This window comes from Schistocerca piceifrons, chromosome 11, assembly GCF_021461385.2.
Source record: "Schistocerca piceifrons isolate TAMUIC-IGC-003096 chromosome 11, iqSchPice1.1, whole genome shotgun sequence".
Classification (NCBI taxonomy): domain Eukaryota; kingdom Metazoa; phylum Arthropoda; class Insecta; order Orthoptera; family Acrididae; genus Schistocerca; species Schistocerca piceifrons.
In genome coordinates this window covers 179,894,552-180,038,730 of record NC_060148.1, presented here as the reverse complement: position 1 = coordinate 180,038,730, position 144,179 = coordinate 179,894,552, and positions in this window count along the sequence as shown.

Here is a 144,179-nt window from a genome sequence, read left to right as displayed (position 1 = left end):
TAGATTCCGATGCTTCACTTCTGGTTTAGCGTATCCCTTGGACCTTCTTATTGTGGATGAAACACAGAGTTTGCATTTGAATTTAATACAAAAGGCACAATGCCGACTTAAGTACAAGAGGACTGACACTCTAACTTTCAATTATTTGAACCTCTCCTGTGAATCTAGTTTTAGATTCCGATGCTTCACTTCAGGTTTACAGTATCCATTGGAACTTCTTATTGACGATGAAACACAGAAATTGCCTCCGAATTTAATACAAAAGTCACCATGCCGACTTAAGTACAAGAGGACTGACACTCTCACTTTCTTTGATTTGAACCTCTACTGTGAGTCCTGTTTTTAGTTCCGATGCTTCACTTCAGGTTTGCTGTATGCCTTGGACCTTCTTATTGTCGATGAAACACAGAGTTTGCAATCGAATTTAATTCAAAAGGCACAATGCCGACTTAAGTACAAGGGACTGACACTCTAACTTTCCATTATTTGAACCTCTCCTGTGAGTCTAGTTTTAGATTCCGATGCTTCACTTCAGGTTTACAGTATCCATTGGACCTTCTTATTGACGATGAAACACAGAAATTGCCTCTGAATTTAATACAAAAGTCACAATGCCGACTTAAGTACAAGAGGACTGACACTCTCACTTTCTATGAGTTGTACCTCTCCAATGAGTCCAGTTTTAGATTCCGATGCTTCACTTCAGGTTTACTTTATACCTTGCACCTTCTTATTGACGATGAAACACCGAAATTGCATCCGAATTTAATACAAAAGGCACAATGCCGACATAAGTACATATGGACTGACACTCTCACTTTCTATAATTTGAACCTCTTGTGTGAGTCTAGATTTAGATTCCGATGCTTCACTTCACGTTCACTGTATCCCTTGGTCCTTCTTATTGACGATGAAACACAGAGTTTGCATCCGAATTTAATACAAAAGGCACAATGCCGACTTAAGTACATGAGGACTGACACTCTAACTTTCTATGAATTGAACCTCTCCTGTGAGTCCAGTTTTAGATTCCGATGCTTCACTTCAGGTTTATTGTATGCCTTGGACCTTCTTGTTGACGAAGAAATACAGAAATTGCATCCGAATTTAATACAAAAGGCACAATGCCGACTGAAGTACAAGAGGACTCACACTCTAACTTTTTATGATTTGAACCTCTCCTGTGAGTCCAGCTTTAGATTCCCATGATTCACTTCAGATTTACTGTATCCCTTGGACCTTCTTATTTACGGAGAAACACAGAAATTGCATCGGAATTAAATTTAAAAGGCACATTGCCGACTTAAGTAAAAGAGGACTGACACGCTCATTTTCTATCATTTGAACCTCTCTTGTGAGTCCAGTTTTAGACTCCGATGCTTCACTTCAGGTTTACTGTATCCCTAGGACCATCTTATTGACGATGGAACACAGAAATTGCATCGAATTAAATTCAAAAGGCACAAAGCCGACTTAAGTACAAGAGGACTGACACTCTAACTTTCTATGATTTGAACCTCTCCTGTGAGTCCAGTTTTAGACTCCGATGCTTCACTTCAGGTTTACTGTATCCCTAGGGCCATCTTATTGACGATGGAACACAGAAATTGCATCGGAATTAAAATCAAAAGGCACAATGCCGACATAAGAACAAGAGGACTGACACTCTAACTTTCTATGATTTGAACCTCTCCTGTGAGTACAGTTTTAGATTCCGATGCTTCACTACAGGTTTACTATTTCCCTTGGACCTTCTTATTGACAATGAAACACAGAGTTGGCATCCGAATTTAATTCAAAACGCACAATGCCGACTTAAGTACAAGAGGACTGACACTCTAACTTTCTATTATTTGAACCTCTCCTGTGAGTCTAGCTTTAGATTCCGATGCTTCACTTCAGGTTGACAGTATCCATTGGACATTCTTATTGACGATGAAACACAGAAATTGCATCGGAATGAAATTCAAAAAGCTCAATTCCGACTTAAGTACAAGAGGACTGACATTCTCACTTTCTATGATTTGAACCTCTACTGTGAGTCCAGTTTTAGATTTCGATGCTTCACTTCAGGTTTACTGTATCCCTTGTACCTTCTTATTGACGATGAAACATAGAAATTGCATCCGGATTTGATACAAAAGGCACAATACCGACTTAAGTACAAGAGGAGAGACACTCTAAATCTCTATAATTTGAACCTCTCCTGTGAGTCCAGTTTTAGATTCTGATGCTTCACTTCAGGTTTACTGTATCCCTTGGACCTTCTTACTGACGATGAAACACAGAATTGGCACCCGAATTTAATACAAAAGGCTCAATACCGACTTAAGTACAAGAGGACTGACACTCTCACTTTCTATAATGTGAACCTCTCCTGTGAGTCCAGTCTTAGATTCCGGTGCTTCAGTTCAGGTTTACTGTATACCTTGCACCTTCTTATTGACGATGCAACAGAGAAATTGCATCCGAATTTAATACAAAAGGCACAATGCCGGTTTAAGTACAAGAGGACTGACACTCTAACTTTCTATGAATTGAACCTCTCCTGTGAGTCTAGTTTTAGACTCCGATGCTTCACTTCAGGTTTACAGTATCCATTGGACCTTCTTATTGACGATGAAACACAGAAATTGCCTCCGAATTTAATACAAAAGTCACAATGCCGACTTAAGTACAAGAGGACTGAAACTCTCACTTTCTATGATTTGTACCTCTCCTGTGAGTCCAGTTTTAGATTCCGAAGCTTCACTTCGGGTTTGCTGTATCCCTTGGACCTTCTTATTGACGATGAAACACAGAAATTGCACCGGAATTAAATTCAAAAAGCACAATGCCGACTTAAGTACAAGAGGACTGACACTCTCACTTTCTTTGATTTGAACCTCTACTGTGAGTCCAGTTTTATATTCCGATGCTTCACTTCAGGTTTGTTGTATCCCTTGGACCTTCTTATTGTCGATGAAACACAGAGTTTGCATCCGAATTTAATACTAAAGGCACAATGCCGACTTAAGTACAAGAGGACTGACACTCTAACTTTCTATTATTTGAACTTCTCCTGTGAGTCCAGTTTTAGATTCCGATGCTTCACTTCAGGTTTACCGTATCCCTTGGACCGTCTTATTGACGATGAAACACAGAGTTTGCATCCGAATTTAATACAAAAGGCACAATGCCGACTTAAGTACATGAGGACTGACACTCTAACTTTCTATGAATTGAACCTCTCCTGTGAGTCCAGTTTTAGATTCCGATGCTTCACTTCAGGTTTACTGTATGCCTTGGACCTTCTTGTTGACGAAGAAATACAGAAATTGCATCCGAATTTAATACAAAAGGCACAATGCCGACATAAGTACATATGGACTGACACTCTAACTTTCTGTTATTTGAACCTCTCCTGTGAGTCCAGTTTTAGATTCCGATGCTTCACTTCAGGTTTACTGTATACCTTGCACCTTCTTATTGACGATGAAACACCGAAATTGCATCCGAATTTAATACAAAAGGCACAATGCCGACATAAGTACATATGGACTGACACTCTAACTTTCTGTGTTTTGAACCTCTCCTGTGAGTGTACTTTTAGATTCCGATGCTTCACTTCAGGTTTACTGTTTCCCTTGGACCTTCTTATTGCCAATGAAAGACAGAGTTTGCATCCGAATTTAATACAAATGGCACAATGCCGACTTAACTACAAGAGGACTGACACTCTCACTTTCTATGATTTGTACCTCTCCTGTGAGTCCAGTTTTAGATTCCGATGCTTCACTTCGGGTTTGCTGTATCCCTTGGACCTTCTTATTGACGATGAAACACAGCAATTGCACCGGAATTAAATTCAAAAAGCACAATGCCGACTTAAGTACAAGAGGACTGACACTCTCACTTTCTTTGATTTGAACCTCTACTGTGAGTCCAGTTTTAGATTCCGATGCTTCACTTCGGGTTTGCTGTATCCCTTGGACCTTTTTATTGTCGATGCAACACAGAGTTTGCATCCGAATTTAATACAAAAGGCACAATACCGACTTAAGTACAAGAGGACTGACACTCTAACTTTCTATTATTTGAACCTCTCCTGTGAGTCTAGTTTTAGATTCCGATGCTTCACTTCAGGTTGACAGTATCCATTGGACATTCTTATTAACGATGAAACACAGAAATTGCCTCCGAATGTAATACAAAAGTCACAATGCCGACTTTAGTACAAGAGGACTGACACTCTCACTTTGTATGATTTGTACCTCTCCTGTGAGTCCAGTTTTAGATTCCGAAGCTTCACTTCGGGTTTGCTGTATCCCTTGGACCTTCTTATTGACGATGAAACACAGAAATTGCACCGGAATTAAATTCAAAAATCACAATGCCGACTTAAGTACAAGAGGACTGACACTCTCACTTTCTTTGATTTGAACCTCTACTGTAAGTCCAGTTTTAGATTCCGATGCTTCACTTCGGGTTTGCTGTATCCCTTGGACCTTCTTATTGTCGATGAACCACAGAGTTTGCATCCAAATTTAATACAAAAGGCACAATGCCGACTTAAGAACAAGAGGACTGACACTCTAAGTTTCTATTATTTGAACCTCTCCTGTGAGTCCAGTTTTAGATTCCGATGCTTCACTTCAGGTTTACTGTATCCCTTGGACCTTCTTATTGACGATGAAACACAGAGTTTGCATCCGAATTTAATACAAAAGGCACAATGCCGACTTAAGTACATGAGGACTGACACTCTAACTTTCTATGAATTGAACCTCTCCTGTGAGTCCAGTTTTAGATTCCGATGCTTCACTTCAGGTTTTACTGTATGCCTTGGACCTTCTTGTTGACGAAGAAATACAGAAATTGCATCCGAATTTAATACAAAAGGCACAATGCCGACTGAAGTACAAGAGGACTGACACTCTAACTTTCTATGATTTGAACCTCTCCTGTGAGTCCAGCTTTAGATTCCGATGCTTCACTTCAGATTTACTGTATCCCTTGGACCTTCTTAATTACGATGAAACACAGACATTGCATAGGAATTAAATTCAAAAGGCACAATGCCGACTTAAGTAAAAGAGGACTGACACTCTCACTTTCTATGATTTGAACCGCTCCTGTGAGTCCAGTTTTAGACTCCGATGCTTCACTTCAGGTTTACTGTATCCCTAGGACCATCTTCTTGACGATGGAACACAGAAATTGCATAGGAATTAAATTGAAAAGGCACAATGCCGACTTAAGTACAAGAGGACTGACACTCTAACTTTCTATGATTTGAACCTCTCCTGTGAGTCCAGCTTTAGATTCCGATGCTTCACTTGAGATTTACTGTATCCCTTGGACCTTCTTATTTACGATGAAACACAGAAATTGCATCGGAATTAAATTCAAAATGCACAATGCCGACTTAAGTAAAAGAGGACTGACACTCTCACTTTCTATGATTTGAACCTCTCCTGTGAGTCCAGCTTTAGATTCCGATGCTTCACTTCAGGTTTACTGTATCCCTTGGACCTTCTTATTGACGATGAAACACAGAATGGGCATCCGAATTTAATACAAAACGCTCAATACAGACTTAAGTACAAGAGGACTGACACTCTCACTTTCTATAATGTGAACCTCTCCTGTGAGTCCAGTCTTAGATTCCGATGCTTCACTTCAGGTGTACTGTATACCTTGCACCTTCTTATTGACGATGCAACACAGAAATTGCATCCGAATTTAATACTAAAGGCACAATGCTGACTTAAGTACAAGAGGACTGACACTCTAACTTTCTATGATTGGAACCTCTCCTGTGAGTCCAGTTTTAGATTCCGTTGCTTCACTTCAGGTTTACTGTATACCTTTCACCTTCTTATTGACGATGAAACACAGAAATCGCATCCGAATTTAATACAAAAGGCAAAATGCCGCCTTATGTACAAGAGGACTGACACTCTCACTTTCTACGATTTGAACCTCTCCTGTGAGTCCAGTTTTAGATAGCGATGCTTCACTTCAGGTTTACTGTACTCCTTGGACCTTCTTATTGACGATGAAACACAGAAATTGCATCCCAATTTAATACAAAAGGCACAATGGCAACTTAAGTACAAGAGGACTGACACTCTCACTTTCTATGATTTGTACCTCTCCTGTGAGTCCAGTTTTAGATTCCGATGCTTCACTTCGCGTTTGCTATATCCCTTGGACCTTCTTATTGACGATGAAACACAGAAATTGCACCGGAATTAAATTCAAAAAGCACAATGCCGACTTAAGTACAAGAGGACTGACACTCTAACTTTCTATTATTTGAACCTCTCCTGTGAGTCTAGTATTAGATTCCGATGCTTCACTTCGGGTTTGCTATATCCCTTGGACCTTCTTATTGACGATGAAACACAGAAATTGGCTCTGAATTTAATACAAAAGTCACAATGCTGACTTAAGTACAAGAGGACTGACACTCTAACTTGCTATTATTTGAACCTCTCCTGTGAGTCTAGTTTTAGATTCCGATGCATCACTTCAGGTTTACTGTATCCCTTGGACGTTCTTATTGACGATGAAACACAGAAATTGCATCAGAATGAAATTCAAAAAGCACAATTCTGACTTAAGTACAAGGTGACTGACTTTCTCACTTACTATGATTTGAACCTCTCCTGTGAGTTCAGTTTTAGATTCCGATGCTTCCCTTCATTTTTACTGTATACCTTGCAAATTCTTATCGACGATGGAGAACAGAAATTGCATCCGAATTTAATTCTAAAGGCACAATGCCGACTAAAGTACAAGAGGACTGACACTCTAACTTTCTATGATTGGAACCTCTCCTGTGAATCCGGTTTTAGATTCCGATGCTTCACTTCAGGTTTACCGTATCCCTTGGACCTTCTTATTGACGATGAAACACAGAGTTTGCATCCGAATTTAATACAAAAGGCGCAACGCCCACTTAAGTACATGAGGACTGACACTCTAACTTTCTATGAATTGAACTTCTCCTGTGAGTCCAGTTTTAGATTCCGATGCTTCACTTCAGGTTTACTGTATGCCTTGGACCTTCTTGTTGACGAAGAAATACAGAAATTGCATCCGAATTTAATACAAAAGGCACAATGCCGACTGAAGTACAAGAGGACTGACACTCTAACTTTCTATGATTTGAACCTCTCCTGTGAGTCCAGCTTTAGATTCCGATGCTTCACTTCAGATTTACTGTATCCCTTGGACCTTCTTATTTACGATGAAACACAGAAATTGCATCGGAATTAAATTCAAAACGCACAATGCCGACTTAAGTAAAAGAGGACTGACACTCTCACTTTCTATGATTTGAACCTCCCCTGTGAGTCCAGTTTTAGACTCCGATGCTTCACTTCAGGTTTTCTGTATCCCTAGGACCATCTTCTTGACGATGGAACACAGAAATTGCATCGGAATTAAATTCAAAAGGCACAATGCCGACTTAAGTACAAGAGGACTGACACTCTAACTTTCTATGATTTGAACCTCTCCTGTGAGTCCAGCTTTAGATTCCGATGCTTCACTTCAGATTTACTGTATCCTTTGGACCTTCTTATTTACGATGAAACACAGAAATTGCATCGGAATTAAATTCAAAATGCACAATGCTGACTTAAGTAAAAGAGGACTGACACTCTAACTTTCTATGATTTGAACCTCTCCTGTGAGTCCAGCTTTAGATTCCGATGCTTCACTTCAGGGTTACTGTATACCTTGCACCTTCTTATTGACGATGAAACACAGAAATTCCATCCGGTTTTAATTTAAAAGGCACAATACCGACTTAAGTACAAGAGGAGAGACACTCTAACTTTCTATGATTTGAACCTCTCCTGTGAGTCCAGTTTTAGATTCTGATGCTTCACTTCAGGTTTACTGTATCCCTTGGACCTTCTTATTGACGATTAAACACAGAATTGGCATCCGAATTTAATACAAAAGGCTCGTTACCGACTTAAGTACAAGAGGACTGGCACTCTAACTTTCTATAATGTGAACCTCTCCTGTGAGTCCAGTCTTAGATTCCGATGCTTCACTTCAGGTTTACTGTACACCTTGCACCTTCTTATTGACGATGCAACACAGAAATTGCATCCAAATTTAATACTAAAGGCACAATGCTGACTTAAGTACAAGAGGACTGACACTCTAACTTTCTATGATTGGAACCTCTCCTGTGAGTCCAGTTTTAGATTCTGTTGCTTCACTTCAGGTTTACTGTATACCTTGCACCTTCTTATTGACGATGAAACACATAAATTGCATCCGAATTTAATACAAAAGGCAAAATGCCGCCTTATGTACAAGAGGACTGACACTCTCACTTTCTACGATATGAACCTCTCCTGTGAGTCCAGTTTTAGAAAGCGATGTTTCACTTCAGGTTTACTGTACCCCTTGGACCTTCTTATTCACGATGAAACACAGAAATTGCATCCGAATTTAATACTAAAGGCACAATGCCGACTTAAGTACAAGAGGACTGACACTCTAACTTTCTGTGTTTTGAACCTCTCCAGTGAGTCCAGTTTTAGATTCCGATGCTTCACTTTAGGTTTACTATTTCCCTTGGACCTTCTTATTGCCAATGAAACACACAGTTTGCATCCGAATTTAATACAAAAGGCACAATGCCGACTATACTACAAGAGGACTGACACTCTAACTTTCTATGATTTGAACCTCTTGTGTGAGTCTAGATTTAGATTCCGATGTTCACTTCACGTTTACTGTATCCCATGGACATTCTTATTGACGATTAAACACAGAATTGGCATCCGAATTTAATACAAAAGGCTCAATACCGACTTAAGTACAAGAGGACTGACACTCTAACTTTCTATAATGTGAACCTCTCCTGTGAGTCCAGTTTTAGATTCCGATGCTTCACTTCGGGTTTGCTATATCCCTTGGACCTTCTTATTGACGATGAAACACAGAAATTGCACCGGAATTAAATTCAAATAGCACAATGCCGACTTAAGTACAAGAGGACTGACACTCTCACATTCTTTGATTTGAACCTCTACTGTGAGCCCAGTTTTAGATTCCGATGCTTCACTTTGTGTTTGCTGTATCACTTGGACCTTTTTATTGTCGATGCAACACAGAGTTTGCATCTGAATTTAATACAAAAGGCACAATGCCGACTTAAGTACAAGAGGACTGACACTCTAACTTTCTATTATTTGAACCTCTCCTGTGAGTCTAGTTTTAGATTCCGATGCTTCACTTCGGGTTTGCTGTATCCCTTGGACCTTCTTATTGACAATGAAACACAGAAATTGCCTCCGAATTTAATACAAAAGTCACAATGCCGACTTAAGTACAAGAGGACTGACACTCTAACTTGCTATTATTTGAACCTCTCCTGTGAGTCTAGTTTTAGATTCCGATGCATCACTTCAGGTATACTGTATCCCTTGGACGTTCTTATTGACGTTGAAACACAGAAATTGCATCAGAATGAAATTCAAAAAGCACAATTCCGACTTAAGTACAAGGTGACTGACTTTCTCACTTACTATGATTTGAACCTCTCCTGTGAGTTCAGTTTTAGATTCCGATGCTTCCCTTCATTTTTACTGTATACCTTGCAAATTCTTATCGACGATGGAGAACAGAAATTGCATCCGAATTTAATTCTAAAGGCACAATGCCGACTAAAGTACAAGAGGACTGACACTCTAACTTTCTATGATTGGAACCTCTCCTGTGAATCCGGTTTTAGATTCCGATGCTTCACTTCAGGTTTACCGTATCCCTTGGACCTTCTTATTGACGATGAAACACAGAGTTTGCATCCGAATTTAATACAAAAGGCGCAACGCCCACTTAAGTACATGAGGACTGACACTCTAACTTTCTATGAATTGAACTTCTCCTGTGAGTCCAGTTTTAGATTCCGATGCTTCACTTCAGGTTTACTGTATGCCTTGGACCTTCTTGTTGACGAAGAAATACAGAAATTGCATCCGAATTTAATACAAAAGGCACAATGCCGACTGAAGTACAAGAGGACTGACACTCTAACTTTCTATGATTTGAACCTCTCCTGTGAGTCCAGCTTTAGATTCCGATGCATCACTTCAGATTTACTGTATCCCTTGGACCTTCTTATTTACGATGAAACACAGAAATTGCATCGGAATTAAATTCAAAACGCACAATGCCGACTTAAGTAAAAGAGGACTGACACTCTCACTTTCTATGATTTGAACCTCCCCTGTGAGTCCAGTTTTAGACTCCGATGCTTCACTTCAGGTTTCTGTATCCCTAGGACCATCTTCTTGACGATGGAACACAGAAATTGCATCGGAATTAAATTCAAAAGGCACAATGCCGACTTAAGTACAAGAGGACTGACACTCTAACTTTCTATGATTTGAACCTCTCCTGTGAGTCCAGCTTTAGATTCCGATGCTTCACTTCAGATTTACTGTATCCTTTGGACCTTCTTATTTATGATGAAACACAGAGAATTGCATCGGAATTAAATTCAAAATGCACAATGCTGACTTAAGTAAAAGAGGACTGACACTCTAACTTTCTATGATTTGAACCTCTCCTGTGAGTCCAGCTTTAGATTCCGATGCTTCACTTCAGGGTTACTGTATACCTTGCACCTTCTTATTGACGATGAAACACAGAAATTCCATCCGGTTTTAATTTAAAAGGCACAATACCGACTTAAGTACAAGAGGAGAGACACTCTAACTTTCTATGATTTGAACCTCTCCTGTGAGTCCAGTTTTAGATTCTGATGCTTCACTTCAGGTTTACTGTATCCCTTGGACCTTCTTATTGACGATTAAACACAGAATTGGCATCCGAATTTAATACAAAAGGCTCGTTACCGACTTAAGTACAAGAGGACTGACACTCTAACTTTCTATAATGTGAACCTCTCCTGTGAGTCCAGTCTTAGATTCCGATGCTTCACTTCAGGTTTACTGTACACCTTGCACCTTCTTATTGACGATGCAACACAGAAATTGCATCCAAATTTAATACTAAAGGCACAATGCTGACTTAAGTACAAGAGGACTGACACTCTAACTTTCTATGATTGGAACCTCTCCTGTGAGTCCAGTTTTAGATTCTGTTGCTTCACTTCAGGTTTACTGTATACCTTGCACCTTCTTATTGACGATGAAACACATAAATTGCATCCGAATTTAATACAAAAGGCAAAATGCCGCCTTATGTACAAGAGGACTGACACTCTCACTTTCTACGATATGAACCGCTCCTGTGAGTCCAGTTTTAGAAAGCGATGTTTCACTTCAGGTTTACTGTACCCCTTGGACCTTCTTAATCACGATGAAACACAGAAATTGCATCCGAATTTAATACTAAAGGCACAATGCCGACTTAAGTACAAGAGGACTGACACTCTAACTTTCTGTGTTTTGAACCTCTCCAGTGAGTCCAGTTTTAGATTCCGATGCTTCACTTTAGGTTTACTATTTCCCTTGGACCTTCTTATTGCCAATGAAACACATAGTTTGCATCCGAATTTAATACAAAAGGCACAATGCCGACTATACTACAAGAGGACTGACACTCTAACTTTCTATGATTTGAACCTCTTGTGTGAGTCTAGATTTAGATTCCGATGTTCACTTCACGTTTACTGTATCCCATGGACATTCTTATTGACGATTAAACACAGAATTGGCATCCGAATTTAATACAAAAGGCTCAATACCGACTTAAGTACAAGAGGACTGACACTCTAACTTTCTATAATGTGAACCTCTCCTGTGAGTCCAGTTTTAGATTCCGATGCTTCACTTCGGGTTTGCTATATCCCTTGGACCTTCTTATTGACGATGAAACACAGAAATTGCACCGGAATTAAATTCAAATAGCACAATGCCGACTTAAGTACAAGAGGACTGACACTCTCACATTCTTTGATTTGAACCTCTACTGTGAGCCCAGTTTTAGATTCCGATGCTTCACTTTGTGTTTGCTGTATCACTTGGACCTTTTTATTGTCGATGCAACACAGAGTTTGCATCTGAATTTAATACAAATGGCACAATGCCGACTTAAGTACAAGAGGACTGACACTCTAACTTTCTATTATTTGAACCTCTCCTGTGAGTCTAGTTTTAGATTCCGATGCTTCACTTCGGGTTTGCTGTATCCCTTGGACCTTCTTATTGACAATGAAACACAGAAATTGCCTCCGAATTTAATACAAAAGTCACAATGCCGACTTAAGTACAAGAGGACTGACACTCTAACTTTCTATTATTTGAACCTCCCCTGTGAGTCTAGTTTTAGATTCCAATGCTTCACTTCAGGTTTAATGTATCCCTTGGACGTTCTTATTGACGATAAAACACAGAAATATCATCGGAATTAAATTCAAAAGGTACAATGCCGACATAAGTACAAGAGGACTGACACTCTAACTTTCTATGATTTGAACCTCTTGTGTGAGTCTAGTTTTAGATTCCGATGCTTCACTTCACGTTTACTGTGTCCCATGGCCATTCTTATTGACGATGAAACACAGAAATTGCATCCGAATTTAATACAAAAGGCACAATGGCGGCTTAAGTACAAGAGGACTGACACTCTCACTTTCTATGATTTGTACCTCTCCTGTGAGTCCAGTTTTAGATTCCGATCTTTCACTTCAGGTTTACTGTATACCTTGCACCTTCTTATTGACGATGAAACACAGAAATTGCATCGGAATTAAATTCAAAAAGCACAATGCCGGCTTAAGTACAAGAGGACTGACACTCTAACTTTCTATTATTTGAACCTCTCCTGTGAGTCTAGTTTTAGATTCCGATGCTTCACTTCGGGTTTGCTGTATCCCTTGGACCTTCTTATTGACGATGGAACACAGAAATTGCCTCCGAATTTAATACAAAAGTCACAATGCCGACTTACGTACAAGAGGACTGACACTCTCACTTTCTATAATGTGAACCTCTCCTGTGAGTCCAGTCTTGGATTCCGATGCTTCACTTCAGGTTTGCTGTATACCTTGCACCTTCTTATTTGCGATGCAACACAGAAATTGCATCCGAATTTAATACTAAAGGCACAATGCCGACTTAAGTACAAGAGGACTGACACTCTAACTTTCTATGATTGTAACCTCTCCTGTGAGCCAAGTTTTAGATTCCGTTGCTTCACTTCAGGTTTACTGTATACCTTGCACCTTCTTATTGACGATGAAACACAGAAATTGCATCGTAATTAAATTCAAAAAGCACAATGCCGGCTTAAGTACAAGAGGACTGACACTCTCACTTTCTTTGATTTGAACCTCTACTGTGAGTCCAGTTTTAGATTCTGATGCTTCACTTCGGGTTTACTTTATCCCTTGGACCTTCTTATTGTCGATGAAACACAGAGTTTGCATCCGAATTTAATACAAAAGTCACAATGCTGACTTAAGTACAAGAGGACTGACACTCTCACTTTATATGATTTGTACCTCTCCTGTGAGTCCAGTTTTAGATTCCGATGCTTCACTTCGGGTTTGCTGTATCCCTTGGAACTTCTTATTGACGATGAAACACAGAAATTGCACCGGAATTAAATTCAAAAAGGACAATGGCGACTTAAGTACAAGAGGACTGACACTTTCACTTTCTTTGATTTGAACCTCTACTGTGAGTCCAGTTTCAGATTCCGATGCTTCACTTCGGGTTTGCTGTATCCCTTGGACCTTCTTATTGTCGATGAAACACAGAGTTTGCAACCGAATTTAATACAAAAGGCACAATGCCGACTTAAGTACTAGAGGACTGACACTCTAACTTTCTATTATTTGAACCTCTCCTGTGAGTCTAGTTTTAGATTCCGAGGCTTCACTTCAGGTTTACAGTATCCATTGGACCTTCTTATTGACGATGAAACACTGAAATTGCCTCCGAATTTAATACAAAAGTCACAATCCGGCTTAAGTAGAAGAGGACTGACACTCTCACTTTCTATGATTTGAACCTCTCCTGTGAGTCCAGTGTTAGATTCCAATGCTTCACTTCAGGTTTACTGTATACCTTGCACCTTCTTATTGACGATGAAACACAGAAACTGGATCCGAATTTAATACAAAAGGCAAAATGCCGACTTATGTACAAGCGGACTGACACTCTCACTTTCTACGATTTGAACCTCTCCTGTGAGTCCAGTTTTAGATAGCGATGCCTCACTTCAGGTTTACTGTATCCCTTGGACCTTCTTATTGCCAATGAAACACAGAGTTTGCATCCGAATTAAATCAAAATTCACAATGCCGACTTAAGTACAAGAGGACTGACACTCTCACTTTCTACGAATTGAACCTCTTCAGTGAGTCCAGTTTTAGATTCCGAAGCTTCACTTCAAGATTATTGTATACCTTCCACCTTCTTATTGACGATGAAACACAGAAATTGCATCTGAATTTAATACAACAGGCACAATGCCGACTTAAGTACAGGAGGACTGACACTCTAACTCACTATGATTTCAACCTCTCCTGTGAATCCAGTTTTAGATTCTAATGCTTCACTTCAGTTTTACTGTATACCTTGCACCCTCTTATTGACGATGAAACACCGAAATTGCATGCGAATTTAATACAAAAAATCACAATGCCGACATAAGTACATAAGGACTGACGCTCTAACTTTCTGTGTTTTGAACCTCTCCTGTGAATCCAGTTTTAGATTCCGTTGCTTCACTTCAGGTTTACTGTATCCCTTTTACGTTCTTATTGACGATAAAACACAGAAATTGCGTCGGAATTAAATTCAAAAGGCACAATGACGACATAAGTACAAGAGGACTGACACTCTCACTTTCTATGATTTGTACCTCTCCTGTGAGTCCAGTTTTAGATTCCGATGCTTCACTTCAGGTTTACTGTATACCTTGCACCTTCTTATTGACGATGAAACACCAAAATTGTATCCGAATTTAATACAAAAGGCACAATGCCGACATAAGTACATAAGGACTGACACTCTAACTTTCTGTGTTTTGAACCTCTCCTGTGAGTCCAGTTTTAGATTCCGATGCTTCACTTCACGTTTACTGTATCCCATGGACATTCTTATTGACGATGAAACACAGAAATTGCATCTGAATTTAATACAAAAGGCACAATGGCGACTTAAGTACAAGAGGACTGACACTCTCACTTTCTATGATTTGTACCTCTCCTGTGAGTCCAGTTTTAAATTCCGATGCTTCACTTCGGGTTTGCTATATCCCTTGGACCTTCTTATTGACGATGAAACACAGAAATTGCACCGGAATTAATTTCAAAAGCACAATGCCGACTTAAGTACAAGAGGACTGACACTCTCACTTTCTTTGATTTGAACCTCGACTGTGAGTCCAGTTTTAGATTCCGATGCTTCACTTCGGGTTTGCTGTATCCCTTGGACCTTTTTATTGTCGATGCAACACAGAGTTTGCATCCGAATTTAATACAAAAGGCACAATACCGACTTAAGTACAAGAGGACTGACACTCTAACTTTCTATTATTTGAACCTCTCCAGTGAGTCTTGTTTTAGATTCCGATGCTTCACTTCAAGTTTACAGTAATCAATGGACCTTCTTATTGACGATGAAACACAGAAATTGCCTCCGAATTTAATACAAAAGTCACAATGCCGACTTAAGTACAAGAGGACTGACACTCTCACTTTGTATGATTTGTACCTCTTCTGTGAGTCCAGTTTTAGATTCCGATGCTTCACTTCGGGTTTGCTGTATCACTTGGACCTTCTTATTGACGATGAAACACAGAAATTGGGCCGGAATTAAATTCAAAAAGCACAATGCCGAGTTAAGTACAAGAGGACTGACACTCACACTTTCTTTGATTTGAACCTCTACTGTGAGTCCAGTTTTAGTTTCCGAAGCTTCACTTCGGGTTTGCTGTATCCCTTGGACCTTCTTATTGTCGATGAAACACAGAGTTTGCATCCAAATTTAGTACAAAAGGCACAATGCCGACTTAAGTACAAGAGGACTGACACTCTAACTTTCTATTATTTGAACCTCTCCTGTGAGTCTAGTTTTAGATTCCGATGCTTCACTTCAGGTTTACAGTATCCATTGGACCTTCTTATTGACGATGACACACAGAAATTGCATCGGAATTAAATTCAAAAGGCACAATTCCGACTTAAGTAAAAGAGGACTGACACTCTCACTTTCTATGATTTGAACCTCTTCTGTGATTCCAATTTTAGATTCCGTTGCTTCACTTCAGGTTTACTGTATCCCTTGGACGTTCTTATTGACGATAAAACACAGAAATTGCATCGGAATTAAATTCAAAATGTACAATGCCGGCATAAGTACAAGAGGACTGACACTCTAACTTTCTGTGATTTGGACCTCTCCTGTGAGTCCAGTTTTAGATTCTGATGCTTCACTACAGGTTTACTGTATCCCTTGGACCTTCTTATTGCCAATGAAACACAGAGTTTGCATCCGAATTTAATACAAAATGCACAATTTTGACTTAAGTACAAGAGGACTGACACTCTCACTTTCTACGATTTGAACCTCTCCAGTGAGTCCAGTTGTAGATTCCGATGCCTCACTTCAAGATTGTTGTATACCTTGCACCTTCTTATTGACGATGAAACACAGAAATTGCATCTGAATTTAATACAACAGGCACAATGCCGACTTAAGTACAAGAGGACTGACACTCTCACAGTCTATGATTTGAACCTCTCCTGTGGGTCCAGTTTTAGATTGCGATGTTTCACTTCAGATTTCCTGTATCCCTTGGACATTCTTATTGACGATGAAACACGGAAATTGCTTCCGAATTTAATAGAAAAGGAACAATGGCGACTAAAGTACAAGAGGACTGACACTCTCACCTTCTATGATTTGAAACTCTCCTGGGAGTCCAGTTTTAGATTCCGATGTTTCACATCAGGTTTACTGTATGCCTTGCACCTTCTTATTGACGATGAAACACAGAAATTGCATCGGAATTAAATTCGAAAAGCACAATGCCGACTTAAGTACAAGTTGACTGACACTCTAACTCACTATGATTTGAACCTCTCCTGTGAGTCCAGTTTTAGATTCTAATGCTTCACTTCAGTTTTACTGTATCCCTTGGACCTTCTTATTGACGATGAAACACAGAAATTGCATCCGAATTTAATACAAAAGGCACAATGCCGACTCAAGTACAAGAGGACTGACACTCTCACTTTCTATGATTGGAACCTCTCCTGTGAGTCCAGTATTAGATTCCGATGCTTCACTTCGGATTTACTGTATACCTTGCACCTTCTTATTGACGATGAATCACAGAAATTTCATCCGAATTGAATACAAAAGGCACAATGCCGTCTATAGTACAAGAGGACTGACACTCTCACTTTCTATGATTTGAATCTCTCCAGTGAGTCCAGTTTTAGATTGTGATGCTTCACTTCAGGATTACTGTTTTTCTTGGACCTTCTTATTGCCAATGAAACACAGAGTTTGCATCCGAATTTAATACAAAAGGCACAATGAAGACTTAACTACAAGACGACTGACACTCTAACTTTCTACGATTTGAACCTCTTGTGTGAGTCTAGTTTTAGATTCCGATGCTTCACTTCACGTTTACTGTATACCTTGCACCTTCTTATTGACGATGAAACACAGAAATTGCATCCGAATTTAATACAAAAGGCACAATACCGACTTAAGTACAAGATAAGAGACACTCTAACTCTCTATGATTTGAACCTCTCCTGTGAGTCCAGTTTTAGATTCTGATGCTTCACTTCAGGATTAATGTATCCCTTGGACCTTCTTATTGACGATAAAGCACAGAATTGGCATCCGAATTTAATACAAAAGTTACAATTACGACTTAAGTGCAAGAGGACTGACACTCTAACTTTCTATGATTGGAACCTCTCCTGTGATTCCAGTTTTAGATTCCGATGCTTCATTTCAGGTGTACTGTATACCTTGCACCTTCTTATTGACGATGAAACACAGAAATTGCATCGGAATTAAATTCAAAAAGCACAATGCCGACTTAAGTACAAGAGGACTGACACTCTCACTCTCTTTGATTTGAACCTCTACTGTGAGTCCAGTTTTAGATTCCGATGCTTCACTTCAGGTTTGCTGTATCCCTTGGACCTTCTAATTGTCGATGAAACACAGAGTTTGCATCCGAATTTAATACAAAAGGCACAATGCCGACTTAAGTACAAGAGGATTGACACTCTAACTTCCTATTATTTGAACCTCTCCTGTGAGTCTAGTTTTAGATTCCGATTTTTCACTTCAGGTTTACAGTGTCCATTGGACCTTCTTATTGACGATGAAACACAGAAATTGCATCCGAATTTAATACAAATGTCACAATGCAGACTAAAGTACAAGATTACTGACACTCTCACTTTCTATGATTTGAACCTCTCCTATGAGTTCAGTTTTACATTCGGATGCTTCACTTCAGGTTTACTGTATCCTTTGGACCCCCTTATTGACGATGAAACACAGAAATTTCACCTGAATTTGATACAAAAGGCACAATGCCGATTCAAGTACAACAGGAATGACACTCTCACTTTCTATGATTTGAACCTCACCTGTGAGTCCAGTTTTAGATTCCGGTGCTTCACTTCAGGTTTACTGTATACCTTGCACCTTCTTATTGACGATGAAACACAGATATTTCATCCGAATCTAATTAAAAGGCACAATGCCGACATTAGTACATGAGGACTGACACTCTCACTTTCTATGATTTGAACCTCTCCAGTGAGTCCAGTTTTAGATTCCGATGCTTCACTTCAGGTTTACTATATCCCTTGGATCTTCGTATTGACGATGAAACACAGAAATTCCATCCGAATTTAATACAAAAGGCACAATGCCGACTTAAGTACGAGAGGACTGACACACTCAATTTCTATGATTTGTAACCCTCCTGTGAGTCCAGTTTCAGATTCCGATGCTTCACTTCAGGTTTACTGTATACCTTGCCCCTTCTTATTGACGATGAAACACAGAAATTGCATCCGAATTTAATACAAAAGGCACAATGCCGACTTAAGTACAAGAGGACTGACACTCTCACTTTCTACGATTTGAACCTCTCCAGTGAGCCAAGTTTTAGATTCCGATGCTTCACTTCAAGATTATTGTGTACCTTGCACCTTCTTATTGACGATGAAACACAGAAATTGCATCCGAACTTAATACAACAGGCACAATGCCGACTTAAGTACAAGAGGACTGACACTCTCACTTTCTATGATTTGAACCTCTCCTGTGAGTCCAGTTTTTGATTGCGATGCTTCACTTCAGATTTACTGTATCCCTTGGACATTCTTATTGACGATGAAACACGGAAATTGCTTCCGAATTTAATAGAAAAGGAACAATGGCGACTAAAGTACAAGAGGACTGACACTCTCACTTTCTATGATTTGAAACTCTCCAGTGAGTCCAGTTTAGGTTCCGATGCTTCACTTGAAGATTATTGTGTACCTTGCTCCTTCTTATTGACGATGAAACACAGAAATTGCATCCGAATTTAATACAACAGGCACAATGCCGACGTAAGTACAAGAGGACTGACACTCTCACTTTCTATGATTTGAACCTCTCCTGTGAGTCCAGTTTTAGATTGCGATGCTTCACTTCTGATTTACTGTATCCCTTGGACATTCTTATTGACGATGAAACATGGAAATTGCCTCCGAATTTAATACAAAAGGAACAATGGCGACTAAATTACAAGAGGACTGACACTCTCACTTTCTATGATTTGAAACTCTCCTGTGAGTCCAGTTTTAGATTCCGATGTTTCACTTCAGGTTTACTGTATACCTTGAACCTTCTTATTGACGATGAAACATAAAAATTGCATCGGAATTAAATTCAAAAAGCACAATGCCGACTTAAGTACAAGAGGACTGACACTAACTTTCTATGTTTTGAATCACTCCTGTGAGTGCAGTTTTACATTCCGATGCTTCACTTCTGGTTTACTGTATCCCTTGGACCTTTTTATTGACGATGAAACACAGAAATTGCATCCGAATTTAATACAAAAGGCACAATGCCGACTTAAGTACAAGAGGACTGACACTCTCACTTTCTATGATTTGTACCTCTCCTGTGAGTCTAGTTTTAGATTCCGATGCTTCACTTCGGGTTTGCTGTATCCCTTGGACCTTCTTATTGACGATGGAACACAGAAATTGCCTCCGAATTTAATACAAAAGTCACAATGCCGACTTAAGTACAGGAGGACTGACACTCTCACTTTCTATAATGTGAACCTCTCCTGTGAGTCCAGTCTTAGATTCCGATGCTTCACTTCAGGTTTACTGTATACCTTGCACCTTCTTATTTGCGATGCAACACAGAAATTGCATCCGAATTTAATACTAAAGGCACAATGCCGACTTAAGTACAGGAGGACTGACACTCTAACTTTCTACGATTGGAACTTCTCCTGTGAGCCAAGTTTTAGATTCCGTTGCTTCACTTCAGGTTTACTGTATACCTTGCACCTTCTTATTGACGATGAAACACAGAAATTGCATCGTAATTAAATTCAAAAAGCACAATGCCGACTTAAGTACAAGAGGACTGACACTCTCACTTTCTTTGATTTGAACCTCTACTGTGAGTCCAGTTTAAGATTCTGATGCTTCACTTCGGGTTTGCTTTATCCCTTGGACCTTCTTATTGTCGATGAAACACAGAGTTTGCATCCGAATTTAATACAAAAGTCACAATGCTGACTTAAGTACAAGAGGACTGACACTCTCACTTTATATGATTTGTACCTCTCCTGTGAGTCCAGTTTTAGATTCCGATGCTTCACTTCGGGTTTGCTGTATCCCTTGGAACTTCTTATTGACGATGAAACACAGAAATTGCGCCGGAATTAAATTGAAAAAGGACAATGCCGACTTAAGTACAAGAGGACTGACACTCTCACTTTCTTTGATTTGAACCTCTACTGTGAGTCCAGTTTCAGATTCCGATGCTTCACTTCGGGTTTGCTGTATCCCTTGGACCTTCTTATTGTCGATGAAACACAGAGTTTGCAACCGAATTTAATACAAAAGGCACAATGCCGACTTAAGTACAAGAGGACTGACACTCTAACTTTCTATTATTTGAACCTCTCCTGTGAGTCTAGTTTTAGATTCCGAGGCTTCACTTCAGGTTTACAGTATCCATTGGACCTTCTTATTGACGATGAAACACTGAAATTGCCTCCGAATTTAATACAAAAGTCACAATCCGGCTTAAGTAGAAGAGGACTGACACTCTCACTTTCTATGATTTGAACCTCTCCTGTGAGTCCAGTGTTAGATTCCGATGCTTCACTTCAGGTTTACTGTATACCTTGCACCTTCTTATTGACGATGAAACACAGAAATTGGATCCGAATTTAATACAAAAGGCAAAATGCCGACTTATGTACAAGAGGACTGACACTCTCACTTTCTACGATTTGAACCTCTCCTGTGAGTCCAGTTTTAGATAGCGATGCCTCACTTCAGGTTTACTGTATCCCTTGGACCTTCTTATTGACGATGACACACAGAAATTGCATCGGAATTAAATTCAAACGGCACAATGCCGACATAAGTACAAGAGGACTGACACACTAACTTTCTGTGATTTGAACCTCTCCTGTGAGTCCAGTTTTAGATTCTGATGCTTCACTTCAGGTTTACTGTATCCCTTGGACCTTCTTATTGCCAATGAAACACAGAGTTTGCATCCGAATTAAATCAAAATTCACAATGCCGACTTAAGTACAAGAGGACTGACATTCTCACTTTCTACGATTTGAACCTCTTCAGTGAGTCCAGTTTTAGATTCCGATGCTTCACTTCAAGATTATTGTATACCTTCCACCTTCTTATTGACGATGAAACACAGAAATTGCATCTGAATTTAATACAACAGGCACAATGCCGACTTAAGTACAGGAGGACTGACACTCTCACTTTCTATGATTAGAACCTCTCCTGTAAGTCCAGTTTTTGATTGCGATGCTTCACTTCAGATTTACTGTATCCCTTGGACATTCTTATTGACGATGAAACACGGAAATTGCTTCCGAATTTAATAGAAAAGGAACAATGGCGACTAAAGTACAAGAGGACTGACACTCTCACTTTCTATGATTTGAAACTCTCCAGTGAGTCCAGTTTAGGTTCCGATGCTTCACTTGAAGATTATTGTGTACCTTGCTCCTTCTTATTGACGATGAAACACAGAAATTGCATCCGAATTTAATACAACAGGCACAATGCCGACTTAAGTACAAGAGGACTGACACTCTCACTTTCTATGATTTGAACCTCTCCTGTGAATCCAGTTTTAGATTCCGTTGCTTCACTTCAGGTTTACTGTATCCCTTTTACGTTCTTATTGACGATAAAACACAGAAATTGCGTCGGAATTAAATTCAAAAGGCACAATGCCGACATAAGTACAAGAGGACTGACACTCTAACTTTCTGTGATTTGAACCTCTCCTGTGAGTCCAGTTTTAGTTTCCGATGCTTCACTTCAGGTTTACTATAACCCCTGGACTTTCGTATTGACGATGAAACACAGAAATTGCATCCGAATTTAATACAAAAGGCACAATGCCGACTTAAGTACAAGAGTACTGACACTCTCACTTTCTATTATTTGAACCTCTCCTTTGAGTCCAGTTTTTAGTTCCGATGCTTCACTTCAGGTTTACTGTATCCCTTGGACCTTCTTATTGACGATGAAACACAGAAATTTCCTCCGAATTTAATACAAAATTCAGAAGGCCAACTTAAGTACAAGAGGACTGACACTCTCACTTTCTATGATTTGTACCTCTCCTGTGAGTCCAGTTTTAGATTCCGATGCTTCACTTCAGGTTTACTGTATACCTTGCACCTTCTTATTGACGATGAAACACCAAAATTGTATCCGAATTTAATACAAAAGGCACAATGCCGACATAAGTACATAAGGACTGACACTCTAACTTTCTGTGTTTTGAACCTCTCCTGTGAGTCCAGTTTTAGATTCCGATGCTTCACTTCACGTTTACTGTATCCCATGGACATTCTTATTGACGATGAAACACAGAAATTGCATCCGAATTTAATACAAAAGGCACAATGGCGACTTAAGTACAAGAGGACTGACACTCTCACTTTCTATGATTTGTACCTCTCCTGTGAGTCCAGTTTTATATTCCGATGCTTCACTTCGGGTTTGCTATATCCCTTGGACCTTCTTATTGACGATGAAACACAGAAATTGCACCGGAATTAAATTCAAAAGCACAATGCCGACTTAAGTACAAGAGGACTGACACTCTCACTTTCTTTGATTTGAACCTCGACTGTGAGTCCAGTTTTAGATTCCGATGCTTCACTTCGGGTTTGCTGTATCCCTTGGACCTTTTTATTGTCGATGCAACACAGAGTTTGCATCCGAATTTAATACAAAAGGCACAATACCGACTTAAGTACAAGAGGACTGACACTCTAACTTTCTATTATTTGAACCTCTCCAGTGAGTCTAGTTTTAGATTCCGATGCTTCACTTCAGGTTTACAGTAATCATTGGACCTTCTTATTGACGATGAAACACAGAAATTGCCTCCGAATTTAATACAAAAGTCACAATGCCGACTTAAGTACAAGAGGGACTGACACTCTCACTTTGTATGATTTGTACCTCTTCTGTGAGTCCAGTTTTAGATTCCGATGCTTCACTTTGGGTTTGCTGTATCCCTTGGACCTTCTTATTGACGATGAAACACAGAAATTGGGCCGGAATTAAATTCAAAAAGCACAATGCCGAGTTAAGTACAAGAGGACTGACACTCTCACTTTCTTTGATTTGAACCTCTACTGTGAGTCCAGTTTTAGATTCCGAAGCTTCACTTCGGGTTTGCTGTATCCCTTGGACCTTCTTATTGTCGATGAAACACAGAGTTTGCATCCAAATTTAGTAGAAAAGGCACAATGCCGACTTAAGTACAAGAGGACTAACACTCTAACTTTCTATTATTTGAACCTCTCCTGTGAGTCTAGTTTTAGATTCCGATGCTTCACTTCAGGTTTACAGTATCCATTGCACCTTCTTATTGACGATGACACACAGAAATTGCATCGGAATTAAATTCAAAAGGCACAATTCCGACTTAAGTAAAAGAGGACTGACACTCTCACTTTCTATGATTTGAACCTCTTCTGTGATTCCAATTTTAGATTCCGTTGCTTCACTTCAGGTTTACTGTATCCCTTGGACGTTCGTATTGACGATAAAACACAGAAATTGCATCGGAATTAAATTCAAAAGGTACAATGCCGGCATAAGTACAAGAGGACTGACACTCTAACTTTCTGTGATTTGGACCTCTCCTGTGAGTCCAGTTTTAGATTCTGATGCTTCACTTCAGTTTTACTGTATCCCTTGGACCTTCTTATTGCCAATGAAACACAGAGTTTGCATCCGAATTTAATACAAAATGCACAATTTTGACTTAAGTACAAGAGGACTGACACTCTCACTTTCTACGATTTGAACCTCTCCAGTGAGTCCAGTTGTAGATTCCGATGCCTCACTTCAAGATTGTTGTATACCTTGCACCTTCTTATTGACGATGAAACACAGAAATTGCATCTGAATTTAATACAACAGGCACAATGCCGACTTAAGTACAAGAGGACTGACACTCTCACAGTCTATGATTTCAACCTCTCCTGTGGGTCCAGTTTTAGATTGCGATGTTTCACTTCAGATTTCCTGTATCCCTTGGACATTCTTATTGACGATGAAACACGGAAATTGCTTCCGAATTTAATAGAAAAGGAACAATGGCGACTAAAGTACAAGAGGACTGACACTCTCACCTTCTATGATTTGAAACTCTCCTGGGAGTCCAGTTTTAGATTCCGATGTTTCACTTCAAGTTTACTGTATGCCTTGCACCTTCTTATTGACGATGAAACACAGAAATTGCATCGGAATTAAATTCAAAAAGCACAATGCCGACTTAAGTACAAGAGGACTGACACTCTAACTCACTATGATTTGAACCTCTCCTGTGAGTCCAGTTTTAGATTCTAATGCTTCACTTCAGTTTTACTGTATCCCTTGGACCTTCTTATTGACGATGAAACACAGAAATTGCATCCGAATTTAATACAAAAGGCATAATGCCGACTCAAGTACAAGAGGACTGACACTCTCACTTTCTATTATTGGAACCTCTCCTGTGAGTCCAGTATTAGATTCCGATGCTTCACTTCGGATTTACTGTATACCTTGCACCTTCTTATTGACGATGAATCACAGAAATTTCAACCGAATTGAATACAAAAGGCACAATGCCGACTATAGTACAAGAGGACTGACACTCTCACTTTCTATGATTTGAACCTCTCCAGTGAGTCCAGTTTTAGATTGTGATGCTTCACCTCAGGATTACTGTTTTTCTTGGACCTTCTTATTGCTAATGAAACACAGAGTTTGCATCCGAATTTAATACAAAAGGCACAATGCCGACTTAACTACAAGACGACTGACACTCTAACTTTCTACGATTTGAACCTTTTGTGTGAGTCTAGTTTTAGATTCCGATGCTTCAGTTCACGTTTACTGTATACCTTGCACCTTCTTATTGACGATGAAACGCAGAAATTGCATCCGAATTTAATACAAAAGGCACAATACCGACTTATGTACAAGATGAGAGACACTCTAACTCTCTATGATTTGAACCTCTCCTGTGAGTCCAGTTTTAGATTCTGATGCTTCACTTCAGGATTACTGTTTCCCTTGGACCTTCTTATTGACGATAAAGCACAGAATTGGCATCCGAATTTAATACAAAAGTCACAATTACGACTTAAGTACAAGAGGACTGACACTCTAACATTCTATGATTGGAACCTCTCCTGTGAGTCCAGTTTTAGATTCCGATGCTTCATTTCAGGTGTACTGTATACCTTGCACCTTCTTATTGACGATGAAACACAGAAATTGCATCGGAATTAAATTCAAAAAGCACAATGCCGACTTAAGTACAAGAGGACTGACACTCTCACTCTCTTTGATTTGAACCTCTACTGTGAGTCCAGTTTTAGATTCCGATGCTTCACTTCAGGTTTGCTGTATCCCTTGGACCTTCTTATTGTCGATGAAACACAGAGTTTGCATCCGAATTTAATACAAAAGGCACAATGCCGACTTAAGTACAAGAGGATTGACACTCTAACTTCCTATTATTTGAACCTCTCCTGTGAGTCTAGTTTTAGATTCCGATTTTTCACTTCAGGTTTACAGTGTCCATTGGACCTTCTTATTGACGATGAAACACAGAAATTGCATCCGAATTTAATACAAATGGCACAATGCCGACTAAAGTACAAGATTACTGACACTCTCACTTTCTATGATTTGAACTTCTCCTATGAGTTCAGTTTTACATTCGGATGCTTCACTTCAGGTTTACTGTATCCTTGGACCCCCTTATTGACGATGAAACACAGAAATTTCACCCGAATTTGATACAAAAGGCACAATGCCGATTCACGTACAACAGGAATGACACTCTCACTTTCTATGATTTGAACCTCACCTGTGAGTCCAGTTTTAGATTCCGGTGCTTCACTTCAGGTTTACTGTATACCTTGCACCTTCTTATTGACGATGAAACACAGATATTTCATCCGAATCTAATTAAAAGGCACAATGCCGACATTAGTACATGAGGACTGACACTCTCACTTTCTATGATTTGAACCTCTCCAGTGAGTCCAGTTTTAGATTCCGATGCTTCACTTCAGGTTTACTATAACCCTTGGATCTTCGTATTGACGATGAAACACAGAAATTCCATCCGAATTTAATACAAAAGGCACAATGCCGACTTAAGTACGAGAGGACTGACACTCTCAATTTCTATGATTTGTAACCCTCCTGTGAGTCCAGTTTTAGATTCCGATGCTTCACTTCAGGTTTACTGTATACCTTGCACCTTCTTATTGACGATGAAACACTGAAATTGCATCCGAATTTAATGCAAAAGGCACAATGCCGACTTAAGTACAAGAGGACTGACACTCTCACTTTCTACGATTTGAACCTCTCCAGTGAGCCCAGTTTTAGATTCCGATGCTTCACTTCAAGATTATTGTGTACCTTGCACCTTCTTATTGACGATGAAACACAGAAATTGCATCCGAACTTAATACAACAGGCACAATGCCGACTTAAGTACAAGAGGACTGACACTCTCACTTTCTATGATTTGAACCTCTCATGTGAGTCCAGTTTTAGATTGCGATGCTTCACTTCAGATTTACTGTATCCCTTGGACATTCTTATTGACGATGAAACACGGAAATTGCTTCCGAATTTAATAGAAAAGGAACAATGGCGACTAAAGTACAAGAGGACTGACACTCTCACTTTCTATGATTTGAAACTCTCCAGTGAGTCCAGTTTAGGTTCCGATGCTTCACTTGAAGATTATTGTGTACCTTGCACCTTCTTATTGACGATGAAACACAGAAATTGCATCCGAATTTAATACAACAGGCACAATGCCGACTTAAGTACAAGAGGACTGACACTCTCACTTTCTATGATTTGAACCTCTCCTGTGAGTCCAGTTTTAGATTGCGATGCTTCACTTCTGATTTACTGTATCCCTTGGACATTCTTATTGACGATGCTACATGGAAATTGCTTCCGAATTTAATACAAAAGGAACAATGGCGACTAAATTACAAGAGGACTGACACTCTCACTTTCTATGATTTGAAACTCTCCTGTGAGTCCAGTTTTAGATTCCGATGTTTCACTTCAGGTTTACTGTATACCTTGAACCTTCTTATTGACGATGAAACATAAAAATTGCATCGGAATTAAATTCAAAAAGCACAATGCCGACTTAAGTACAAGAGAACTGACACTAACTTTCTATGATTTGAACCACTCCTGTGAGTGCAGTTTTACATTCCGATGCTTCACTTCTGGTTTACTGTATCCCTTGGACCTTTTTATTGACGATGAAACACAGAAATTGCATCCGAATTTAATACAAAAGGCACAATGCCGACTTAAGTACAAGAGGACTGACACTCTCACTTTCTATTATTTGAACCTCTCCTTTGAGTCCAGTTTTTAGTTCCGATGCTTCACTTCAGGTTTACTGTATCCCTTGGACCTTCTTATTGACGATGAAACACAGAAATTTCCTCCGAATTTAATACAAAAGTCAGAATGCCGACTTAAGTACAAGAGGACTGACACTCTCACTTTCTATGATTTGTACCTCTCCTGTGAGTCCAGTTTTAGATTCCGATGCTTCACTCAGGTTTACTGTATACCTTGCACCTTCTTATTGACGATGAAACACCAAAATTGTATCCGAATTTAATACAAAAGGCCCAATGCCGACATAAGTACATAAGGACTGACACTCTAACTTTCTGTGTTTTGAACCTCTCCTGTGAGTCCAGTTTTAGATTCCGATGCTTCACTTCAGGTTTACTGTTTCCCTTGGACCTTCTTAATGCCAATGAAACACAGAGTTTGCATCCGAATTTAATACAAAAGGCACAATGCCGACTTAACTACAAGAGGACTGACACTCTAACTTTCTATGATTTGAACCCCTTGTGTGAGTCTAGTTTTAGATTCCGATGCTTCACTTCACGTTTACTGTATCCCATGGACATTCTTATTGACGATGAAACACAGAAATTGCATCCGAATTTAATACAAAAAGCACAATGGCGACTTAAGTACAAGAGGACTGACACTCTCACTTTCTATGATTTGTACCTCTCCTGTGAGTCCAGTTTTAGATTCCGATGCTTCACTTCGGGTTTGCTATATCCCTTGGACCTTCTTATTGACGATGAAACACAGAAATTGCCTCCGAATTTAATACAAAAGTCACAATGCCGACTTAAGTACAAGAGGACTGACACTCTCACTTTCTTTGATTTGAACCTCTACTGTGAGTCCACTTTTAGATTCCGATGCTTCACTTCGGGTTTGCTGTATCCCTTGGACCTTCTTATTGTCGATGAAACACAGAGTTTGCATCCAAATTTAGTACAAAAGGCACAATGCCGACTTAAGTACAAGAGGACTGACACTCTAACTTTCTATTATTTGAACCTCTCCTGTGAGTCTAGTATTAGATTCCGATGCTTCACTTCAGGTTTACAGTATCCATTGGACCTTCTTATTGACGATGACACACAGAAATTGCATCGTAATTAAATTCAAAAGGCACAATTCCGACTTAAGTAAAAGAGGACTGACACTCTCACTTTCTATGATTTGAACCTCTCCTGTGAATCCAATTTTAGATTCCGTTGCTTGACTTCAGGTTTACTGTATCCCCAGGACGTTCTTATTGACGATAAAACACAGAAATTGCATCGGAATTAAATTCAAAAGGTACAATGCCGGCATAAGTACAAGAGGACTGACACTCTAACTTTCTGTGATTTGGACCTCTCCTGTGAGTCCAGTTTTAGATTCTGATGCTTCACTTCAGGTTTACTGTATCCCTTGGACCTTCTTATTGCCAATGAAACACAGAGTTTGCATCCGAATTTAATACAAATTGCACAATTTTTGACTTAAGTACAAGAGGACTGACACTCTCACTTTCTACGATTTGAACCTCTCCAGTGAGTCCAGTTGTAGATTCCGATGCCTCACTTCAAGATTGTTGTATACCTTGCACCTTCTTATTGACGATGAAACACAGAAATTGCATCTGAATTTAATACAACAGGCACAATGCCGACTTAAGTACAAGAGGACTGACACTCTCACAGTCTATGATTTGAACCTCTCCTGTGGGTCCAGTTTTAGATTGCGATGTTTCACTTCAGATTTCCTGTATCCCTTGGACAATCTTATTGACGATGAAGCACGGAAATTGCTTCCGAATTTAATAGAAAAGGAACAATGGCGACTAAAGTACAAGAGGACTGACACTCTCACCTTCTATGATTTGAAACTCTCCTGGGAGTCCAGTTTTAGATTCCGATGTTTCACTTCAGGTTTACTGTATGCCTTGCACCTTCTTATTGACGATGAAACACAGAAATTGCATCGGAATTAAATTCAAAAAGCACAATGCCGACTTAAGTACAAGAGGACTGACACTCTAACTCACTATGATTTGAACCTCTCCTGTGAGTCCAGTTTTAGATTCTAATGCTTCACTTCAGTTTTACTGTATCCCTTGGACCTTCTTATTGACGATGAAACACAGAAATTGCATCCGAATTTAATACAAAAGGCACAATGCCGACTCAAGTACAAGAGGACTGACACTCTCACTTTCTATGATTCGAACCTCTCCTGTGAGTCCAGTATTAGATTCTGATGCTTCACTTCGGATTTACTGTATACCTTGCATCTTCTTATTGACGGTGAATCACAGAAATTTCATCCGAATTGAATACAAAATGCACAAGGCCGACTATAGTACAAGAGGACTGACTTTCTCACTTTCTATGATTTGAACCTCTCCAGTGAGTCCAGTTTTAGATTGTGATGCTTCACTTCAGGATTACTGTTTTTCTTGGACCTTCTTATTGCCAATGAAACACAGAGTTTGCATCCGAATTTAATACAAAAGGCACAATGCCGACTTAACTACAAGACGACTGACACTCTAACTTTCTATGATTTGAACCTCTTGTGTGAGTCTAGTTTTAGATTCCGATGCTTCACTTCACGTTTACTGTATCCCTTGGACCTTCTTAATGACGATGAAACACAGAATTGGCATCCGAATTTAATACAAAAGTCACAATGACGACTTAAGTACAAGAGGACTGACACTCTAACTTTCTATGATTGGAACCTCTCCTGTGAGTCCAGTTTTAGATTCCGATGCTTCATTTCAGGTTTACTGTATACCTTGCACCTTCTTATTGACGATGAAACACAGAAATTGCATCGGAATTAAATTCAAAAAGCACAATGCCGACTTAAGTACAAGAGGACTGACACTCTCACTCTCTTTGATTTGAACCTCTACTGTGAGTCCAGTTTTAGATTCCGATGCTTCACTTCAGGTTTGCTGTATCCCTTGGACCTTCTTATTGTCGATGAAACACAGAGTTTGCATCCGAATTTAATACAAAAGGCACAATGCCGACTTAAGTACAAGAGGATTGACACTCTAACTTCCTATTATTTGAACCTCTCCTCTGAGTCTAGTTTTAGATTCCGATGCTTCACTTCAGGTTTACAGTGTCCATTGGACCTTCTTATTGACGATGAAACACAGAAATTGCATCCGAATTTAATACAAATGGCACAATGCCGCCTAAAGTACAAGATTACTGACACTCTCACTTTCTATGATTTGAACCTCTCCTATGAGTTCAGTTTTACATTCAGATGCTTCACTTCAGGTTTACTGTATCCCTTGGACCTCCTTATTGACGATGAAACACAGATATTTCATCCGAATCTAATTAAAAGGCACAATGCCGACATTAGTACATGAGGACTGACACTCTCACTTTCTATGATTTGAACCTCTCCAGTGAGTCCAGTTTTAGATTCCGATGCTTCACTTCAGGTTTACTATATCCCTTGGATCTTCGTATTGACGATGAAACACAGAAATTCCATCCGAATTTAATACAAAAGGCACAATGCCGACTTAAGTACGAGAGGACTGACACTCTCAATTTCGATGATTTGTAACACTCCTGTGAGTCCAGTTTTAGATTCCGATGCTTCACTTCAGGTTTACTGTATACCTTGCACCTTCTTATTGACGATGAAACACAGAAATTGCATCCGAATTTAATACAACAGGCACAATGCCGACTTAAGTACAAGAGGACTGACACTCTCACTTTCTATGATTTGAACCTCTCCTGTGAGTCCAGTTTTAGATTGCGATGCTTCACTTCAGATTTACTGTATCCCTTAGACATTCTTATTGACGATGAAACATGGAAATTGCTTCCGAATTTAATACAAAAGGAACAATGGCCACTAAAGTACAAGAGGACTGACACTCTCACTTTCTATGATTTGAAACTCTCCTGTGAGTCCAGTTTTAGATTCCGATGTTTCACTTCAGGTTTACTGTATACCTTGAACCTTCTTATTGACGATGAAACATAAAAATTGCATCGGAATTAAATTCAAAAAGCACAATGCCGACTTAAGTACAAGAGGACTGACACTAACTTTCTATGATCTGAACCACTCCTGTGAGTACAGTTTTACATTCCGATGCTTCACTTCTGGTTTACTGTATCCCTTGGACCTTTTTATTGACGATGAAACACAGAAATTGCATCCGAATTTAATACAAAAGGCACAATACCGACTTAAGTACAAGAGGACTGACACTCTCACTTTCTATGATTTGAACCTCTCCTGTGAGTCCAGTCTTAGATTCCGATGCTTCACTTCTGGTTTACTGTATACCTTGTACCCTCTTTTTGACGATGAAACACTGAAATTGCATCCGAATTTAATACAACTGGCACAATGGCGACTTAAGTACAAGAGGACTGACACTCCGACTTTCTATGATTTGAACCTCTACTGTGAGTCCAGTTTTAGATTCCGATGCTTCACTTCAGGTTTACTTTATCCCTTGGACCTTCTTATTGTCGATGAAACACAGAGCTTGCATCCGAATTTAATACAAAAGGCACAATGCCGACTTAAGTGCAAGAGGACTGACACTCTAACTTTCTATGATTTGAACCTCTCCTGTGAGTCTAGTTTTGGATTCCGTTGCTTCACTTCAGGTTCACAGTCTCCCTTGGAACATCGTATTGACGATGAAACACAGAAATTGCATGTGAATTTAATTCAAATGGCACAATGCCGACTTAAGTACAAGAGGACTGACACTCCCACTTCCTATGATTTGAAGCTCTCCTATGAGTTCAGTTTTAGATTCCGATGCTTCACTTCAGGTTTACTGTATCCCTTGGATCTTCGAATTGACGATGAAACACAGAAATTGCATCCGAATTTAATACAAAAGGCACGATGTCACCTTAAGTACAAGAGGACTAACACTCTCACTTTCTATGACTTGTACCTCTCCTGTGAGTCCAGTTTTAGATTCCGATGCTTCACTTCAGGTTTACTGTATACCTTGCACCTTCTTATTGACGATGAAACACAGAAATTGCATCGGAATTAAATTCAAAAAGCATAATGCCGACTTAGGTACAAGAGGACTGACACTCTCACTTTCTTTGACTTGAACCTCTACTGTGAGTCCAGTTTTAGATTACGATGTTTCACTTCGGGTTTGCTGTATCCCTTGGACCTTCTTATTGTCGATCAAACACAGAGTTTGCATCCGAATTTAATACAAAAGGCACAATGCACAGAAATTTCATCTGAATCTAATTAAAAGGCACAATGCCGACTTTAGTACATGAGGACTGACACTCTCACTTTCTATGATTTGAACCTCTACTGTGAGTCCAGTTTTAGATTCCGATGTTTCACTTCGGGTTTGCTGTATCCCTTGGACCTTCTTATTGTCGATGAATCACAGAGTTTGCATCCGAATTTAATACAAAAGGCAAAATGCCGACTTAAGTACAAGAGGACTGACTATTATTTGAACCTCTCCTATGAGTCTAGTTTAAGATTCCGATGCTTCACTTCAGGTTTACAGTATCCATAGGACCTTCTTATTGACGATGAAACACAGAAATTGCATCCGAATTTAATACAAAAGGCAAAATGCCGACTTAAGTACAAGAGGACTGACTATTATTTGAACCTCTCCTATGAGTCTAGTTTAAGATTCCGATGCTTCACTTCAGGTTTACAGTATCCATTGGACCTTCTTATTGACGATGAAACACAGAAATTGCATCCGAATTTAATACAAACAATGGCGACTAAAGTACAAGAGGACTGACACTCTCACTTTCTATGATTTGAAACTCTCCTGTGAGTCCAGTTTTAGATTCTGATGCTTTACTTCAGTTTTACTCTAAACCTTTTACCTTCTTATTGACGATGAAACACAGAAATTGCATCCGAATTTAATACAAATGGCACAATGCCTACTTAAGTACAAGAGGACTGAAACTCTCACTTTCTATGATTTGAACCTCTGCTGTGTGTCCAGTTTTAGATTCCGATGCTTCACTTCAGGTTTACTGTTTCCCTTGGACCTTCTTATTGACGATGAAACACAGAAATTGCATCCGAAATTAATACAAAAGGCACAATGCCGACATAAGTACAAGAGGACGGACACTCTAACTTTCTATGATTGGAACCTCTCCTGTGAGTCCAGTTTTAGATTCCGTTGCTTCATTTCAGGTTTACTGTATACCTTGCACCTTCTTATTGACGATGAAACACAGAAATTGCATCGGAATTAAATTCAAAAAGCACAATGCCGACTTAGGTACAAGAGGACTGACACTCTCACTTTCTCTGATTTGAACCTCTACTGTGAGTCCAGTTTTAGATTCCGATGTTTCACTTCGGGTTTGCTGTATCCCTTGGACCTTCTTATTGTCGATGAAATACAGAGTTTGCATCCGAATTTAATACAAAAGGCAAAATGCCGACTTAAGTACAAGAGGACTGACTATTATTTGAACCTCTCCTATGAGTCTAGTTTAAGATTCCGATGCTTCACTTCAGGTTTACAGTATCCATTGGACCTTCTTATTGACGATGAAACACAGAAATTGCATCCGAATTTAATACAAACAATGGCGACTAAAGTACAAGAGGACTGACACTCTCACTTTCTATGATTTGAAACTCTCCTGTGAGTCCAGTTTTAGATTCTGATGCTTTACTTCAGTTTTACTCTAAACCTTTTACCTTCTTATTGACGATGAAACACAGAAATTGCATCCGAATTTAATACAAATGGCACAATGCCTACTTAAGTACAAGAGGACTGAAACTCTCACTTTCTATGATTTGAACCTCTCCTGTGGGTTCAGTTTTAGATACCGATGCTTCACTTCAGGTTTACTGTTTCCCTTGGACCTTCTTATTGACGATGAAACACAGAAATTGCATCCGGATTTAATACAAAAGGCACAATGCCGACTCAAGAACAAGAGGACTGACACTCTCACTTTGTATGATTGGAACCTCTCCTGTGAGTCCAGTTTTAGATTCCGATGCTTCACTTCAGGTTTACTGTATACCTTGCACCTTCTTATTGACGATGAATCACAGACATTTCATCCGAATTGAATACAAAAGGCACAATACCGACTTAAAAACAAGAGGAGAGACACGCTAACTCTCTCTGATTTGAACCTCTCCTGTGAGTCCAGTTTTAGATTCTGATGCTTCACTTCAGTATTACTGTATACCTTGCACCTTCTTATTGACGATGAAACACAGAATTAGCATCCGAATTTAATCCAAAAGTCACAATGCCGACATAAGTACAAGAGGACCGACACTCTAACTTTCTATGATTGGAACCTCTCCTGTGAGTCCAGTTTTAGATTCCGATGCTTCATTTCAGGTTTGCTGTATTCCTTGCACCTTCTTATTGACGATGAAACACAGAAATTGCATCGGAATTAAATTCAAAAAGCACAATGCCGTCTTTGGTACAAGAGGACTGACACTCTCACTTTCTTTGATTTGAACCTCTACTGTGAGTCCAGTTTTAGATTCCGATGCTTCACTTCGGGTTTGCTGTATCCCTTGGACCTTCTTATTGTCGATGAAACACAGAGTTTGCATCCGAATTTATTACAAAAGGCACAATGCCGACGTAAGTACAAGAGGACTGACACTCTAACTTTCTATTATTTGAACCTCTCCTATGAGTTCAGTTTTAGATTCGGATGCTTCACTTCAGGTTTACTGTATCCCTTGGACCTTCTTATTGACGATGAAACACAGATATTTCACCCGAATTTGATACAAAGGGCACAATGCCGATTCAAGTACAACAGGACTAACACTCTCACTTTCTATGATTTGAACCTCTCCTATGAGTTCAGTTTTAGATTCGGATGCTTCACTTCAGGTTTACTGTATCCCTTGGCCCTTCTTATTGACGATGAAACACAGAAATTTCACCCGAATTTGATACAAAGGGCACAATGCCGATTCAAGTACAACAGGACTGACACTCTCACTTTCTATGATTTGAACCTCTCCTGTGAGTCCAGTTTTAGATTCCGGTGCTACACTTCAGGTTTACTGTATACCTTGCACCTTCTTATTGACGATGAAACACAGAAATTTCATCCGAATCTAATTAAAAGGCACAATGCCGACTTCAGTACATGAGGACTGACTCTCTCACTTTCTATGATTTGAACCTCTGCTGTGTGTCCAGTTTTAGATTCCGATGCTTCACTTCAGGTTTACTGTATCCCTTGGACCTTCTTCTTGACGATGAAACGCAGAAATTGCATCCGAATTTAATACAAAAGGCACAATACCGACTTAAGTACAAGAGGAGAGACACTCTAACTCTCTATGATTTGAACCTCTCCTGTGAGTCCAGTTTTAGATTCTGATGCTTCACTTCAGGATTACTGTATACTTTGGACCTTCCTATTGACGATGAAACACAGAATTGGCATCCGAATTTAATACAAAAGTCACAATGCCGACATAAGTACAAGAGGACCGACACTCTAACTTTCTATGATTGGAACCTCTCCTGTGAGTCCAGTTTTTAGATTCCGACGGCTTCATTTCAGGTTTACTGTATTCCTTGCACCTTCTTATTGACGATGAAACACAGAAATTGCATCGGAATTAAATTCAAAAAGCCCAATGCCGACTTAGGTACAAGAGGACTGACACTCTTACTTTCTTCGATTTGAACCTCTACTGTGAGTCCAGTTTTAGATTCCGATGCTTCACTTCGGGTTTGCTGTATCCCGTGGACCTTCTTATTGTCGATTAATCACAGAGTTTGCATCCGAATTTATTACAATAGGCACAATTGCCGACGTAAGTACAAGAGGACTGACACTCTAACTTTCTATTATTTGAACCTCTCCTATGTGTTCAGTTTTAGATTCGGATGCTTCATTTCAGGTTTACTGTATCCCTTGGACCTTCTTATTGACGATGAAACACAGATATTTCACCCGAATTTGATACAAAGGGCACAATGACGATTCAAGTACAACAGGACTGACACTCTCACTTTCTATGATAAGAACCTCTCCTGTGAGTCCAGTTTTAGATTCCGGTGCTTCACTTCAGGTTTACTGTATACCTTGCACCTTATTATTGACGATGAAACACAGAAAATTCATCCGAATCTAATTAAAAGGCACAATGCCGACTTTAGTACATGAGGACTGACACTCTCACTTTCTATGATGTGAACCTCTCCAGTAAGTCCAGTTTTAGATTCCGATGCTTCACTTCTGGTTTACTATATCCCTTGGATCTTCGTATTGACGATGAAACACAGAAATTCCATCCGAAATTATTACAAAAGGCACACTGCCGACTTAAGTACAAGAGGACTGAAAATCTCACTTTCTATTATTTGAACCGCTCCTGAGAGTCCTGTTTTTAGTTCCGATGCTTCACTTCGGGTTTACTGTATCCCTTGGACATTCTTATTGACGATGAAACACAGAAATTGCATCCGAATTTAATACAAAACGCACAATGCCGACTTAAGTACAAGAGGACAGACACTCTCATTTTCTATGATTTGTACATCTCCTTGTGAGTCCATTTTTAGATTGCGATGCTTCACTTCAGATTTACGGTACCCTTGGACATTCTTATTGACGATGAAACACGGAAATTGCTCCCGAATTTAATACAAAAGGAACAATGGCGACTAAAGTACAAGAGGACTGACACTCTCACTTTCTATGATTTGAACCTCTCCTGTGAGTCCAGTTTTAGATTCCGATGTTTCACTTCAGGTTTACTGTATACCTTGCACCTTCTTATTGACGATGAAACATAAAAATTACATCGGAATTAAATTCAAAAAGCACAATGCCGACTTAAGTACAAGAGGACTGACACTAACTTTCTATGATTTGAACCTCTCCTGTGAGTGCAGTTTCACAATCCGATGCTTCACTTCTGGTTTACTGTATCCCTTGGACCTTCTTATTGACGATGAAACACAGAAATTGCATCCGAATTTAATAGAAAAGGCACAAAACCGACTTCAGTACAAGAGGAGAGACACTCTAACTCTCTATGATTTGAACCTCTCCTGTGAGTCCAGTTTTAGATTCTGATGCTTTACTTCAGTTTTACTCTAACCCTTTTACCTTCTTATTGACGATGAAACACAGAAATTGCATCCGAATTTAATACAAATGGCACAATGCCTACTTAAGTACAAGAGGACTGAAACTCTCACTTTCTATGATTTGAACCTCTCCTGTGGGTTCAGTTTTACATTCCGATGTTTCACTTCAGGTTTACTGTCTACCTTGCACCTTCTTATTGACGATGAAACACAGAAATTTCATCCGAATCTGATTAAAAGGCACAATGCCGACTTTAGTACATGAGGACTGACTCTCTCACGTTCTATGATTTGAACCTCTGCTGTGTGTCCAGTTTTAGATTCCGATGCTTCACTTCAGGTTTACTGTATCCCTTGGACCTTCTTATTGACGATGAAACGCAGAAATTGCATCCGAATTTAATACAAAAGGCACAATACCGACTTAAGTACAAGAGGAGAGACACTCTAACTCTCTATGATTTGAACCTCTCCTGTGAGTCCAGTTTTAGATTCTGATGCTTCACTTCAGGATTACTGTATCCCTTGGACCTTCTCATTGTCGATGAAACACAAAATTGGCATCCGAATTTAATACAAAAGTCACAATGCCGACATAAGTACAAGAGGACCGACACTCTAACTTTCTATGATTGGAACCTCTCCTGTGATTTCTGTTTTAGATTTCGATGCTTCATTTCAGGTTTGCTGTACACCTTGCACCTTCTTATTGACGATGAAACACAGAAATTGCATCGGAATTAAATTCAAAAAGCACAGTGCCGATTTAGGTACAAGAGGACTGACACTCTCACTTTCTTTGATTTGAACCTCTACTGTGAGTCCAGTTTTAGATTCCGATGCTTCACTTCGGGTTTGCTGTATCCCTTGGACCTTCTTATTGTCGATGAAACACAGAGTTTGCATCCGAATTTGTTACAAAAGGCACAATGCCGACGTAAGTACAAGAGGACTGACACTCTAAATTTCTATTATTTGAACCTCTCCTATGAGTTCAGTTTTAGATTCGGATGCTTCACTTCAGGTTTACTGTATCCCTTGGACCTTCTTATTGACGATGAAACACAGATATTTCACCCGAATTTGATACAAAGGGCACAATGCCGATTCAAGTACAACAGGACTGACACTCTCACTTTCTATGATTTGAACCTCTCCTATGAGTTCAGTTTTAGATTCGGATGCTTCACTTCAGGTTTACTGTATACCTTGCACCTTCTTATTGACGATGAAACACAGAAATTTCATCCGAATCTAATTAAAAGGCACAATGCCGACTTAAGTACAAGAGGACTGACACTCTCACTTTCTACGATTTGAACCTCTCCAGTGAGTCCAGTTTTAGATTCCGATGCTTCACTTCAGGATTATTGTGTACCTTGCACCTTCTTATTGACGATGAAACACAGGAATTGCATCCGAATTTTATACAACAGGCACAATGCCGACTGAAGTATTAGAGGACTGCCACTCTCACTTTCTATGATTTGAACCTCTCCCGTGAGTCCAGTTTTAGATTGCTATGCTTCACTTCAGATTTACTGTATCCCTTGGACATTCGTATTGACGATGAAACACGGAAATTGCTTCCGAATTTAATACAAAAGGAACAATGGCGACTAAAGTACAAGAGGACTGACACTCTCACTTTCTATGATTTGAAACTCTCCTGTGAGTCCAGTTTTAGATTCCGATGTTTCACTTCAGGTTTACTGTATACCTTGCACCTTCTTATTGACGATGAAACATAAAAATTACATCGGAATCAAATTCAAAAAGCACAATGCCGACTTAAGTACAAGAGGACTGACACTAACTTTCTATGATTTGAACCTCTCCCGTGAGTGCAGTTACACAATCCGATGCTTCACTTCCGGCTTACTGTATCCCTTGGACCTTCTTATTGACGATGAAACACAGAAATTGCATCCGAATTTAATAGAAAAGGCACAAAACCGACTTCAGTACAAGAGGAGAGACACTCTAACTCTCTATGATTTGAACCTCTCCTGTGAGTCCAGTTTTAGATTCCGATGCTTTACTTCAGTTTTACTCTACCCCTTTTACCTTATTATTGACGATGAAACACAGAAATTGCATCCGAATTTAATACAAATGGCACAATGCCTACTTAAGTACAAGAGGACTGAAACTCTCACTTTCTATGATTTGAACCTCTCCTGTGGGTTCAGTTTTAGATTCCGATGCTTCACTTCAGGTTTACTGTTTCCCTTGGACCTTCTTATTGACGATGAAACACAGAAATTGCATCCGAATTTAATACAACAGGCACAATGCCGACTTAAGTACAAGAGGGCTGACACTCTCACATTCTATGATATGAACCTCTCCTGTGAGTCCAGTTTTAGGTTCCGATGCTTCACTTTAGGTTTACTGTATCCCTTGGACCTTCTAATTGACGATGAAACACAGAGTTTGCATCCGAATTTAATACAAAAGACACAATGCCGACTTTAGTACAAGAGGACTGACTCTCTCACTTTCTACGATTTGACCCTCTCCTGTGAGTCCAGTTTTAGATTCCGATGCTTCACTTCAAGATTACTGTACACCTTGCACCTTCTTTTTGACGATGAAACACAGAAATTGCATCCGAATTTATTACAACAGGCACAATGCCGACTTAAGTACAAGAGGACTGACACTCTCACATTCTATGATATGAACCTCTCCAGTGAGTCCAGTTTTAGATTCCGATGCTTCACTTCAGGTTTACTGTATCCCTTGGACCTTCTTATTGACGAAGAAATACTGAAATTGCAACCGAATTTAATACAAAAGGCACAATGCCGACTGAAGTACAAGAGGACTGACACTCTCACTTTCTATTATTTGAACCTCTCCTGTGAGTCCAGCTTTAGATTCCGATGCTTCACATCAGATTTACTGTATTCTTGAACCTTCTTATTGACGATGAAACACAGAAATTGCATCGGAATCAAATTCAAAAGGCACAATGCCGACTTAAGTAAAAGAGGACTGACACTCTCACTTTCTATGATTTGAACCTCTCCTGTGAGTCCAGCTTTAGGCTCCGATGCTTCATTTCAGGTTTACTGTATCCCTAGGACCATCTTATTGACGATGAAACACAGAAATTGCATCGGAATTAAATTCAAAAGGCACAATGCCGACTTAAGTACAAGAAGAATGACACTCTAACTTTCTATCATTTGAACCTCTCCTGTGAGTCCAGTTTTAGATTCCGATGCTTCACTTCAGGTTTACTATTTCCCTTGGCCCTTCTTATTGACAATGAAACACAGAGTTGGCATCCGAATGTAATACAAAAGGAACAATGCCGACTTAAGTACAAGAGGACTGACACTCTAACTTTCTATGATTTGAACCTCTCCTGTGAGTCCAGTTTTAGATTCCGATGCTTCACTTCAGGTTTACTGTATCCCTTGGACATTCTTATTGTCGATGAAACACAAAAATTGCTTCCGAATTTAATACAAAATTCAAAATGGCGACTTAAGTACAAGAGGACTGACACTCTCAATTTCTATGTTTTGAACCTCTCCTGTGAGTCCAGTTTTAGATTCCGATGCTTCACTTCATGTATACTGTATACCTTGCACCTTCTTATTGACGAGGAAACACAAAAATTGCATCGGAATGAAATTCAAAAAGCACAATGTCGACTTAACTACAAGAGGACTGACACTCTCACTTTCTATGATTTGAACCACTACTGTGATTCCAGTTTTAGATTCCGATGCTTCACTTCAGGTTTACTGTATCCCTTGGACATTCTTATTGACGATGAAACGCAGAAATTGCTTCTGAATTTAATACAAAAGGCAAAATGGCGACTTAAGTACAAGAGGACTGACACTCACACTTTCTATGATTTGAACCTCTACTGTAAGTCTAGTTTTAGATTCCGATGCTTCACTTAAGGTTTACTGTATCCCTTGGACCTTCTTATTGACGATGAAACATAGAAATTGCTTCCGAATTTAATACAAAAGGCACAATAGCGACTTAAGTACAAGAGGAGAGACACTCTAACTCTCTGTGATTTGAACCTCTCCTGTGAGTCCAGTTTTAGATTCTGATGCTTCACTTCAGGTTTACTGTATCCCTTGGACCTTCCTATTGACGATGAAAAACAGAATTGGCATCTGAATTTAATACAAAATTCTCAATACCGACTTAAGTACAAGAGGACTGACACTCTCACTTTCTATGATGTGAACCTCTCCTGTGAGTCCAGTCTTAGATTCCGATGCTTCACTTCAGGTTTACTGTATACCTTGCAACTTCTTATTGACGATGCAACACAGAAATTGCATCCGAATTTAATACATAAGGCACAATACCGACTTAAGTACAAGAGGACTGACACTCCCACCTTCTATGATCTGAACCTCTGAGTCAACTTTTAGATAACGATGCTTCACTTCAGGTTTACTGTATCCCTTGGACCTTTTTATTGACGATGAAACACAGAAATTGCACCCGAATTTAATACAAAAGGCAAAATGCCGATTCATGTACAACAGGTCAGACACTCTCACTTCCAATTATTTGAACCGCTCCTGAGAGTCCTGTTTTTAGTTCCGATGCTTCACTTCAGGTTTACTGTATCCCTTGGACCTTCTTATTGACGATGAAACACAGAAATTGCATCCGAATTTAATACAAAATGCACAATGCCGACTTAAGTACAAGAGGACTGACACTCTCACTTTCTATGATTTGTACCTCTCCTGTGAGTCCAGTTTTAGATTCCGATGCTTCACTTCAGGTTTACTGTGTACCTTGCACCTTCTTATTGACGATGAAACACAGAAATTGCATCCGAATTTAATACAGAAGGCACAATGCCGACTTAAGTACAAGAGGACTGACACTCTCACTTTCTACGAATTGAACCTCTCCAGTGAGTCCAGTTTTAGATTTCGATGCTTCACTTCAAGATTATTATATACCTTGCACCTTCTTATTGACGATGAAACACAGAAATTGCATCCGAATTTAATACAACAGGCACAATGCCGACTTAAGTACAAGAGGACTGACACTCTCACTTTCTATGATATGAACATCTCCTGTGAGTCCAGTTTTAGATTCCGATGCTTCACTTCAGGTTTACTGTATCCCTTGGACATTCTTATTGTCGATGAAACACAAAAATTGCTTCCGAATTTAATACAAAATATAAAATGGCGACTTAAGTACAAGAGGACTGACACTCTCACTTTCTATGTTTTGAACCTCTCCTGTGAGTCCAGTTTTAGATTCCGATGCTTCACTTAATGTTTACTGTATACCTTGCACCTTCTTATTGACGAGGAAACACAAAAATTGCATCGGAATGAAATTCAAAAAGCACAATGCCGACTTAACTACAAGAGGACTGACACTCTCACTTTCTATGATTTGAACCACTACTGTGATTCCAGTTTTAGATTCCGATGCTTCACTTCAGGTTTACTGTATCCCTTGGACATTCTTATTGACGATGAAACGCAGAAATTGCTTCTGAATTTAATACAAAAGGCAAAATGGCGACTTAAGTACAAGAGGACTGACACTCACACTTTCTATGATTTGAACCTCTACTGTAAGTCTAGTTTTAGATCCGATGCTTCACTTAAGGTTTACTGTATCCCTTGGACCTTCTTATTGACGATGAGACACGGAAATTGCTTCCGAATTTAATACAAAAGGAACAATGGCGTCTAAAGTAGAAGAGGACTGACACTCTCACTTTCTATTATTTGAAACTCTCCTGGGAGTCCAGTTTTAGATTCCGAAGTTTCACTTCAGGTTTACTGTATACCTTGCACCTTCGCATTGACGATGAAACACATAAATTGCATCGGAATTAAATTCAAAAAGCACAATGCCGACTTAAGTACAAGAGGAGAGACACTCTAACTCTCTATGATCTGAACCTCTCCTGTGAATCCAGTTTCAGATTCTGATGCTTCACTTCAGTTTTACTGTATCCCTTGGACCTTCTTATAGACAATGAAACACAAAGTTTGCATCCGAAATTAATACAAAAGGCACAATGCCGACTTAAGTACAAGAGGAATGACACACTAACTTTCAATGATTTGAACCTCTCCTGGGAGTCCAGTTTTAGATTCCGATGCTTCACTTCAGGTTTACTGTAGCCCTTGGACCTTCTTATTGAAGATGAAACACAGAAATTGCAACCGTATTTATCACAAAAGGCACAATACCGACTTAAGTACATGAGGAGTGACACTCTAACTCTCTATGATTTGAACCTCTCCTGTGAGTCCACTTTTAGATTCTGTTGCTTCACTTCAGGTTTACTGTATACCTTGGACCTTCTTATTGACGATGAAACACAGAAATGGCATCCGAATTTAATACAAAACGCAGAATGCCGACTTAAGTACAAGAGGACTGACACTCTCACTTTCTATGGTTTGAACCTCTCCTGTGAGTCCAGTTTTAGATTCCGATGCTTCACTTCAGGTTTACTGTATCCCTTGGACCTTCTTATTGACGATGAAACACAGAAATTGCATCCGAAATTAATACAAAAGGCACAATGCTGACTTAAGTGCAAGAGGACTGACACACTCACTTTCTACGGTTTGAACCTCTCCTGTGAGTCCAGTACTAGATTCCGATGCTTCAATTAAGGTATACTGTATCCCTTGGGCATTCGCATTGACGATGAATCACAGAAGTTACATCCGAATTTAATACAAAAGGCACAATGCCGACGTAAGTACAAGTGGACTTACACTCTCACTTTCTACGATTTGAACCTCTCCTGTGAGTCCAGTTTTAGATTCCGATGCTTCACTTCAAGATTACTGTATACCTTGCACCTTTTTATTGACGATGAAACACAGAAATTGCATCCGAATTTAATACAAAAGGCACAATGCCGACTTAAGTACAAGACGACAGACACACTCACTTTCTATGATTTGTACCTATCCTGTGAGTCCAGTTTTAGATTCCGATGCTACACTTCTGGTTTACTTTATCCCTTGGACCTTCTTATTGACGATGAAAAACAGAAATTGCATCCGAATTTAGTACAAAAGGCACAATGCCGACTTCAGTACAAGAGGACTGACACTCTCAGTTTCTATGATTTTTACCACTCCTGTGAGTCCAGTTTTATATTCCGATTCTTCACTTCAGGTTTACTGTATACCTTGCACCTTCTTATTGACGATGAAACACAGAAATTGCATCCGAATTTAATACAAAAGGCACAATGCCGACTTAAGTAAAAGAGGACTGACACTCTCCTTTCTATGATTTAAACCTCTCCTGTGAGACCAGTTTTAGATTCCGATGCTTCATTTCAGGGTTACTGTATACTTCGCACCTTCTTATTGACGATGAATAACAGAAATTGCATCTGAAATTAATACAAAAGGCACAATGCCGACTTAAGTACAAGAGGACTGACACTCTCAGTTTCTACGATTTGAACTTCTCCTGTGAGTCAACTTTTGGATTCCGATGCTTCACTTCAGGTTTACTGTATCCCTTGGACCTTCTTATTGACGATGAAACACAGAAATTGCATCCGAATTTAATACAAAAGGCACAATGCCAACTTACGTACAAGAGGATGGACACTCTAACTTTCTATGCTTTGAACCTCTCCTGTGAGTCCAGTTTTAGATTCCGATGCTTCACTTTAGGTTTACTGTATACCTTGCACCTTCTTATTGACGATGAAACACAGAAATTGCATCCGAATTTAATACAAAAGGCACAATGCCGACTTAAGTACATGGGGACTGACACTCTCACTTTCTATGATTCGAACCTCTCCTGTGAGTCCAGTTTTAGATTCCGATGCTTCATTTTAAAGATTACTTTATACATTGCACCTTCTTACTGACGATGAAACACAGAAATTGCATCCGAATTGAATACAAAAAGCACAATGCCGATTTGTTGCCAAGAGGACAGACACTCTCACTTTCTATGATTTGAACCTCTCCTGTGAGTCCAGTTTTAGATTCCGATGCTTCACTTCAGGTTTACTGTATCCCTTGGACCTATTTATTGACGATGAAACACAGAGTTTGCATCCGGATTTACTACTAAAGGCACAATGCCGACTTACGTACAAAAGGAGTGACCCTCTAAATTTCTATGATTTGAACCTCTCCTGTGAGTCTAGTTTTAGATTCCGATGCTTCACTTCAGGTTTACAGTATCCCTTGGACGTTCTTAATTACGATGAAACACAGAAATTGCATCCGAATTTAATACAAAAGGCACAATGCCGACTTAGGTACAAGAGGACTGACACTCTCACTTTGTATTATTTGAACCTCCCCTGTGAGTCCAGTTTTATATTCCGATGCTTCACTTCAGGTTTACTGTATACCTTGCACCTTCTTATTGACGATGAAACACAGAAATTGCATCCGAATTTAATACAAAAGGCACAATGCCGACTTAAGTAAAAGAGGACTGACACTCTCCTTTCTATGATTTGAACCTCTCCTGTGAGACCAGTTTCAGATTCCGATGCTTCATTTCAGTGTTACTGTATACTTTGCACCTTCTTATTGACGATGAATAACAGAAATTGCATCTGAAATTAATACAAAAGGCACAATGCCGACTTAAGTACAAGAGGACTGACACTCTCACTTTCTATGATTTGAACCTCTCCTGTGAGTCCAGTTTTAGATTCCGATGCTTCATTTTAAAGATTACTTTATACATTGCACCTTCTTATTGACGATAAAACACAGAAATTGCATCCGAATTGAATACAAAAAGCACAATGCCGATTTATTGCCAAGAGGACTGACACTCTCACTTTCTATGATTTGTACCTCTCCTGTGAGTCCAGTTTTAGATTCCGATGCTTCACTTCAGGTTTACTGTATCCCTTGGACCATCTTATTGAAGATGAAACACAGAAATTGCATCCGAATTTAATACAAAAGGCACATTACCGACTTAAGTACAAGAGGAGTGACTCTCTAACTCTATATGATTTGAACCTCTCCTGTGAGTCCAGTTTTAGATTCTGATGCTTCACTTTAGGTTTACTGTATTCCTTGGACCTTCTTATTGACGATGAAACACAGAAATGGCATCCGAATTTAATACAAAAGGCAGAATGCCGACGTAAGTACAAGAGGACTGACACTCTCACTTTCTATGAATTGAACCTCTCCTGTGAGTCCTGTTTTAGATTCCTATGCTTCACTTCAGGTTTACTGTATCCCTTGGACCTTCTTGTTGACGATGAAATACAGAAAGTGCATCCTAATTTAATACAAAAGGCACAATGATGACTTAAGTACAAGAGGACTGACACTCTAACTTTCTATGATTTGAACGTCTCGCGTGAGTCCAGTTTTAGATTCCGATGTTTCACTTCAGATTTACTGTATACCTTGCACCTTCTTATTGACGATGAAGCACAGAAATTGCATTCGAATTTAATACAAAAGGCACAATGCCGACATAAGTACAAGAGGACTGACGCTGTCACTTTCTACGATTTGAACCTCTCCTGTGAGTCCAGTTACAGATTCCGATGCATCACTTCAGGTTTACTGTATCCCTTGGACCTTCTTATTGACGATGAAACACAGAAATTGCATCCGAATTTAATACAAAAGGCACAATGCCTACTTAAGTACAAGAGAAGTGACACACACACTTTCTACGTTTTGAACCTCTCCTGCGAGTCCAGTTATAGATTCCGATGCTTCACTTCAGGTTTATTGTATACCTTGCACTTTCTTATTGACGATGAAATACAGAAATTGAATCCGAATTTAATACAAAAGGCAAAATGCCGACTTAAGTACAAGAGGACTGACACTCTCACTTTCTACGATTTGAACCTCTCCTGTGAGTTCAGTTTAGTTTCCGATGCTTCACTTCAGGTTTACTGTATCCCTTGGACCTTCTTATTGACGAAGAAACACAGAAATTGCATCCGAATTTAATAAAAAACTCACAATGCCGACTTAAGTACATGGGGACTGACACACTCACTTTCTACGATTTGAACCTCTCCTGTGAGTCCAGTTTTAGATTCCGATGCTTCACTTCAGGTTTACTGTATCCCTTGGACCTTCTTATTGACGATGAAACACAGCAATTGCATCCGAATTTAATACAAAAGGCACAATGCCGACTTAAGTAAAAGAGGACTGACACTCTCACTTTCTATGCTTTGAACCTCTCCTGTGAGTCCAGTTTTAGATTCCGATGCTTCACTTCACGTTTACTGTATACCTTGCACCTTCTTATTGACGATGAATCAGAGAAATTTCATCTGGATTTAATACAAAAGGCACAATGCCGACTTTAGTACATGAGGACTGGCACTCTCACTTTCTATGATTTGAACCTCTCCAGTGAGTCCAGTTTTAGAATCCGAAGCTTCACTTCAGGTTTACTGTATACCTTGGATCTTCGTGTTGACGATGAAACACAAATATTGCATCCTAATTTAATATAAAAGGCACAATGCCGACATAAGTACAAGAGGACTGACACTCTCACTTTCTATTACTTTAACCTCTCCTTTGAGTCCAGTTTTTAGTTCCGATGCTTCATTTCAGGTTTACTGTATCCCTTGAACCTACTTATTGACGATGAAACACAGAACTTGCATCCGAATTTAATACAAAAGGCACTATGACGACTTAAGTACAAGATGACTGACACTCTCACTTTCTATGATTTGTACCCCTCCTGTGAGTCCAGTTTTGGATTCCGATGCTTCACTTCAGATTTACTGTATACCTCGCACCTTCTTATTGACGATGAAACACAGAAATTGCGTCCGAATTTAATACAAAAGGCACAATGCCGACTTAAGCACAGGAGAACTGACACTCTCACTTTCTACGATTTGAACCTCTCCTGTGAGTCCAGTTTTAGATTCCGATGCTTCACTTCAAGATTACTGTATACCTTGCCCCTTCTTATTGACGATGAAACACAGAAATTGCATCCGAATTTAATACAAAAGGCACAATGCCGACATAAGTACAAGACGACAGACACACTCACTTTCTATGATTTGAACCTCTGCTGTGAGTTCAGTTTTAGATTCCGATGCTTCATTTTCAACATTACTTTATACATTGCACCTTCTTATTGACGATGAAACACAGAAATTGCATCCGAATTTAATACAAACGGCACAATGGCGATTTGTTGCCAAGAGGACTGACACTCTCACTTTCTATGATTTGTACCTATCCTGTGAGTCCAGTTTTAGATTCCGTTGCTACACTTCTGGTTTACTTTATCCCTTGGACCTTCTTATTGACGATGAAAAACAGAAATTGCATCCGAATTTAATACATAAGGCACAATGCCGACTTCAGTACAAGAGGACTGACACTGTCACTTTCTACGATTTTAACCTCTCCTGTGAGTCCAGTCTTATATACCGATGCTTCACTTCAGGTTTACTGTATAACTTGCACCTTCTTATTGACGATGAAACACAGAAATTGCATCCGAATTTAATACAAAAGAATTAAGTAAAAGAGGACTGACACTCTCCTTTCTATGATTTGAACCTCTCCTGTGAGACCAGTTTTAGATTCCGATGCTTCATTTCAGGGTTACTGTATACTTTGCACCTTCTTTTTGACGATGAAACACAGAAATTGCATCCGAATTTAATACAAACGGCACAATGGCAATTTGTTGCCAAGAGGACTGACACTCTCACTTTCTATGATTTGTACCTATCCTGTGAGTCCAGTTTTAGATTCCGTTGCTACACTTCTGGTTACTTTATCCCTTGGACCTTCTTATTGACGATGAAAAACAGAAATTGCATCCGAATATAATACATAAGGCACAATGCCGACTTCAGTACAAGAGGACTGACACTCTCACTTTCTATGAATTGAACCTCTCCTGTGAGTCCAGTTTTAGATTCCGATGCTTCACTTCACGTTTACTGTATCGCTTGGACCTTCTTATTGACGATGAAACACAGAAATTGCATCCGAATTTAATACAAAAGGCACAATGCCGACATAAGTACAAGAGGACTGACACTCTCTCATTCTATGATTTGTACCCCTCCTGTGAGTCCAGTTTTAGATTCCGATGCTTCACTTCAGATTTACTGTATACCTTGCACCTTCTTATTGACGATGAAACACAGAAATTGAATCCGAATTTAATACAAAAGGCACAATGCCGACTTAAGTACAAGAGGACTGACACTCTAACTTCCTATGATTTGAACCTCTCCTGTGAGTCCAGTTTTAGATTCCGATGTTTCACTTCAGATTTAATGTATACCTTGCACCTTCTTATTGACGAGGAAGCACAGAAATTGCATTCGACTTTAATACAAAAGGCACAATGCCGACATAAGTACTAGAGGACTGACACGCTAACTCTCTTACTCTCTATGTTTTGAACCTCTTCTGTGAGTCCAGTTTTCGATTCCGATGCTTCACTTCTCGTTTACTGTATCCCTTGGACCTTCTTATTGACGATGAAACACAGAAATTGCATCCGAATTTAATACAAAAGGCACAATGCCAACTTAAGTACAGGAGGACTGACACACTCACTTTCTACGATTTGAAACTCTCCTGTGAGTCCAGTACTAGATTCCGATGCTTCAATTAAGGTTTACTGTATCCCTTGGTCATTCGTATTGACGATGAATCACAGAAGTTACATCCGAATTTAATACAAAAGACACAATGCCGACTTAAGTACAGGAGGACTGACACTCTAACTTTCTATGATTTGAACCTCTCCTGCGAGTCCAGTTTTAGATTCCGATGCTTCACTTCAGGTTTACTGTATCCCTTGGACCTTCTTATTGACGATGAAACACAGAAATTGCATCCGAATTTAATACAAAAGGCACAATGCCGACTTAAGTGCAAGAGGACTGACACTCTCACTTTCTACGATTTTAACCTCTCCTGTGAGTCCAGTTTCAGATTCCGATGCTTCATTACAGGTTTACTGTATACCATGCACCTTCTTATTGACGAGGAAACACAGAAATTGCATCCGAATTTAATACAAAAGACACAATGCCGTCTTAAGTAAATGAGGACTGACAATCTCACTTTCTATGATTTGAACCTCTCCTGTGTGTCCAGTTTTAGATTCCGATGCTTCACTTCAGGTTTACTGTATACTTTGCACCTTCTTATTGACGATGAATAACAGAAATTGCATCTGAAATTAATACATAGAGCACAATGCCGACTTAAGTAGAAGAGGACTGACACTCTCACTTTCTACGATTTGAACCTCTCCTGTGAGTCCAATTTTAGATTCCGATGCTTCCCTTCAGGTTTACTGTATCCCTTGGACCTTCTTATTGACGATGAAACACAGAAATTGCATCCGAATTAAATACAAAAGACACAATGCCGTCTTAAGTAAATGAGGACTGACAATCTCACATTCTATGATTTGAACCTCTCGTGTGAGTCCAGTTTACGATTCCGATGCTTCACTGCAGGTTTACTGTATACCTTGCACCTTCTTATTGACGATGGAACACAGAAATTGCATCCGAATTTAATACAAAACGCAGAATGCCGACTTAAGTACAAGACGACTGACACTCCAACTTTCTATGATTTGAACTTCGCCTGTGAGTCCAGTTTAAGATTCCGATGCTGCACTTCATTTTTACTCTATGCCCTGCACCTTCTTATTGACAATGAAACACAGAAATTCCATCCGAATTTAATACAAAAGGCACAATGCCGACGTAAGTACAAGAGAACTGACACTGTCACTTTCTACGATTTGAACCTCTCCTGTGAGTCCAGTTTTAGATTCCGATGCTACACTTCTGGTTTACTTTATCCCTTGGACCTTCTTATTGACGATGAAAAACAGAAATTGCATCCGAAATTAATACAAAAGGCACAATGCCGACTTCAGTACAAGAGGACTGACGCTCTCACTTTCTACGATTATAACCTCTCCTGTGAGTCCAGTTTTATATTCCGATGCATCACTTCAGGTTTACTGTATACCTTGCACTTTCTTATTGACGATAAAACACAGAAACTGCATCCGATTTTAATACAAAAGGCACAATGCCAACTTACGTACAAGAGGACGGACACTCTAACTTTCTATGCTTTTAACCTCCCCTGTGAGTCCAGTTTTAGATTCCGATGCTTTACTTCAGGTTTACTGTATACCTTGTACCTTCTTATTGACGATGAAACACAGAAATTGCATCCGAATTTAATACAAAAGGCACAATGCCGACTTAAGTACAAGACGACGGACACACTCACATTCTACGATTTGAACCTCTCCTGTGAGTCCAGTTTTAGAGTCCGATGCTTCATTTTAAAGATTACTTTATACATTGCACCTTCTTATTGACGATGAAACACAGAAATTGCATCCGAATTTAATACAAAAGGCACAATGCCGATTTATTGCCAAGAGGACAGACACTCTCACTGTCTATGATTTGTACCTATCCTGTGTGTCCAGTTTTAGATTCCGATGCTACACTTCTGGTTTACTTTATCCCTTGGATCTTCTTATTGACGATGAAAAACAGAAATTGCATCCGAATTTAATACAAAAGGCACAATGCCGACTTCAGTACAAGAGGATTGACACTCTCACTTTCTACGATTTTAACCTCTCCTGTGAGTCCAGTTTTATATTCCGATGCTTCACCTCAGGTTTACTGTATCCCTTGGACCTTCTTATTGACGATGAAACACAGAAATGGCTTCCGAATTTAATACAAAAGGCAGAATGCCGACTTAAGTACAAGACGACTGACACTCTCACTTACTATGATTTGAACCTCTCCTGTGAGTCCAGTTTTAGATTCCGATGCTTCACTTCAGGTATACTGTATCCCTTGGACCTTATTATTGACGATGAAACACAGAAATTGCATCCGAATTTATTACAAAATTCACAATGCAGACATAAGTAAAAGAGGACTGACACTCTCACTTTCTATGATTAGAACCTCTCCTGTGAGTCCAGTCTTAGATTCCGATGCTTCACCTCAGGTTTACTGTATCCCTTGGACCTTCTTATTGACGATGAAACACAGAAATGGCTTCCGAATTTAATACAAAAGGCAGAATGCCGACTTAAGTACAAGACGACTGACACTTTAACTTTCTATGATTTGAACCTCGCCTGTGAGTCCAGTTTTAGATTCTGATGCTGCACTTCAGGTTTACTCTATACCTTGCACCTTCTTATTGACAATGAAACACAAAAATTGCATCCGAATTTAATACAAAAGGCACAATGACGACGTAAGTACAAGAGGACTGACACTCTCACTTTCTACGATTTGAACCTCTCCTGTGAGTCCAGTTTTAGATTCCGATGCTTCACTTCAAGATTACTGTATACCTTGCACCTTCTCATTGACGATGAAACACAGCAGTTGCATCCGAATTTAATACAAAAGGCACAATGCTGACTTAAGTACAAGACGACAGACACACTCACTTTCTATGATTTGAACCTCTCCTGTGAGTCCAGTTTTAGATTCCGATGCCTCACTTCAGGTTTACTGTATAACTTGGACCTTCTTATTGAAAATGAAACACAAAAATTGCATCCGAATTTAATACAAAAGGCACAATGCCGACTTAAGTGCAAGAGGACAGACACTCTCACTTTCTATGATTTGTACCTATCCTGTGAGTCCAGTTTTAGATTCCGATGCTACACTTCTGGTTTCCTTTATCCCTTGGATCTTCTTATTGACGATGAAATACAGAAATTGCATCCGAATTTAATACAAAAGGCACAATGCCGACTTCAGTACAAGAGGACTGGCACTCTCACTTTCTTCGATTTTAACCTCTCCTGTGAGTCCAGTTTTATATTCCGATGCTTCACTTCAGGTTTACTGTATCCCTTGGACCTTCTTATTGACGATGAAACACAGAAATTGCATCCGAATTTAATACAAAAGGCACAATGCCGACTTAAGTGCAAGAGGACTGACACTCTCACTTTCTACGATTTTAACCTCTCCTGTGAGTCCAGTTTCAGATTCCGATGCTTCACTACAGGTTTACTGTATACCATGCACCTTCTTATTGACGAGGAAACACAGAAATTGCATCCGAATTTAATACAAAAGACACAATGCCGTCTTAAGTAAATGAGGACTGACAATCTCACTTTCTATGATTTGAACCTCTCCTGTGTGTCCAGTTTTAGATTCCGATGCTTCACTTCAGGTTTACTGTATACTTTGCATCTTCTTATTGACGATGAATAACAGAAATTGCATCTGAAATTAATACATAGAGCACAATGCCGACTTAAGTAGAAGAGGACTGACACTCTCACTTTCTACGATTTGAACCTCTCCTGTGAGTCCAATTTTAGATTCCGATGCTTCCCTTCAGGTTTACTGTATCCCTTGGACCTTCTTATTGACGATGAAACACAGAAATTGCATCCGAATTAAATACAAAAGACACAATGCCGTCTTAAGTAAATGAGGACTGACAATCTCACATTCTATGATTTGAACCTCTCCTGTGAGTCCAGTTTTAGATTTTGATCCTTCACTTCAGGTTTACTGTATACCTTGCACCTTCTTTTGACGATGAAGCACAGAAATTCCATCCGAAATTAATACAAAAGGCACAATGCCGACTTCAGTACAAGAGGACTGACGCTCTCACTTTCTACGATTATAACCTCTCCTGTGAGTCCAGTTTTATATTCCGATGCTTCACTTCAGGTTTACTGTATACCTTGCACTTTCTTATTGACGATAAAACACAGAAATTGCATCCGATTTTAATACAAAAGGCACAATGCCGACATAAGTAAAAGAGGACTGACACTCTCCTTTCTATGATTTGAACCTCTCCTGTGAGACCAGTTTTAGATTCCGATGCTTCATTTCAGGGTTACTGTATACTTTGCACCTTCTTATTGACGATGAATAACAGAAATTGCATCTGAAATTAATACAAAAGGCACAATGCCGACTTAAGTACAAGAGGACTGACACTCTCACCTTCTACGATTTGAACTTCTCCTGTGAGTCAACTTTTAGATTCCGATGCTTCACTTCAGGTTTACTGTATCCCTTGCACTTTCTTATTCACCATGAAACACAGAAATTGCATCCGAATTTAATACAAAAGGCACAATGCCAACTTACGTACAAGAGGACGGACACTCTCACTTTCTATGCTTTTAACCTCCCCTGTGAGTCCAGTTTTAGATTCCGATGCTTTACTTCAGGTTTACTGTATTTCTTGCACCTTCTTATTGACGATGAAACACAGAAATTGCATCCGAATTTAATACAAAAGGCACAATGCCGACTTAAGTACAAGACGACAGACACACTCACATTCTATGATTTGAACCTCTCCTGTGAGTCCAGTTTTAGAGTCCGATGCTTCATTTTAAAGATTACTTTATACATTGCACCTTCTTATTGACGATGAAACACAGAAATTGCATCCGAATTTAATACAAAAGGCACAATGCCGATTTATTGCCAAGAGGACAGACAATCTCACTGTCTATGATTTGTACCTATCCTGTGAGTCCAGTTTTAGATTCCGATGCTACACTTCTGGTTTACTTTATCCCTTGGATCTTCTTATTGACGATGAAATACAGAAATTGCATCCGAATTTAATACAAAAGGCACAATGCCGACTTCAGTACAAGACGACTGACACTCTCACTTACTATGATTTGAACCTCTCCTGTGAGTCCAGTTTTAGATTCCGATGCTTCACTTCAGGTATACTGTATCCCTTGGACCTTATTATTGACGATGAAACACAGAAATTGCATCCGAATTTATTACAAAATTCACAATGCAGACATAAGTAAAAGAGGACTGACACTCTCACTTTCTATGATTTGAACCTCTCCTGTGAGTCCAGTTTTAGATTCCGATGCTTCACCTCAGGTTTACTGTATCCCTTGGACCTTCTTATTGACGATGAAACACAGAAATGGCTTCCGAATTTAATACAAAAGGCAGAATGCCGACTTAAGTACAAGACGACTGACACTTTAACTTTCTATGATTTGAACCTCGCCTGTGAGTCCAGTTTTAGATTCCGATGCTGCACTTCAGGTTTACTCTATACCTTGCACCTTCTTATTGACAATGAAACACAGAAATTGCATCCGAATTTAATACAAAAGGCACAATGACGACGTAAGTACAAGAGGACTGACACTCTCACTTTCTACGATTTGAACCTCTCCTGTGAGTCCAGTTTTAGATTCCGATGCTTCACTTCAAGATTACTGTATACCTTGCACCTTCTCATTGACGATGAAACACAGCAATTGCATCCGAATTTAATACAAAAGGCACAATGCTGACTTAAGTACAAGACGACAGACACACTCACTTTCTATGATTTGAACCTCTCCTGTGAGTCCAGTTTTAGATTCCGATGCTACACTTCTGGTTTACTTTATCCCTTGGATCTTCTTATTGACGATGAAATACAGAAATTGCATCCGAATTTAATACAAAAGGCACAATGCCGACTTCAGTACAAGACGACTGACACTCTCACTTACTATGATTTGAACCTCTCCTGTGAGTCCAGTTTTAGATTCCGATGCTTCACTTCAGGTATACTGTATCCCTTGGACCTTATTATTGACGATGAAACACAGAAATTCCATCCGAATTTATTACAAAATTCACAATGCAGACATAAGTAAAAGAGGACTGACACTCTCACTTTCTATGATTTGAACCTCTCCTGTGAGTCCAGTTTTAGATTCCGATGCTTCACCTCAGGTTTACTGTATCCCTTGGACCTTCTTATTGACGATGAAACACAGAAATAGCTTCCGAATTTAATACAAAAGGCAGAATGCCGACTTAAGTACAAGACGACTGACACTTTAACTTTCTATGATTTGAACCTCGCCTGTGAGTCCAGTTTTAGATTCCGATGCTGCACTTCAGGTTTACTCTATACCTTGCACCTTCTTGTTGACAATGAAACACAGAAATTGCATCCGAATTTAATACAAAAGGCACAATGACGACGTAAGTACAAGAGGACTGACACTCTCACTTTCTACGATTTGAACCTCTCCTGTGAGTCCAGTTTTAGATTCCGATGCTTCACTTCAAGATTACTGTATACCTTGCACCTTCTCATTGACGATGAAACACAGCAATTGCATCCGAATTTAATACAAAAGGCACAATGCTGACTTAAGTACAAGACGACAGACACACTCACTTTCTATGATTTGAACCTCGCCTGTGAGTCCAGTTTTAGATTCCGATGCTGCACTTCAGGTTTACTCTATACCTTGCACCTTCTTATTGACAATGAAACACAAAAATTGCATCCGAATTTAATACAAAAGGCACAATGACGACGTAAGTACAAGAGGACTGACACTCTCACTTTCTACGATTTGAACCTCTCCTGTGAGTCCAGTTTTAGATTCCGATGCTTCACTTCAAGATTACTGTATACCTTGCACCTTCTCATTGACGATGAAACACAGCAATTGCATCCGAATTTAATACAAAAGGCACAATGCCGACTTCAGTACAAGACGACTGACACTCTCACTTACTATGATTTGAACCTCTCCTGTGAGTCCAGTTTTAGATTCCGATGCTTCACTTCAGGTATACTGTATCCCTTGGACCTTATTATTGCCGATGAAACACAGAAATTGCATCCGAATTTATTACAAAATTCACAATGCAGACATAAGTAAAAGAGGACTGACACTCTCACTTTCTATGATTTGAACCTCTCCTGTGAGTCCAGTTTTAGATTCCGATGCTTCACCTCAGGTTTACTGTATCCCTTGGACCTTCTTATTGACGATGAAACACAGGAATGGCTTCCGAATTTAATACAAAAGGCAGAATGCCGACTTAAGTACAAGACGACTGACACTTTAACTTTCTATGATTTGAACCTCGCCTGTGAGTCCAGTTTTAGATTCCGATGCTGCACTTCAGGTTTACTCTATACCTTGCACCTTCTTATTGACAATGAAACACAGAAATTGCATCCGAATTTAATACAAAAGGCACAATGACGACGTAAGTACAAGAGGACTGACACTCTCACTTTCTACGATTTGAACCTCTCCTGTGAGTCCAGTTTTAGATTCCGATGCTTCACTTCAAGATTACTGTATACCTTGCACCTTCTCATTGACGATGAAACACAGCAATTGCATCCGAATTTCATACAAAAGGCACAATGCTGACTTAAGTACAAGACGACAGACACACTCACTTTCTATGATTTGAACCTCTCCTGTGAGTCCAGTTTTATATTCCGATGCTTCACTTCAGGTTTACTGTATACCTTGCACCATCTTACTGACGATGAAACACAGAAATTGCATCCGAATTTAATACAAAAAGCACAATGCCGACTTAAGTAAAGGAGGACTGACACTCTCCTTTCTATGATTTGAACCTCTCCTGTGAGTCCAGTTTTAGATTCCGATGCTTCATTTCAGGGTTACTGTATACTTTGCACCTTCTTATTGACGATGAATAACAGAAATTGCATCTGAAATTAATACAAAAGGCACAATGCCGACTTAAATACAAGAGGACTGGCACTCTCACTTTCTACGATTTTAACCTGTCCTGTGAGTCCAGTTTTATATTCCGATGCTTCACTTCAGGTTTACTGTATACCTTGCACCATCTTACTGACGATGAAACACAGAAATTGCATCCGAATTTAATACAAAAGGCACAATGCCGACTTAAGTAAAGGAGGATTGACACTCTCCTTTCTATGATTTGAACCTCTCCGGTGAGACCAGTTTTAGATTCCGATGCTTCATTTCAGGGTTACTGTATACTTTGCTCCTTCTTATTGACGATGAATAACAGAAATTGCATCTGAAATTAATACAAAAGGCACAATGCCGACTTAAGTACATGAGGACTGACACTCTCACTTTCTACGATTTGAACCTCTCCTGTGAGTCCAGTTTTAGTTTCCGATGCTTTACTTCAAGTTTACTGTATCCCTTGGACCTTCTTATAGACAATGAAACACAGAGTTTGCATCCGAAATTAATACAAAAGGCACAATGCCGACTTAAGTACAAAAGGAATGACACTCTAACTTTCAATGATTTGAACCTCTCCTGTGAGTCCAGATTTAGATTCCGATGCTTCACTTCAGGTTTACTGTATCCCTTGGACCTTCTTATTGAAGATGAAACACAGAAATTGCATCCGAATGTAATACAAAGGCACAATACCGACTTAAGTACAAGGAGAGTGACACTCTAACTCTCTATGATTTGAACCTCTCCTGTGAGTCCAGTATTAGATTCTGATGCTTCACTTTAGGTTTACTGTACCCCTTGGACCTTCTTATTGACGATGAAACACAGAAATGGCATCCGAAGTTAATACAAAAGGCAGAATGCCGACTTAAGTACAAGAGGACTGACACTCTCACTATCTATGATTTGAACCTCTCCTGTGAGTCCAGTGTTAGATTCCGATGCTTCACTTCAGGTTTACTGTATCCCTTGGACCTTCTTATTGACGATGGAACACAGAAAAGGCTTCCGAATTTAATACAATAGGCAGAATGCCGACTTAAGTACAAGAGGACTGACACTCTCACTTTCTATGATTTGAACCTCTCCTGTGAGTCCAGTTTTAGATTCCGATGCTTCACTTCAGGCATACTGTATCCCTTGGACCTTATTATTGACGATGAAACACAGAAATTGCATCCGAATTTACTACAAAATTCACAATGCAGACTTAAGTAAAAGAGGACTGACACTCTCACTTTCTATGATTTGAACCTCTCCTGTGAGTCCAGTTTTAGATTCCGATGCTTCACTTCAGGCATACTGTATCCCTTGGACCTTATTATTGACGATGAAACACAGAAATTGCATCCGAATTTAATACAAAGGCACAATACCGACTTAAGTACAAGAGGAGTGACACTCTAACTCTCTATGATTTGAACCTCTCCTGTGAGTCCAGTATTAGATTCTGATGCTTCACTTTAGGTTTACTGTACCCCTTGGACCTTCTTATTGACGATGAAACACAGAAATGGCATCCGAAGTTAATACAAAAGGCAGAATGCCGACTTAAGTACAAGAGGACTGACACTCTCACTTTCTATGATTTGAACCTCTCCTGTGAGTCCAGATTTAGATTCCGATGCTTCACTTCAGGTTTACTGTATCCCTTGGACCTTCTTATTGAAGATGAAACACAGAAATTGCATCCGAATTTAATACAAAGGCACAATACCGACTTAAGTACAAGAGGAGTGACACTCTAACTCTCTATGATTTGAACCTCTCCTGTGAGTCCAGTATTAGATTCTCATGCTTCACTTTAGGTTTACTGTACCCCTTGGACCTGCTTATTGACGATGAAACACAGAAATGGCATCCGAAGTTAATACAAAAGGCAGAATGCTAACTTAAGTAAAAGAGGACTGACACTCTCCTTTTTATGATTTGAACCTCTCCTGTGAGACCAGTTTTAGATTCCGATGCTTCATTTCAGGGTTACTGTATACTTTGTACGTTCTTATTGACGATGAATAACAGAAATTGCATCTGAAATTAATACAAAAGGCACAATGCCGCCTTAAGTACAAGAGGACTGACACTCTCACTATCTATGATTTGAACCTCTCCTGTGAGTCCAGTTTTAGTTTCCGATGCTTCACTTCAAGTTTACTGTATCCCTTGGACCTTCTTATAGACAATGAAACACAGAGTTTGCATCCGAAATTAATACAAAAGGCACAATGCCGACTTAAGTACAAGAGGACTGACACTCTAACTCTCTATGATTTGAACCTCTCCTGTGAGTCCAGTTTTAGATTTTGATCCTTCACTTCAGGTTTACTGTATACCTTGCACGTTCTTATTGACGATGAAACACAGAAATGGAATCTGAAGTTAATACAAAAGGCACAATGCGGACTTAAGTACATGGGGACTGACACTCTCACATTCTATGATTTGAACCTCTCCTGTGAGTCCAATTTCAGATTCCGATGCTTCACTTCTGGTTTACTATATATCTTGCACCTTCTTATTGACGTTGAAACACAGAGTTTGCATCCGAATTTAATACAAAAGGCACAATGACGATTTGTTGCCAAGAGGACTGACACTCTCACTTTCTATGATTTTACCTATCCTGTGAGTCCAGTTTTATATTCCGATGCTTCACTTCAGGTTTACTGTATACCTTGCACCTTCTTATTGACGATGAAACACAGAAATTACATACGAATTTAATACAAAAGGCACAATGCCGACATAAGTAAAAGCGGACTGACACTCTCCTTTCTATGATTTGAACCTCTCCTGTGAGACCAGTTTTAGATTCCGATGCTTCATTTCAGGGTTACTGTATACTTTGCACCTTGTTATTGACGATGAATAACAGAAATTGCATCTGAAATTAATACAAAAGGCACAATGCCGGCTTAAGTACAAGACGACTGACACTCTCACTTTGTATTATTTGAACCTGTCCTGTGAGTCCAGTTTTTAGTTCCGATGCTTCACTTAAGGTTTACTGTATCCCTTGGACCTTCTTATAGACGATGAAACACAGAAATTGCATCCAAATTTAATACAAAAGGCACAATGCCGATTTAAGTACAAGAGGACTGACACTCTCACATTCTATGACTTGTACCTCTCCTGTGAGTCCAGTTTTAGATTCCGATGCTTCACATCAGGTTTACTGTATCCCTTGGTCCATCTTATTGACGAAGAAACACAGAAATTGCGACCGAATTTAATACAAAAGGCACAATGCCGACTTAAGTACATGGGGACTGACACTCTCACTTTCTACGATTTGAACCTCTCCTGTGAGTCCAGTTTTAGATTCTGATGCTTCACTTCAGGTATACTGTATCCCTTGGACCTTCTTATTGACGATGAAACACAGCAATTGCATCCGAATTTAATACAAAAGGCACAATGCCGACTTATGTGAAAGAGGACTGACACTCTCACTTTCTATGTTTTGCGGCGGTGTTCGTAGCGACAAACACTTGGCTGTAGAAATGGCTTACGAAGTCACCGCCACACTTTTAATAGCGGGCCGACCGGTCCGCTGGAACAGTGAACAGAAAGATGAAAGCCCAAACACTCATATTAAATAAAAGTCGGTACTTATCTTTTATTAATGAAGATACAGTAACACAGTAGTGAACTCGGTGTCTACAGAAATCTGTCTAGTTCGAGTCGGAGCGGCTAGGTCAGCGTCGGCTGACGACAAACAACAACTCTGCTGCGATGAACACACAACTGACTAGCAAGTACACAATTCGGTGGCGAGTATACAACTGAGCGGCGAATACAGAACTGGCCTAGCGCACCTGACTCCAGCGCTTAAGAAGCCAGAAGCCAGCGGCGGCGCGCGCAGACTTGCGGCGATTTGCTGTATCGCTGGCGCTGCTTATGCGGACGGCGTCCGTACTTTGATGCTGCCAACCTTTTGGCAGCGGGCTCGGTTGGCTTTACTGGCTGGGATACAACACTCCTCCCCCCCAAATCGCCGCACCGTCGTTGAATAATGACGTGGCGAGCGGCGACGGCGGGGGAGGGGTCCGGTCGCAGGCGTAGCAGAAGAGACCGGGGCGGAGACTGTTGTCGGTGGCAGTCCCCGGTCCGCACCCCAGCATTGGCTGCGAGGGGCCTCGGGAAACACCGACTGAAAACCGAGGTCAGGGCGCACGCCTGTGACCACGGGCGCAGCTTCTGGCACTGGACGCGACGGGGCGTCGGGACCCACAAAGAGAGGCAGCGTCTCCTGACGCTGCGTCGACGTCTGCTGAGTGGGCGCCGGACAAGGCGCTGCGGTGTCAGACTCCTTGGGGGTGCCCAAGGAAAGCGGCTGCAGGACAGGCTGCACAGCCACCGCTTGGGAAGGCGGCCCGGCTGAGGGGTCGACGTCCATCAGCTCCGAAGGCGGTGGCGACTGAAGAGGGACCGCAGGCGCCGGAGCGACCACCTGGGGCGCTCCCGAATGAAGCTGCGCGGGAGGCATCAACGGGACGGGCTGTCGGCGTGGTAGCGGCGACGGCTGCTGCTGCTGCTGCTGCCCTGGGGGCGGCAGCGAAGTCGGAAGGCGCGGCTGGAACACGCCGCGGACCAAATCTGTGGACAAAGAACGAGCGGCAGAATCCGGGCGGCCAGCGCGGCGCAACTGGTTCTGATGCCTCCTGTGCACCCCAGTAGCACCTTGAACATTATAAAAACCGCGACCCTGGACACTTATCACGGTACCACGTTCCCAACGACGGCGACCGTGATAAACGCTAAAAAAAAACGGCGTCGTTGCGCTGAAAACGCGTGCGATGCTCAGAAGCGGCGGGTCGATCCGGGGGGTGCAACAACCGTAGTAGGGTGCGATGACGACGGCCGTGGAGAAGCTCCGCAGACGAAGGGCCGTCGCGTGGCGTGGTCCGGTACGACGACAGGAACGTGATGAGGGCCTGCTGACGAGAGTGCGTAGCACAAAGGCGGTCCATATGATCCTTGAATGTGCGTACAAAACGTTCCGCTGCACCATTCGATTGAGGGTGGAACGTCGGAGTAAGAACATGGCGAATGCCATTGGCAGAACAAAAACTTTCAAATTCAGCAGAGGTAAATTGTGGACCATTGTCAGACACTAAAACTTCTGGAAGACCCTCAATACAAAAAATTGAAGTCAACGCCTGTATAGTTTGAGCAGACGTTGTAGACTGCATGGGCACAACAAACGGAAAATTACTAAATGCATCTACCACGATGAGCCAACGAGAATTCCAATATGGACCAGCGAAATCAATATGTACTCGCTGCCAGGGACCGGCAGGGCGTGCCCACTCAAAATAGCGTTGAGGCGGAGCAGCTTGGTGTTCGGCACACGTCGAACAATCTGTAGACATCTGCGTAATCTGCTTATCAATACCGATCCATGTACAATGACGGCGGGCAAGCTGCTTGGTGCGGACCACTCCCCAATGACCTTGATGCAACAAGTCGAGGACCTTGGATTGGAGCACTTGGGGAACCACTACACGAAGCTGGTCATTCTCGGTGCGTAACAGCAAAACTCCGTGCGAAACAGACAACAGATGACGTTGCGGATAATAGCGACGAACCACAGGATCCGATATGTCCTTTGCCTTGGACGGCCAACCACGTTGAACAAAACGTAATAGTAAACTCAGATGAGGATCCGTAGCTGTCTCACGTGCCACCTGACGATAATCAATCGGAAAATCCCGGAGGGATTGATGCTCATCGGCGTCAATCTGATGGCAAGAGTCTTCAGAGGAATCGAAGACATCATCCGCAGCAATCGGCAATCTAGAAAGCGCATCAGCGTTTGCATGCTGAGCTGTAGGGCGATACAGTATCTCATACTGGTATTGTGATAACAAGAGAGCCCAACGTTGTAGTCTCTGAGCTGTCCGCTGAGGAACGGGTTTAGACGGATGAAACAGTGACGTCAGGGGCTTGTGATCTGTTACTAAATAGAATGGTCTACCATAGAGGTAGTGATGGAATTTTGTGACACCGAACACAATAGCCAATGCTTCCTTGTCCAATTGGCTATAATTACACTGAGCTTTGTTTAGCAATTTAGATGCGAACGCAATAGGACGTTCGGTGTTACCGACTCGGTGAGACAACACAGCACCGAGGCCAAAAGAAGAGGCATCACAAGCTAACACCAGAGGCATGTTAGGGTCGTGATGGACCAGACAACGATCATTCAATAAAGCCTCTTTAAGCTGCTGAAAGGCTGATTGGCAATCAGCTGACCACACAAACGGAACATTCTTACGGCGGAGACGATGCAACGGTGCAGCAATCTGTGATGCATTAGGTATAAACCTAATATAATACGTCAATTTGCCAAGAACTGCTTGCAATTCATTCAGATTGCGAGGGGCGGGCAAATCACGAATAGCTGCTAAATGTGACTGGGGAGGGATGAATGCCTTGAGCATTAATAACATGTCCCAGATACTCCATCTCCGTAAGGAAAAATGAACATTTATCGATGTTGCAACGTAGGCCTGCCTGAGACAACACTTTAAACAAACACTCCAAATTACGGAAATGTTCAGCAGGCGTCCGACCGGACACAACAATATCGTCTAAATAGTTGCAACACGATGGCACATTAGCCAGAAGTTGTGACAAAAAACGCTGAAAAACAGCTGGAGCTGACACACAACCGAAAGGCAAACGCAGAAAACGGAACAACCCCAACGACGTGTTTATGACAAAATACTGTTGTGATTGCTCGTCGAGGGGCAATTGCAAATATGCTTCCCGGAGATCAATTTTGGAAAAGAAACGAGCTTCCCCTAACTTGTCCATCAGCTCGTCCGGTCTAGGCAAAGGAAAAGAATCAATGACAGTCTGAGGATTAACTGTCGACTTAAAATCAGCACACAAACGTAACTTGCCAGACGGTTTCTTTATAATAACTAAGGGAGAAGCCCACTGGCTCGCTGAAACCGGTTGAATAACACCGTTGTTTTGCCAACGACGAAGTTCTTCTTCTACAGGTGCCCGGAGGGCGTGAGGCACTGGACGAGCACGACAAAATCGAGGCTGAGCATTATCTTTTAACGTAATATGAGCGGCAAAGTTCGCAGCACAACCTAGTTCGTCTTTAAATATGTCACTGTATCGTTTACACAAATCGGTTATGCTGTCTTGAGGAACAACAACAGAATTAATTTGCAACACATTGTCTTGGATAGACAGGCCAAACAAGTCGAAACAGTCCAATCCGAAAATGTTTACACTGTCTGTAGCGCGGAGCACTGTGAATGAAACTGTTTTGGTATCGCCACGGAATGTGGCTGGCACGCTACATACACCTAACACAGGAATTTGTTCGCCACTATAAGTAGCCAAGGAATGTTTTGCCGCTGAAAGTTTAGGGCGGCCGATAGCCGCATACGTAGCACTATTTATGAGAGTCACAGACGCACGAGTGTCTAATTGAAAATTGAAGGTCTTATCCTGGATGCGGAGCTTCACAAATAGTTTATTACACTGTCTCTGGATCGGTGCAGTGGAGGCGGAAGACACAAAATCAGCGCGTTTAGCGCGTGTTCGCTGCTTACGACAACTCGTGGGTTGGGCGGGTGGAACAACAACTCCCGCTTCATTTGCAGTCTGTACATTACTTTTTACAGCGTTGGAATTACGCTTGGGTCGCATAGCAGAGGGCTGGGTGGGTGGCTTATTGCGAACAAGTTTATCACCCACACGAACCGTGGAAGAGTCTTTAAACGCGACCTTCTGGGCGGGCTGGCTTTGAAGAACATGAATATCCATGGGCTGGACAGCACTAGAATTGTTCTTGCGTTTACGCAAACAAACAGTCTGGATGTGTCCTTTCCTTTGACAAAAGTGACAAACCGCGTTTCTTAACGGGCAACGTTCACGAGGATGAGCAAGAACACACTTAGGGCAAGACTTCACTCTATCATTTTGCACACGCGGCTGACGAATGTGTTTAACATGACGCGGCCGGCCAGTGTTTACAGTCTGACTCTGCCGGTGGGGCCGCGGGCGTGACATAACTTGCTTAGCACAGGCAATTTGAGAAATACATGGCTGATCTAACTCACACTCAGCATAGTCAAAAGTATCTTGGGCTTCAATGATGTTCATCACAGTCTCTAATGACGGGTCGGGCAACTTTAAGATAGCAGCACGAATACGAGAATCTGCAATGTTTTGAGTAATAGCGTCTCGTAACATGACATCACTGTAGGAAGCTCCACACACACAATTAAATCGGCACTGACGGGTGAGGCCCCGTAAATCTGTTAACCACTGTTTATTAGATTGATGTGGCAGTTTCTTTAACCTGAAGAACTTGAATCTGGCTGCTGCCACATGAACTCGCGACTCGAAATACTCAGCAAGCTTGTTAACAACAACGTCATAGTCTAAAGCTTCTGGCTGGGATTCCGGGAACAACTTACAAAGGAGTCGATAGATGTCCACGCCTGCAGTGGAAATTAAATAAAGCTGCCGCTCAGTACCTGTGATTTTGTAGACTGTCATGTGCGCCTGCAACTGCGCGAAATATTCTTGCCATTCTTCTCTGGATTCATCAAAAGCCCTGAACGGTGGTGCTGCCTGTGCTTGTTCCGTTTGCGTTGGAGGATTAGCCGCTTGTTTGGCGATTGCTTCCACCAGACTTTGTATTTGCTGACTCTGTAACAAGATCAACTGTTGTAATTCGGCAGACATAGTGAACACAAATTAAACCAGCCCCCAAAAGTTTATCGCTATAAGTAGTAGAACAAGAACAAGTTGAACCAGCCCTGCACACGAGTTCGGAAGACCTCGTCGCCAGTTTTGTGGCGGTGTTCGTAGCGACAAACACTTGGCTGTAGAAATGGCTTACGAAGTCACCGCCACACTTTTAATAGCGGGCCGACCGGTCCGCTGGAACAGTGAACAGGAAGATGAAAGCCCAAACACTCATATTAAATAAAAGTCGATACATATCTTTTATTAATGAAGATACAGTAACACAGTAGTGAACTCGGTGTCTACGGAAATCTGTCTAGTTCGAGTCGGAGCGGCTAGGTCAGCGTCGGCTGACGACAAACAACAACTCTGCTGCGATGAACACACAACTGACTAGCAAGTACACAATTCGGTGGCGAGTATACAACTGAGCGACGAATAAAGAACTGTCCTAGCGCACCTGACTCCAGCGCTTAAGAAACCAGAAGCCAGCGGTGGCGCGCGCAGACTTGCGGCGATTTCCTGTATCGCTGGCGCTGCTTATGCGGACGGCGTCCGTACTTTGATGCTGCCAACCTTTTGGCAGCGGGCTCGGTTGGCCTTACTGGCTAGGATACTACACTATGCTTTGAACCCCTCCAGTGAGTCCACTTTTAGATTCCGATGCTTCACTTCAGGTTTACTGTATCCCTTGGACCTTTTCATTGACGATGAAACACAGAAATTGTTTCCGAATTTCATACAAAAGGCACAATGCCGACTTAAGTACAAGAGGACTGACACTCTCACTTTCTATGATTTGAACCTCTCCTGAGAGTCCAGTTTTAGATTCCGATGCATGACTTCAGGTTTACTGTATACCTTGCACCTTCTTATTGACGACGAAACACAGAATATTCATCCGAATTTAATTCAAAAGGCACAATGCCGACTTAAATACAAGAGGTCTGACACTCTCACTTTCTATTATTTGAACCTCTCCTGTGAGGCCTGTTTTTAGTTGTGATGCTTCACTTCAGGTTTACTGTATCCCTTGGACCTTCTTATTGACGATGAAACACAGATATTAAATCCGAATTTAATACAAAAGGCCCAATGCCGACTCAAGTACAAGAGGACTGACACTCTCACTTTCTATGATTTGAACCTCTCCTGTGAATCCAGTTTTAGATTCCGATGCTTCACTTCAGGCTTACTGTGTACCTTGCTCCTTCTTATTGACGATGAATCAGAGAAATTTCATCCGGATTTAATACAAGAGGCACAATGCCGACTTTAGTACAAGAGGACTGACACTCTCACTTTCTATGATTTGAACCTCTCCTGTAAGTCCGGTTTTAGATTCCGATGCTTCACTTCAGGTTTACTGTATACCTTGGATCTTCGTGTTGACGATGAAACACAAATATTGCATTCGAATTTAATACAAAAGTCACAATGCCGACTTAAGTACAAGAGGACAGACACTCTCACTTTCTATTACTTTAACCTCTCCTGTGAGTCCAGTTTTTAGTTCCGATGCTTCACTTCAGGTATACTGTATCCCTTGGACCTTCTTATTGACGATGAAACACAGAAATTGCATCCGAATTTAATACAAAAGGCCCAATGCCGACTTAAGTACAAGAGGACTGACACTTTCAATTTCTATGATTTGTACCCCTCCGGTGAGTCCAGTTTTGGATTCCGATGCTTCACTTCAGATTTACTGTATACCTTGCACCTTCTTATTGACGATGAAACACAGAAATTGCATCCGAATTTAATACAAAAGGCACATTGCCGACTTAAGTACAAGAGGACTGACACTCTAATTTTTATGAATTGAACCTCTCCTGTGAGTCCAGTTTTAGATTCCGATGCTTTACTTCAGGCTTACTGTGTACCTTGCTCCTTCTTATTGACGATGAATCAGAGAAATTTCATCCGGATTTAATACAAAAGGCACAATGCCGACTTAAGTACAAGAGGTCTGACACTCTCACTTTCTGCGATTTTAACCTCTCCTGTGAGTCCAGTTTTAGATTCCGATGCTTCACTACAGGTTTACTGTAGACCTTGCTCCTTCTTATTGACGATGAAACACAGAAATTGCATCCGATTTTAAAACAAAAGGCACAATGCCGACTTAAATAAAAGAGGACTGACACTCTCAGTTTCTTTGATTTGGACCTCTCCTGTGAGTTCAGTTTTAGATTCCGATGCTTCGGTTGAGGTTCACTGTATACTTTGCACCTTCTTATTGACGATGAATAACAGAAATTGCATCTGAAATTAATACAAAAGGCACAATGCCGACTTAAGTGCAAGAGGACTAAAAAACTCTCACTTTCTACGATTTGAACCTCTCCTGTGAGTCCAGTTTTAGATTCCGATGCTTCACTTCAGGTTTGCTGTATCCCTTGGACCTTCTTATTGACGATGAAACACAGAAATTGCATCCGAATTTAATACAAATGTCACAATGCCGACTTAAGTACAAGAGGACTGACACTCTCACTATCTATGATTTGAACCTCTCCTGTAAGATCAGTTTTGGATTCCGATGCTTCACTTCAGGTTTACTGTATCGCTTGGACCTTCTTATTGACGATGAAACACAGATATTGCATCCGAATTTAATACAAAAGGCACAATGCCGACTTTAGTACAAGAGGACTGACACTCTCATTTTCTATGATTAGAACCTCTCCTGTGAGTCCAGTTCTAGATTCCGAAACGTCACTTCACGTTTACTGTGTACCTTGCACCATCTTATTGACGATGAATCATAGAAATTTCATCCGAATTTAATAAAAAAGGCACAATGCCGACTTTAGTACAAGAGGACTGACACTCTCACTTTCTATGATTTGAAATTCTCCAGTGAGTCCAGTTTTAGATTCCGATGCTCCACTTCAGGCTTACTGTATACCTTGGATCTTCGTGTTAACGATGAAACACAAATATTGCATCCGAATTTAATACAAAAGTCACAATGCCGACTTAAGTACAAGAGGACTGACACTCTCACTTTCTATTACTTTAACCTCTTCTGTGAATCCAGTTTTTAGTTCCGATGCTTCACTTCAGGTATACTGTATCCCTTGGACCTTCTTATTGACGATGAAACACAGAAATTGCATCCGAATTTAATACAAAAGGCACAATGCCGACTTAAGTACAAGAGGACTGACACTCTCACTTTCTATGATTTGAACCTATCCTGTGAATCCAGTTTTAGATTCCGATGCTTCACTTCAGGTTTACTGTGTACCTTGCTCCTTCTTATTGACGATGAATCAGAGAAATTTCATCCGGATTTAATACAAAAGGCACAATGCCGACATAAGTACATGGGGACTGACACTCTCACTTTCTACGATTTGAACCTCTCCTGTGGATCCAGTTTTAGATTCCGATGCTTCACTTCAGGTTTACTGTATCCCGTGGACCTTCTTATTGACGATGAAACATAGAAATTACATCCGAATTTAATACAAAAGGCACAATGCCGACTTAAGTACAAGAGGACTGACACTCTAACTTTCTATGATTTGAACCACTCCTGCGAGTCCAGTTTTAGATTCCGATGCTTCACTTCAGGTTTACTGTATACCGTGCACCCTCTTATTGACGATTAAACACAGAAATTGCATCAGCATTTAATACAAAAGGCACAATGCCGACTTAAGTACAAGAGGTCTGACACTCTCACTTTCTACGATTTTAACCTCACCTGTGAGTCCAGTTTTAGATTCCGATGCTTCACTACAGGTTAACTGTAGACCTTGCACCTTCTTATTGACGATGAAACACAGAAATTGCATCCGATTTTAAACAAAAGGCACAATGCCAACTTAAATAAAAGAGGACTGACGCTCTCAGTTTCTTTGATTTGGACCTCTCCTGTGAGTTCAGTTTTAGATTCCGATGCTTCACTTGAGGTTCACTGTATACTTTGCACCTTCTTATTGACGATGAATAACAGAAATTGCATCTGAAATCAATACAAAAGGCACAATGCCGACTTAAGTACAAGAGGACTGACACTCTCACTTTCTACGATTTGAACCTCTCCTGTGAGTCCAGTTTTAGATTCCGATGCTTCACTTCAGGTTTGCTGTACCCATTGGACCTTCTTATTGACAATGAAACACAGAAATTGCACCCGAATTTAATACAAATACCACAATGCCGACTTAAGTACAAGAGGACTGACACTTTCACTATCTATGATTTGAACCTCTCCTGTGAGATCAGTTTTGGATTCCGATGCTTCACTTCAGGTTTACTGTATCCCTTGGACCTTCTTATTGACGAAGAAACACAGATATTGCATCCGAATTTAATACAAAAGGCCCAATGCCGACTCAAGTAGAAGAGGACTGACACTCTCACTTTCTATGATTTGAACCTCTCCTGTGAGTCCAGTTCTAGATTCCGAAACGTCACTTCAGGTTTACTGTGTACCTTGCACCTTCTTATTGACGATGAATCATAGAAATTTCATCCGAATTTAATACAAAAGGCACAATGCCGTCTTTAGTACAAGAGGACTGACACTCTCACCTTCTATGATTTGAAATTCTCCAGTGAGTCCAGTTTTACATTCCGATGCTTCACTTCAAGTTTACTATATCCCTTGGATTTTCTTATTGACGATGAAACACAGAAATTGCATCCGAATTTAATGCAAAAGACACAATGCCGACTTAAGTACAAGAGGACTGACACTCTAACTTTCTATGCTTTGAACCTCTCTTGTGAGTCCAGTTTTAGATTCCGATGCTTCACTTCAGGTTTACTTTATACCTTGCACTTTCTTATTGACGATGAAACACAGAAATTGCATCCGAATGTAATACAAAAGGCCCAATGCCGACTTAAGTAGATGGGGACTGACACTCTCACTTTCTGCGATTTGAACCTCTCCTGTGGATCCAGTTTTAGATTCCGATGCTTCACTTCTGGTTTACTGTATCCCGTGGACCTTCTTATTGACGATGAAACACAGAAATTGCATCCGAATGTAATACAAAAGGCACAATGCCGACTTAAGTACATGGGGACTGATACTCTCACTTTCTATGATTTGAACCTATCCTGTGAATCCAGTTTTAGATTCCGATGCTTCACTTCAGGCTTATTGTGTACCTTGCTCCTTCTTATTGACGATGAATCAGAGAAATTTCATCCGGATTTAATACAAAAGGCACAATGCCGACTTTAGTACAAGAGGACTGACACTCTCACTTTCTATGATTTGAACCTCTCCAGTGAGTCCAGTTTTACATTCCGATGCTTCACTTCAGGTTTACTGTATACCTCGGATCTTCGTGTTGATGATGAAACACAAATATTGCGTCCGAATTTAATACAAAAGTCACAATGCCGACTTAAGTACAAGAGGACTGACACTCTCACTTTCTATTACTTTAACCTCTCCTGTGAGTCCAGTTTTTAGTTCCGATGCTTCACTTCAGGTATACTATATCCCTTGGACCTTCTTATTGACGATGAAACACACAAATTGCATCCGAATTTAATACAAAATGCACAATGCCGACTTAAGTACAAGAGAACTGACACTCTCACTTTCTCCGATTTGAACCTCTCCTGTGAGTCCAGTTTTAGATTCCGATGCTTCACTTCAGGTTTACTGTGTCCCTTGGACCTTCTTATTGACGATGAAACACAGCAATTGCATCCGAATTTAATACAAAAGGCACATTGCCGACTTAAGTACAAGAGGACTGACACTCTAATTTTTATGAATTGAACCTCTCCTGTGAGTCCTGTTTTAGATTCCGATGCTTCAATTCAGGTTTACTGTATCCCTTGGACCCTCTTATTGACGATGAAACACAGAAATTGCATCCAAATTTAATACAAAAGGCACAATGCCGACTTAAGTACAAGTGGACTGACACTCTAACTTTCTATGCTTTGAACCTCTCCTGTGAGTCCAGTTTTAGATTCCGATGCTTCACTTCAGGTTTACTTTATACCTTGCACTTTCTTATTGACGATGAAACACAGAAATTGCATCCGAATGTAATACAAAAGCCCCAATGCCGACTTAAGTTCATGGGAACTGACACTCTCACTTTCTACGATTTGAACCTCTCCTGTGGATCCAGTTTTTGATTCCGACGCTTCACTTCAGGTTTACTGTATCCCGTGGACCTTCTTATTGACGATGAAACATAGAAATTACATCCGAATTTAATACAAAAGGCACAATGCCGAATTAAGTACAAGAGGACTGACACTCTAACTTTCTATGATTTGAACCTCTCCTGCGAGTCCAGTGTTAGATTCCGATGCTCACTTCAGGTTTACTCTATACCTTGCACCCTCTTATTGACGGTGAAACACAGAAATTGCATCCGCATTTAATACAAAAGTCACAATGCCGTTTTAAGTACAAGAGGTCTGACACTCTCACTTTCTAAGATTTTAACCTCTCCTGTGAGTCCAGTTTTAGATTCCGATGCTTCACTACAGGTTTACTGTAGACCTTGCACCTTCTTATTGAGGATGAAACACAGAAATTGCATCTGATTTTAAAACAAAAGGCACAATGCCGACTTAAATAAAAGAGGACTGACACTCTCAGTTTCTTTGATTTGAACCTCTCCTGTGAGTTCAGTTTTAGATTCCGATGCTTCACTTGAGGTTCACTGTATACTTTGCACCTTCTTATTGACGATGAATAACAGAAATTGCATCTGAAATTAATACAAAAGGCACAATGCCGACTTAAGTACAAGAGGACTGACACTCTCACTTTCTACGATTTGAACCTCTCCTGTGAGTCCAGTTTTAGATTCCGATGATTCACTTCAGGTTTGCTGTATCCCTTGGACCTTCTTATTGACGATGAAACTCAGAAATTGCATCCGAATTTAATACAAATGTCACAATGCCGACTTAAGTACAAGAGGACTGACACTCTAACTTTCTATGCTTTGAACCTCTCCTGTGAGTCCAGTTTTAGATTCCGATGCTTCACTTCAGGTTTACTGTATCCCTTGGACCTTCTTATTGACGATGAAACACAGATATTGCATCCGAATTTTTAAACAAAAGGCCCAATGCCGACTCAAGTAGAAGAGGACTGACACTCTCACTTTCTATGATTTGAACCTCTCCTGTGAGTCCAGTTCTAGATTCCGAAACGTCACTTCAGGTTTACTGTGTACCTTGCACCTTCTTATTGACGATGAATCATAGAAATTTCATCCGAATTTAATACAAAAGGCACAATGCCGACTTTAGTACAAGAGGACTGACACTCTCACCTTCTATGATTTGAAATTCTATAGTGAGTCCAGTTTTAGATTCCGATGCTTCACTTCAGGTTTACTATATCCCTTGGATTTTCTTATTGACGATGAAACACAGAAATTGCATCCGAATTTATTACAAAAGGCACAATGCCGACTTAAGTACAAGAGGACTGACACTCTAACTTTCTATGCTTTGAACCTCTCCTGTGAGTCCAGTTTTAGATTCCGATGCTTCACTTCAGGTTTACTTTATACCTTGCACCTTCGTATTGACGATGAAACACAGAAATTGCATCCGAATGTAATACAAAAGGCCCAATGCCGACTTAAGTACATGGGGACTGACACTCTCACTTTCTACAATTTGAACCTCTCCTGTGGATCCAGTTTTAGATTACGATGCTTCACTACAGGTTTACTGTATCCCGTGGACCTTCTTATTGACGATGAAACACAGAAATTGCATCCGAATGTAATACAAAAGGCACAATGCCGACTTAAGTACATGGGGACTGACACTCTCACATTCTATGATTTGAACCTCTCCTGAGAGTCCAGTTTTACATTCCGATGCTTCACTTCAGGTTTACTGTATACCTTGCACCTTCTTATTGACGATGAAACACAGAAATTTCATCCGAATTTAATCCAAAATGCACAATGCCGACTTAAATACAAGAGGTCTGACACTCTCACTTTCTATTATTTGAACTGCTCCTGTGAGGCCTGTTTTTAGTTCCGATGCTTCACTTCAGGTTCACTGTATCCCTTGGACCTTCTTATTGACGATGAAACACAGATATTAAATCCGAATTTAATACAAAAGGCACAATGCCGACTCAAGTACAAGAGGACTGACACTCTCACTTTCTATGATTTGAACCTATTCTGTGAATCCAGTTTTAGTTTCCGATGCTTCACTTCAGGCTTACTGTGTACCTTGCTCCTTCTTATTGACGATGAATCAGAGAAATTTCATCTGGATTTAATACAAAAGGCACAATGCCGACTTTCGTACAAGAGGACTGACACTCTCACTTTCTATGATTTGAACCTCTCCAGTGAGTTCAGTTTTAGATTCCGATGCTTCACTTCAGGTTTACTGTATACCTTGGATCTTCGTGTTGACGATGAAACACAAATATTGCATCCGAATTTAATACAAAAGTCACAATGCCGACTTAAGTACAAGACGACTAACACTCTCACTTTCTATTACTTTAACCTCTCCTGTGAGTCCAGTTTTTAGTTCCGATTCTTCACTTCAGGTATACTGTATCCCTTGGAACTTCTTATTGACGATGAAACACAGAAATTGCATCCGAATTTAATACAAAAGGCACAATGCCGACTTAAGTACAAGAGGACTAACACTCTCACTTTCTATGATTTGTGCCCCTCCTTTGAGTCCCGTTTTGGATTCCGATGCTTCACTTCACATTTACTGTATACCTTGCACCTTCTTATTGACGATGAAACACAGAAATTGCATCCGAATTTAATACAAAAGGCACAATGCCGACTTAAGCACAAGAGAACTGACACTCTCACTTTCTCCGATTTGAACCTCTCCTGTGAGTCCAGTTTTAGATTCCAATGCTTCACTTCAGGTTTACTGTGTCCCTTGGACCTTCTTATTGACGATGAAACACAGCAATTGCATCCGAATTTAATACAAAAGGCACATTGCCGACTTAAGTACAAGACGACTGACCCTCTAATTTTTATTAATTGAACCTCTCCTGTGAGTCCTGTTTTAGATCCGATGCTTCAATTCAGGTTTACTGTATCCCTTGGACCTTCTTATTGACGATGAAACACAGAAATTGCATCCAAATTTAATACAAAAAGCACAATGCCGACTTAAGTACAAGTGGACTGACACTCTAACTTTCTATGCTTTGAACCTCTCCTGTGAGTCCAGTTTTAGATTCCGATGCTACACTTCAGGTTTACTTTATATCTTGCACTTTCGTATTGACGATGAAACACAAGAAATTTGCATCCGAATGTAATACAAAAGGCCCAATGCCGACTTAAGTACATGGGGACTGACACTCTCACTTTCTTCGATTTGAACCTCTCCTGTGGATCCAGTTTTAGATTCCGATGCTTCACTTCAGGTTTACTGTATCCCATGGACCTTATTGACGATGAAACATTGAATTTACATCCGAATTTAATACAAAAGGCACAATGCCGACTTAAGTAGAAGAGGACTGACACTCTAACTTTCTATGATTTGAACCTCTCCTGCGAGTCCAGTTTTAGATTCCGATGCTTCACTTCAGGTTTACTGTATACATTGCACCCTCTTATTGACGATGAAACACAGAAATTGCATCCGAATTAAATACAAAAGGCACAATGCCGTCTTAAGTAAAAGAGGAATGACACTCTCACTTTCTTTGATTTGAACCTCTCCTGTGAGTTCAGTTTTGGATTCCGATGCTTCACTTCTGGTTTATGTATACCTTGCACCTTCTTATTGACGATGAAACACAGAAATTGCATCCGAATTTAATACAAAAAGCACAATGCCGGCTTAAGTACAAGAGGACTGAAACTCTCACGTTCTATGATTTGAACCTCCCCTGTGAGTCCAGTTTTAGTTTCCGATGCTTCACTTCAGATTTACTGTATCCCTTGGACCTTCTTATTGACGATGAAACACAGAAATTGCATCCGAATTTAATACAAGTGTCACAATGCCGACTTAAGTACAAGAGGACTGACACTCTCACTATCTATGATTTCAACCTCTCCTGTGAGATCAGTTTTAGATTCCGATGCTTCACTTCAGGTTTACTGTATCCCTTGGACCTTCTTATTGACGATGAAACACAGATATTGCATCCGAATTTAATACAAGAGGCCCAATGCCGACTCAAGTAGAAGAGGACTGACGCTCTCACTTTCTAAGTTCTGAACCTCTCCTGTGAGTCCAGTTCTAGATTCCGAAACGTCACTTCAGGTTTACTGTGTACCTTACACCTTCTTATTGACGATGAATCATAGACATTTCATCCGAATTTAATACAAAAGGCACAATGCCGACTTTAGTACAAGAGGACTGACACTCTCACCTTCTATGATTTGAAATTCTCCAGTGAGTCCAGTTTTAGAATCCGATGCTTCACTTCAGGTTTACTATATCCCTTGGATTTTCTTATTGACGATGAAACACAGAAATTGCATCCGAATTTAAGGGGATACGGAATCACCTATCCCCGCAATGTTAATATATGCCTACTATAGGGAGCATTTTCTCACAAACTACTGGAGACAGAGAGGTAAAAATTTTACTGTATGTGCATTCATATGTTACAACGATACTGAAACAACAGTTTATTGTCAAAGTATTTTCTTACAGAGATATTGTACATTTATTTTTAAGTAAATTTTTTCCATCGCTTTTTACTAGACAATCACCCCTAAGTCTTTTGTAAATCAAGTAATTAAAAAATCGTTGTTTCAGTATGTAATAGGGACCTATGTCACTACGTCATAAAAATTTCAGACTTCTAGGTTGACCAGTACCTGAGATATTGTTCCTAGATGAAGTAAAAAGTAAATTTACGGGAAACGGAGAAAGAAGATTAAAACATTCCTGATCCGTAGCTAATACCCCCTTCACAGTCTTCATAATCATCTTCAAGTCTTCTTTTGGCACCCCTCTGCACCTGTCTTGCTTTTTTCACTAATGTCTTGATTATATTATCAGCATGCCTTAGTCTGTGCTGATCTAAAAAGAACATAGCACGTACCGTACGGGAACCAACACACATACCCAACTTTTGAAGGACCTGGCATTTAGTTATATTTCCAAGATTGAAGGTTGCCACAGCATCATACACACCAAAATGTAGTGTATTAATTCCGACAAACACTGTTTTTGGGAGACGATGCCATATCACACTATTCAAGCACTCGTTGGGGTTCTGCGTTTTTCCGTGAAGACATTTCATCAGAAGACTTCTGTCAGCCAGATCTCTGAAAATGGGCTTTATTTCTGCCATGATGGCTGATGGTAGACTGTGGTGGTGAATGTATTTCTCTCCTGTTGTTAGTCCCCTATTGTATTTACACCAGCTGTTTTCACCTTTGGGGCACAAACCATGTTGTGGATGCTCATCCGTGGATGCGGTGTGGAAATATAAAGCCCATATAGCTCTCCTCATTTCTTCAAGATTGCCTGTATTTTGCCTGATTGCAAGGCCATAGCAGTTCTGAATGTGGTCTATTATGGAATCAGTCAATCTTCCTCTGCCATCCAAGGTTTTCCCATCATCTAGTTTTTTCCCTTTCATAACTGATCTAGTTTTTTCCCTTTCATAACTGATTTTAACCTTCTCAGCCTGGCACCCATTCTCTTCTGCACATGTCCTATACATTCAAGTTTGCTTATATTTACACTGTTCCCATATGGTTTGCTTTCCAAAACTTCTTTGAATGCTTTAGAGTCACCATCTCCCAGATATTTGACATAGCGAACATTATACCACTGTGAAGAGCGATGAAAAATTTTCTTCACCCCAGCAACCTCCATGCCACCACTACTACCATAATAATTAGCAATACAGTCATCACTGTGTTCATTTTTCAGCCTGCCTGTGCACCTACAGTATTTAGACATTATTGCAACATCAATAACCTTGCCAGTATCAACACTAGTTGCTGTTACAACACCATTGTTGGAGGTGTGGCCCCTTTTCTGCCACGTGCCGTCAAACGCCACTGTGAGGTCACGACTGCCGTCATTTTCTTCCACTGCTTCTTCCACAGCAACCTGCATTGACTTCTGTGCTACATCTTCAACTGCAGATCCTAGTACATAATTGTAAGCTTCAAACTTTGAAGGTGCACTTGGAAGATTTAGAACACCACATAGCATATCACCAGCTGCTTTGCCCTTACCAATTGCTCGCAATCCATAAACTAACCTAATATTTACACTATAAAGTTCAGTTTTCTTGTATCCATTATTTACAGTTACTGAAACCGAACTTGGAAACTTACAGCTGTATTTACAAACACTGCATATTAAATTAAACTGGGCAGCCAGGCCAACATGGGATTCTACTTTCAGAGAAACGTTTCCATGACATTTTTTGCAGCACAAACTGTTTTCAAGAGCTTCACACAATATATTCGTATCAATGAGTTCAAAAACTTCATTCCCTCTATCAAGTAAATTATATTTCTCTTCCAAATCTCTTAGTTTTTTATGAGAAGCACTGTTTTCATTTGGTGTAAGTTCGTTCGGCAAATCAGTAATAAGTGGATTCACATTTTCCAACAGTGATGATGATGAACTGCTTTGCTTTGCTAATGAATCATTATTTCTTTTCTTTTGCCAGTTCACACGCTTTTTAAATACTTTTGCTTTAGCTCTAGGCATTTTCACTGCGAAAAATGAAGCACTAAATACGAAATAACTCAACAACAACTACTTTCTTATATCACACTGTTTACAAAACGGTCCCGCCACAAAGTCAAAGAGTAACTTGAGGAAACCAGAGAGAAACATTTTCGGGCAACTAGTGTATAAATAGTCGCTGGAAACCGGGATATTTGAATTCGTCACTTTAAAGGTACTGCCAAAAAGTTCATGGTCAGCCACGAGAGACGTGTATAACTAAAGCGCAATACCCGATTTCACAAATATATTAAAATAAAATAGTTATAATTGTAGTAGAGCTATGTATGATACGTCATTTTAAAGAGGAAACATGGCAGAATATAATACGCCAATAAAAAAAAAATTCAATTTTTTAACCCAAAATCCGATTCCGTATCCCCTTAATACAAAAGGCACAATGCCGACTTAAGTACAAGAGGACTGACACTCTAACTTTCTATGCTTTGAACCTCTCCTGTGAGTCCAGTTTTAGATTCCGATGCTTCACTTCAGGTTTACTTTATACCTTGCACTTTCTTATTGACGATGAAACACAGAAATTGCATCCGAATGTAATACAAAAGGCCCAATGCCGACTTAAGTACATGGGGACTGACACTCTCACTTTCTACGATATGAACCTCTCCTGTGGATCCAGTTTTAGATTCCGATGCTTCACTAAAGGGTTAACTGTATCCCGTGGACCTTCTTATTGACGATGAAACACAGAAATTGCATCCGAATGTAATACAAAAGGCACAATGCCGACTTAAGTACATGGGGACTGACACTCTCACTTTCTATGATTTGAACCTCTCCTGAGAGTCCAGTTTTAGATTCCGACGCTTCACTTCAGGTTTACTGTATACCTTGCTCCTCCTTATTGACGATGAAACACAGAAATTTCATCCGAATTTAATTCAAAAGGCACAATGCCGACTTAAATACAAGAGGTCTGACACTCTCACTTTCTATTATTTGAACCTCTCCTGTGAGGCCTGTTTTTAGTTACGATGCTTCACTTCAGGTTCACTGTATCCCTTGGACCTTCTTATTGACCATGAAACACAGATATTAAATCCGAATTCAATACAAAAGGCCCATTGCCGAGTCAAGTACAAGACGACTGACACTCTCACTTTCTATGATTTGAACCTATCCTGTGAATCCAGTTTTAGATTCCGATGCTTCACTTCAGGCTTACTGTGTACCTTGCTCCTTCTTATTGACGATGAATCAGAGAAATTTCATCTGGATTTAATACAAAAGGCACAATGCCGACTTTAGTACAAGAGGACTGACACTCTCACTTTCTATGATTTGAACCTCTCCAGTGAGTCCAGTTTTAGTTTCCGATGCTTCACTTCAGGTTTACTGTATACCTTGGATCTTCGTGTTGACGATGAAACACAAATATTGCATCTGAATTTAATACAAAAGTCACAATGCCGACTTAAGTACAAGAAGACTGACACTCTCACTTTCTATTACTTTAAGCTCTCCTGTGAGTCCAGTTTTTAGTTCCGACGCTTCACTTCAGGTATACTGTATCCCTTGGACCTTCTTATTGACGATGAAACACAGAAATTGCATCCAAATTTAATACAAAAGGCACAATGCCGACTTAAGTACAAGTGGACTGACACTCTAACTTTCTATGCATTGAACCTCTCCTGTGAGTCCAGTTTTAGATTCCGATGCTTGACTTCAGGTTTACTTTATACCTTGCACTTTCTTACTGACGATGAAACACAGAAATTGCATCCGAATGTAATACAAAAGGCCCAATGCCGACTTAAGTACATGGGGACTGACATTCTCACTTTCTACGATTTGAACCTCTCCTGTTGATCCAGTTTTAGATTCCGATGCTTCACTTCAGGTTTACTGTATCCCGTGGACCTTCTTATTGACGATGAAACATAGAAATTACATCCGAATTTAATACAATAGGCACAATGCCGACTTAAGTACAAGAGGACTGACACTCTAACTTTCTATGATTTGAACCTCTCCTGCGAGTCCAGTTTTACATTCCGATGCTTCACTTCAGGTTTACTGTATACCTCGCACCCTCTTATTGACGATGAAACACAGAAATTGCATCCGCATTTAATACAAAAGGCACAATGCCGACTTAAGTGCAAGAGGTCTGACACTCTCACTTTCTACGATTTTAACCTCTCCTGTGAGTCCAGTTTTAGATTCCGATGCTTCACTACAGGTTTACTGTAGACCTTGCACCTTCTTATTGACGATGAAACACAGAAATTGCATCCGATTTTCAAACAAAAGGCACAATGCCGACTTAAATAAAAGAGGACTGCCACTCTCAGTTTCTTTGATTTGGACCTCTCCTGTGAGTTCAGTTTTAGATTCCGATGCTTCACTTGAGGTTCACTGTATACTTTGCACCTTCTTATTGACGATGAATAACAGAAATTACATCTGAAATTAATACAAAAGGCACAATGCCGACATAAGTACAAGAGGATTGACACTCTCACTTTCTACGATTTGGACCTCTCCTGTGAGTCCAGTTTTAGATTCCGATGCTTCACTTCAGGTTGGCTGTATCCCTTGGACCTTCTTATTGACGATGAAACACAGAAATAGCATCCGAATTTAATACAAATGTCACAATGCCGACTTAAGTACAAGAGGACTGACACTCTAACTTTCTATGAATTGAACCTCTCCTGTGAGTCCTGTTTTAGATTCCTCTGCTTAACTTCAGGTTTACTGTATCCCTTGGACCTTCTTGTTGACGAAGAAATACAGAAATTGCATCCGAATTTAATACATAAGGCACAATGCCGACTTAAGTACAAGAGGACTGACACTCTAATTTTCTATAATTTGAACCTCTCCTGTGAGTCCAGTTTTAGATTCCGATGCTTCACTTCAGATTTACTGTATACCTTCCACCTTCTTATTGACGATGAAACACAGAAATTGCATCCGAATTAAATACAAAAGGCACAATGCCGTCTTAAGTAAAAGAGGAATGACACTCTCACTTTCTATGATTTGAACCTCTCCTGTGAGTTCAGTTTTGGATTCCGATGCTTCACTTCAGGTTTACTGTATCCCTTGGACCTTCTTATTGACGATGAAACACAGAAATTGCATCCGAATTTAATACAAAAAGCACAATGCCGGCTTAAGTACAAGAGGACTGAAACTCTCACTTTCTACGATTTGAACCTCTCCTGTGAGTCCAGTTTTAGATTCCGATGCTTCACATCAGGTTTGCTGTATCCCTTCGACCTTCTTATTGACGATGAAACACATAAATTGCATCCGAATTTAATACAAAAGACACAATGCCGACTTAAGTACAAGAGGACTGACACTCTCACATTCTATGACTTGTACCCCTCCTGTGAGTCCAGTTTTAGATTCCGATGCTTCACTTCAGATTTACTGTATACCTTGCACCTTCTTATTGACGATGAAACACAGAGTTTGCATCCGAATTTAATACAAACGGCACATTGCTGACTTAAGTACAAGAGGACTGACACTCTAACTTTCTATGAATTGAACCTCTCCTGTGAGTCCTGTTTTAGATTCCGATGCTTCACTTCAGGTTTACTGTATCCTTTGGACCTTCTTGTTGAAAAAGAAATACCGAAATTGCATCCGAATTTAATACATAAGGCACAATGCCGACTTAAGTACAAGAGGACTGACACGCTAATTTTCTATGATTTGAACCTCTCCTGTGAGTCCAGTTTTAGATTCCGATGCTTCACTTCAGATTTACTGTATACCTTGCACCTTCTTATTGACGATGAAACACTGAAATTGCATCCGAATTAAATACAAAAGCACAATGCCGTCTTAAGTGAGAGAGGAATGACACTCTCACTTTCTATGATTTGAACCTCTCCTGTGAGTTCAGTTTTGGATTCCGATGCTTCACTTCTGGTTTATGTATACCTTGCACCTTCTTATTGACGATGAAACACAGAAATTGCATCCGAATTTAATACAAATAGCACAATGCCGGCCTAAGTACAAGAGGACTGAAGCTTTCACGTTCTATGATTTGAACCTCCCCTGTGAGTCCAGTTTTAGATTCCGATGCTTCACTTCAGGTTTACTATATCCCTTGGATCTTCGTATTGACGAAAAAACACAGATATTGCATCCGTATTTAATACAAAAGGCACAATGCCGACTTAAGTACAAGTGGACTGACACTTTAACTTTCTATTACTTGAACCTCTCCTGTGAGTCCAGTTTTAGATTTCGATGTTTCACTTCAGGTTTGCTGTATCCCTTCGACCTTCTTATAGACGATGAAACACAGAAATTGCATCCGAATTTAATACAAAAGACACAATGCCGACTTAAGTACAAGAGGACTGACACTCTCACTTTCTATGACTTGTACCCCTCCTGTGAGTCCAGTTTTAGATTCCGATGCTTCACTTCAGATTTACTGTATACCTTGCACCTTCCTATTGACGATGAAACAGAAATTGCATCCGAATATAATACAAAAGGCACAATGCCGACTTAAGTACAAGAGGACTGACACTCTCACTTTCTACGATTTGAACCTCTCCTGTGAGTCCAGTTTTAGATTCCGATGATTCTCTTCAGGTTTACAGTGTCCCTTGGACCTTCTTATTGACGATGAAACACAGAGTTTGCATCCGAATTTAATACAAAAGGCACATTCCCGACTTAAGTAAAAGAGGAATGACACTCTCACTTTCTATGATTTGAACCTCTCCTGTGAGTTCAGTTTTGGATTCTGATGCTTCACTTCTGGTTTATGTATACCTTGCACCTTCTTATTGACGATGAAACACAGAAATTGCATACGAATTTAATACAAAAAGCACAATGCCGGCTTAAGTACAAGAGGACTGACACTCTCACGTTCTATGATTTGAACCTCCCCTGTGAGTCCAGATTTAGTTTCCGATGCTTCACTTCAGGTTTACTGTATCTCTTGGACCTTCTTATTGACGATGAAACACAGAAATTGCATCCAAATTTAATACAAAAGGCACAATGCCGTCTTAAGTAAAAGAGGACTGACACTCTCACTTCCTATGATTTGAACCTCTTCTGTGAGTCCAGTTTTAGATTCCGATGTTTCACTTCAGGTTTAGTGTATCCCTTGGACCTTCTTACTGACGATGAAACACAGAAATTGCATGCGAATTTAATACAAAGGGCACAATGCCGTCATAAGTGCAAGATGACTAACACTTTCACCTTCTACGATTTGAACCTCTCCTTTGAGTCCAGTTTTAGATTCGGATGCTTCACTTCATGTTTACTGTATACCTTGCGCCATCTTATTGACGATGAAGCACAGAACTTGCATTCGAATTTAATACAAATGGCAAAATGCCGACTTAAGTACAAGAGGACTGACGCTGTCACTTTCTACGATTTGAACCTCTCCTGTGAGTCCAGTTTTAGATTCCGAAGCTTCACTTCAGGTTTACTGTATCCCGTGGACCTTCTTATTGACGATGAAACACAGAAATTACATCCGAATTTAATACAAAAGGCACAATGCCGACTTAAGAACAAGAGGACTGACACTCTAACTTTCTATGATTTGAACCTCTCCCGCGAGACCAGTTTTAAATTCCGAAGCTTTACTTCTGGTTTACAGGATACTTGCACCTTCTTATTGACGACGAAACACAGAAATTGCATCCGAATTTAATACAAAAGGCAAAATGCCGACTTAAGTAGAGGAGGGCTGACACTCACACTTTCTATGATTTGAACCTCTCCTGTGAGTCCAGTTTTAGATTCCAAAACTTCACTTCAGGTTTACTGTATCCCTTGGACCTTCTTATTGACGATGAAACACAGAAATTGCATCCGAATTTAATACAAAAGGCACAATGCCGACTTAAGTAAAAGAGGACTCACACTATCACTTTCTATGATTTGAACCTCTCCTGTGAGTCCAGTTTTACATTCCGATGCTTCACTTCAGGTTGACTGTATCCCTTGGACCTTCTTATTGACGATAAAACACAGATATTGCATCCGAATTTAATACAAAAGGCACAATGCCGACTTAAGTACAAGTGGACTGACACTCTCACTTTCTATTACTTGAATCTCTCCTGTGAGTCCCCGTTTTAGATTCCGATGCTTCACTTCAGGTTTGCTGTATCCCTTCGACCTTCTTATTGACGATGAAACACAGAAATTGCATCCGAATTTAATACAAAAGACACAATGCCGACTTAAGTACAAGAGGACTGACACTCTCAATTTCTATGACTTGTACCCCTCCTGTGAGTCCAGTTTTAGATTCCGATGCTTCACTTCAGATTTACTGTATACCTTGCACCTTCTTATTGACGATGGAACACAGAAATTGCATCCGAATTTAATACAAAATGCACAATGCCGACTTAAGTACAAGAGGACTGACACTCTCACTTTCTACGATTTAAACCTCTCCTGTGAGTCCAGTTTTAGATTCCGATGATTCACCTCAGGTTTACTGTGTCCCTTGGACCTTCTTATTGACGATGAAACACAGAGTTTGCATCCGAATTTAATACACAAGGCACATTGCCGACTTAAGTACAAGAGGACTGACACTCTAACTTTCTATGAATTGAACCTCTCCTGTGAGTCCTGTTTTAGATTCCGATCCTTCACTTCAGGTTTACTGTATCCCTTGGACCTTCTTGTTGACGAAGAAATGCAGAAATTGCATCCGAATTTAATACATAAGGCACAATGCCGACTTAAGTACAAGAGGACTGGCACTCTAATTTTCTATGATTTGAACCTCTCCTGTGAGTCCAGTTTTAGATTCCGATGCTTCACTTCAGATTTACTGTATACCTTGCACCTTCTTATTGACGATGAAACACAGAAATTGCATCCGATTTTAATACAAAAGGCACAATGCCGACTTAAGTACAAGAGGACTGACACACTCACTTAATACGATTTGAACCTCACCTGTGAGTCCGGTTTTAGATTCCGATGCTTCACTTCAAGTTTACTGTATACCTTGCACCTTCTTATTGATGTTGAAACACAGAAATTGCATTTGAATTTCATACAACAGGCACAAAGGCGACTTAAGTACAGGAGGACTGACACTCTCACTGTCTATGATTTGAACCTCTCCTGTGAGACCAGTTTTAGATTCCGATGCTTCACTTCAGGGTTACTGTATACCTTGCACCTTCTTATTGACGATGAAACACAGAAATTGCATCCGATTTTAATACAAAAGGCACAATGCTGACCTAAGTACAAGAGCACTGACACTCTCACTTTCTATGATTTGAACCTCTCCTGTGAGTCCAGTTTTAGATTCCGATGCTTCACTTCAGGTTTACTGTATCCCTTGGACCTGATGTATCAGGCTCCCTTTTCGTAGACGATTTTACCATCTATTGCAGCGCGCAGCGTACGTGTTTCCTGGAGCGCTGTCTTCAGCGATCTCTTGACCGTCTTTACTCCTGGAGTGTCGCCATGGCTTCCGTTTTTCTGCCGAGAAGACGGTCTGTATTAACTTCTGGCACTACAAAGAGTTTCTCCCACCGTCCTTACGACTCGGTCCCGTTGCTCTCCCATTCGTGGAGACAACAAAATTTTTAGGTATTACATTTGACAGGAAACTTAGTTGGTCCCCACATGTGTCATATTTGGCTGCCAGTTGTACCCGTTCTCTAAATGTCCTCTGTGTTCTCAGTGGTATGTCGTGGGGAGCGGATCGAACCGTCTTGCTTCGTCTATATCTGTCGATCGTCCGCTCCAAGCTGGATTATGGGAGCTTCGTATACTCCTCTGCACGGCCATCCATCTTACGCCGCCTCAACTCCATACAACATCGGGGTTTACGACTTGCGATCGGAGCGTTTTTTACTGGTCCCGTCGAGAGTCTTCATGCTGACGCTGGTGAGTTGCCACTAACCTACCGGCGTGATATACTGCTTTGTCGGTATGCCTGTCGGCTACTGGCAATGCCCGACCACCCGTCTTATCGTTCCTTTTTTGATGACTCTCTCGACAGTCAATACTGGTTGTATGTCTCTGCCCTGCTACCCCCTGGAGTTCGCTTTCGTCGCCTCCTTCAACACCTTAACTTTTCACTCCCTGCAACCTTTCGAGTGGGCGAGAGCCACACGCCACCTTGGCTCCAGGCTCAGATTCGCGTCCACCTTGACCTCTGCTCACTCCCGAAGGAGGTTACCCCCGGTTCAGTCTACCACTCCCGTTTTATCGAACTTCGTTCGAAGTTCATGAATATGACCTTCATTTGTACAGATGGCTCTAAGACCAATGACGGGGTTGGTTGTTCCTTTATTGTCGGGGCACAAAGTTTCAAATACCGGCTCCATGGCCTTTGTTCGGTCTTCACAGCTGAGCTCTTTGCCCTCTACCAGGCTGTCTTTTACATCTACCGCCACCGACATTCTGCATATGTCATCTGCTCCGATTCCCTGAGCGCTATCCAGAGCCTCAGTGATCCGTACCCGGTTCACCCTTTCGTGCACCGGATCCAATGCTCTCTTCAGCAGCTGGTGGACGTCGGTTCTCCGGTTAGCTTTATGTGGGTTCCTGGCCATGTCGGTATCCCTGGGAACGAAGCTGCAGATGCCGCGGCCAAGGCTGCGGTCCTCCAGCTTCGGACAGCATCTTGTTGTGTCCCTTCGTCAGATTGCAGCAGAGTAATTTGTCGGCGCATTTTATCGCAGTGGCATGCCGATTGGGCTGCACTTACCGACAACAAACTTCGAGCCCTGAAACCTCTTCCCGTGGCTTGGACGTCCTCCTTACGCCCTCCTCGGCGGGAGGAGGTCGTTTTGGCCCGGTTACGAATTGGCCACTGCCGGTTCAGCCATCGCCATCTGCTGACTGCTGCGCCGGCGCCGTTCTGCCCCTGTGGGCAATTGCTGACAGTCTGCCATATTTTAACGGTCTGTCCAGATTTTAACACCCTGCGTCTTGATCTTGGCCTGCCGTGTACTGTAGAAGCCATTTTAGCGGATGACCCACGAGCTGCTGCTCGCGTTCTTCATTTTATCAATTTGACAACCCTCTCAAAGGACATTTGATTCTGCTGTTGTCCCTTTTTAATCGTATGCCTGTCAGTCTGTCTTTTATCGTGTTTTCCGTTTCGTTGCTGTTTTGAACTTGTGACTCTCGGTGCATTCCTCACGTAGTCTGGGCGCTAATGACCGTTGAAGTTGTGCGCCCTAACACCACAAAAAAAAAAAAAAAAACCATCACGCTGCTTACATTTCCCCACTTCCTTTATCTAAGAAGAAAAAATGCCCTCATCACCAACAACAAATCCACTACAGACAGCATCATTGTTAACAAAAAATTTTAATCACTGGGAGGCATGGTGGGAATTTCTCCCCAAAGAAATGGTACATAAGTTACTTTCAACAGTGTGGCTTGCTTTGTCATATATGTAGCACTTGGGCAACAGACATTCAGTAACATGTGGGTAAACTGTTTCAGCAGAACAGTGGTAAATACTAACAAAGATAATCATTTACAGACACTAGAAACCTGCGCTGTTACTAACATATACAATGTATCATACGAATAATCACTGGAAACAGAAAGTTCACTGTCCTTCCCAGAATAATACTGGTTTTTGCAACAGAAATAAAGGGGGTGTGGAGGCATACATGTCCATAACTCTAAAATTTGCTATATGTAGGTCATTTTATCATTTGAAACCCTATAATGTACATATATCAATGTAATCTGGAAATACTATAGAATTTAATAAAGTCATTAAAAAATTTAAGTTTTTCCACCAATTAAAAGTACCCAGTATCCTTAATGGGTTTACTTTGATTGCTTACAGCAATGGCAATATGCAAATTATTAACAGGAAATACCGAAAATGCAATGAGGTAGATTTTCCATAATAATTCCCATTCTCCCCAACGAAATGGCTGTTACATCCATAATTCAGCATATTTGGACCTCCACAAAAGGCATTAAAATGTATTTATGATGCTGTGTTTCCTCCCTCTATAAATCTTCTTTCACTTCAGTGAAAGGTTTGCACTTGGTAGTGTTCATTGTGACTTCTGATCCATTTCCGACAACTTCAGTTTTGGAGTGACCCATTTCCAAAGCTTTATTTAGTTTGCTGAATCACGACTTCTCATATTATGACTTGGGCTTGTGTGAATTCTAGCCATTATTTTTGCACTCTTTCTCTGGCATATGTTGGAATTTTTGGTTTTTAGTCCTGTTGCTTTTCGCAAAACCAAAATTTGTTTAAGAAGGTGGCTTAAAATTCTTCACCTTTGGAATAATTTTTGGTTACACAAATGACCCAGATATGTGCTTAACATTACATGTGGCTAATGCATGTGTCTATTTTGCCCTGTTTCGTTTAATGTCTCTGAAATAAATGTATGAACTGTTTGAACCCAACCATGGCATACATCCTGTGGCCTATTTGATTGTCCTGAAAGTTGCGTTATCTACAATTATTTGAGTTGCATTATCAATGTTACTCTACTTTGCTTATTGCTGCATTAACGTTGTGCAGTAGAAGCCCTCTATTTATTCCATCGACACTTCCTCATAGTGTATGACTTGCTGGTGGATTTAATTTTCTCCAGTGCACACTACCACTCACCCACAACCTCTATTGACATTTTTTGCCATGTGTGCTACTGTACATTAATGCTGTCGGGGATATTAGATTCAAAGATGTATGGGTACTGCTCCCTTCATTAGTTACAGTGGTACTTTGTAACTATGACATCACTTTCTTCTTGCACATAGCTGATCTCCATTATTTGTATGACTTCATTGTTGGACAACCATGTTAACATGCATAAACAGTATCTTTCCTAGAATTAGGCCTTTGGTTCAACTAATGCTTCAATGTTTAGTTGACATGTTTTAATACTTGGTCTCACTTCTGTAATGTTTGGCACAGGTAAAGAGCTCTTGATGAGTCATTACTTTCCTGACGTATGTACTTCTCATGTAGTTCGGAGATTAGCCAGTTGTGTTCTTTTTTGTAGTACCACCCAGGGATCACATGGAGAGTCCTTTGAGGTTGACACATGCACTTGTGAAGCTACATTGACCCTTGATATAGCTAACAAGCTTCATAACTGACAGAAGGTTAATAAAAGTATATCTTATGTTGGATAAGTAGTTTATAAACATATATTACAACATAGCGATTCAAGAGAAAGTTATGTAATTTAATTTTTAGTAGATATTTACTATTCCATAAGATTTTCAGCTCAGTGGGAAGGAGGTCGAGAATTTTTACAGCAGCATACATAGCATCTCGCTGCAGCAGAAACAGTGTACATAATTCTTTGTTTAGTGCCACACCTGTGAGCTGCTGAGTTCTGTCACAAAGGATCCGGTCTCCAGGAACACTATACGTTAGAGAAAATAAGTGTTGAGAAGCAGTAGCAAATATTCTCAGCTGGCTAAATTATTTGCAATGAGAGTTTCATGGACTTTCTATATATGACTATTTTCACTGCTCAGTAGGGAGATTATAGTTTGATTAAGGAAGAGTTCCCCTAGGGCATATTTCTATGTGACACTATAGAGTGCACAGAAGCAGAATAAGCTACCTGTCTGACCCCTTCATCATCCAGAATGAGAGAACAAAAGCTGCTTAGCTGACACTCTGCTCAACGTGATAAATGTGACATTACTTGCATGATTTGCAGTGGATGTCAATGCCCAATAACTTGATGGTATCAACTGATAATATCCTGGTTATTCAGTGTCACTGGGTGTTTTGTCTGGCTTTTTGTGAGTTCATGTACATTGCATAAAATTTAACATGTTTATATTGGCAGGAAGGGAGTTAATGATCCTGTTACAGAAGTTTTGTGAAATGTTATTGGAGACTTTGTTTGACAGATATTCTGTTACAATGATGGTGTCATCTGTAAACATGGTACATTTCCACTATACACCATTCACTACTGCAGGCAGATCTTAGCGTAAATCAGAGATGCTGAAGGACTCGGAAGGACAGAAGGTGTTTCTTTACACAAACTCTGTTCCAGCTGTACTACTAGATGACTTATCAGGTTCATGACACACAGTACCAGTTGCATGTAGCCTATATAAGTGCTTTCTTTGATTTTCAGTATTTAATACAAATGTAGAGTGAATTTAAACCCCTGCCATAATTTAGTACTTACATGTTGCAACAAAAGTTTTACCCTGTAGGACGAGTATTACAGTCGGAAACTGTGCATGCACGTCTTGCAGCAGTGTTGCTCGAGTTGTGCTATTTATACATACTGTAAATGTCCAATGTTTCATAATGAGAGCACTTTATGATTTCCAAAAACTTCAAACATAATTTCAAACCTCTCCTAAATGCTAAATGTCAGAACATACTTGTGCATTTGCATAGCAGTCAGGAGTATGAAGTTACTATATACATTGTAGTTTGATTCCTTAAACATACTGAGTATGTTTTATATGGAAGATATTTGTTGTGCATCATAATTTGAGCATATTTTTACAATAATGTGGCTTGTCACTCATGCCTGAAATTCTCTTATGCAGATGTAACAATAGTATATATCCTAAATGATTACTAAGTATTATTAGAAGTTTGTTATAGGTTTCTCTTCTAACTGTACTTCACAGATAATTAATGGATACATGTGTTTGCTGAAATGTATTGTGCCATTGTCCTAATAATCACAATGTTAATAGTCTGCTACAAGGATACATGCATTAAAACTTGAAAAAGCAGTTCGTGATGTACATAAATTTCTACTAAACAGCAAGCTTTAAAGAATGACAGAGCACTTTACTATACTAATATGATGCATATTTTATAATACTTAAGTATGAGATGGCAGTCGTGAGTGACTGGATATTATCAGTCGTCTCACTGCATACAGTTGTTGTTAACATTCCAGTAACAGTGTTTATACCATTTTGGTATATTTTAGAATGTAAGATCCAACTGACACTAATTGGCACAACAGAAAACTATGTAATGTGCCTTGGTATACAGTATCAGAAGACTTGTATATTGTTTTTCCAGCCATTTGCATGCCTCACCTTCCCAAAAATGTGCATCAGCATTATAAAAGCCAGAGCACAAATGTATTAAGGGTAGCTCACGAGTGTCGTCAACTAAAAGTTGTGGAATCTCCATCACGTGACGACACTGTAGCTACTCACAGCACTTCATATTGGTCAGAAAGTGATGTTAAGTGGTTGTGGATATCACTATTATCTGGTGTGGAAGGTGCCAGCTTAAAATAAATATTGTGCAAGTTTCCAGTGTTAACCCAGCACTTCAGATGTGGAATTCCCTTCCAGATGTTTTAAGACACATCCTGTGAGACCTGGTGTGGTTAGGCAGGATCACATAACTTCAGAATTAAATGGATAATAGAAATGGAAAAGTCGCTATTTTGGTCATTTATTTATTTAGTCTTAAATGCCATATGCTTCTGGGATATTTTCATTGGTGTTACATGCATTTAATGTAAAATATGCAATCTGTTGTAAAACTGCCACAGATTCCTCTTGCTGTACCCAGGGCATGTCAGAATTCCTATTACAGGTGTATGAGTTATAGAAGGGACTTTGTATGTTTCCAGACATGGGTTCATTAATGAAACCTGGTGGATAAAGTTTGCTCTAGAACCTCTCTGTAATAGGAATTGTGAAACTTACTTTACTTTACTTTACTTTACTTTACTTTACACGTGGCTAAGGCCTTATCGACCATACACCTGCTCTATGAGCCTCTTCCAATTATTTCTATCCAGGGAAATTGTTGTCCAATCAGAGTTGATGCCCATCCTAGCTGCATCTTCCCGGATATTCTCCATCCACCTAATTCGAGGTCTTCCTCTTCTTCTCTTTCCTTCTAATTTCTTAGTGGATGCTATTTTGGGTAGTCTGTTTATCCGGCATCCTTGCTACATGACCAGCCCAGTTCAGTCTTCTCTTCTTTAACATTTCCACAATGGTACTATGTTTGTACAGCTCCCGAAGTTCTTCATTTTTCCTTATCCTCCACTCCATGACATTTTCATCGAAGATTGGTCCAAATATTTTTCTTAGTATTTTTCTTTCAAATATCAACAGTTTTCTTCATCTTTTTTCCTGAATGTAATAGCTTCACATCCATATAATGCTACTGGTACAATAGTTGACTGATAAAAACGGATTTTGAATTCAGTACTAAGTGATCTCATCCTTAAAATTTTGATACAGCTGTAAAAAGTTCTATTAGCTGCTGTTAGACGGGCGTCTATTTCTATTTCTGCTCTATTGTCTCTGCTAAAAAGACTCCCTAAGTACTTGAAGTGGTCAACTGCCTTGAAAGTGAGACCATTTACGGTCAGTGGTGTATTCTTTTGGGGTTTTTTACTTATGACTAGATATTCTGTCTTTTCTTCATTCACATGAAGTCCAGCTTTCTCAGCTATTTTGTAATAATTTTGCATCATCCTGATTAATTCAGCTTTTGAAGTGCTTATTAAGGCTACATCATCTGCATAAGCAAGTCTAGTAATGTTCTGTCCCTGCAGTTGGATCCCTTGTGGATTAGTTTTGGTGAATTCTCTATCAATCTTCTCTAAGATAATATTAAATAGAATAGGTGAGATGGCATCCCCTTGTCTCAGTCCAGTGTACACCTTAAAATTTTCAGTTTCTCCTGCAGGTGTCTTAACTTTGCATATGGTTTCTTCCAAACACATTTTAACTAATTTGATTAATTTTAATGGTATTTCAAATTCTTTCATGGTGTTTAAGAGTGTCTGTCGGTGTATGCTATCATAGGCCTTCTTGAAGTCTATAAATAGAATATGGATATCTACATTAAATTCCCATGCCTTCTCATTTATTTGTCTCAATGTGAATAAGTGATCAAAAGTGGATCTGTTAGTGCGGAAACCACATTGGTAGTCCCCAATCAGTTCTTCGGTTATGGGAATCAGTCTGTGTAGTATACACATCGACAAAATTTTATACGTGACATCGAGTAGGGCAATTCCTCTGTAGTTATCACAGACAAGGGGATCATTCTTCTTAAAGGTGGGGCATATAATTGCAGTTTTCCAATCGGCCGGTATGTTTTCTGTCTCCCAAATTGTTTCAATTAAGGAATGTAGTTCTATTTCCAATTGTGGTCCTCCATTTTTTAAAAGCTCAGCATATACTTGGTCTTCCCCACAGGCCTTGTTGTTCTTTAATTTCTTTATTGTTTGTCTTATTTCATTTACTGATGGTGTGGTGACTTGTATATCAACTGTATCTGGTTCTTCAAATGTAAAGTAATATTGTGGATCATTGCAGTTGAGCAGCTGTGTAAAGTACGTCTTCCATGTTCCTTGTATGTCATTCTTGTTTGTAAGTATTTTCCCATTATGGTCCTTTATAAGCTGTTCCCTTTTAGTGAATTTTCCCAAGGACTTTTTTATGTTTTGATACATCTGCCTTGCTCTGTGATGCTTGAAATCATCCTCCGCTTCTCTTACCATGTTGTTGTAGTGTTTTCTCTTCTCTTGTCTTAGAGTTCGTTGTGTTTCCTTGCGGATTTTATAGTATCTCTCCTTTAGTGTAATATTGTCCATGTCTTGTAACCATGCCTTCCTCGCATTTTGCCTCTCCAGTACTCTTTCTTGGCACTCTATATTAAACCAGATTTTGTTAGTTCGTTTTCTTTTACCTATAGTTTTGGAAGCTACATCTTGAATACTGTTTCTGAGGTGTCTCCATCTACTTTCCACGTCTTGCTGGTCACTATGTGTCAGTCTAGATTCCGATAGGTTAATTTCCATTTCTTTCCTAAAGTTTTCTTTTATTTTTTCTTCTGCCAGATTTTCTACATCGTACCTTTGAATTTCAAACCTATTTGTACTTTGTTTCTTTTTTAGCTTTATTTTCATTTGAGCTATGATTAACATATGATCTGTCTCACAATCTGCTCCCCTAAAAGTTCTAACGTCTTTAATACTGTTTTGAAATCGTCTTTGGATGGCGACATGGTCAATCTGGTTCACTACTTTTCCATCTGGTGATATCCATGTCCCAAAATGAATGCGTTTGTGTTGGAATTTTGTGCTCCTTAATGTGAGACCATTTGCCATTGCAAAGTTTATGAGTTGCACACCATTCTCTGAACTTTCATCATGTAAGCTGTAATTCCCAATGGTTGGTTTGTAGATTTCTTCTTTTCCTACTTTGGCATTAAAGTCTCCTAACACTATTGTTACATTATGTCTACTTATTGAATTATATGTCTGTTCCAGTTGACTATAAAATTCTTCTTTCACGTCATCTTCCTTATCTTCTGTGGGTGCATGAACATTTATAAATGTAATATCAAACCACTGAGCCTGAACTGTAATGTGTGATATTCGGTTATTAATTGATTTGAATTCCTTTATTGTGTCAATTGCTGTTTTATGAATGTAAAAGCCCGTTTCAAATTCATGGCGCTGACCGCAGTCTCCATACATTATTGTCCTGTCTCCTATTTTCATTGATCCCGTTCCCTGCCATCTTATTTCTTGGAGCGCTACCAGTTGTACCTTGTATTTTCCTAGTTCGTTTATTAGTATTTGTGTGCTTCCTGGGCGGTATAGACTTCTGACATTCCACGAACCAAAAGAGAAATCCTTGTAACTTTGCCAATTTCTGTTCCAGTAAATTCTGTCCTGTTTCTGAGGCATACCTTGAGTGTGTGTCCTGACTGGCCATTGTTTTACATGAGTGGGTTGGTAGCCCTCTGCACAACCCCCAACCTGGAGGACCAGGAGTCTTGATTTTGGGGTACTCTACCCCTAGGGATTTGCCTTCACCATGGCTTAACCAGTCTTCCCTACCTGTGCTAGTTTTGGTCCAGCCCGGGTATTTTATTTCCCCGGTACCCCCCATATCTGGAGAGCATTCCCCAATCCGCCACCCGGGGAGGCGCCCGATGGGGGACTAGCAACCCCACACTCTGGAATTATTAGTGAGCAGGTGGATGGCATGTGTTGAGTGTAGACTTACTGAGGCTCAATAGTCACAAAAATCTTGCATTTAAGAAGCTTTGCTTTAGTCTCACCTAATCAGTATAAATATGCAATAATACAAAAACATCATTATTTGGTGAAGTCCATATGATTCTCAGTTTAGATATCTTTTGTAGTAATATGACCTCAGTTTGGAGTTTTCAGTTATCGACTTCCATGTTTCCCTTTTAAATTCAGTATTGCAGTGGTGAAGAATGTGACTGAAACACAACAGGTAATATTACAATAGTTCGTTCATAAATATATTCTGAGTGCATGTGCTGTCAGCAAGAATGTGTATATGGCACACCTACTCTGTTACAACAAACTTGTTTGTGGTTCACAAGTTACTGCAATAATGTCTTTGTATTCATAATATCCCTGTTGTGATAATCATATGTACACAAATTATAGTGATATTTGCGTGTTCCTGTTGTTCATATGTGAAAATTTAGTACCTTACCATCCAGATTTTGTAAAGGTATCAACAAATTGCCAATTGTTCAGACTCTGATGCCCTTTTATACACAAGAGTTAATCTTCTGACTGGTTTGCAAATAAGTTAATGAGCTCAATGTTTCACTTGAAGCATAATTGCAAACATTTGCTTGACGTTTTCTTCCTTACATGCTTGAAGTCGTCAGAAGTCTCTAAGTGCACTCATCCTGAAATACTGAACAAATAATGTTACACTGCCTTGACAAGCACACAGTTTCCCACTGTACTACTCGCTAAGACGTATAATCTAACATTAACACAACAAGACATTTTTAAAGTCCATCAAAAATTAAGCAAAATATTTTTCTAGTTCCTGGAAGGCTTTAATTAGGCAACTTGCGACTGGTACTGTGTTCCAGGATATACAACTGAATCTCCAGTACCACAGTGTAAGAGTTAACTTGAAGGTCAGTTACTGGAATAACATTAGTTTAATAAGTGATGTCATTCGTTATGTGTATCCTGTGCATAGAAAGTTAGTTTCGCAATACTGTCTGATTGTAAAGTGACTTATTATGTCAAAAAAGCCTTGTTATTAATATAGTGCATCTTCATTGGGGCTCTTCTCTGTTTTTTTTCTTACACTAGCCATTGGCTACAGATTTTTCTCCATCAGATGCATGTGTCCATGCATGTCCACTCCATGCACATTTCTTACTTAATGTGTAAGAATTTTGGGTACATGAGCATTGATTAGTGTAGATCTTGTTTGTGTACATGGTTGTTGGGTGGTCATAAATCATTAACTCAATCCATTAATTTATGGCTAAAGTTAGAAGCAGTTCCCAGCTGTGGAAGGTTCTTGATTCTCCTATGTCATATCTTTACTTAAACACATGTTCCATTCTTCTTCTGATACTGATCACTGCAATACAGGGGACCAAGTATACAAAGTGTCTGTTAACTGTTGTTGTTTGAATATGAACTTCTGTTAGTGGATACAGGACTCGGAGCATGTGAGTGTGGACTACCACAATCCAAAGACCCACAAATACCATCAAAAGCATGAGACAGCTGTTTCCATAAGTTGTTCCTCCGTGATTTACTTGTAATTATGTTGGGGGATCTGATCGGGTCATTACCAAGATAGTGAGCTGCAGTAGGTTTGATTTAGCAGTTTACTCCCATTGACTTGCAATGTAGGGGAAGTTAGACATGTTTGCACACTTCCATTCTTTCACTGTTCCTCTCTATTACTGTGATTCAGTAACTTTACGATTGGATAGAAGGCAAAGAGCTGGAGTAGTTCTCTAGAATGTTTCTAAATACTTTCAATGTGCCTATTTAGAGAGATTGCTATACTCATATTCATTTCCTGTGGTGGATTAAATGTACTAAGCAACCAGTAGGAATAAATGGAATCAGTACCGATGTAGAAATTTCTTCTTAACTCAGGATGATGAAGTACTGGTGCCTCATGCAGCTGGTTTTTAATGAACACAAATGCTTCTTGATATTCCTTATTCCATTTCCAGATGGAGATGGACTTGTGAAGATAAAAAAATCAAGGATGAATACTGTGATAGAAATTGCATGAAATGAGAGATTTTTCAGTTGTCTACAGCATATTTGTGCAGGAATTTCTCACTGGTTTCATTTTCATCAGATCAGATATGATTCCACACAAAGAAATTACATGCCCAGGGAAATTGTCTTGCAATTTGGCAAATTCTTATTTATCCATCCTTAATGTGAATCTTGCTCCACTAAACACTTCAATTACATGGCACAGAATGTCTAAATGTGCTCTCTAAAGGCAGTACTAATTTGTATACTGCCTACATAATGTTAAGTGTGTCAATGGTTTGAATGGCTCTGAGCACTATGGGACTTTACATTTATGGTCATCAGTCCCCTAGAACTTAGAACTACTTAAACCTAACTAACCTAAGGACATCACAGAACACCCAGTCATCACGAGGCAGAGAAAGTCACTGACCCCGCCGGGAATCGAACCCGGGAACCCGGGCGTGGGAAGCGAGAACGCTACCGCACGACCACGAGCTGCAGACTAAGTGTGTCAATAATTCTTCTCTTTGAACTTTGTTAAGTGCTGTCATAAAGGCCACTGATGATACTGACAGACCAAAGGCCATTCTTTTAAACTGGTAACACCTTCCACTCCACAGAAAGCCTGTGTTCTGCCTGCTATGCCTTCATCTTCCAGTTGGGCACATTGTACAGTAAACTGCATCATTTCTCCATGAGCTGTTGTTGTTGTGGTCTTCAGTCCTGAGACTGGTTTGATGCAGCTCTCCATGCTACTATATCCTGTGCAAGCTTTTTCATCTCCCAGTACCTACTGCAACCTACATCCTTCTGAATCTGCTTAGTGTATTCATCTCTTGGTCTCCCTCTACGATTTTTACCCTCCACGCTGCCCTCCAATACTAAATTGGTGATTCCTTGATGCCTCAGAACATGTCCTACCAACCGATCCCTTCTTCTGGTCAAGTTGTGCCACAAACTTCTCTTCTCCCCAATCCTATTCAATACTTCCTCATTAGTTATGTGATCTACCCATCTAATCTTCAGCATTCTTCTGTAGCACCACATTTCGAAAGCTTCTATTCTCTTCTTGTCCAAACTATTTATCGTCCATGTTTCACTTCCATACATGGCTACACTCCATACGAATACTTTCAGAAATGACTTCCTGACACTTAAATCAATACTGGATGTTAACAAATTTCTCTTCTTCAGAAACGCTTTCCTTGCCATTGCCAGTCTACATTTTATATCCTCTCTACTTCGACCATTATCAGTTATTTTGCTCCCCAAATAGCAAAACTCCTTTACTACTTTAAGTGCCTCATTTCCTAATCTAATTCCCTCAGCATCACACGACTTAATTAGGCTACATTCCATTATCCTTGTTTTGCTTTTGTTGATGTTCATCTTATACCCTCCTTTCAAGACACTGTCCATTCCATTCAACTGCTCTTCCAAGTCCTTTGCTGTCTCGGACAGAATTACAATGTCATCGGCGAACCTCAAAGTTTTTATTTCTTCTCCATGAGTTTTAATACCTACTCCGAATTTTTCTTTTGTTTCCTTTACTGCTTGCTCAATATACAGATTGAACAACATCGGGGAGAGGCTACAACCCTGTCTTACTCCCTTCCCAACCACTGCTTCCCTTTCATGTCCCTCGACCTCTTATAACTGCCATCTGGTTTCTGTACAAATTGTAAATAGCCTTTCGCTCCCTGTATTTTACCCCTGCCACCTTTAGAATTTGAAAGAGAGTATTCCAGTCAACATTGTCAAAAGCTTTCTCTAAGTCTACAAATGCTAGAAACGTAGGTTTGCCTTTCCTTAATCTTTCTTCTAAGATAAGTCGTAAGGTCAGTATTGCCTCACGTGTTCCAGTGTTTCTGCGGAATCCAAACTGATCTTCCCCGAGGTTGGCTTCTACTAGTTTTTCCATTCGTCTGTAAAGAATTCGTGTTAGTATTTTGCAGCTGTGACTTATTAAGCTGATAGTTCGGTAATTTTCACATCTGTCAACACCTGCTTTCTTTGGGATTGGAATTATTATATTCTTCTTGAAGTCTGAGGGTATTTCGCCTGTCTCATACATCTTCCTCACCAGATGGTAGAGTTTTGTCAGGACTGGCTCTCCCACGGCCGTCAGTAGTTCCAATGGAATATTGTCTACTCCGGGGGCTTTGTTTCGACTCAGGTCTTTCAGTGCTCTGTCAAACTCTTCACGCAGTATCATATCTCCTATTTCATCTTCATCTACATCCTCTTCCATTTCCATAATATTGTCCTCAAGTACATCGCCCTTGTATAGACCCTCTATATACTCCTTCCACCTTCCTGCTTTCCCTTCTTTGCTTAGAACTGGGTTTCCATCTGAGCTCTTGATATTCATACAAGTCGTTCTCTTATCTCCAAAGGTCTCTTTAATTTTCCTGGAGGCGGTATCTATATTACCCCTAGTTAGATAGGCCTCTACATCCTTACATTTGTCCTCTAGCCATCCCTGCTTAGCCATTTTGCACTTCCTGTCGATCTCATTTTTGAGACGTTTGTATTCCTTTTTGCCTGTTTCACTTACTGCATTTTTATATTTTCTCCTTTCATCAATTAAATTCAATATTTCTTCTGTTACCCAAGGATTTCTACTAGCCCTCGTCTTTTTACCTACTTGATCCTCTGCTGCCTTCACTACTTCATCCCTCAAAGCTACCCATTCTTCTTCTACTGTATTTCTTTCCCCCATTCCTGTCAATTGCTCCCTTATGCTCTCCCTGAATCTCTGTACCACCTCTGGTTCTTTCAGTTTATCCAGGTCCCATCTCCTTAAATTCCCACCTTTTTGCAGTTTCTTCAGTTTTAATCTACAGGTCATAACCAATAGATTGTGGTCAGAGTCCACATCTGCCCCTGGAAATGTCTTACAATTTAAAACCTGGTTCCTAAATCTCTGTCTTACCATTATATAATCTATCTGATACCTTTTAGTATCTCCAGGGTTCTTCCATGTATACAACCTTCTTTCATGATTCTTAAACCAAGTGTTAGTTATGATTATGTTGTGCTCTGTGCAAAATTCTACCAGGCGGCTTCCTCTTTCATTTCTGTCCCCCAATCCATATTCACCTACTATGTTTCCTTCTCTCCCTTTTCCTACACTCGAATTCCAGTCACCCATGACTATTAAATTTTCGTCTCCCTTCACAATCTGAATAATTTCTTTTATTTCATCATATCTCCATGAGTATCAGTTAGTAAATGCATACTGCATCTTCTTTTGTTACAGTGGGGATTGGAATAGAACCTTCCCTACCTGAGTTACAAATTATCTGATTCTCCTACATATTCTTAATTGCTTTATTAACTACTACTTTCTAGGGCAAGGATACTGGGTACAATTTGCTATGGAATGACTCATGATTCTTAACTGAAGTTTCAGAAGCGCATCTTCTGATCGGACCAGGTGTTTTTAGAACAGATCAACATAACACCCTTGTATTTTTACCTGTTCCTCCCATTAACCTTCAGGCATGTCCACTAATGATTGAATCATATTTTGAGTACTAGTCACAGCATCTTAATCATTATTATTCTCCTGCAGACCAGCATTTCCTCAGACTTACTTGAAGATGCAGTTCCCAAGCTCATATTTATGAATGGAGCACCCTAATTGTCTCCCTTGATGAATCCTGAAACTATTTCCTCTTCTGTTCATTTCTGTCTGACTAGTGGAAGGAAGTGCAAGAGAATGCATTTACAAAGCTATTCAGAATCAGCCAACTCTGAGAACTAAACTGATGTCAAGTGATCCTAAAATGAATACACTCTGCTTGTACATACTCTCCTGAATTCTGAAATTTAATAGTGCCTGGCCTTTGGTGGGATTGCATTGATTGTTTACAGCAATGGCAATATGGAAATGATCAACAGGAAATATTCAAAATGCAAGGATGTAGATTTTCTGTAATAGCTCCCATCTTCCTCGCATGAAAAGCATTAAAATGTATTCATGTTTCCATTTCTCCTTCCTCCATAAATCCTAACTCACTACAGTGACAGGTTTGCACTAGGTTGTGTTCTGACTCATTTCTGACAATTTCAGTTTCTGAGTGGCCAACTTCCAAAATTCATTTAGTTTACTGTATCATAACTTCACATTACAGCTTCAGCTTTATGACTTCAGCTTTGGAATACCTGGCCATTGGTTTTGCACTCTCTCTGGCATATGTTGGAAGTATTTTATTTTCAATCCTGCTTTTTTTTCACAAAACCAAAATTTGTTTATGAAGGTGGTTTAAATTCTTCAGAATTGGAATAAATTTTTGTTAAACAAATGACCCAGATGTTTGCTTAACATTACATCTGGCTAACACACACGTCTACTTTGCCCTGTTTGGTTTAATGTTTCTGAAATGTTTGAACTGTTTGAACCCAACCAAGGTGAACACACTGTGCCCATTTTTGATTGTCCTGAAAGTTCCATTATCTGCGGTTATCTGAGGTGCATTGTCAATGTTAGTCTCTATTTTGTCTAATGCTGCATTAATTTTGTGTAGTAGAAGCTCTTTATTTATTCCTTCTCATCCTTTGTCACAGTCTGAGGATTTCTGGTGAATTTTGTCTTTTACACAATGCACAGCTGCTCACCTACAACCTCTACAGATATTTCTTGTCACACGCGCTACTGCACATTGATGCTTGCTAGCCACGTTCCTCTTGTATGTAGCTGATCTCCATGATTAGTATGGCTTTGCTGTTGGACAACCATGTTGATAACATGCTTAAACAGTATCTTCCCTAGAATTTGGTTGGTTCAACTAATGCCTTCATTGTTGAGTTGACATGTTTTAATACTTGGTCTCACTTCTGTAGATGTTAGGCCCTGGTAAAGAGCTTTTGATGTGATGATGAGTCATTCCTTCCCTGACTGGTATGTACTTCTCATGTAGTCAGGTTAGCTAGTTGTGTCGGTTTTTTAGTAACATCCGGAAACCACGTGTAGGGTCGATTTAGGTTGACACGTGCACATGTGAAGCTGCATTGCCCCCTGAAATACTTTTATTAACCTTTTGTCAGTTATGAAACTTGTTAGGTATATCTTATGTTGGATAAGTAGTTTATAAACACATTGTACAACAGTCATTAAAGATACAGTTATGGAATAGTAAATAACTGTTCAAAACTGAGCAATATGAGAAAACTACAGAAGGTTTTCAGCTCCATGGGAAGGAGGTTGAAAATTTTTACAGCAGCATATATAGAATCTCTCTGCAGCAGTGGCACTGCACATAATTCTTTCATTTAGTGCCAGACATGTGAATTGCTGAGTTCTGTCACCAAGGATGCAGTCTCTAGAAACAAGATTTTCTGTGGTGGATTAAACGTAAAAAGTGTACCTGTGGGAAGCACTTTCATAGCCTCTGACAGTCAAACACCACTGCGTTTTGTAACAGGCCTACTCTCGAATTTATCACCCTTAAGGAAAACACAGTTGCAGTAAATGTTAGTACACAACAGAAGAACCCACATAAGCCACAGTGTTATTGGTGGATGTGGTCTGCCAGACTGCTGATATGACTCATGGAGCAGTTAACAACCTGTTGCAGCTTCTCATTGTTTTCAACTTTTATTAGAACTACCAAACCCTCAGCAAATAAGATAACTTTATGTTCTTCTACACTTACATGCATTATGTTCAGCTGCTTTGCCTTTTGGTCACTTTACCTAGAGTACCATCTGCTAATGACGCTGTAATACACAGAAATGTATCATCATTTAGGAACTCTTGGAGGATACATGTTGACTTGGACTGAATTTCTATTTAGTATGATGAACGGCAGCTTGTTCCACATGTAAAAAATGTAAGTGGATGTGGACGAGTAGGAGAAACAAGCCATTAATGTTCAAACACAGTATCGGTACTGTGATGCTTGACACCATCTACATCCACATGACTAATCTGCTATTCAGAATAAAGTGCGTGCAGAGGTTTCGATGACTGACCTTCAAGCTATCTTTTCCGTTCCACTCACGGACAGCATGGGGAAAAATGAACACTTTAGTCACACCATGTGAGCTCTACTTTAATTGGTGGTGGTGGTGGTGGTGGTGGTGGTGGTGGTGGAGGTGGTGGTGGGCATTATCATTTCAACCTATGTAGGTTGGTGCCAACAAAATATTTTCACACTAGGAGAAAACTGGCGATTGAAGTTTCATCAGAAGATCTCACTGCAATGAAGAAGACCTTGGTTTTAATGATCGCCACACAAATTTGCTTATTATATCCATGACACTGTCTCCCCCTAGTTTAGGATAATACTAATTGAGTGGCCCTTCTATGAACTGATTGTTTTAGTCTGTCAATAATATCTGCTGCAGATCTCATAAAGCACAGCAATACTTCAGATGATGGTGGACAATCTTGATTATATGCATTCTTTCTTGTAGACCTGTGGTTCTCTCAAAGTGTACCGTCAATAAAGTGCAGTCATTGGTTAGGTTTTCTCACAACAATGCCTATATGATCGTTTCAATTTAATTTGTCTGAAATTGTAATTTCTAGGTATTGAGCTTAATTGATAGCCTTTAGATTGAGATATTGTGAAACAGAAATTTAGCAGGTATCCCCTTGTACTCTTGTGGATGTTCTCATTTCTCCTTATTGAGAGACAATTGCCACTCTTCACAACATACGAATATCGTATAAATCATTTTGCAATTCGTATTGATCATCTGAAAAGTGTGCTAGATGGTAAATGAAAGGATCATCTGCTAACAATCTAAGAGGACTGCTCAGATTGTTTCCTAAACCATTTGTGTCGATCAGGAACAGCAGAGGGCCTATAACAGTCCAGTGGCTCACCATAAATTATTATGGCCCATGACCTTTCTGACAGGAAATCACGAATCCGGTGCATAATGAAGATTTGACACATAACTATGCAATTTTATTAGAAGTTATGTCTAAGGAATAGTGTCGAAAGCCTTCTGGAAGCCTAAAAATGACACCACTTTGGATCCCCCTGTCAGTCTCAATTGTTACATTGTGGAACTAAAGTGTGGATGTGTTGCGTTGTTTAACGACAAAAACATTTTCTGAGTCCATGCTGACTGTGTATCAACAGATTGTTTTCCCAGAGCAAATGGGTGTGTTGTTGTTGTTGTTGTCATTGTTGTTGTTGTCTTCAGTATTGAGTCTGGTTTGATGCAGCTCTCCAAGCTACCCTATACTGTGCAAGTTTCTTCATCTCCCAGTACCTACTGCAACCTAAATCCTTCTGAATCTGCTCAGTGTATTCATTTCTTGGTCTCCCTCTACAATTTTTACCCTCCACACTGCCCTCCAATGTTAAATTTGTGATCCCTTGATGCCACAGAACATGTCCTACCAACAGTCCCTTCTTATCGTCAAGCTGTGCCACAAACTCCTCTTCTCCCCAATTCTATTCAATACCTATTCATTAGTTATGTGATCTACCCATCTAATCTTCAGCATTCTGCTGTAGCACCACATTTCGAAAGCTTCTATTCGCTTCCTGTCCAAACTATTTATCGTCCATGTTTCACTTCCGTACATGGCTACACTCCATACAAATACTTTCAGAAACGACTTCATGACACTTAAATCTGCACTCGATGTTAACAAATTTCTCTTCTTGCCATTGCCAGTTTACATTTTATAATCTTCTCTACTTCGGCCATCATCAGTTATTTTGCTCCCCAAATAGCAAAATCTTTCACTACTTTGTGTCTCATTTCCTAATCTAATTCCCTCAGCATCACCCAACTTAATTAGACTACATTCCATTATCCTCGTTTAGCTTTTGTTGATGTTCATCTTATATCCCCCTTTCAAGACACTGTCCATTCCGTTCAGCTGCTCTTCCAGGTCCTTTGATGTGTCTGACAGAATTACAATGTCATCGGCGAACCTCAACACTTTTATTTCTTCTCCATGGATTTTAATACCTACTCCGAATTTTTCTTTCGTTTCCTTTACTGCTTTCTCAATATACAGATTGAATAACATTAGGGAGAGGCTACAACCCTGTCTCACTCCCTTCCCAACCATTGCTTCCGTTTCATGTACCTCGACTCTAATACCTGCTATCTGGTTTCTGTACAAATTGTAAATAGCCTTTCGCTTCCAGTATTTTACCCCTGCCACCTTTAGAATTTGAAAGAGAGTATTCCAGTCAACATTGTCAAAAGCTTTCTCGAAGTCTACAAATGCTAGAAATGTAGGTTTGCGTTTCCTTAATCTATCTTCTAAGATAAGTCGTAAGGTCAGTATTGCCTCACGTGTTCCAATATTTCTATGGAATCCAAACTGATCTTCCCCGACGTCGGCTTCTACCAGTTTTTCCATTGGTCTAATTATGGAGTTATTGTGTAAGGATACTCTGAAACAAACCTGAGTGGCATACAATCCCGACCAGAAGCATTCTTTATTAAGTAATGTAAGCTGCTTCTCAACATGGAGAAAACCTGCTACCAAGTTAGTCATGTTCGCATTCATTCTTGATTTGAATACTGGAATATATTCTTGGTTTTTGAAATTCTTTCAGCAAAGCAAACTATGCTTTCTGTAACTCAGCTTTAGTCTCACTTCATCAGTAACATCACTATTGTTATCGCACAGTGAAGATATTGATTCCTTGTTGGTGTTGTTGTACTTTACATACGACCAAGATCTCTATCGATTCTTCTAGTTTTAAGGCCAGTTTCGTTGTGGAACTTACTAAAAGCCTCTCACACTGGGATTTTACATTGTTTTACATTTGGCATTCATTTCTTCATAGCTTCTGTAATAGTGTTCCAATCTGTTTTGTGTACTATGTGGGACCTCTTATTAATTTATTTTGTACATAGCTCTCAACTGCCATTGTTTCCATTTATTTGTATCCATGATCTCTGGTCTAGGCCTACATAGTCAGATCAGATGGAGTTCAGGCTGCCTCTGAAAAAGGTGTCAAGTGCATTTTTAACTGTTTCTATATGTATACTTTACGTTTATTTTTGTGTGTTTGGATCTTACAACATTTAGTCTCGCTACAATAAGCGTGTGGACACTAACCCATGTATCCATCGTAATGCTCCCTATTTGCTCATTATTATTTGTTGCTAAGTAGTCAACAATGCTTTTGCAATAATTTACAACTAATGTGGGCACCTGCACTAATAATTATTGCTGTAAATACTTCTCTGAGAAAGGTTTTGGTATGATGTCAGATGACATACCTAAAATCGACTTGCGACATGTATTTTAGCCAACATATGGAGGCTAGATTGAAGTCATCATCAACTGTGTTTGTATGACTGGGGTACCTATTCGGAATGGCTAAGCTCTTCTTTGAGCTGTTCAGCAACTCATTCAGGTGGTTGGTTAAACAAGGTATGTAAGCTTCAGTGCTTTCTATTAGCGATTGGTGTTCTGGATCTTTCCCAACACAGCTACAATAATTTAGTTACAATACCAACTGCATCTAAAACTACCTTCATCCTGTTTTTGCCCTGCACTGTTTTAAACTGTCAACCATTCTGTAGCTTACTGAGACCCTCTAATATAGTAGGACAGCCATTCACCACAACACAGCCCCCACTATCCGAGTAGGCACCTCCTGTGTGTAGTGGTCCCCTGACATATTAAGCATAACCCAGGAAACACACCACCGTAAGGTGCAAGTCAGAGAATCTGCAGACTGAGTGCAGGACTGTCGTAGCCCCTGATACAGAGCTGAATTGGTGGTATGTTACAAAGGACCATGGTCAATTCTGTCATAATGCTGTTGATAGTGAGCTCCATCTTCAAATAGCAAGACAGGCAATCTTTACCATATCAGCTAGCCACCAAAAAGCAGACGCACTGTGTGTGTTGCTTTGGATCAGATCAGTGTTAGTACCAACATGAGCCACCGTCTGCAATTGGCAAAAACCTCTGTTCACCATGGCATCCAGAAGCACCTATTCCACATCAGGAATAAGTAATCCTGAACTTTCATATAGGCTTGACCAGAGTTTTGCAACATTAGTTGGTCCGCTCCTAGTGTTATATTGCATCCTCAGTCATTGCCACATTTCTTCACTGTAATAGGTCTTCAGCAGTCCCATAAACATTTTATCCAGTGGCTGGATCCTACAGGTGCAGTGAGAAGGGAGTCTAACTAAGTGAACATGATGAATCCTACTTGCAGATAAGAGCCTCAATGCTGGTAGCACAGTTCAACATGCTAATTTCATTGTTGCTGCCTCCTTCTCTGACTTAGCCAACAAAAAGTGTCATCCAAGGGACATTGTGGCAGCTTTAAAATATTGCATCTTCTATTCCCCACTAAGTTAACAGCCATTTGATCATAATCCAGTTTCTAGTAGCAGTCACAAGACATTTGTGTCGCAGGACCAATAGCAACAAAAGAATCCCCATGTTATTCGTTAGCTCAGTAATACCCAGACTATATTTTACTGTAACATCCAGAAACCGCTTTGAACACAAGAATTAAGATTTAAACATCCATGTGAACACCATGGGGTTACGGAATACTTGGAAGCCAGACTGTTTCATAACCCCACCTCCCCCCCCCCCCCAAATAAAATCTGACTTCATCATTCTTTGGATGAATAACTTGTAGAGCCTTCATGGGGAGTTACAAAATTGACTTGCTTTATTAAATTACTATATGACCAACTTCTGCTCCTCAAGGACCTCTCACCTATAAATACTTTCTCAGTGTATATTGTAAATGGTCAGCCAGCCACATACAACCCTGTGTCTCCTAGTTTTCCTCTTGTTTCAGTTGTGTTTTGAATTTTTAAAAATCTCCCAAATTCCACATTTTTTTCATGTGGTTGGGCCCCTGTGGTTGGGCCCATGAACACGCATATGAACCATACCGCACCTGTATCAATCAGCGGCTGAATGGGGCAGCAAAAGGAAGAGTGGCTAATGTACAGCATCGGGGTCTCCCAGCTCTTGCATCTGTTAGAGCTGCTGTCACTCTGCTGATGAGATGCAAGAAAGTCAGTTATTCACTGATCCATCCATCCATCCATCGATTTCACTTCTTCAGTTAGTAGTATTGCTTCTGATATATACTGCGTGGGAATTGTCTATAACAAAGAATTGGAGTGATCGACGACATAGGAGAAGATGCGCATAGAAACAGATGAAGAAAGATCGTCAGAACAGGACAGACAGACTGACTCCAGTTTAAATCTGTCGTAAGACAGATCCAGCAGCACTCCACATGTACAGTGAAACAGTCCTCTGCCAACCAGCTTTCAGATGTTATTTAGGGTTACCTTTTCAGTATTTTGGCATAAGAGGTCTGCACTCTCCAGTAACTCATTTGAGAGTTATTGCATTCCATTTGCTTTCATGCCAGATTAGCTCAGTATCTGTATTGCACTAAAAATATCACAACACAGCCAATGCTGAAGATGTGTGCTGTGCATTTTGTTTACTAACAACTCCTATCACATCCATTAACAGTTCTCTCTGCTCACAACATAATGCCCACCTTACACTTCAACCTTGAGCTCACAACCTCCAGGGGACTCGCCGCTCTTTGGTGGGTTCATGCTTGGCTACCACAGGCTCCCAGCCTTTGCAGCATCTTTTCCCTTTCGTGCTGCATGTCTATCATGTTAGTATCATTTTTCCCTTTCCTTGGAGAACATGTCTGGTGTTTTTTTTGGGAATGTTGCACACTGTCCATAGCTGACATACACAGTCTCACCACTGGTTGTCATGCCCATTTTCCTTCCTTCATTCACCTTCTCCTATCATTCCTCCTCTTTAATATTTGAGGCTCCTCTTTGTCCTTCTTCCTCACTTTGTCCATGCGAAGGCCAGTAAATGCATCTAAAATGTTGTAGGTGACTGGGTAACATGTAATTCCCAGCCTTGGGCCAACTGGTAATGTTTGCATATAGCACCTGGTGCAGGCCAGGCCCAGAGAGGGGCGATTGCCTGCACTGCTATCTTCCTAAATTGCTGATTGTTCACTCCTAAATCACATGTACCAAACACCTGGCACAGGGACCAATCACCTAAGGCTGCTGTATGCCCATTTGAAAGGGGCACCCAGTTGGAAGGAGCAAGCCATCAGACATGCTGTCAGTCACGGGAGATTTCCTCGAAGTGAGCCAATTATCATCTTTGCAGTCCACGTCTATCAAACATAAATGGAATGAAGCTCCCAATTCAAAGACCCTCCCAGCTGCATCACAGTGCTGCTCAACAGTCTAACAGAGGCCTAAATCCAAATGTATGTCTGATCAGGGTGGCATTGCTGTGGCCATCAGTCGAGCCCTCAGTCACATTAACCACACACTGATGAGAGATTCTTAATTGGCAGTGACTCCTTCAGTAGTATTCAGGCTACAGATGTGTGCTACCCTCGATACTTGTCGGTTGTGACTATCTGGGATCTCCTTTCTGATGTCCGTCAATCTGGACAGTCGGTCATCTTTGTCTGGGTCCCAGGCCACACTGGAATTCCAGGGAACAGACATGCTGACTGGTAGGCCAAGTCTCTACCAGGATGCTAACTTTGGAGGTGGGGTACTGAAATTGACTCTTCACTTTGTCACGAACCGGCTCTACTGTGCAGGAAAAGTTAACTCCATAAGGACACCGTTACGGTGTGGCTAATGGCTGTAAAGTAATTTAGTAGAGCTGGCCATGATGTCTCCTTTGTTGATGCTGCTGTGTCTGCGTCGTCCTTGTGGCTTCTTGTTGTCTAGGCGATGATTCCTTGGCTGCTTTGGGTCCAAGAAAAAGGTGCGGGTTTTTTAATTATTACTGGACTATCAAAAAATGACGCAGTATTCCACGGTTTCTTTGTATCAAACACATTTATTGCAAGAACTACATGCACAACTACACTCAACCGCAGCCAACACACAAGTGGCCGAAAGCCCGTAGTAGACCAAAGATCACGGTCATAAGCTACAAAGAACATGTTGTTGTTGTTGTGTTGTTGTGTCTTCAGTCCTGAGACTGGTTTGATGCAGCTCTCCATGCTACTCTATCCTGTGCAAGCTTTTTCATCTCCCAGTACCTACTGCAACCTACATCCTTCTGAATCTGCTTAGTGTATTCATCTCTTGGTCTCCCTCTACGATTTTTACCCTCCACGCTGCCCTCCAATACTAAATTGGTGATCCCTTGATGCCTCAGAACATGTCCTACCAACCGATCCCTTCTTCTGGTCAAGTTGTGCCACAAACTTCTCTTCTCCCCAATCCTATTCAATACTTCCTCATTAGTTATGTGATCTACCCATCTAATCTTCAGCATTCTTCTGTAGCACCACATTTCGAAAGCTTCTATTCTCTTCTTGTCCAAACTATTTATCGTCCATGTTTCACTTCCATACATGGCTACACTCCATAAGAATACTTTCAGAAATGACTTCCTGACACTTAAATCAATACTGGATGTTAACAAATTTCTCTTCTTCAGAAACGCTTTCCTTGCCATAGCCAGCCTACATTTTATATCCTCTCTACTTCGACCATCATCAGTTATTTTGCTCCCCAAATAGCAAAACTCCTTTACTACTTTAAGTGTCTCATTTCCTAATCTAATTCCCTCAGCATCACCCGACTTAATTAGACTACATTTCATTATCCTTGTTTTGCTTTTGTTGATGTTCATCTTATATCCTCCTTTCAAGACACTGTCCATTCCATTCAACTGCTCTTCCAAGTCCTTGGCTGTCTCTGACAGAATTACAATGTCATCGGCGAACCTCAAAGTTTTTATTTCTTCTCCATGAATTTTAATACCTACTCCGAATTTTTCTATTGTTTCCTTTACTGCTTGCTCAATATACAGATTGAACAACATCGGGGAGAGGATACAACCCTGTCTTACTCCCTTCCCAACCACTGCTTCCTTTTCATGTCCCTCGACTCTTATAACTGCCATCTGGTTTCTGTACAAATTGTAAATAGCCTTTCGCTCCCTGTATTTTACCCCTGCCACCTTTAGAATTTGAAAGAGAGTATTCCAGTCAACATTGTCAAAAGCTTTCTCTAAGTCTACAAATGCTAGAAACGTAGGTTTGCCTTTCCTTAATCTTTCTTCTAATATAAGTCGTAAGGTCAGTATTGCCTCACGTGTTCCAGTGTTTCTACGGAATCCAAACTGATCTTCCCCAAGGTTGGCTTCTACCAGTTTTTCCATTCGTCTGTAAAGAATTCGTGTTAGTATTTTGCAGCTGTGACTTATTAAGCTAATAGTTCGGTAATTTTCACATCTGTCAACACCTGCTTTCTTTGGGATTGGAATTATTATATTCTTCTTGAAGTCTGAGGGTATTTCGCCTGTTTCATACATCTTGCTCACCAGATGGTAGAGTTTTGTCAGGACTGGCTCTCCCACGGCCGTCAGTAGTTCCAATGGAATATTGTCTACTCCGGGGGCCTTGTTTCGACTCAGGTCTTTCAGTGCTCTGTCAAACTCTTCACGCAGTATCATATTTCGCATTTCATCTTCATCTACATCCTCTTCCATTTCCATAATATTGTCCTCAAGTACATCGCCCTTGTATAGACCCTCTATATACTCCTTCCATCTTTCTGCTTTCCCTTCTTTGCTTAGAACTGGGTTTCCATCTGAGCTCTTGATATTCATACAAGTCGTTCTCTTATCTCCAAAGGTCTCTTTAATTTTCCTGTAGGCGGTATCTATCTTACCCCTAGTGAGATACGCCTCTACATCCTTACATTTGTCCTCTAGCTATCCCTGCTTAGCCATTTTGCACTTCCTGTCGATCTCATTTTTGAGACGTTTGTATTCCTTTTTGCCTGTTTCACTTACTGCATTTTTATATTTTCTCCTTTCATCAATTAAATTCAGTATTTCTTCTGTTACCCAAGGATTTCTACTAGCCCTCGTCTTTTTACCTACTTGATCCTCTGCTGCCTTCACTACTTCATCCCTCAAAGCTACCCATTCTTCTTCTACTGTATTTATTTCCCCCATTCCTGTCAATTGCTCCCTTATGCTCTCCCTGAATCTCTGTACAACCTCTGGTTCTTTTAGTTTATCCAGGTCCCATCTCCTTAAATTCCCACCTTTTTGCAGTTTCTTCAGTTTTAATCTACAGGTCATAACCAATAGATTGTGGTCAGAGTCCACATCTGCCCCTGGAAATGTCTTACAATTTAAAACCTGGTTCCTAAATCTCTGTCTTACCATTATATAATCTATCTGATACCTTTTAGTATCTCCACGGTTCTCCCATGTATACAACCTTCTTTCATGATTCTTAAACCAAGTGTTAGTTATGATTATGTTGTGCTCTGTGCAAAATTCGACCAGGCGGATTCCTCTTTCATTTCTGTCCCCCAATCCATATTCACCTACTATGTTTCCTTCTCTCCCATATCCTACACTCGAATTCCAGTCACCCATGACTATTAAATTTTCGTCTCCCTTCACAATCTGAATAATTTCTTTTATTTCATTATATATTTCTTCAATTTCTTCATCATCTGCAGAGCTAGTTGGCATATAAACTTGTACTACTGTAGTAGGCGTGGGCTTCGTATCTATCTTGGCCACAATAATGCGTTCACTATGCTGTTTGTAGTAGCTTACCCGCATTCCTATTTTCCTATTCATTATTAAACCTACTCCTGCATTACCCCTATTTGATTTTGTGTTTATAACCCTGTAGTCACCTGACCAGAAGTCTTGTTCCTCCTGCCACCGAACTTCACTAATTCCCACTATATCTAACTTCAACCTATCTATTTCCCTTTTTAAATTTTCTAACCTACCTGCCCGATTAAGGGATCTGACATTCCACGCTCCGATCCGTAGAACGCCAGTTTTCTTTCTCACAAAGAACATACAATTCCAATATCGATTAATGATCGCAACACCTAACTTAGTATTATCTTAAGCAAAAGCTCTTATAACACGACTTTAGTGAATAATAAAATAAAGTGATGTCTATTAGTGTATCATAAAATTAAATGACGTCTATTCGTCAGTTCCATTACACATGCCACCTCCTGTCGTAATTATCTGTTATGTTTTGATGAGCAGCTGTCTAGGAGATCTGGGTAAAGGAAAAAGTTCCTTACCCGGTCACTTGCAAGTTACTGGCTAGTTAAAAACCCTGTGTCCTACTGTCAGGCACTTATAATGTGGTTCTTGCTTCATCTTGCTCCATGAAGGACATGGCCGTGCAGACATGTGAGCTCAAATACATCTCAGAGATGGTGAAATCTCCCATTGTCATGGTAGTATCACCATCCCCTTGTCCAGCTGTGCAACAAGCCATCAAACCCTCGCCACAATGGGAGAAGTCACCAGATACATAACCGACCTGCTGGAAAGGACAGATGAAATACTCCCATGAAGACTTCCTATCTCCTTTCAGTCAACCAACATCTAAGACTTCCTCTGCCAACTGGAAAGGCTCAAGAAATCCAACAAAGGCAAACGGTCTTCTCCTAAACTGACTCGGAGATACTCTTCGATGGTGTCATCATGTACTACCTTCACCTGGCCTGCCTCCGTGCCACCAGAGCACAGAGGTGAAACCCCTTGACTTTTATCCTCATCGTGATTGTCCTTACAATGACCAACACTTCCCCAATTGTGATGCCAGCTAGAATATATTACAAACATTATCCGTATCACCGCAGAACGTTCTGTTCCCTGCTCTTCGTCTATACAATGCATGTCAAACACCTTAGGTCATCATTTTGCGGAAATTTCAAGCTCTTCCCACTGTCGCCTGGCCTTCTTCCATCAGAAATGAATAGAGGTGGCTCAAGTGATACCCTTCCCTTCTCTGAATTGTGAGGCACAGTACTACCTATGATATGAGAGAGCAATACTCTCTTGTGGACAACCAGAATGCACGTTTCCCAGTCACTGGTAGGAAGCCATTGTCATACCCATACCTAAGCCCGGTAAGGACTAACGCATTCTTTCTAGTTATCACCCAATTTTTCTTGCCAGATTCGTTTGCAAGGTGATGCAGCATATGATTTATGCCTGGGTGGTATGTTGGCTCGAGTCTCGCAATTTACTAACCACACCACAGTGTGGATATCGAGGACGCTGTTCTGCAATTCACCATCTCGTCACTACGTCCACCCGTGTTATGAATGGTTTCCTGCAGAAATCCCAGATTATGACCATGTTTTATGATTTGGAGAAAACCTAAGACACCTGCTCCATGCCTGAAAAATTCCTCAAGGAAATAGTTCAGGCTGCCATGGAAGTCCCGTGTGTAGAGAGTGCACAGGATACCAAAGACTGAGTTTTCAAGGCCCAAGTGTCCTCTCCCTTGTCAGTCACCTTTATTCCTGAAGATTGTGTTCCTAAGTAATCCTTCCTCAGTGACTGTACCTTTGTGTATACTGATGGTTCTCGGATTCACCATGGTGTTGGGTACACCATTGTCATTGGTGCCAACGTCTTTAGTTATTGGCTTCTGGTGCACTGCTCAGTATTTACAGCGTAGTTTTCACCCTGTATCAGGCCACTGAATACATTTGGCGACACAGGCCTTTTAGATGTGTCAGACACTGTCGGCACCCTTCAAAGCCTCTGTGGGCTGTTCACCACCCATCCCTTAGTGCAATCGTTCCAGGAAAACTGTCACTTGATCACTCGTGATAGAGCCACTGAGATGTTCATGTGGGTTCATGCCCATGTCCGTGTGGCAGGAAACAAAGCTACTGATACTGGTGCCAAGGGTGCAGTAATTTTACCTCGGCCCATTGGTTCATAAATTCCCTCTAATGATTACTGTGTTGCCATCTGTCAGGGGGTGGTGTCACTTTAGCTTCACTGGTTTTCCATTCAATGGAATAAGCTCTGGGTTATTAAGCTTCTCCCTGTGGCTTGGACAAACTCCTGTCAGCCCTCCCTTCATGAGGTTATTTTATCTAGGCTGCGTATTTTGCACTGCGTTTTCAGCCTTCGCCATTTGTTAAGTGGCGCTCCCCCAGCATGTTGTGGACATTGGGTGCAATGTTAAAATGTCAGGCATTTCCTGGCAGAATGGTTTTTTTTAGTAGTTTGTGTGCCTGTTTGAGTTTTCCATCTGAATTATTGCCCGTTTTAGCGAACGACAAGCGAGTTGTTAACCGCGTGTTACTTTTTATCCATAAGAGCAATATGGCGAAGACCATGTAATTTTTATTTCAGGACCTCCATTACTCTATGGCATACTTTATACACTTTTCTCCACGTCTTTGTTTTAGCATTCTTCTGTTCCATCGATTGTGAATGGAGTGTAGTCATTTCTACCTCCTCTCTTAGTCTTCATGTTGTATAGCTCTGATATGGGCGCATATCATTATAGTTGCTTTTGCACCCAAATACAAAACAAAAGAAAAGGAAACAAACACCACACAAACTAATGTGTAGAAAGTAGGAGTTTCGAAATCAGAATGAAAGATGCAATTTCCATTTGTGCATGACAGCAGGGGGACTGAAACTCGTGCAGGGACTTCTGGAAACACAATTCTGGTATGCTCTTAGGCGATTTGAAGTGCTCCACGTTTTTCAGTCCAATGTGTGGATCTCATTGTGTGATTCTTTTTTTCTTGTCCTCTGTATGTGATTAGGACTTCTGCATGTTACAGTCTCCAAATTGAACTGTTATTATGTTGCTTGTGTTGAGCGTGACATTCACTTAGATCTGTTAGAGAGAAAATGATAGTGTGTATGGTGAACTTGATGAAAGTCATGGCAGTAAGAAAGCAAATACTGGGTTGGTGTATATGTTCATATCATTTTTCCAATTTTGATAAACACAAGACACACACACAAGAGATTTCAGTCACCAGTAATGTGTTTTTCTTCACTATTTACAACAGTCTGCCAAAACTGGGGCAACTTTACTATTCTGTGACTAGAAATCGTGTGGTTTTGAGGCAAAGAACTCACCAATCCATGTTCACAGTGCCTTTTCATCCAGAAAGAAAGGAAGTATGTTTCTCAACGGTTGTTATGCAGAGAGCAAAAAAGGTGAAAATCTGAGTGCACAAGATTAAGTGAACCACATTGGTCCGGAATGACTTCTAAAATAAACTCCTGTACAATGTTTTTTGTCAGTCTAGCAGAATGATGGAGGCTGTTATCATGGAGCAGCATCACTTCATACAGTCTTCCTGGTCATTGTTCTTGGACTGCATCTGCAAGAAGTCGTAGTTGTTTAAAATGAATGTATTGTCTTTGCGAATCTTTTGTTGATGCGTACAGATCTTTGTATGGGGAGTTGCTGCTTTGTCTGGACGCAATCATTCCTTTCTTTTCCTTGTGTTAGCATACACACACCATTTCTCAAGGCCAGTGACAATACAGGATAGGAATCATTGTTCTTAATGAACCATTAGAATCCGATCAAGCAGTGAGACACAGATGTACCCCTGCTGGTTTTTGTGATTTTGGCTTGGAGCACACGATACCTGTAAACAGTTTTTGAATATTCCCCTTTTGCATGCAAATGTAACATATGGTAAAATGATCACACTTAATCGTATTTCCCTGTTCTCAAGTACACTGATGTAGTTCATCATGGGTTAAGGTGCCTTTACCTGAAAAAGTGACAATATATAAACTTGACAAGCAATGGTGAACCTCAAATAAAAAATAAGCAATAAATAAATTCATAGCAATTGGAATAACAACATGCAAAACACAAAAGCTACAAAATTATACCCCAACCTAATACCTATTACGTCATGGTGTGAAGGCATAAGTACAATACAGTTTAGAGACCATAAACAAGTTTTCCAGTTGGAGCTCCTACATGCCATGCACTAGGCTTTTGTCTGCATGTGATAAAGGTGTTGGACAGAGGTCAGGGTTCTCGGGTGGGGGCACACAACAGCTGAACAGCACGCTACCCAAATCAGCACACATACCAACACACTGTACATTAGTGATGGCAAAGGTACAGTAGTGTGTATGTTACTACAAACTCTCATTGCTTCGGGGAGAAAAGTGACCAGATGCCAGCACCTCTGTGGTGCACTAAAGTTGACACATCCATAGTTTTGAAGCGGTCATGACAGGTGTCAACAGTTCCCATTTTGTGTGAACTGCTGAGTGGGAATGAAAGTCTTGTGTGCAGAGATGCACATTTGCTGGCCTCCTCCATGAGAGTGGTACTGTGAACTGGAAAGCTGCAGTGTCTGGTCTTTTAATGGAACCTGGAGGGAGACCATACCCCAGTCAGTTTGGGAAAAGGATTAGTGCAATTTTGCAAGTAACTCATCAGCTCGTGGCAGAAGGTATGTGCAGATAACATGACTGTGATAAATTTCATGTCTCCACAAAGTTGGAGGTGACACCTGTTTATTTATTTATTTATTTATTTATTTAATGATCAAAAAATAAACAAAAATAATCATGTAGCCCACTCACTTGTCTAAAGCAGTTGAATTATGCCTGGTGACTCGAGAGATTCAGTTGTACTCATTCATGTAAGGACATGAAAAGATGCAGTCAAGCCAAATTGTTACATTGATTTGTGCTATGAAGTTTTTCACACACCATGATCACACAGAAAACAAATCCAAAAATTCAGAACACAGTTAATCTAGGTCTTGATAAGGAACCAGATCTGACAAAAGATACATATTTTAATTTATAGAAAATTCAAAAGTAACAAAAGCATGGAACCCAAACAAATTTTTGGTGTCAGTATCATTAATAACCAAATACACATCTGCAGTCTGTTCAACCACATGAGCTGTGGTGGACAGAAACAGAGTGAGAATTGTAATATGATGCTCGTTTGTAGCTTAGCACATGGCATTTGATGGTTGCTGACGGAGGGAGGTGATCTGTGTGCGAGTCTGAGAGCTGAGGAGTGGAACAGTTGATATGGTGTTCACTTTTGGAGATAACGGTTTCTTCAGTGCAAACACTTGAATAAAAATTTCATTCTAACCTGTAGACAATAATGAAATGGAATGAATGTCAAGGTCCATTCATATTGAGGAAGGCTGGGTGTGACAAATTGAAGCCATGTAGTTTTTGTTGTCCCACAACTCTCACCATCTGGGGGGCAAGCAGCCTCCTGACGCCGCACAAAGTGAGAGGGATTTGTTGCAAGTGCCACATGGTTTCCTTGTCAGCATCATCATTGGGTTTATCCATCTCAGCTAGGCTTCCCAGCTTGAGCAGCAATGTCTTCATCTTGTGCCACGTGCAGAAATTGTTCACTGTAAATGATGGTGACGTTGCCTGGTTCTTCGATTTGGTAGGCTACTGCTTGGGGGACTTAGACAATGACCAATATTAAAATGTTTTCTGAAGACAGATCATCACTTCAAAGGGTTCTCTGATGAATATCCTTATTCGGCACTAGGCAGATGATCATATCATCAACTGCAAAGTGTGCGTTAGATTCTGTGGAGCTTTTAGGAACAAAGTGACACTTACGGCCCTCAAACCGTTCAGCTCTGCTACCTAATCCTGATAAGACGGATGTGACTGCCTGTGTTACTGGTAAAACTCTACACAAGTGACACTGATTTGAATGCGCTCGTGGCTATAAGGTGATGACAAACTACATGTTTCATCAGAAGTGTGAGGCCAGTTCATTTAAAGCACAACTACTGTTGGACACATGGCAGGAATCCCCAACAAACCCTTAAGTTTATGTGTCAATTATCCTGTATGCAATGAGGTCTTGGTGTAGCCAGTTTTCATGTTTCACTTCTTCAGCAGAGTCGTCGATGACATAAACCATCGTGGGTAACACCTGTGATGGTGGAACCTGAACCATCAACATAGCCACTAGTTTTTCCGTGGTGGCTATAGTAAATTGCTGGTGCCAGACAAGTGGTAGAGGTACCACATTCGTAGGTAAGATACAAGAAGAAAGTCACACAAACTGAGTGTTTGAAAGTTGTACTTGGTTACACTTGTTCTCTAATTCTGGACCCAATAAAACGTGAGGATGTTAGAAATGGTCTAGTTAGTGAGTAAGGACGTGTCAGCATAAGTATGAGGTAGGTAGCTACATGAGAAACATTTGCCTCCCAAGGACAGCTCTGTTTCAGCTGCAGGCAATAGAGGTGCAGGATTGCGATCAGTGGCTTCTGTTCAGGACACAAAGCAAGTGAACAGTGCACTACTCTAATGAGCATTAGTGGTGGTCTTAGGTGCAGCAGTGTAAGGGTTTCTACAGACTTCATATATGATTTCATTTCGTATGATACAGAATCTGGTTTCACCACACGATCTGTGTTCTCGTGTATTTCTGTTCCTGCTCAGAAATCTGTGTTTGGACTGCAAGATTTAAATGCATTGTACGTAAATTGCTCATATTGGCACTGTTCTCTTTTGCACTGGATTTTCATATTTTCTCATTTGTAAGGGAAAATTCCATATTAGCTAGTTTTGATGGAATATATGTGCATCTTCAGTATATTTCCTCACAGAGTGGATATGGAAATCTGCTTTTGAATTTCTTTACTTCTTGACATTGAGTATGCTTTGCAATCTTATTGGCTAAATCATTCTTCCATGTAACTGCTAAAAATGCAACAGTAGTTAGACAAATGTGTTCACACGTTGTTGGTAGTAGGCACAAAGAGTACATTTTCGTAGAAATGAAGATACAACGATCATCCTTCCACTAGGATGAAAATTTCAAAGGAAATAATACATTCTATTAATAAATAGTTCCCAAAACTTTAAGTCAAAACCTAATTTGAAAGGACTGTCGTTGTTGTGGTTGTTGTTGTTGTTGTTGTGCCCTTCAGTCGTGAGACTGGTTTAATGCAGCTCTCCATGCTACTCTATCCTGTGCAATCTTCATCATCTCCCAGTACTTACTGCAGCCTACATCCTTCTTAATCTGGTTAGTCTATTCATCTCTTGGTCTCGCTCTACGATTTTTACCCTCCATGCTGCCCTCCAGTACTAACTTGGTGATCCCTTGATGTCTCAGAACATGTCCTACCAACCAGTCCCTTCTTCTTGCCAAGTTGTGCCACAAACTCTTCTCCCCAATTCTATTCAATACCTCCTCATTAGTTATGTGACAACCCATGTAATCTTCAGCATTCTTATGTAGAGCCACATTTTGAAAGCTTCTATTCTCTTCTTGTCCAAATTATTTATCGTCCATGTTTCACTTCCATACATAGCTACACTCCATACAAATACTTTCAGAAATGACTGCCTGACACTTAAATCCATACCCAATGTTAATTTGTCTCCTCAAATATCAAAACTTCTTTACTACTTTAAGTGCCTCATATCTTAATGTAATTCCCTCAGCATCACCCCACTTAATTCAACTACATTCCATTATCCTCGTTTTGCTTTTGTTGATGTTCATCTTATATACTCCTTTCAAGACACTGTCCATTCCGTTCAACTGTTCTTCCAAGTCCTTTGCTGTCTCTGACAGAATTACAATGTCATCGGCGAACCTCAAAGTTTTTATTTCTTCTCCATGGATTTTAATACCTACTCCAAATTTTACTCCTGAGTGATATGATTTCCAGTCTATTTTGTAAGTGTTCATTTGTTAATGGAAATGCTAAATTCTTCAGAAAATTACATCAAATTTGTACAGTTCCTTTCGGTTTTGAAAGTGAATCCAAAATTTGGCAATTTATCCCAGATATGTTTAGCTTACTGTAAAATAACACCATAGGCCAACTTTTTCTGATTTTGGAAACACAATAACCTGTAATCAATTTTATCTACAGTATCCACTCCTCCTTCAGTGTGAATGTAAAAAAAATAATGATAATTGGCTTCCCTGTTTTGGGGTTGATATCATCCATGTCATGCATTGTAGATAGGAGTATCAGCAAACAGTTACTTCTTGGTTGGGTACAAAAATGAATTTATTAGCTTGGAAGCAACATTTTGAAACTCCACATGTTGGTCTCTTAGATGCAAAATTCAAGAGGTATCTCCCTTTCCTTCTTGTGAGGAGTGCGTAGAATGGTCAATTTTTTCTCCAACATGTCCTCCACTACTGGCAGTTTGTGTGACAATTGTCAATGATGACATTTCTGTGTGTATCTTTGATGTCACTGACAAGCCTTCCTACAATTATTGCTGGGTTGTTTGTTACTAGAAATGGTCCATCTAGCTGCTTTCTTACATATACTTCAATATTACTGGTATAAAACCTTTTTCTCACTCATGGCACATATTTTAATTGAATATTTTGTGGGTTTGTGTGGTGTGTATATATAGGGTCCAGGAGTAGCAGCCTCTAAACAGAGTCAACATTTCATGGACTGTAACATAATCAGCAGGATTATAGAATCACTTCAGGTTGACTGCAAAGGAATGTGGACATTTTCTGACAGCAGTTATGCTGTCAAGTTTTTTCCTTTCATTTGGAGTGGAAATGTCAGCAAATCTCATACAATGTATTACAAGCAGAAATCTCTCGTAGCCCATTATGGCATTCAGGATATTCATATGTGTACTGCCTGACTCCTGAAATTCTTTTACATTTACATGCTGACCTTTCTCTATACGTGTCATATGCAAAATGCCAAATATTGGCATAATTTCATGACTATCCATGGCTATACAATCTCTTGTACATATTTATTTTTTTTTTCAATGTTGTCAGTATATTTGGTAGTAAGGGATACTATCATATCTGCAATATTAGTGCCAAAAAGCTTGAAAAACACAATTTCATTAGAGAAATCTTTTTAATAGCTTGTGAGACTGGGTGGTAAAAAAAAATTCTCTCACCAGAACAGGTGCATTTTCAGAGAAGTACCTGTTCCAGGTATTAGTTATTAAGAACCAAATACGGGGTAATGCAACTGTCGTTCAACTTTAGTATTTAAAATGTCTACAGCCTTGTACCTGTACTGTTTGGCTGATCCGTGTGGAGGAGATGTGATAATGTAGCCTTGTTCTCCTTATTATTTGAGGTCAGTGTCAATGGAGTTATTGGCTCTGAACAATGATAATTTATGTTAAACTTTGTACCCCTCCATAATTCTGGAGGGTTACCGTTTGGTATCTTGCAGAAGTGAAGGTACGGAAAGCCACCTAAGATACACATCATAGATATAAGACAGACCATTAGGACTTGACAACTCTGTCAAATATGCATAAGTTCAGATCTCACTGGTTGCAAATTTGCACATACCATCTTGTGTTGAATGAACTGGTACTGCATAGGATGAAAAAATAAGACTTACTGGCAGTGCATTATCAAATATGCTTTTAGAAGTGTTAGATTGGGTCAGCTGGCAGCATATGATTTTTTTCTAGTGGAAATTAATTTGTTATATGATTACTTCTCATTAAACTTCAGTAATAAACCCATTGTAATTTCCACTGTGTGTTAGTGTGCATATGAAAGGTTTCCAATGTCTGGAGAGAGGGTCATGATAGAGACCAGGCAGTATCAGTACTTGATATCATCTGCTTGGGATAAGCCAAGAATCCTGGCATTCATGCAAGGTTCATAATCAAGACAATTCACGTGCTTGAAAAAAGAAGAGAAAAATTATTCCAGAAAACGTAAGTGTTGATTGGCAATCCCTCAGTACAGGTATGGAGACCCTAGTTTCCACCACTTGTATGTGAAGTGGACCATCTCCTCTCCACTACTGTGGCCAATATAATAAGAGATCCAGAGTTGTGGCAATCTGCTGGAGCAATGTAGAAGTAGACGCTGGCTGTGAATGAATGACAAGGAGTTGGGGCCCCAATGGTCAGATAGAAAACTTGCCCTGAATAAAAAATATGGGTTTTTGAGGGATAGTGGCAGCACACTAATTCTCCTTATCCGTAGTTCGCCAACCAATCCACTCATACCACATGCGTTGTGCATTGTGGCTTTGTACTTCCCTGGTGTCTTGGGCTAGCAACTTTGTATCATTTATCTTCTCTTCTCCTATTGTGTAGGTGGTGACGATCTGGCCATTAAATTAACTCCAAGTTTTGTAGCAACGAATGCTGAAGGTCACTGCACTTCGTATTATGACTAGCAACAACCATGTTCTATGTCACCTGGCACTACCCTGAGGCATCTCATGAGTGGGGAGTGATGTTGCAGCACTGTTCCCCTTTCTCATCAGATTCTAACCTGTGTAAACAAACTAAATTGCAGTTAGCATAGGCAGCAGGCTTGATACTTGCCCATAATAAGACATTTTGTGTGTTTGTGGGCGGTAAGTGGGTGGGTGTGTGGGCAGCCATCTTCTAAAGTGGCACTGTTCAGCAGCATTTAGGCAGTGGATGCTGTTGCCACTTAATTTTCTGAACTGAAGATTCTACCCTGGGTCAGTTAGTGCCTGCTATTTGGAGGCAATACTATCTACCTCTGGTATTCTAAATACTGTCACTCTGCCTCCCGTCTGCTTTGTGTCTGATTTCCTATCCTCTAGTTCCAAATCTGACTTCCAACAGCCTTCAGCTTAACAATGTACCAGTCAATATGTTCTCAATATGTGACATACAGTAATTTTTATAGTATTCTCCTGAGTTGTAATACAGATTCCAAATCTGTTGCATAGAGGTGAACCTTTATCTTTCGGGATTCTGTAGTTCAGCACATAAAGTATGTCATTAATGACTCCAGTAGAGTAACCCTTAGTGTGTTTGCATAGAATGTACTTCAAGGACTGGACTATTCATCATGAAAACAGGCATGATTTCATCCGTACATCCTGCCTTGCTCAACCAGTTAGACTAAAGTTTTACCTCAGTAATGCAGTTTATTAATGTTAGGCCACTCTTTTGATTACTTATGAAGAACATGGTAGAGAAACTTCTTAATTTCAGTCCATTACATAGTACAATACCTTTATCTGTGAAATAGTTCTGCACCAACTTTCGCAGATGTGACATTGAACAAAAAGCCTCTGGTCTTGGTTAAAAAACTGTTGTATTTGTATCAACACATACCTGAATACTTTTTACACCCATATTTTATGTCACAGCTACAAAAGTTGTTGCACATTCTTTGACAGCCTTGATTGAAGTCAGAATGAAGCTGTATGGTAATTGCAATTATCTGTGGTTCCTTATACAGTGTGTGAAGCGTGGCAATCTGAACACTGGAGTGGGGTAACGCAGTGCTAGTGATGCTCAGAAGTATGATGCAGTGTTGCTTTGGACATGCATGCCTGTCCGAAGGAACGTTGGACGGTACTTCTTAACAACACAGAGCAGGTCTCTGTCCTGACACCAGGTAAGTGACATTTGAATCAAAATGTGCATTTCAATCACAATATTTCACCCATACAGGAGTGTACCTAGTGAATGTAAGAGTGAGAGTTGAAGACACATGGTTGACAATAAGTGGAAGTCTGGGTTTGCCCATGAATTGTGCTTCGATAGCATAATGGTAAGACTACCTTGTGCAATAAGGAGAAATCTGGCTGAGAGTCCTGGCCTGGCAGAAATTTTCATGATTGTCATTCCGTTATACAACTGATGGCTGTACATATTTGAAACAGTGAAAACATTTCATGAACATCACAGTGCCAGCCTACTGGTATGCCCTCCAGTGGTAAATGCGAGAAATCTATGAGTGTTCCAGGTTGGCATTTAATTTTGAATGGATTTGTAAAGTGTTGCACTGCATGGCAAAGGAATTTGATGCCTCCACCAATATGTTGCATCCTTTTAGTGCCGGTTCTTTCTCTACCTCCCTTTCTCATGACGTTGGAATCACAATTTACAAACAAGTTACAGTCCGCCTGAATCTGAAGGACTTTCAACCTGATGACATACTGATCTCACCTGTACCCCCTTCAAAGAATCCTAGTTCAGTTCATGATCTAGATGGAGTGAGAAACATCAGTCAATCTGTTCCGATATCTTTTCCCAAAACACAGTTTTCAAACCATTTTCTTGTTGTGGGCTTCAGTGCAAATACGGGTTTGATGCAGCTGCTCTTAATAACACAAAAATTCCATTTACACTCAGCTCTGTTTTTGCACCACTGCAATACAGTACTGCTTGGTGTTAATTTTAAAGATCTTCTCCTACAACTGTGTATGTGTGACAGCTTATGTCCTCGGTACGTCTGGGCCAACCTATTTAGCACCGAATTTTTCTCTTTCCCACAATTCAAACGTCAATTATTTTTTGTGATTGAAATAGTGAAGTTTCTCATCTTGACACATGATATTGCTGATAACCAGAACACCGCTTCATGCAAAACAGCAAGACCTCACCTAAAGAAATAATAAAAGGGTGAATGACTTTTCGGGTTCTGTACAAAGTCAGATTAAAGAAAGATTCAGAAGCATGCTGCAAGATATTTTACCCATAGGTTTGAACAACATGTGAGTATTATAGAGATCGGGAAGTTAAATGACTCCCTGGAAGAAAGGGAACTTTTATTTTAGGAGCACTGTTGAAAAAATTTAGAGAACCACTATTTGAAGCTGACTGCACAACGATCCTACTGTTGGAAACATACATTTCACGTAAGATAGAGAGAAATTAGGGCTTGAATGGAGCAATTCAGATAATTGTTTTCCCCTCGCTCTGTTTCCAAGTTGAACAGAAATAGTTATGACTACTAGAGTTATGGGATACTTTCAACCATGCACTACACCGTGGCTTGCCGAGTATGTATGTAGGTGTAGATGCATACAAAATGAAACAACGTGTATCAGATACCATCCCCATACATCATCATGATGTAAAAAGTGATTGCTACAAAGTCTGCTCTGTTTAACCCGTCTAGTGGCTAACAGTGCTTCCTCTGGATTACAGGGTCCTGGGTTCGATTCCTCGGCCAGTTGGGTATTTTCTCCACATGTGGACTGTGTTTGTATAGTTTTCATCATCATTCATGAAAGTGGTGAGATTGGATAGAGTAAATTTAAGGATTTGTACAGGCACTGATAACTGCCCAGTTGAGCACAACGCAAACAAATCATCATCATCATGTGTTCTACCCTGACTGTTGACTCAACTATCACATGTCTCATCATCTTTGTAATTATTGTCGTTGGTGGTGTTGCTTTTGTTGTTGTGAGGTACTGTCTCCCATAGGATTATTTCCTCATCCTGCAGATCCAATCTCGACAATTTTTTTCTACTCATAGCCATTTCTACTGAACCTACTGCCATAATTGTTGTCATTGTGCATTTTTGGCATCTGAGGCTACTGATCTCTGAATCGCACTCATTTAGAAATCTTCGTCTTTGATTTCCAGTTGCTTGGTCTGTATGGCTGTGGCAACACCTCTAGCTTCCATCAGTGACGGAAGAATCACGATCAAAAATTCAAATTGTAATACTCCAGTTTTTGTATAAACCTTTGAAATGCTTAAATATTATCTTTGCAATAGCTTGCTTGTGTAATGTGCCTTAACTGTAAGTGAGACATGTAAAAATTTACTAACAAGGTACATGCACCGACATACAAATTTCTGCCCATGAGCCTAAGATGCGTGAACCTATTTTGAAAATTGCTCTTGTTACACATTAACAGCCTTTGTGAAGTGTCAGTCACACTATCTTTGTGTGCAGCCCATAAATGAGCAGCAGCAGGCTGACAATGTGATAGCAGTGCAGCGGAAAGTGACAAATGTAATCTGTCCTAATTTTAATCTGACCATAATTGAGATATCTTGTCACAAACCACAGTTTCCAGATTTTGTCCATGTTGTCTTCAGTCAAAAGTATGGTTTGATGCAGCTTTCTTTAACAACACACAGATACCGTTTACTGTGAGCTTTATTTTTGAACTGCTGAAATTGATTAGGGCTTCTTGTTCACTTAAATAATCTACCCTTAAAATTGTGTGTTGGGTAAGGAGTGCAATAGTGAGAAAAGTTGCTGCTAACTTAGGTCATTGCCACATGTAGTTCAAAGTAATTCACATTCAACCTTTCCTCCTCCCTCACAATTGTTCCCTTAAATTTCATTATTGGTTGTAATTGATTTGGCCAGATGCCATCTTTCTCGCACCTACCATATGCAATATCACTAAAAGAGCGAAACTAGTTACTCATTATCCCTGCCCTCTGTCCTCACTGTTGTCAATTACCACTTGGCTTGTCACTGTTGGGAGAGACTTTCTCTCGAATGATTATTTCCTGGGGTCATGAAAGTAACCTTAACGATCTTAACATTATATGCCACTGATCTCTGCTAGTAATGGCTGTTTTTGCTGAACTTAACTGACACAATTGGTTTTATTCCTTTGCGGGGGTTAAGAGCCAATGCATGGGGCAGTTGGATGGTATATAAATATCATAACCGAGTGAAATTCAGTTATTTGGTCTGTATGGCTGAAGCAAGACATTTGAGTGCCCTCCATAGCTACTCGATGTTATCAGTCAGGAAACAAATTTAACAAATTCTGGTGCAATGGTTTTCTGATATCATGTGTCTTAGACTTACAAGTAAGTTAGACAAATATGTGATAACCAGATGTGCATGGATTGTCAGAAACTATTATTTCTTTGGAACCATGTATCTGAGGAAATGGGCAAGACTTCTAAAAAGTCAGATTGTTGGAAATTTGAGTGCGATGTTGTTTGGTATCAGCTTACACTGGTTGTAATCAGTAGGTCGAAAGTAATCCATGACAGGACATATAAGGAAGAGGCCACATGCTGATACACAATTCCACTTCTAAGGAGCTGCACATCAAGCTTAATATTGTGACAGGTAGGGCACAAAAGAGCCATTGAAGTCGTTTACCTGCAAGTTTTTTGTGATCTATCGAATTGTACAACAAATATTTTGCCTCTGAAAATGATTGTACTCAGAGGAGCTCGTCGTAATGTTGGGAGTCGTGTTGTTCATTACGGCACCCATCATTGCTTGCTACCACTGTACTATCCTCTGTTGATGACCAAAATTGTGTTCCACCTCCATCAATTGAACTAGAAGAATGTTGATTAAATTGAGTTCTGAGTCTGATGGCATGGGGGGATCTGGCACCCCTGGCATCATCATGGGGTAGAATTCTCCTGAGGTCACTCCTTTTACTACTCTTTAATTACTTTAAAGTACTTGAGCATTAGAGGACTTACCTGCTGCAGCAGTAGGATCTGACAAGGAACCAGCAGCTGTGGGACCTGTTGTCCATATCTCATTCATCTATTGGCATTTGTCAGGTTACTGTGCAACCTGATGCTGTTGTTCATAGTAACAAAATTGTAAAGCAAAAATAAGCAAATGAAACTACAGTATTGTATGTGTTCTCCAGTGGTTTTATAGTAACAACCTACATACTGAGACTCTATGAAGTGCTGTTAGTTTTTGGGGAATACTGAGTGGGCTGTGGCATGAATCGGAGTTCAGATTGAGGAGTGAAGCATGCAGGATAATTGGTGAGGTTATGCAAAACCACTTTGCCATGTTATTAACTATAGTGGTTAGCACATCTGCCTAGTGAGCAGGGGGCTTGGGTTCATATTCTCCCTTTCACAATTAATTTTCATTCTTTTGAGTCTCCATGTATATATCACTGGTGTTTGAGGCCTCTGGAACTATATAGTTCCACTCGAGTAAATTCTGTTGCTTTAGTGTTTTCACTACTAACGTAGGTGTCTGGTATCGTAACCTTCCATTGTGCCCTAAAGAAATATGAGAATCACAAGGGAAAGTCAATGACTAAATTGCAAAACACCAATAAATGTCGAATATTTAACCGGATGATATGGTAACATGGTATTACGATAGGGATGTACTGACAACTACAGAGGTTAATATTATAGATAGTCTAATAAATGTGATTTGAAATATCAGTGCAGTCGGAAGCAGCAGAGCGTGTACAGGCAGCATTGGGCATATGCCAGTGTCCTTGTGCTGTGTGCCACAACGTTGACAGGAAAAATTAATCACTTTTAATAGTTATTGCTGAATTGCTATTCAGTACCAAAAATCAGTATTCAGAATGAATACACATTACCAAGTTCCAAACCGATGCACTGACCACTTCAGCACACAGATGACACATCATACGCTGAAGCTCTTAATGCATTACCCAGGCAAGTACAGCGACCAAAAGACGACGACACATGCTCGACCTGCTCCCTCCTCAACTATCTTGCCAATGACATCCTTCATCCACAGCTAGCGCATGCGTGACTACCATTCCAAATTTCATATTGATTTTCAAATATCGCAAATGTGAAGAACACAGTTCAGATAGTAGTAACTGAATACCATTAGTTGTTGTTGTTGTTGTTGTTGTTGTTGTCGTCTGCAGTCCTGAGATTGGTTTGATGCAGCTCTCCATGCTACTCGATCCTGTGCAAGCTTCTTCACCTCCCAGTACCTACTGCAGCCTACATTCTTCTGAATCTGCTTAGTGTATTCATCTCTTGGTCTCCCTCTACAGTTTTTACCCTCCACGCTATCCTCCAATACTAAATTGGTGATCCCTCGATGTTTCAGAACATGTCCTACCAACCAGTCCCTTCTTCTTGCCAAGTTGTGCCACAAACTCCTCTTCTCCCCAATTCTATTCAATACCTCCTCATTAGTTATGTGATCTACTGATCTAATCTTCAGCATTCTTCTTTAGCACCACGTTTTGAAAGCATCTATTATCTACTTGTCTAAACTATTTATCGCCCAAATTTCACATCCATATGTGGCAACACTCCATACAAATACTTTCAAAAACGACTTCCTGACACATAAATCTATACTCGATGTTAACAAATTTCTCTTCTTCAGAAACGCTCTCCTTGCCGTTTCTAGTCTACATTTTACATCCTGTCTACTTCGACCATCATCAGTTATTTTGCTCCCCAAATAGCAAAACTCCTTTACTACTTTAAGTGTGTCATTTCCTAATCTAATTCCCTCAGCATCACCTGACTTATTTAGACTACATTCCATTATCCTCGTTTAGCTTTTCTTGATGTTCATCTTATACCCTCCTTTCAAGACACTGTCCATTCTGTTCAACTGCTCTTCCAAGTCTTTTGCTGTCCCTGACGTTCGCCGATGACATTGTAATTCTGTCAGTTTTTATTTCTTCTCCGTGGATTTTAATACCTACTCCGAACTTTCCTTTTGTTTCCTTTATTGCTTGCTCAATATACAGATTGAATAACATCGGGGATAGGCTACAACCCTGTCTCACTCCCTTCCCAACCACTGCTTCCCTTTTATACCCCTTGACTATTATATCTGCCATCTGCTTTCTGTACAAATTGTAAATAGCCTTTCGCTCCCAGTATTTTACCCCTGCCACCTTCAGAATTAGGAAGAGAGTATTCCAGTCAACATTATCAAAAACTTTCTCTAAGTCTACGAATGCTCGAAATGTAGGTTTGCCTTTCTCTAAACCTTCTTCTAAGATAAGTCGTAGGGTCAGTATTGCCTCACATGTTCCAACATTTCTACGGAATCCAAACTTCTATCAGTTTTTCCATTTGTTTGTAAATAATTCACATTAGTAATTTGCAGCTGTGACGAATTAAACTGACAGTTCCGTAATTTTCACATCTGTCGATGCCAGCTTTCTTCGGGATTGGAATTATTATATTCTTCTAGAAGTCAGAGGGAATTTCGCCTGTCTCATACATCTTGCTCACCTGATGGTAGAGTTTCGTAAGGACTGGCTTCCCAAGGCTGTCAGTAGTTCTAATGCAATGTTATCTATTACCGGGGCCTTGTTTCGACTTAGGTCTTTCAGTGCTCTGTCAAACTCTTCACGCAGTATCGTATCTCCCATTGCATCTTCATCTACATCCTCTTCCATTTCCATAATATTGTCCTCAAGTACATCGCCCTTGTATAGACCCTCTATATACTCCTTCCATCTTTCTGCTTTCCCTTCTTTGCTTAGAACTGGGTTTCCATCTGAGCTCTTGATATTCATACAAGTCGTTCTCTTATCTCCAAAGGTCTCTTTAATTTTCCTGTAGGCGGTATCTATCTTACCCCTAGTGAGATACGCCTCTACATCCTTACATTTGTCCTCTAGCTATCCCTGCTTAGCCATTTTGCACTTCCTGTCGATCTCATTTTTGAGACGTTTGTATTCCTTTTTGCCTGTTTCACTTACTGCATTTTTATATTTTCTCCTTTCATCAATTAAATTCAGTATTTCTTCTGTTACCCAAGGATTTCTACTAGCCCTCGTCTTTTTACCTACTTGATCCTCTGCTGCCTTCACTACTTCATCCCTCAAAGCTACCCATTCTTCTTCTACTGTATTTATTTCCCCCATTCCTGTCAATTGCTCCCTTATGCTCTCCCTGAATCTCTGTACAACCTCTGGTTCTTTTAGTTTATCCAGGTCCCATCTCCTTAAATTCCCACCTTTTTGCAGTTTCTTCAGTTTTAATCTACAGGTCATAACCAATAGATTGTGGTCAGAGTCCACATCTGCCCCTGGAAATGTCTTACAATTTAAAACCTGGTTCCTAAATCTCTGTCTTACCATTATATAATCTGATACCTTTTTGTATCTCCATTCTTTGTAGGTACAGATTACATTTTATATTCTGCATGAACTGAAAATGTGATAGCTGCTCTATAGATCATTTTTACTCTTCTCTTGTTTTATTCATTTATCTTTCTTGTAAATGTTAATCCACAAATTGCTGTTTGAATGAATATAAAAGCAAAAACAGGTTAAATTCTGTAAATAATGTAGGTACTGCCAGTGACCTGAACACGGTAGTGACACAGGTCAACACCATAGAGATGGGAAATAAATGCTGCTACTTCTTCCAGGTTTCAAAATAAAAGGAGGTGAGAGCTAAACTTTTTGTGTTTTACATTTGCTAATTAGGCTCCCACACTTTGTTGTTTGGGGGGGGGGGGGGGTTATAGTGAATGCAGTGATGTAAAATGTTCAGCCACATTTTGAAAGCTCCTGCTCTTCTACCATCATTGAGCACAATTTTTTTCTTTTTTTCCTTTTTTTTCTTTCTTTCATTTTTCTTTCTTTCTTTTTTTTCCTAACAAGAAAATAATGCTTCCATTAAAACCATTGTCTGCATCAGGAACACAATATTTTTATTATTCCTCTTAAGAATTTCAACCACCACCTACTCCCATCTGGTATTACATACAAAATTTTCTCTAAGATGCTCACCTCCTAAATGTCTCTCAACAAGAATTATCACTTGGTTTTGCTGAGTTATTATTTTTGTTGTACTGGTATACACTGATTTTTAAAATCACAACCTTCAAATTCTAACTCTCAATTGGTTTGGTCTGCTGGATAGTAGTCACCAATTTAGTAAGAATCAAAGTGTGTTATTATATGTGACAATATGACATCCCAGTAACAGCAAAACTTTGCCATGGAAAGTGCATCTCTTCCAGCAACTATGTACTACGTCTCCCAGTGAGTGATTGAGTTTGTGAGTACACTAATTGTGAATGCTACAGTGAAATGTTCGATGACTCAGTTACCCTCACACTTTCCTGCACCAAGGGAAAAATAAACAAAATCAGAACCAATGTAGAAATTTTGCTTAAATTAGAATGATGAAGTATCGGTGCCTTACACAGCTGGTTTTTTAATTAACTTAAATGCTTCTTGATATTCCTTATTCCATTTCCAAATGGAGATCAACTTGTGAAGATGAAAAACTTTGAGGTTGAAAACTGTGATAGAAATTACATATACTGTGTGACTTTCAGTTGTCTACAGTATTTTGGCGCAGGAAAATTTCCCTCTGGTTCTATTTTTGTCAGATCAGATATGATCGTGCACAAAGAAATGTGCCCAAGGAAATTGTTTTGTGACTTGGTGAATTCTTTTTTATCCATCTTTAATGTGACTCATGCTACACTAAACGCTTAAATTACATAGCACAGTGTGTCTAAATGTTCTCCCTAAAGGCAGCACTAATTAGAATATGACCCACATAATGCTGAGTGTGCCAATTCTTCTCTTAGAACTTCTGTGAGTTCTGTCATAAAGGCTACTGATGATCCTGACAAACTGAAGGGTATTCGTTTAAACACGTAACATGTTCCATTCAACAGAAAGCCTGTGTTTTTCCTGCTATACCTTCATCTTCCAGTTGGTCACATTGCACAGTAAACCACATCACTGCACCATGAGCATCAGTTAGTAAATTCACACTGCCATCCCTTTGTGCTACAGTGTGGATTGGATTAGAACATTCACTATCTGAGTGTTAAATTACCTGATTCTCCAACTTACCCTTAATTACTTTGCTTTCTAGGGCAAGGGTACTGGATACAGTATGCTATGGAATGACTCAAGATTCTTAACTACAGTCTTACAAGTGCAACATCTGATCAGACCAGATGTTTTTAAAATACATAGACCTTAATATTTTTACCTGTTTCTTCCATTTAGCTAGAGGCATGTCCACTAATGTTTGAATCATACTGTGAGGATTAGTCAGAGCATCTTCATCAATATTATTCTCCTGGAACTCAGTATCTTCCTCAGACTTACTTAAAGTTGCAGTTCCCCCTTTTGTCAAAAATGAATAAGCTCATATTTATGATTGCAGCTCCCTAATCGTCTCCCTTGTTGAATCCTGAAACACTTTTCTCTTCTGTTCCCTCCACTAGTCAGACAGAAATGAAGTGTAGGGGAATGCATTTACAAAGCTATTCCGAATCGGTCAATTCTGAGAAATAAACTGATACTAAGTGATCCAAAAATGAATTCCCTCTGCTCACATATACTTTCCTGAATTCTGAATTTTAACAGTGCCTGGTCTTCAATTATAGGGGGTACTTTTCTGGCTCCATATTATGTGAAAATCAACACCTATTTCTTTCAGGTACTGTTTATATTGTATATGTTTCACAGATTTTTTTGTTGATATCAGATAATGCAGCACACTTTCTAAATAAATTAGAAGTATTTTCAATATTTTTGAACCTGCTTAAGGTTATTCAAAAAGATTACATAGAAACTGATGCAATTCTTTTTTTCCCAAAATGCTTCCTCAAATTGACATGCCATTTTAATCCAATGTTGCACATTTGAAGGAGACCAAATTTTTACCAGATATGCATGATATTATGGCTGAGGTGCTAGACCTATCTAATTCCACCTATTATGTATATTACAAGAATGAAAACATTGTATCTTACATTTTAACCTTTACAATTTTTATCCTAATAAAAATGTTATATTGCAGAATCAACTAAATTATAGAAAATGTACCTTATACCTACTACCTAACTATCAACTATTACAAGTTAAAGAAAAATATTAGAGCAATGATATATAACTTCAGGAAATATTTGTACTTGAAATCTGAAAAATACAGGTTGTGGGAAATTGTGAATGAAGATGAGTCCAATTAAATCGTGCCTCAGAACATTGCTGAAGCATATTCTTCACCCTGCAGCATTTATTCATCTTCAAGCTCCCTCTTGGCCCTCCTTTTAGCACTTCTTGCTTCTTAGGTAACTTCAAGAGCTGAATCTTTCAGCTTCATGTACCCATTGTCCGTCACACACAAGCAATTGATCTTCCATATTAGGTCCACATTTTATGCCTAAATTTCTCAGAGCTTCCAACCTTCCTATCACTCCATCATTGAAACATATCACTGCATCTAGTACACCATTTTTAATGTATTTAGTCTTAGAAAAACATTGTTGCGTAATCTTTCCCATACGCAATTGTTGAAACTTTCATTTTTATTATGAGTGCCCCCATGAAGACATTTACTAAGCAAACCAAGGTCACTCATATCTCTAAAAATTGGTTTTATTTTATTCATAACAGGCTCAGGAAGAGAATGCTTATAACAATATATCTGAAATTTTTGTTTTTTTTTCTTTATTGTAACCACACCAAGAATCTGCTCCTCTAGGGCAAAGTCCGTGAACAGGGTGGTCATCTGTGGGCAACTCGTAAAAGTAGGTAGCCCATACAGCTTTTCTCATTGCTCTTCAGAGTTGTTATGGACTGACCTTTAGATGACATGCACCTCTGAATGAAGGTCTATTTCAGTTTCTGTCAATCTGCTTTAGCCAGACAGAGATTTTCCATCCGATAGCAACTTTCCTTTCGTTTCTCATCATAGCTTCCTCAATGTAGCACCCATCCTCTTTTGCATATTTCCACAACACTCCAGTTTAATGACTTCAGTGTCTATGGTGACAGCTTAGTAACAAATTTTGTTGAAAGCTTTAGAGTCCCCATCGCCTAGGTAGTTCGTATTTGTAACATTATAAGTGGGCACCGACCTCTGAAATATTTTTTAGAGCTGCATCACACTCCGTACCACCACTGTAACCACCATAATTCTTAGAACACTGATGTTCAATACACACTTCAGTGTTACCATCACAGGTGTGGCAGTTCTTAGATAAGCACTCATCAACAACAACTTTTCCATTCTCCAGAGAAGTACCACTTAAAACACCATTCAAGAAACCATGTCCTAGACATAGCTGTTGCACTTGATGGGACATGGCGATGTCCCTGGTTCCACTAATATTTACAGTTTCTTTAATTGCACATTTTGTAGATGTCTTAGGCGCAACTGTCAAGGCACCTAAAAGTATTTTTATGTACTTGTTGGACCTTCCTCTTCCTCAAACTAGGTTCATCAAACCACAAAATGTTTGAGTAGCCTTTTCCCTTTTCGTATTGCACACATGCAGGCACCAATTTTGTGCATAATACATATGGTGTGAATCTAATGTTCAAAGTCATTTTTGAGGTTATTTATTGGAGGGTGTACACAGAACAGCTACTTTTGATGCTAAACCCTTCTTGCTACCTTGTTGTTCAGTTATTTCCAGACAGCCTACACCATCACGCTTCCCTCTGCGGGTCCGGGGGTTAGAATAGGCCCGAGGTATTCCTGCCTGTCGTACGAGGCGACTAAAAGGAGTCCATCCCCCTCACGGGGGTAGTTAGCGCCTGCGTCTGGAGACGGACGGTTCCACGACCTATAATTATGGTCTTTTTGGATTTTCACTTCTCGTTTCTTCCTTCCTTTTGTTGGTTCCTTTCTTTGCTCTTCTCCACCTCACTGTCTTCCTTACTCTTTCCCTTGACTTCTCCTTGCCTTCTCATTGCCTTCTTCTCCTTGCCTTCTCATTGCCTTCTTCTCCTTGCCTTCTCATTGCCTTCTTCTCCTTGCCTTCTCGTTGCCTTCTTCTCCTTGCCTTCTCATTGCCTTCTTCTCCTTGCCTTCTCATTACCTTCTACTCCTTGCCTTCTCTGGTCTCCGCCTCGGCGTTTGAGACAGTCTGTCCTCTCTCTCCCTCTCTCTCCTCCTTTTCCTCTTCTTTCTTCCTCCCTGTGCGTGCCTGAAGGCCGACCCACGCGTTTGCACGCGTAGCCGGTGACGGGGTAACGCGTAATTCCCCGCCCTGGGTAGACATGTAAGGCACGCGCGTACCCCCTGGTAAAGGCCAGGCCCGGGGAGGGGTGATTGCCTGAGCTGATACCTTCTGATCATGCCGATTGGTCCATCCGTCTGGTTCTTGGGAGGTGTGACCTGAGGTGTAAACATTCACCTAAGGCGGGAGTGCCCTCTGAGAGGGTCCCCACAAGGAAGGAGCGCGTCATCGGAGACGCTGGCAATCATGGGGGATTCCTCCGCAATGGATTTCACTCCATCTGTCTCGACTTCTGCCCAAAAACGGAAACGTGACCAGCCATCAGTGACAAAAGTACTACCGCCTGCCCCACAGTTCCTCGTCGTTTCTCGATCTGAGGACGGAAAGGATTTTTCCTCTGTCAACCCTTTCGTTATACAGAAGGGTGTAGATGCCATAGCCGGATCTGTCAAATCTAGTACCAGGTTGCGTAACGGTACCTTATTACTAGAAACTGAGAGTGCCTTTCAGGCACAAAAACTGCTTCGGGCCACACTCCTGTACACGTTCCCTGTGCGGGTGGAGGCTCACCGGACTTTGAATTCGTCTTGTGGTGTGGTCTATACTAGCTCCCTCGACGGACTGACTGACGAGGAGATTCAATCTTTCCTCGCTGAGCAGGGCGTGACGGCTGTCGATAGGGTCATGAAAAAGGTCAACAATGACCTTGTACCGACCCGGACACTTTTCTTGACCTTCGATAGTGTTAAGCTGCCATCGCGCATCAAGGTGGGCTACGAGGTTATTTCTGTTTGCCCCTATGTCCCGACACCTACGCGCTGTTACCACTGTCAGCGTTTCAATCACACTCGACAGTCTTGTTCCAATGCGGCTAAATGTGTCACTTGTGGCAGGGATGCCCATGAGGGTGACTGTCCACCTCCGTCTGCTCGTTGTGTGAACTGTCAGGGTGACCATGCCGCATCCTCTCGCGACTGTCCTGTCTACAAGGACGAACGATGTATCCAAGAAATTCGGGTCAAAGAGAAAGTGTCCACCTCGGCTGCTCGCAAGCTATTGGCTAGTAGGAAGCCCACGCTGCTCCCAGCGGGGAAATACAGTACTGTCCTCGCCTCTCCTCGGACTACCAGGGAGGTGGCAACCCAGACATGCGATCTGACCTTCAGCACCACGGTCGTCCGTTCGGCCAGTGCTAAGATCGCCCGGTCGACGTCTCCTCTTCCTCCCGCCACCCCTCAGACCCAAGCACCTTCATCAGCTTCTGCCAAGATGAAGACCCAGAAGTCAGATGCACGGGCCTTCAAGAAGGAACCGTCCCGTGCAGACTTCCTATGTACCTCGACTTCCCAGCCTTCGACCGGTACTTCCAGCAAACGTCCTTCCAAGAAGGCTCATAGGAAGCACAGTTCTCCTTCTCCGCCACGGCGCATTTCTTCTCCTGCGCCACCCAGCGGTTGCCACCCCAGGCCGTCATCCGTTTCGCCTGGCCGCACCGCTGGTAGCCGAACATCTGGCCGTTCACCGGCGGAGGAAGCTCCCCCTCCCGGCCATCTTCCCAAGATGGCCGATGAACCTATAGACCCAATGGACGAAGACTGTCCGCCTACTGATAGCGGCGGCAGTGCTCGCTCGAAGCCAGGCCCTCCGCGGCCTTCGAGGTGACCCCTTCTTTTATCTTCCTTTTCTTACGATGGCACTTATTCACTGGAATATTCGCAGCATTCGCTCCAATCGAGAGGACTTGAAGTTGCTGCTCCGCTTGCACCGTCCGCTTGTCGTAGCCCTCCAGGAAACGAAGCTACGCCCTTGTGATCAAATTGCCTTGGCACACTACACCTCTGTGCGTTTTGACCTACCCCCTGTGGTAGGTACCCCGGCCCATGGACGGGTTATGTTGCTGGTCCGGGATGATATTTACTACGTTCCCATCACGTTGCACACCGGCCTGCAGGCAGTAGCCATCCACATTACTCTCCCCACTTTTACATTTTCCATTTGTACCGTTTACACTCCATCGTCATCTGCCGTTACCAGGGCAGACATGATGCAACTTATTGCTCAGCTACCTGCACCATTTTTGTTAACTGGAGACTTCAATGCCCACCGTCCCCTTTGGGGCTCTCCAGCATCCTGCCCGAGGGGCTCCTTGTTAGCAGACCTTTTCAACCAGCTCAATCTTGTCTGCCTCAATACTGGCGCCCCTACTTTTCTTTCGGACACATCTCACACCTATTCCCATTTAGACCTCTCTATATGTACTCCCCAACTTGCACGCCGGTTTGAGTGGTATGCACTTTCTGATACATATTCGAGCGACCACTTCCCGTGTGTTATCCATCTCCTGCAGCATACCCCCTCTCTGTGCTCCTCTAGTTGGACCATCTCCAGGGCAGACTGGGGGCTCTTCTCTTCCAGGGCGACCTTTCAGGATCAAACCTTCACAAGCTGCGATCGTCAGGTCGCACACCTCACGGACGTCATTCTCGCTGCTGCTGAATATTCCATCCCTCACCCTACTTCTTCTCCACGTCGTGTACCGGTCCCCTGGTGGACTGCAGCATGTAGAGACGCTTTACGTGCTCGTCGACGTGCTTTACGCACCTTTAAACGCCACCCTACAGTGGCGAATTGTATCAATTATAAACGATTACGTGCTCAGTGTCGTCGTGTTATTAAAGAAAGCAAGAAAGCCAGCTGGGCTGCTTTCACAAGCACCTTCAACAGCTTTACTCCTTCTTCTGTTGTCTGGGGTAGCCTGCGCCGGCTATCTGGCACTATGGTCCACTCACCAGTTTCTGGCTTGGCGGTCGCGAATGACGTCCTTGTGGCCCCTGAGGATGTCTCCAATGCCTTCGGCCGCTTTTTCGCCGAGGTTTCGAGCTCTGCTCATTACCACCCTGCCTTCTTCCCCCGCAAACAGGCAGAGGAGGCTAGGCCACCTAACTTCCGCTCCTCGAATCATGAAAGTTATAATGCCCCATTCACCATGCGGGAACTCGAAAACGCACTTGGCCGATCACGGTCCTCCGCTCCAGGGCCTGATTCTATTCATATTCAGATGTTGAAGAACCTTTCTCCTGCGGGTAAAGGTTTTCTTCTTCATACTTACAATCGCATCTGGATTGAGGGACATGTTCCCGCATGCTGGCGCGAGTCTATTGTTGTCCCGATTCCTAAGCCGGGGAAGGACAAGCACTTGCCTTCCAGTTATCGACCCATCTCGCTTACCAGCTGTGTCTGTAAAGTGATGGAGCGAATGGTTAACTCTCGATTGGTTTGGCTGCTCGAGTCTCGACGCCTACTTACCAATGTACAATGTGGATTTCGTAGGCGCCGCTCTGCTGTCGACCATCTGGTTACTTTGTCGACCTTCATTATGAATAACTTCTTGCGGAAGCGCCCGACCGCGGCTGTGTTCTTTGATTTGGAGAAGGCTTACGACACCTGTTGGAGGGCGGGCATTCTCCGCACCATGCATACATGGGGCCTTCGCGGTCGCCTCCCTCTTTTTATTCATTCGTTTTTAATGGATCGACAGTTCAGGGTACGTGTGGGTTCTGTCCTTTCACCAGGAGAATGGGGTGCCACAGGGCTCAGTTTTGAGCGTCGCTCTCTTCGCCATAGCGGTCAATCCAATAATGGATTGCCTCCCAGCTGATGTATCAGGCTCCCTTTTCGTAGACGATTTTACCATCTATTGCAGCGCGCAGCGTACGTGTTTCCTGGAGCGCTGTCTTCAGCGTTCTCTTGACCGTCTTTACTCCTGGAGTGTCGCCAATGGGTTCCGTTTTTCTGCCGAGAAGACGGTCTGTATTAACTTCTGGCGCTACAAAGAGTTTCTCCCACCGTCCTTACGACTCGGTCCCGTTGCTCTCCCATTCGTGGAGACAACAAAATTTTTAGGTCTTACATTTGACAGGAAACTTAGTTGGTCTCCACATGTGTCATATTTGGCTGCCAGTTGTACCCGTTCTCTAAATGTCCTCCGTGTTCTCAGTGGTATGTCGTGGGGAGCGGATCGAACCGTCCTGCTTCGTCTATATCGGTCGATCGTCCGCTCCAAGCTGGATTATGGGAGCTTCGTATACTAATCTGCACGGCCATCCATCTTACGCCGCCTCAACTCCATACAACATCGGGGTTTACGACTTGCGATCGGAGCGTTTTATACTAGTCCTGTTGAGAGTCTTCATGCTGACGCTGGTGAGTTGCCACTCACCTACCGGCGTGATATACTGCTTTGTCGGTATGCCTGTCGGCTACTGGCAATGCCCCACCACCCGTCTTATCGTTCCTTTTTTGATGACTCTCTCGACAGTCAATACGGGTTGTATGTCTCTGCCCTGCTACCCCCTGGAGTTCGCTTTCGTCGCCTCCTTCAACACCTTAATTTTCACTCCCTGCAACCTTTCGAGTGGGCAAGAGCCACACGCCACCTTGGCTCCAGGCTCAGATTCGCATCCACCTTGACATCTGCTCACTCCCGAAGGAGGTTACCCCCGGTTCAGTCTACCACTCCCGTTTTATCGAACTTCGTTCGAAGTTCATGAATATGACCTTCATTTATACAGATGGCTCTAAGACCAATGACGGGGTTGGTTGTTCCTTTATTGTCGGGGCACAAAGTTTCAAATACTGGCTCCATGGCCTTTGTTCGGTCTTCACAGCTGAGCTCTTTGCCCTCTACCAGGCTGTCTTTTACATCTACCGCCACCGACATTCTGCATATATCATCTGCTCCGATTCCCTGAGCGCTATCCAGAGCCTCAGTGATCCGTACCCGGTTCACCCTTTCGTGCACCGGATCCAACGCTCTCTTCAGCAGCTGGTGGACGTCGGTTCTCCGGCTAGCTTTATGTGGGTTCCTGGCCATGTCGGTATCCCTGGGAACGAAGCTGCAGATGCCGCGGCCAAGGCTGCGCTCCTCCAGCCTCGGACAGCATCTTGTTGTGTCCCTTCGTCAGATTGCTGCAGAGTAATTTGTCGGCGCATTTTATCGCAGTGGCATGCCGATTGGGCTGCACTTACCGACAACAAACTTCGAGCCCTGAAACCTCTTCCCGTGGCTTGGACGTCCTCCTCACGCCCTTCTCGGTGGGAGGAGGTCGTTTTGGCCCGGTTACGAATTGGCCACTGCCGGTTCAGCCATCGCCATCTGCTGACTGCTGCGCCGGCGCCGTTCTGCCCCTGTGGGCAATTGCTGACAGTCTGCCATATTTTAACGGTCTGTCCAGATTTTAACACCCTGCGTTTTGATCTTGGCCTGCCGTGTACTGTAGAAGCCATTTTAGCGGATGAAACACGAGCTGCTGCTCGCGTTCTTCATTTTATCAATTTGACAACCCTCTCAAAGGACATTTGATTCTGCTGTTTTCCTTTTTTAATCGTATGCCTGTCAGTGTGTCTTTTATCGTGTTTTCCGTTTCGTTGCTGTTTTAAACTTGTGACTCGCGGTGCATTCCTCACGTAGTCTGGGCGCTAATGACCGTTGAAGTTGTGCACCCTAACACCACAAAAAAAAAAAAAAAAAAAAAAAAAAAAAAACCATCACGCTGCTTACATTTCCCCACTTCCTTTATCTAAGAAGAAAAAATGCCCTCATCACCAACAACAAATCCACTACAGACAGCATCATTGTTAACAAAAAATTTTAATCAC